The 144,179-nt window shown below is 34.6% G+C and overlaps 9 protein-coding genes across 20 annotated transcripts in view; 5 read left to right on the forward strand and 4 right to left on the reverse strand.

The window, feature by feature from the left end:
* Nucleotides 1-621, forward strand: part of LOC125670622 (monocarboxylate transporter 9-like) — a 4,296-nt gene extending 3,675 nt beyond the window's left edge. The window contains exon 4 of the mRNA XM_048905898.2: nt 433-621. Coding sequence (XP_048761855.1) covers nt 433-584 — 152 coding nt within the window. The 3' untranslated portion in view covers nt 585-621. The remainder of the gene's footprint in view (nt 1-432) is intronic.
* Nucleotides 622-17,020: 16,399 nt separating this feature from the next.
* LOC125670621 (monocarboxylate transporter 14-like) lies at nt 17,021-28,074 on the forward strand. Of its 6 annotated transcripts, XM_048905895.2 has the most exons (7): nt 17,385-17,688; nt 18,329-18,349; nt 20,991-21,053; nt 22,248-22,468; nt 23,155-23,298; nt 25,121-26,107; nt 27,834-28,074. In XM_048905895.2, the coding sequence occupies exons 4-7, from the start codon at nt 22,276-22,278 to the stop codon at nt 28,004-28,006; spliced, it is 1,497 nt and encodes a 498-aa protein (XP_048761852.2). In that variant the 5' UTR covers nt 17,385-17,688; nt 18,329-18,349; nt 20,991-21,053; nt 22,248-22,275; the 3' UTR covers nt 28,007-28,074. The 6 variants fall into 6 exon arrangements, with proteins under 6 accessions (XP_056019381.1, XP_048761851.2, XP_048761852.2 ...); XM_056163406.1 differs by lacking the exons at nt 17,385-17,688; nt 18,329-18,349 and adding an exon at nt 17,021-17,300 and having other exon boundaries at nt 25,121-26,155; nt 27,345-28,074; XM_048905894.2 differs by lacking the exons at nt 17,385-17,688; nt 18,329-18,349 and adding an exon at nt 17,037-17,300.
* Nucleotides 28,075-36,140: 8,066 nt separating this feature from the next.
* Nucleotides 36,141-42,209, reverse strand: LOC125670840 (26S proteasome regulatory subunit 6A-B). The gene is made up of 13 exons (XM_048906242.2): nt 42,144-42,209; nt 39,816-39,896; nt 39,537-39,662; nt 39,210-39,317; nt 38,526-38,588; nt 38,342-38,388; nt 38,119-38,209; nt 37,939-38,011; nt 37,608-37,817; nt 37,410-37,516; nt 37,048-37,193; nt 36,531-36,612; nt 36,141-36,383 (listed from the first exon to the last, which is right to left on the reverse strand). Exons 1-13 carry the CDS (start codon nt 42,183-42,185, stop codon nt 36,273-36,275), a joined length of 1,287 nt encoding a protein of 428 aa, XP_048762199.1. The 5' UTR covers nt 42,186-42,209; the 3' UTR covers nt 36,141-36,272.
* Nucleotides 42,210-46,717: 4,508 nt separating this feature from the next.
* On the reverse strand, nt 46,718-57,274 carry LOC125670114 (endonuclease III-like protein 1). Of its 2 annotated transcripts, none has more exons than XM_056163413.1 (4): nt 57,242-57,274; nt 50,748-50,918; nt 50,023-50,288; nt 46,718-47,392 (listed from the first exon to the last, which is right to left on the reverse strand). In XM_056163413.1, exons 1-4 carry the CDS (start codon nt 57,257-57,259, stop codon nt 47,227-47,229), a joined length of 621 nt encoding a protein of 206 aa, XP_056019388.1. In that variant the 5' UTR covers nt 57,260-57,274; the 3' UTR covers nt 46,718-47,226. The 2 variants fall into 2 exon arrangements, with proteins under 2 accessions (XP_056019388.1, XP_048761051.2); XM_048905094.2 differs by lacking the exon at nt 57,242-57,274 and adding an exon at nt 56,112-56,766.
* Nucleotides 56,766-67,638, forward strand: LOC125670113 (phosphoribosyl pyrophosphate synthase-associated protein 2-like). Of its 2 annotated transcripts, XM_056163410.1 has the most exons (10): nt 56,766-56,981; nt 58,240-58,292; nt 58,518-58,584; nt 59,674-59,846; nt 62,067-62,182; nt 62,300-62,504; nt 62,584-62,619; nt 63,634-63,704; nt 64,551-64,697; nt 65,619-67,638. In XM_056163410.1, exons 1-10 carry the CDS (start codon nt 56,899-56,901, stop codon nt 65,775-65,777), a joined length of 1,110 nt encoding a protein of 369 aa, XP_056019385.1. In that variant the 5' UTR covers nt 56,766-56,898; the 3' UTR covers nt 65,778-67,638. The 2 variants fall into 2 exon arrangements, with proteins under 2 accessions (XP_056019385.1, XP_048761050.2); XM_048905093.2 differs by lacking the exon at nt 62,584-62,619 and having other exon boundaries at nt 56,830-56,981.
* A 4,543-nt stretch (nt 67,639-72,181) lies between these two features.
* On the reverse strand, nt 72,182-88,112 carry LOC125669537 (uncharacterized). 4 transcript variants are annotated; one of them, XM_056163399.1, is made up of 10 exons: nt 87,993-88,112; nt 87,246-87,305; nt 81,288-82,907; nt 78,204-78,254; nt 77,962-78,120; nt 77,068-77,234; nt 76,728-76,949; nt 75,413-75,503; nt 74,183-74,307; nt 72,182-72,383 (listed from the first exon to the last, which is right to left on the reverse strand). In XM_056163399.1, exons 1-10 carry the CDS (start codon nt 88,011-88,013, stop codon nt 72,191-72,193), a joined length of 2,709 nt encoding a protein of 902 aa, XP_056019374.1. In that variant the 5' UTR covers nt 88,014-88,112; the 3' UTR covers nt 72,182-72,190. The 4 variants fall into 4 exon arrangements, with proteins under 4 accessions (XP_056019374.1, XP_048760063.2, XP_056019375.1 ...); XM_048904106.2 differs by lacking the exon at nt 78,204-78,254; XM_056163400.1 differs by lacking the exons at nt 72,182-72,383; nt 74,183-74,307 and adding an exon at nt 74,430-74,555.
* LOC125669538 (ras-related protein Rab-40B-like) lies at nt 88,099-101,293 on the forward strand. The gene is made up of 6 exons (XM_048904110.2): nt 88,099-88,444; nt 92,220-92,280; nt 93,834-93,894; nt 95,301-95,378; nt 97,642-97,864; nt 98,084-101,293. Exons 1-6 carry the CDS (start codon nt 88,294-88,296, stop codon nt 98,308-98,310), a joined length of 801 nt encoding a protein of 266 aa, XP_048760067.1. The 5' UTR covers nt 88,099-88,293; the 3' UTR covers nt 98,311-101,293.
* Nucleotides 101,294-103,215: 1,922 nt separating this feature from the next.
* LOC125670112 (dual specificity mitogen-activated protein kinase kinase 4-like) lies at nt 103,216-118,433 on the reverse strand. 2 transcript variants are annotated; one of them, XM_048905091.2, is made up of 13 exons: nt 118,185-118,433; nt 117,099-117,194; nt 116,380-116,458; nt 116,195-116,246; nt 115,914-116,027; nt 115,545-115,664; nt 112,866-112,985; nt 112,526-112,577; nt 111,545-111,672; nt 110,693-110,770; nt 107,235-107,380; nt 106,644-106,689; nt 103,216-105,807 (listed from the first exon to the last, which is right to left on the reverse strand). In XM_048905091.2, the coding sequence occupies exons 1-13, from the start codon at nt 118,213-118,215 to the stop codon at nt 105,682-105,684; spliced, it is 1,188 nt and encodes a 395-aa protein (XP_048761048.1). In that variant the 5' UTR covers nt 118,216-118,433; the 3' UTR covers nt 103,216-105,681. The 2 variants fall into 2 exon arrangements, with proteins under 2 accessions (XP_048761048.1, XP_048761049.1); XM_048905092.2 differs by lacking the exon at nt 117,099-117,194 and having other exon boundaries at nt 118,185-118,432.
* Nucleotides 118,434-141,383: 22,950 nt separating this feature from the next.
* Nucleotides 141,384-144,179, forward strand: part of LOC125669088 (uncharacterized) — a 7,498-nt gene continuing 4,702 nt past the window's right edge. Inside the window, exon 1 of the mRNA XM_056163402.1 lies at nt 141,384-141,844. The gene's annotated coding sequence lies outside the window, so the exon portion shown is untranslated. The remainder of the gene's footprint in view (nt 141,845-144,179) is intronic.

Raw genomic sequence — 144,179 nt, forward strand, 5'->3', positions numbered from 1 at the left:
AGTCATTTTTACAATGTTTGGTAGATAATATCATAAACTTGGGGGGGGGGGGGTTGGTTGTTATATTTTTATTCCTTTGAAAAATGTTCACTCATATTGTGGCGTCACAAGTTGTATGTGAAATACCACAAATGCAGACCTATTCTTGGGGCTCAGGGCCGTAGCAGTGAAGGTTCGTTAATGTACCCATGTCTGTTGTAGCACGGGACCTCCGTTTTTAAAGTCATATCTGAAAAATCCGTGACTCTTACTTCTAAATGCCGAGCGTTTGGCGAAAGAGCTGTTTGCTGTTCACTTAGGTTTGACGCGGCCATAACACGAGCGGTGCCCCTCAAACCACTGAGATACCAAGACCGGTATATAAAAGTTGAAAAAAAATTCCAATGCTCCTATCAAATTGTGGTCCTCTGAACTACTTTTTCGTTTAAACAGGCTATCTGGTACAAATGACTGAGTCTGATGACGCTGCCTTTTACTTCGGTGGGTCTGCGTATTTGTTGAGTGCTTTGGTGTTGATGGTCATTCCCATTAAAGACTGCCTCCGGCGATCCAAGAAGTATTCCGTATCAATTTCTGTCACCTAAGAAAGAAATAAAATTTTCAAATAGTGTATGATATATATATATGTTTTGCTTGTTACAGCTTTTTTTCTTCTTCTTTAATTGGGACACTCGTGGGCGTTTTCCCCCTCAACAATTATCCTTGTGTATGTATATGTTTGGAAGGATGGTCAAAATTTCCTGAAACATTGTACATAAGGTAGAAACAGAGTTTATCAAAATATTTATTTCTATTGATTTTAGGACAGGGCTAACTGGTTTATCAGATTACGGTAGAGGCTTCTATCAGAGTGGAGCCCAGAAGTACCAATTGTCATCCTTTATCCATATAACTACAAAACTGAATTCATATCTAACTTCTAGTCTTCAACCAATAGAAGTAAAAACGGAGAATTTGCTTCATGAAAAACGAAAACAATGCATTTACCATCCCTGAATTATAACGATTCTATTCATATTACTTTTTTGAGATGTTAGATGAACAACGACGAGAGAAAGAAAACCGAAGATAATTCAATATTGAAAATTGAACAGTGTCTTGAGATATACATGAAAAGGTTTTTCAAAACATCATTAAAATCGGATGGTGCATCGCCGAACTACAAAAGAAATACAAGAAAGTTGGTAAAAAACAAAAATCCCGCTTTTTATCACTGGGATAGGTCAATCAGGAAGCTCTACTGGTAAATATGAAATTGATCACGAACAGGAATCCATCATATCGATCGTCTTTCAACTTAACAAATAATTTATCATATAAATAATTATATACTGTTCTTTGAGATCCGGGATGGACAAAATATCCTTAAAGATTGAATTTTTAAATTTTTTTTTAAAAAATCAAGGTCCAATGAGAATTTTCCAAAATCGCTCGAGACATTTCAAGACGTTTATAAATGTGAAAATTACCAGGTACATCAAAATCGCATAACTTGCTTGCTACCTTCATCACTCGATAAAACAACAAAGAAATCATTTTACTGTAAAAAAATCTTTGAATTTTTAGAAGGTTTCAAACAATAAAAGATAAAATAAACGAGATTCTGAAAATTTTCATATCTCATATATTGCAAGTATATTGTTTATAAATTAAACGGTCCTTCGAATGAGACCGCAAAAACTGAGGCCCCGTGTTGCACAATATTAAAGATCCCTTCCTGCTCAAAGGCCATAAGCACCGTGGACCATCGTGACCATGGTGAAAAGATTCAGTAACGCAGGAGTTCTAGATTTTGAAGCGATCTTTCTATTTATTTTTCTCAAAAACAACATAAATGAGAGTTTTCTTTGTCTAACACATACCGCACGTTGATCTGTTATTGGTATAAATTTCCAAGGAGAAAAGTGGTGTCAAATCTGATTTCGCACATGAAAATAATTTGATATTTCTCAAGAGAGTGGGATCGCAGATCTCTGGGTGGGATCGGAGATAAGGGAAACACTCAATAGACAACATCATTCAAAGGTAAGTTGAATATCAACACATTAAGCAATTGAGACCAATGAACACACGAGGCTGATTTTGGACGGCAACATACAGTGTAGATAATGTAGCTATCCGGATTACCACTGTGCTCGAACCTCCTACATATCGTGAGCTTAGAGGTTTCAAATAACACAATAGGAGTAGAGAACAAGAGAACAAACTTCCTCACTGTAAGAACATTGAATGAATGGGTCCTAATTAAGAACAGTTACCGAGGTACAGGCAGATTTACCCGTAACTACAAGTAACTATATGAGTTCCATATCATTTCATTTTCGTTGTGCCATCGATTCTGATTAACTACGTTTTTGTTAATCGTTTCATTGACGAGATGCTCATACACAATTGAGGAGGAATGGATAGAGGTATATCGCAAAAAAAAAAAATGGAAGGAAAACTTGTGTATTATGCACTACGAAAACAAAAATAGATTCATTCCTTAAATCAGAATATAATATGTGACAGAAAAACTTAAAATTGTGAATTTACTGGATGATATTAATCAATATGGGAATCTTTGATATCTTTTCACCTTGGTAACGCTAGATCTTCCATCTTTTCGCCATGCGTTATTTTCATTTTCAAGCATTTCGTCAAAATAAAGACTATTATGAACCCCAATTTAGTAAGAAATTGAATGTCTTTTTATAGTCTTGTGACAGATTATCATGATTCTTTCTCAAATTATTTCAAACCTTGAATTCAGCTCATGAAGCAAACATCCGTGCGAATTTTCTTAGGTTCTCGATATTAAACACGAGTGTTTGAGAAAAGTAACTACTTTCATTCAAAGTATGGGGCATATTCTGTTTCTTAATACTTCTGTGCGTTCCGTGCGATATGTGTTAGACAAAGAAAACTCTCATTTATGTTGTTTTTGAGGAAAATAAATAGACCGATCGCTTCAAAAATCTAGAACTCTTGCGTTACTGAATCTTTTCACCATGGTCACGATGGTCCACGGGGGTAAACTCCGAGCATAGGCCTAAATTTTGCAGCTCTTCACCGGCAATGGTGACGTTTCGAGAGGGACGTTAAACAACATTCAATCAATCAATCAATAAAATGTTTTTCTTTGTTGTTTCATCGGGTGATGAAGATAGCAAGCATATCTGGTAATGATTGCGCAGACAGACTGTACTAGATAACCGGATCGAACTAGTTTGCAACAAACATGTATTCCTTGTCGCAGATGAAAGTAGTGTCAATTTCAAAAGAAATGTACGAGAAGAGATTCAGAGAATGTAAATATGATACTAGTATTTTGTATAGTATATCAGTTTGATGACTGAATTGTTAGTAACATCAGTTCTCTGAAACTACGCACTCGAAATGGTTTATTTCCTCTTTCGACTAGATGAAATAGTCCGGTGTGGAAAGGACAATAGAATTCAATGCCTGACTCTCTAGACATGTTGACAAGCTCCTGGATTTTACAGATTTTATAGGGCTTGAAATGTCTTCTATTCAAGTCATTTGTAATATTTTCTATCATTTTTAATAAGGTGAAATTAGTAAAATGATGCAAAATTTAAGGGTTTTGGGAAAAAATTAAGTTCTCCCAAAAAGTAATTCAAGATATCAAAAGATTTTGTCATTCATTTCTCTGGGAGTTGAAGATATTATGGCTTCTATTATCGTTTATTACACTTTTCTAAACAAGATACCACGATTTACCTTAAATTTGAAAATTTATGGGGGGAGGGGGGAGGCGGCTGCGCCCTCCCCCCTTAAATCCGCCACTGGTCTAGCACTTGATCCCTTAGGTACTTTTCACAACTTCCACTCCTACTCATTTGCTTGTGTACATTAGGGAAATCTTGAGACAGTTTTTTATACATAAAAATGCTTAGTTTATTTACTACTTGTTTCCAAAGTTCTAATCATTTTTATCGCCTCACTCAGACCTGATTTCGCGATGAAAATAAACAAAGAGCTGATTTAAAGGTTACTATAGTACTCCCAATAGGCTGGGCCGAGGGTGGGGGTATGGGGGCCGCCTAGGCCCCCAGAAGCTCTGGTGTAAATGGTGCAAAATCCTACATTCTGAGCATTTCCTAGTACTTCTTTCTCACTTTTATATTTTCTACTTCCTCACCAAAACTTTTATGTTACATATACTTTTTCAGAATTTAAAGGCCCAGTTTTTCAATACATGTACCTGTATCTGACGAAAATATTGTAAATATATATCAGTGTTTCGTCTTATTTATCCTAGAATTAAATGATATACTGGTATTGATAAATTTGAATGATGCTATTACATGCAAGTATCCACCTTTCATATCATTTTGACTCAAAGTCTCGTTAAAATTGAACAACTCTTAAATGTTTTGTTCCGCAAAAAAAAAGAGGGGAGTCCGGACTCCCTAGACCCACCCCTCTGGATCCGCCCTTGAGATGTAGCTGCAGAATTGTAGCTCTCTGAAAAAATATTAGGACAGATCAGATCTGATATGTCCCAATATTTTTAGAGAGCTACACAATTTTGTGCATGGTCATCCAAATGTGATATATTCGTTTACAAAAAGTCATTTAAATTTTTTAAAAAGTACAAGATTTTTTCTAAATAGTAATGCATAACCTCTGTATGGAAGTTACGCATTGTGATGTATTGCAAATTTTCAGTTTTGAGTGAAATATAGAGATGTCTGAGCATTTCTAGCGCTATCGGTCAATCTGACCATTACAGAAAGGGTCAAGGTACGGCGAGAATGACACGGGAGGACGATTGGTATGTTGACAACCAAAGCTTGTATTCAGGTAGAGACGTGCAAAGTCTGAAGAAGGACTCTTCACATTGTAATCAAGGTATGCATCGTTTTAAAAGTACAGGAAAAATGACTGTTTATAAAACATATAGTTTCCTCCTGAAATAAAAATAATCGATGTCCTCTTCACACATGTTATTTCCGTGTTGTCATAAAATGACAGCTCCGGTGGAATATTTTTAAACGAATGTTAAATTTATTGACAATATGTCTGATCAGAGGGACGTATAATTGTAATAAACTCCAATCCAAAAAAAGAAAGGAAGGAAGAAAGAAAAAGAAAGAAAACAAAAAATAGTTTTGTTTATTTTCCCCATTTTATCAACTTCTTTGTCATGAGGAATAGACGGGTTTGCTTGCGTCTTTGGAACAATAAATTACTTTATTTGACCTTGCTCTATTTACTTATGGGTATCAGAGAGTTGTTGGTTTTCAGTATTTCATAGAGAGAGATTGTGTACGGGAAATGATACACAAGTTATTGGCGTCATGATGTATTAAAATAATCAATTATCTCATCAAAGAAACATGATTGGTTTTGATGTTGAAAGGTGCTACTGGTTAACATTAACACTTTTATTAATCCATATTTTTGAAAAAAGAATATCTTTTTTAACTCGATAATGTATGCATCATGAATATTATGACATTAGCAATGATTCATTTGTATATATATTTAGGATTTATAAGATAAATTAATCATTATACAGTGTGTTTTGAATATTCAAAGACAGTGAGTTTGATCTATAAACCGTTTTACAGTCTTCTCATGCCGTTGAAACGATCAACTCAATGATAGGACACTATATATCAAAAAGTTTTCAAGTAAGTTTAGCAATCTATTTTCATATGCTTTTGCCAGAGTGTATTTTTTTTTTACTTTACTAGGTAGGTGTAAAATACAAAAATTACAATGTAAAAACTGTTGTCATGTGGTACTTTTGTCTTTACACCCACCCCGTAAAATCAAAAATTACACTGTGACACTGATACTGATAATTATCTTAAACTTCATAAAACAATTTACCAAAACAAACTTTTTATTTATTTGATCCCAGCAATAATACTTCCGGAATGGAGTCTGTCACTGACCACTGAAGAATAGAGGACGTTCTGATATTCAACTATTAGTATCAAAATATCTATTTCTTTTACGTCTGTCGCGTTGGTGATGTGCGACCAATTTGAACTTTTGCACTAAACGCGTTCTTTTTCAGAAAAAGAATCTGTCTGCACGCCATTACGCATTATTAGCCTCAATAGAAGCAATTTTTAAAAACGCCTTTGACGGTTATATATACATAAATTTGGATGTGATTTTGTTAAAAATGTTTTATAGTATCCTATTTCCAAGAACTCTAAACAAGTTAGAACAGACATGGAATAGCTTGCGATGGAAATGGTCGGGCTGGCACATTGGGATTAAGCAAAGTATTGTTGGTTGTTGAACAAACTACAACATATTTAAAAGTTTTTCATAGCAAGATCATGTAGATTTATTTATAATGATGAAGATTTTATTCATGCGTGGTACAGATGACGTTCCTTTTCAACCCTAGCCGAAGACCGATTTTGGTCAACGTTTGATATGTGGTGATTTGTTGGGGAAAAGTATACCTGCATTCATCACATATTTAGCAATGTCAACAAAAATAGGAAGAATGAACCGTGTACTTCACTAAGAGTTTAGTTTGTCATAAAAATGTTTTGTTCAAGTTAATTATAGGAATCTTTGAATCATTGATGCATAACAATTACGTTTATTGAGATGAAGTATTTTCAAACAGCGTGGAATTATAAGACAACAGAAAAAGCATCATGATTTAATTTGGTTCGTATGTGCTAGACTATTCTGAATTTCGAATGAGACAATTGATAAATACGGTCAAGATCTCATTCGTTGAATGGAATCTATAGTGGCCACTAGGGTTATTATGTTCCCTAAGGGTTGACAGTTACAGTATCATTCCAAACTGTAAGTATGCTTAGGATCGAAGGGCTGAACAACACTAGTGTACACAAGTACTGTCTGTTAGCTCCACAAACTTTGCGTGATAGAAGTTATATTGGGAACTGTATAACAACAGACCGATCAAGTACAGAGAGTTAGAACGCAGGGACTACAAGTACAGAGGCTTTGAACGGTGGGTGTACATCTACAGAGGCTTTGAACGCTGGGTGTACATCTACAGAGGCTTTGAACGGTGGGTGTACATCTACAGAGGGATTGAACGCTGGGTGTACATGTACAGAGGGATTGAACGCTGGGTGTACATGTACAGAGGGATTGAACGCTGGGTGTACATGTACAGAGGAGTTGAACGCTGGGTGTACATGTACAGAGGGATTGAACGCTGGGTGTACATATACAGAGGGTTTTAACGCTGGGAGTACATGCAGTTGTGGAAGGCGAGGGGCAATCATCGATTTTGGCACAAAATATGATATAAATAGCAACATACTTTTGAAATATCATAAAAAGGTCTTAAAATTTGACAACACCTTCTACAATATATATATATGTATCATATCCAATTTCGCCCCATAACTGACTCGAACTTCGTAATAGCTCATATACAAATTTGGGGAAGAAGAATTTTTTAAGTCAGCTATGGCGCAAAGCGTGATGTGCAAATATTTGTTAGGTACCAGTGACCCTCGGGAACTTTGTGTGTTCACAGGCTGAACGGAGTAGCTCTATCTCGTTCAACCTGTATAAATGAAAGACCAAAGACAAAGTTCTGTTCAGCTACTCTTTTTTATTAAAGAAACATTTCATCATTATAATTATTGATTACAATTCATATTATACAATATACAATAATAATTACAAACATTATTATAAAAGTTCACACAAAAATTAACGAAGCCATCTGAAAAATTGAAAAGTTATTTCAGAAATGCGCAAGTATACTCAATATCTTACCTGTATAAATGAAAGACCAAAGACAAAGTTCTGTTCAGCTACTGAAGAACTCTGTCTCTGTTCCTCGCATTTATACCCCCGTACATCCTCCAAAATTCCTTACCATATTTGTTATATCTTAATAATCTGTAATATTTGCATTGGCTTTTAATTCAAACTCAAAGCCAACACAATTATTTCCTTGAAAAATCTATAATTTAGCGTTGCATACTCAACTTCACTTGTAAGGTTTTGCATAATTTTTAATTTCATTTTTCTTGTAAATAATATATACACATGCTTGACCTTTGGTGACTGATTTCTTACACTCCGATTGGTTATACGTTTCCTCTTACCAAAATCGATTTCACCCTCATGATCTTGTAAACAAGCTATAAACTTACATACTAATAATCTCCCTGTCACCTCACCTCACGGTGAAAAGTTCAGACATTTTTGTTCTGCATCTTACTGTTGTTTTTGTCCCACATTATTTTGCCAATTCATTACTCCATTCATTACTCTTCTCCCCTCTTTCAGAATTCTATCATCTATTTTATGCATTGTAATTTTCGTTATGATACATGTATGTATATATTTTTTTGGTTTTCCATGGATCTGTCGTAGACAGCCTCTTAAAGAACGAGCTAGGTCTGAAAATACACATGGATAGGGTAGGATATTTACCTATTCAGTGACTAACACAATGTACATGATAACATGGATAGACAAAAGAGGAATAAGAGGTGTTCCAGGACTTTATTCACATCAACCACAGCGTTCATATACCAGTTAAAATGGGGGAGCTATAGAGAGGTGGTAGCATCAGAAGAGCATCAGAGGTCAGGGTGCAAAGAGGAAAGCTATGATCAAGAGGACACCAAGCACCAGCAAGGGGGAAGTTTGATAATAATGTAGATATCATTCTCAACGCATTGACAGGAGGAGCCGATAAGAAAATGGAAAGGCATTATGATGTTAATGTACAACTAGGTCTGGATATTTTGGTACAGACGAAAAGCAGCAAACCAGGGAAGCAGTTAACATCAATAGAAGGCACAGAGGGATAAACATCTTGAGGCGAGTATTGAGACATCTGGCATGAAGGTTTAAAGCACGACAAGAGGAAGAGATGCATGCTCTGGTTGAATTACTGGCGATCATAAGAAATAATTTTAATATATTGAAAAGGGCAGAAAGAAACAAAAGGAAGGTAGGAACTAGCAAGAGCACGATTAACGGCCAATTTATCCAATTTTAGGCAGCAAAGGATCAGGAACGTTAACAAATGGTAAGGCAATGTCTGAGGGATATGCATAGCGACGCATGGAAAGATGAAGATTTAGGTGAGCGTGAGAACCTGATTCAACCAGATGAACCAGAACATCTGCTCGATCATTCAGAAACAAAACTGAAAGATTTTATTAGGAAGCATCGACATCAGAACCAAACGGAATCCCATACAAAGCTTCTGAATACTGTCCGAGATACAACGATTATGGAGACATCACCTGACGGTGGAGTGAAGAAGGTGCCGGTAGATAATAGCTAGCATCAAGTGAAGAAGGTGCCGGTAGATAATAGTTAGCATCAAGTGAAGAAGGTGCCGGTAGGTAATAGTTAGCATCAAGTGAAGAAGTTGCCGGTAGATAATAGTTAGCATCAAGGAAGGGGGTTGGTATTCATCGCAAGAGAAAAATTGGGAGACACGCAAGCAGTTCTCTACCATGTCACTACTGAAAATTTGTGGGAACATTTTGATAAAGAGGATGACCACCAACATGCTATCCAACAGGTACATAAACATCGCTGTGCAGAAAGAATGAGTGCCATGCATTTCAGGATGCATTCAACATACAAGACTTCTGGCGCAAATTATCAGAGAGGCCGAGACTTGGAAGAAAACCTGAAAGTCATATACAGTTGGCCAATGAAAAAGGTGACCAATTTCATATTCCTGTAAGGAATAGAAAATCGAAAAATGGAAAACACGGACCCATGGATACACCAGAGGTGGGATCATGTGCTTATGAGGAGTAAGTATCCCCTTTAGACCGGTCATATCCGACATGGACCCTCTATCTTCATCAGGTAAACGGATCAATCCGTAATCAAATCAGTATGTAAAGAACGTACTAATAGTTGGTAAGAAATACTTCAGACTACATTCCATTTAATGACAGATGGCTCCGTTTGCCTGGTCAAGATATAGGGCTCATGGCGGATGTGACCGGTCGACAGGGGATACTTACTCCACCTACACACCTGACCACCTCTGGAGTGCCTAGGGGTCCGTGTTTGCCCAACTATCTACTTTGTATTGCTTGTAGGTTATGAGATTGATCACTGTTTGTTACCTTCGCCTTTCATTTGCAAATAACATCATTATAAAGACCATAGAATTTGCGAAATGCTGGCTTTAAGCGAGACTATTGAAACCCTTGTATCACCAGCTTATTTTCTAGTAGAATGTCTCGGTTTTAAAATTGATCATAAGCAGAACATGCTCTGAATCATTTGGGAGACATAATACCATATGCAGGTGATAAGGGGGTATTTGAAGTCAACAATCGAGAAGCTAGAATCCTTCCCTTTGTCTTAAAGTTGAATTGCTGTTATGTCATCAACGTCTTTGTTCAGAAACATTAGTCTAACGTACACAACAGCAATCCATATACCAGATAAGATAAGATCCAAAAATTGCTTTAAAAGACGTTGAAGTTCAAGGCTTCACAGCATCGCGGCAACGCCTGGAAGTTGTCATCGTCACAGCCTGTACAGTTTCAGTAATCTTTTTCCTCGGATCATGATGGTGAATTCGGTGGAAAACATGAATAGAAGTACAAGGAAATAAAACCTGTCAAAACGATTTGAACGATATAACAGTCAGCACAAAAACCATTGAAGCAAAAAATGGAAGTTGAAGGAAATTGGGGACATCATCAATTTGGCTCATATGAGGATCAAGCCAACAAAGTCTATATGCCTTGTGTTAAGGAAGGGAATATTGTAATTCAGAGTGAGAAGTTCAAAATAGGAAAATAGATCATTCCATCAGTCTCGGAAAATAACGGTCAACTATTTTGATGACTCTCTGTGTGACAAGCAGAACATGCGTGGTACTAACAAATAATTGGATCACTAGATAAATACCATACACAAAATTGTTTTACCAAGGAAATAACCAAAGAAATACGATCCCGTGGGGATATCCGGGTTAGACTAGGTCATCAATACCCATTGCTTGTCATAAGAGGCGACTAAATGGGGCGGTTCTTGGGTTGAGACCGCAAAACCGGAGACCGCAAAACTGGAGTCCCGTGTCACAGCAAGTGTGGTCCGATAAAGGTCCCTCCCTACTGAAAGGCGATAAGCACCAAACATAGACCTAAATGTACAGCCCTTCATCGGCAATGGTGACGTCTCTATATGAGTGAAAGATTCTCGAGTGGGACGCAAATTCTATGATTATAATGATTTATATGTAGTTTGCCAATATTACCTATCATTGGGTAAAATGCTGTCGCACTTGTTTCATACCGATTGCTAGGCCGTTCTTGGCACTCTGATTTTGACTACGGATTACTCCGTTTACCTGATCAAGATGTGGGGCTCATGACAGTATTTACTCAACTCTCTATTTAGGAATTATGATATTGATCGTTGTTCGTTATATTCACCTTTCATGTGTTGACTAGCAGTCACATTTGGAGATGACTTGCAGTTGGGAGTTTCAGTGGCGTTGGTCTGCACAGCCTGGGGGTCAAGATACAATTTCCATTGAATAGAATTATATTAATCGTAGAGGATTTTAGGATCCCCAGGGTCAGATAATTCCCGATGCAGGGGGACAGCAAAGATGTCAAGGAACGAGATGCAAGAGTGAACATCAACACTGGCGGAAAGTTGCCAAGAAGACAGTGCAAGGGGCGGAGTCATGCCTGAAACATGACGATTATGTGGGCGGTACAGCGAAAGACAGGGAAGGACTAGGTGTAACATCAACAGTAATATGATTTACGGTCAGATGTGGAAAAAAGACAATTGATACAGTCGGCATGAAGAAGCAGGGAAATGGGCTTAACTGAGAAGGAGCTCAACAGAAGAAGTATTATCATGGAATGATATCTAGACCACAGAGCCCCAGACATTACAATTCCAATTTAAGTCTCTTTATGACGCGGTAAACCAGCCAATTAAGAGCATATCATGTTTTCATGTTCAGTGGTTTTGACAAATGAACGATACATGTGCAGACATGAGAAGGACAAATAGAAATATGTTCTTGGAAATGTGTTGGAAAGGGAAGGAAAGAAACCAAAGAGGGAAAAGGGAGTCCTGAAGTTGGACTTTGTCAGAGCTGGAGAGCAGAATTTTTGCATTGAAACGGAAGTAGGACTGTTGAATACTGTCGGTGATCGACAGTTGCTAACGGATCTCATTGGTCATAAACAGCTCACACAGGTAATAGCAACTACCAATCAGAGACCGTGTACTGGTATTTGGTCTCCTTCTACTGGGCAGGATTCGAAAGGACAATCTGACATGGCTACGTACATGTAATCAGGCGAAACATATTAAAGCAGCGAGTTTCGGGTTCGAATAAGGCTTTAATCAAGTGTAGTAGGGAATATGTTTTACATTTCTAAATTTTTTTGTAAAGAGTTTTGATGCGATGATTATAAACCTTGTAGGGATAACACTCAAATCTTGCACTGAAAAAAGTTAAACTAAGCATACAGTGCTTGTTGTTATGAGAGTATGAATCTATAGCTCTCAGGCACTTCCCTAACTTCCTTAGAGACCCGCAGTTTGTTGTTATAATAGTATGCATCTATCACCTTTACGTGTACTTTTTTTTTTTTTTTTTTTTTTTTTTTATTTTTTTATTTTTTTTTTTTTTTACATCTATATATATCTCTCGGGCATTTTCCTAACCTTTTTAAAGAAAGCTACATATTAAGTATGCTGCAAGTGAAGACTTCCTATCACCTATTATGGTATGGAGTAACTATTGTATTTTTCAGTAAAGTTTTTATCCCATCCAAACATAAGGAGGATGTACGACCCCCATTTAAGGTCATCCACAGAACTGTACTTTCTGCAATCATTTGGGAAATTTCATAGTTTATCATTATTATCTGGAGTCCTTATCTTTATAAACAACATGTTCTTCTGAAATGGAAACGCTATACTACGGTACATAAATATCGACAAACGCGCAGGTGTTCTTTGGAATAAATGTATAAGCCATACCGGGCTAATACCCGGAATAGTCAATTATCGTTAATTATTAATTGGATAAAGCGCAACGGAAATATTTAAGCTGTAATGGATAGAGAGGACACAGGTTTTAGAGATACACACGAAAACTCCATATATCTCCAGTTTACGAGGCCATAAGTATCAGTCTAGTAATTATTCTTCCGTCCTCCTCCAGATTATCTTGATTACGTAGTTGTCCAACATTACATCAGCGGCATATTCTAGAACTGATGCAATAAATGAAGAATATATTGTGATCGGTGGTTTTCTATTTTATTATTAAATTTTACACTTTAAAAATTACATTCTTAGGACATATTCAGACCGCGGAATGGGTTTTTTGCTTCATGACAACCAAGTATCAATAAAACTGAAATGTTATGAATAAAAATATATATATATCAAATTTCTAAAAATATGACTTTGTTTTCTGAATCCTTGATTAATATAATAGTCTTGAATGAATAGATTTTGTGATGAACTAAACTTGTCGTTATCACACACAACTAAACTTGTCGTTATCACACACATGTTTCATTCTCCTACTGGTAAATATCATTGTTCAGAATGTAAACAATACAAGTCGTTCCCAGGAAATGTCATCCTCGACCATGTTATAGAAAAACTGATGAGTATTTTCCATGGCTTTATTTTTAGGCATACTATAAAACCTGGCCTGGTCCCATTGGCCTGGCCTGGCCTCAAAATTGGCCTGGCCCCGATTTTGGCCTCTAATTATGCTCCATCCCAAATTTTGGCCTGGCCTCAAAAGTTGGCCTGGCTTCAAATTTGGCCTCTAAAAAATATTGTTGGCCTCAACCAAAAAAAAATTTATTCAAAATTTTGATCAAATTCATTGATTTATTATTGGTTTAAGTTTTTCAGTCATATAGCAGATAAATGATATGTTTCTGTTGTTTTGTAAATGTACACTTTAAAGTAATCATTAACTACCACCAGTCTGATTGATTTTATTGAATATCTATTGATCAGTTTATTGATCAAATCATTTTCTTTTCCTTTCATATCTGTATGTACTAGTACACTCCAAGAACGTATACACAACTAATGAAACGATTGGCATATTGATTTTTTTCCCAGAATTATGATTGATTTCATTGATTTATTATTGGTTTTGTTTTCTCAAAATTGTTGAACATAAATGATATGTTTGTGTTGTTTTGTAAATATGCACATTGAAAACTCTCATTTTACTAATGATCCACTTCACTTATTGATAATGAATTTAAAAAACAAATTCACACTAGTTTAATGATGAATCATCACACTTCACACACTGCAATGTAGAGTACCGCCTTCACTCTCATTGATAAGAACAATGAGTTTGATAGCTACATATTGTAGGTATAAAAATACTACCATAAATCATACAGATTGAAACTACAACTTTGATAAATTAAGGATGCTCATATTTGAAATAAACATGTAACACTAGTACTGTAATGGGATATCAGATTATTTATAAGATATTATTCTACAGCATGGGGGCCTCTGTGGCCGAGTGGTTAGAGCATCGCGCTCAAAATCACACGGCCTCTCACCTTTGTCGGCGGGGGTTCGTATCCCACTCGCGCCGGTAAGTGAGAAAGTTTCCCAGTTTATACTTTATTACTTTCGGAAGGTCGGTGGTCTCTTCCCAGGTACATTGTACCTGGGTTCTCTCTTCCACCAATAAAAACTGGGCGCCACCAGATAACTGAAAAATTGTTGGGTGTGACGGTAAACACCAATCAATCAATCAATCTACAGCATGGGTCTTGACAGGAAGTCAAGGTTGAGGTTAATCTATGTCAGAGATACGGTTTGAAATGTCACACAGCTCTGCACAGAACGTTTATTTTCAATAATGATCAGAATGAAAGATGATTTTGATGACAGTCTAAAAACGTTAAGAAGTAAAGCACAAAATTAAAGCTGCACTTTGTGAATTTGTAGATGCATAAACCTTTTTTCTCCATTATTAGACAATATTATGAGTATTACATGTATCTGATATTTGCTTAGATATAGCTGCTGCAGTGGTTAGAGGTACAAACGATTTTTTTTTTGTTATAACTAATTAATGCAGGCTTTGATATAAAATAAGAAGAGGGTGGACAGATTCAATGTAATAATTGTAATTAGTTCTGTTTTACTGTTGCTTTATCACAAAACCAGAAAAAAAAAATCACAATTTTGAAAATTCAGACAGACAGTTTTGTATACCTTATTTAGTTTAGGCACAGTCATAAAATGAGGTACTAATTAAAATTTTCTCTTGTATCAAACACACCCTATTTGCAAACATTGGACTGCTCCAATGTTTCTGTATAATAGAATTTCCAACTTCAGCAAAAGTTTTCATCACCATCCTTTAATATGGTGATAGATATTTCCTTTATCCTGACAGGGCAGGCCTTCATAGCATTGGAACTTGTCACATTTACAATGAGTATTGAAAATTAATTATGAAATCAAGAAAGAAATATTTATAATACATCATATCCGTTTTAATCTACATTGTTCATTCAAGGTAAAGTATAGATAAATGAACACTAAAATACAAATCTAAAATCCTTAGTTTATGCGAGCAAACATTTCACTGTGTTTATTTTGATTTTTTAAAATGTCATTTATCATGCTTTGGAAATTAAACAAGTAACACTAAATGTGTGGTATCTGCACATTGAAAACATTAAGGCCACATGCTCTGTTCTGAATGTTCGCTGATCTAAAAATCGAATTCATTATAATGACAACACAATTGTAACACTTTTATAATTTGTAAATTGATATCAAATTGAATTCTATTGAATATAAAAAAAATATTAATAAATCAATCATTTCATCAGTATACTTTTTGGTGTACTAGTACATAAGTTAGGAAGGAAAAAGCAAATAATTTTATCAAATAAACTAATCAATAAAATCAATCAGATTGGTAGTAGTTCATGTTTATTCTAATGTACATAATCATTTAATTTCTACAACTTTGAAAAACTAAAACCAATAATAAATCAATGAAATCAATCATAATTCGGAAAAAAATCAATCAATATGCCAATTGTTTCATTAGTTGTGCAATCTGTTTTAGTGTGTACTAGTACGTACAGATATAAATTAAGGGAAAATAAAATGATTAATTAACTGATCAATAGATTTTCAATAAAATCAATCAGATTGGTGGTAGTTCACGATTATTTTAAAGTGCACATTTACAAAACAACAGAAACATATCATTTATCTGCTATGACTTTGAAAAACTAAAACCAATAATAAAAATCAATCAAATCAATCAAATTTTTTTTGGTTGAGGCCAACAACATTTTTAGAGGCCAAATTTGAGGCCAGGCCAACTTTTGAGGCCAGGTCAAAATTTGGGATGGAGCATAATTAGAGGCCAAATCGGGGCCAGGCCAGGTTTTATAGTATGCCTATTTTTTATAAGCACTCTTGACGTTGAACTTTAATTGTCCAACAACATTCTTTTACGATGCATGTTACACATGTAAATTGAAAATCACTATTTGAATTAGCGAAAGTCTATTGTCTTTTATTGTATGTTCATCTGAGAAACTTACTACTAAACACTTTTTTTTTTAAATTTATGTATATGTATATGAAATAAAATTATCTTAAACTGTCTCCTATAAAGTATAAATACTTTTCTTTCCATTCACTATCTTTTTTGTCAAGATTATGAGATAACAATTTAGTATTAATTTGAGGAATGAATGTCTACGTTACATAGCTGATAATGCTTAAATTAATTACCCTTTGTATTCATTCTTTTTACGCCCCTTATATAAACATTATAGGTATTTATTCCTCATATATAAATAAATAGAGAGAGGGGGGGATGAAGAAACCGAATTCCAAAGATTTGATCACAACAAAACCATGTATTACATAATCCATGCGAAGTCAGTCTACCGTATTTTTTATTAAACACCAAACACCCCAAGACATGCATATGTACACAATGTTTTATTTTCAGAATATCAGCCTTATTTGATAAGAAATCAAGTAAATATGCGGATTCTTGTATCCGGTTTCGTTTCAAATAATAGTATAATTTTTATTGCAAGCTCCAATCCGCTACAACTTCCAATAATTGAATTTTTGACATTGTACGTGGTGAAAATACGGCACCGGAGAACATTGTGTAGAGTACGATCGTTGTATATGTCAATTACATGTAGCTACAGGAGACAAAGGAAATATGTTTATATCACAGGTCGCGGCTACATGTAGCTGTACGAGAATGGATGGTTTAGAATAACTAGTAACCTAGTATTTTTTACATTTTCAAGGTAAGTGGTTTCCCCCCGAATTTTCTCAGTTACTATACTTTGTTGCGTAATATTCTTGCGGTTTTGCATATTGTTGTTGTTTTTACATTTTGTTAGATACACTGAATATATTCGTGGGATTATACACGTGCAGGCATGGTTTAGCTGATTGTTTACATTGAACTTTTAGGCTATAAATATCCTCAATGCTGGTCAAGTGGTTGTAAAGACAAGGTAGTAAATATACGGAAGCCCGGGATTGACGTATTCAAATGAGATACTACTAAGTAGCCATACGTTACACATGTGATTTTTACGTACTTCCACGAGTCAAGTGCATGTGTGGATTGCTTTGTAACTGTAGGTGGGGACATTTTCATCAAAAGAAAATAGAGATGGGGAATTATTGGTGTGTATTTAAGAAATAGGGAGGAAAGGAGTTTTTGTCACATGCACCTGAAGTATGTATATTACTACCCCCCCCTTTTTTTTGATAATTTTTTTTTTGGTGGCAGTAATTTCTCTGAAATGTGTGATTTCCCGGTCTATCTCATCCCTCTTTTGATTCATATAATCGTAAAATCACGCTTTTTGTAAGCTTTAGAGATTGGCCTTCTACCGGTATAATAAAATACACAAGGTATGAAACAAAAATTGTAAACAGGGGTCCCCGTTTCGGGGCACATTTTCCAAGTAATGACTGGGAAATCACACATTTCAGAGAAATTATTGCCACCAAAAAAATTTATTCAAAAGGGAGGTAGTAATAGCCATACTTCAGGTGTCTGTGGTTTTTGTCACAACCAAACACTCATCGCTGTGAAAACAAATCGTTGAATACTACCGAATCACAAAGCTTAGGTTAATTAAAAAAAGAGTCTCTGCCAGCAGATTCTTGTAGAAATAGCTGTTTTACACTGAACTTATAAAAGCCCAAAAAATTCCTCCTTAGGTAGAAACATCATAGAAATGGATATGTATAATCAAAATTACTTGTTTCTTTTTACTGGTTTTTTATGAGTTTTTAAAAATACTTTTTTTATGTTCAGAATCGATGACTGCAGTGATGAGTAAGTTTTTGAAGGCCATAGATCTATTCAAAAATCAGACTTTGTCCACAGGCACCTGAAGTATGTATATTACTAACCCAACCCCCAACCCCTTTGATAATTTTTTTGGTGGCAATAATTTCTCTGAAATGTGTGATTTCCCAATTACAAGTGTATTTTATTATACCGGTAGAAGGCCAATCTCTAAAGCTTACAAAAAGCGTGAAACGATTACATGAATCGAAAGAGGGATGAGATAGACCGGGAAATCACACATTTCAGAGAAATTATTGCCACCAAAAAAAATTATCAAAAAGGGGGGTAGTAATATCCATACTTCAGGTGCCTGTGACTTTGCCCACTCTTTTCAAATGAAAAATATTGTGTATCAGAAGCACTCTGAATGAATATATCTTATTTTGTGTTTCTCTTAACGAAAATAACATCAACACCATTTTTTTTTTATCCTTATGAATACCCATGCCCCTACATGTTCAATTTTATGAATCCCCCCCTCCTTCCGCTTATCTATGTAATTTATGATCCCTCTTACAAGAAACCCATTGTAGTCGTAGATGGGAACGAAGAGTTCGATTAAAGTAATGGCAAAAAAGTATCAAACAGGTGTCTCCATGCTTGTTTTATGAGCGTTTTTCACTGGGACCCACAGCTCGGACTCCAGTGACGTTATTTAAAGCAAAATCGATATGCACTCGCGATTTGACAGAGAACTAAAATGAAATTGAAAACTTCATTTAATGTTTTGTAAAAATAATGATAATAATTGCTCGGTGTTAAAAAAATATCCACTTGTAACCTTTTAGTATATTGAAGATTACCGCTGAGAATTCATAGATTATTAATAATTTTTTAAATCAGAAGAAGTGATAATTGTCATGTTATGAAGATCATATGTTGTCACATAATGATGGATGGGTTGTAAATATTAAAAATGAATTAAGTAGTTTGGGATTGAAATACATTGTGTATATGTTTGAAAGTGATTTGTATGATAACAATATATATTATATTATTGAACAAAGACTATATGACACTACAAAACAACGGATATTTAATGATATTTCTAAGATGTCTAAGTTTTCTATATCAACTCTTCATTGGCAATTTTTTGTGTTAAATATTACTTGGTCAAACCTATCAATAGCAAATATAAGAGATATCTTACTAGATTTAAACCTTTATCTCATAATCTGAATACTGAAAAAGGAAGACATTGTGGCATTTTTAAAAACAATAGGTAATGTGAAAAATGTAGCGTGTCTGTTGTAGAAGATGAATTTCATTTCATACTTTAATGTTCATACTATAATGAATTGAGATCAAAATACATTAAAGGATTATCTCCCTCACGCATAGCTCTTATCCTTAGACGAATTTGACTCCACTTTTTTTGGCACTCTGTTTTTCCTTAAATAGCTCTAAAACTTGTGACGTTTGTATATATCATATTATGTTTTTCTGTATTTGATGATGTCTCCATATGAGTGGAAAATTCTCGAGAGGGACGTTAAACAATATACTATCAATCACCCAGCAATTTAAGTAGCAATTTTTTGTATGTTATGTGAATCATCACGGGAGCCATAACACCAATTTTCGACTTGATATTATGTAGATAATGGTTGTCCATTCAGAAATAGATTTTTTTCAAACTCACTAATCATTTTTCAGGCCTTCTTGTGCCATCTTGGATTCTATAAACCTTCGGTAGTGGAGAATCGAGCTCGAATCGAGATAAACTCTGAAGAATAGTAACTTGGGTTCCAGATAGGCTTCCGTATGATTTTTTTTTTTTTGGTCAAAGGCAGGTTTTAAATAGACCAATACCTGATCATACGTCACTACCCGGGTGTTGATTACGGAAGTCTTGTATTGATTTACACTGTCGCGGAATTGTGATGATGGTGGACTCCAGTTTGTTTGTTTGGTTTCTGTAGTAAGATACGATGACAGCGGACAAACTCCAGAATTCGATCTTGTTAATATTTTTAGAAGTCGAGGAATTGTTTAATTCATCCAACTGTGTGTTAAATCGCAATATTCTTTAAGTAGCATCAACGGGCTTCCGTAGTCACACACACACACACACACTCGCATGCACGCACGCACACACACACACACACACACACACACATACACACACACACACACACACACACACACACACACACACACACACACACACACACACACACACACGTTATCAGTATATTTAGGGGATCGTCGGACCGTGTATTGCCGAGCGCCTAGATCATTAAAGCTTTTATTTTATCTACACGGGTTTAAATTGATAGAAGCATTGCTTTACTTTCGAATATTCTTATCATGTTCATACAATACAGTAAGCTTGGTCAGATGGCATTGTTCTCGTTTGCTTTTGCAAAGTTATTGTATACATATGAAGACTTATAGACAAAATTTATTCGATTTGAAGATTCAACGATGTCGTACAATTGTATATATGTATGTTTGTATGTACCCATACAACATATAAATATTGCAAAAGAAAAAAAAAATCAATATAATTCATACACTACAGTATATTCTATTTTATGATACAGGTTAAATTAACATTTTTGTCACAATTTTCGTTGCTTCTCTTTACATATCTCTCTCACTATATGATTATAATATATTTCAGATTCTGTGCGTTGTAAAACAGAAACTACGTGATATATTGCAGAAATCGAGTGAAGTGCCCAAGGTAAATTTAATTAGATTTATAGTTTATATGATAGCAATAGCGCTCCATTGGTGTCCATAATGTGCCCATGCCTTACCGATGTAACTTCATCGTATTCGGACACATGGGAAATCTTCTGGGTTCCATCCCAATTTATTTTCTTATCAAAGTTTTACAAAATCCTTAGGAAAAAATTACTCATCTTTATACGTTTTTAATTTTGTGGAGCGAAGACCTAGAGACAACGACTATAAACGGCCAAATTTCCCCTAAATTGTCACTTTGTACAACGACTGCAATGATATGAATATTCTGTAATCATTTTTCGCTATTTTGTGTCTTACTATGGTTGTATTGGGAAAATTAAGAATTGATTATCTTCCTTTTGTTCAAAAACTTCTACATTGTTGATTGATATTTTCCGCCACACTCAACAATTTTTCAGTAACCTTGGAAACTTTCTCACTTACCGGCGCGAGCGGGATTCGAACCCGCGCCGACAGAGGTGATTTTGAGCGCGATGCTCTAACCACTCGGGCACGGAGGCCCCCTAAAAAAACTTCTACAGAAACCATATCTTGTGCACCCACTTTCTATTTTATTACACCTTAGACAGATCCCATGTGTACAGTAAAGACTGTTAATGTATACACTTACTTAGATACAACCTTCTGTACATGGATCTGAGTAACAACATGATTTCCATTAAAAAGTTAGAAGCCGTGGACATGTAGATAGATCACGTGTGACCATTTAACTTCAGATATCACGATATCACGTTTGGTCATTTAACCTGATATCACGTTTGGTCATTTAACCTCAGATATCGCGTTTGGTAATTTAACTTCAAATATCATGATATCACGTTTGGTCAATTAAACTCAGAAACACGATATCGCTTTTGGTCATTCAACCTCAGACATCACGATATCGCGTTTGACCTCAGATATCAATATGTCGCGTTTGACCAGTTAACATCTTTTAAAGGGACTATGTAACGGTGCGAAGGGTGCATGCATGGACAGTCGTGATTCGTCAAAAAAATATTGATCAAGTTGTACTTGATCAATGATCCACCATTACTTATTCATGTACGTTTGTTTTGGAGAATCTCTTATCATTTCCGGATTGTTTGATGTTATTAGATGATGTTAAAGGAGCGGCATTTCATCCCTAACAAACATTGTAGATGTAGTTCTTGCTTGTGTATTCTAGATTTCTGCGCCGGCGTGTCCAGAAGAAGATGGCGTTTGAAAAAGTGGAGAACCCATGGGGACTGGTGATAATAGTGTCCGCATTCTGTATACAGTTCATCACGTTTGGCGTCGCCACGTCCTTCGGTGTTTTCATCGTGGAGCTTCTTCGCCATTTCGATGTCAGTTTAGCTTTTGTATCCCTCATCGGATCCATCAACATTGGAATCTTTCTGGGAGCTGGTATTTAAAATTCTGGACGCTGGTATTTAAAATTCTGGGCGCTGGTATTTAATATTCTAGGCGCTGGTATTTAATATTCTGGGCGTTGGTATTTAAAATTCTGGACGCTGGTATTTAATATTCTAGGCGCTGGTATTTAATATTCTGGGCGTTGGTATTTAATATTCTGGGAGCTGTTATTTAATATTCTAGGCGCTGGTATTTAATATTCTGGGCGTTGGTATTTAATATTCTGGGAGCTGTTATTTAATATTCTTGGCGCTGGTATTTAATATTCTGGGCGTTGGTATTTAATATTCTGGGAGCTGTTATTTAATATTCTAGGCGCTGGTATTTAATATTCTGGGCGTTGGTATTTAATATTCTGGGAGCTGGTATTTAATATTCTAGTCGCTGTTATTTAATATTCTGGGAGCTGTTATTTAATATTCTGGGCGCTGGTATTTAATATTCTGGGCGCTAATATTTATTATTCTGGACACTAGTATTTAATATACTGAGCGCTAGTATTTAATATTCTGGGAGCTGTTTATATTTAATATTCTGGGCGCTGGTATTTAATATTCTGGCCGCTGATATTTAATATTCTTGGCGCTGGTACTTTATATTCTAGGTGCTAGTCTAACGTCGCTCTTAATGTGACAGTTAGTCGGACGAATCATGTATCATCCGTATTTCCTTTTTAGGACCAATTGCCAGTATTCTGATGAGAAAGATGTCGTACCGTCGGGTTTGTTTTCTGGGAGCTGCCTTGAGCAGTGTCGGTCTCATTGTTTTGCCCTTTACAATGAATATGGTGTTTCTCCTCTTTTTCTATGGAATTATGACAGGTTAGTAAAGCTTATTTTGGTTGTGAAATGTTTTAATGATTAAATATGAAGGATTTTCTCAGCGACACAGACACATAATCGCTTAATGGCACTAATGCGTACGCATGTGATTTTTATTCTACCCCGTTTTAAGGAGGTATGCTACACCAAAGAAATGATATGGGTGAAAAGTGGAGGATATGTACAACAATATTTTGAAATTGAAAATTTCAAATTTACTTTATTAAAAAAAAATGCAGTTTTAGTAGAAACAATCTGAAAAAAAAATTGGAAAAAAACCCTGCTTGACTCGAACACACGATCTATAGTTCAGCAGTCGACGTGCTAACCTACTGAGCTACTAAGCTAGGCGATAATTTTAGAAATTAATTGTCAAATATTGCTGATATTTATATTTTCAGCCATGTTTTAAAAGGAAGTCAGCCATTATGACGATGTAGAGTACCTCCTTAAATAGTATTACACAAGAAAAAAATTCCAAACTAACACGAAACAGGTCATTTTAAAAAGCATACCCCCAATAAATATAGATATGAACAAGACCTTAAGATTACCTGTACAAGTACAGAGGGCTGCGGGACCCAGTGTCTAAAACGAAAATATAATGACAAATTCCGTTCTTTGAGGCATAGGAGCTTCTTGTCCATTTTGTTCTCAATCTATAATATAAATATCTAACAAGGGATGACTCAAAAATAGGACTCCCCGGTTGTGAAGAAAGCTCAAAATCAACTTGGTTTTTAAAAACAGGTCTAATCCCCCTATCCAAAAGGCGTTAAACATCTCATAAAGCAAGGTCAACGTAGTCCATTTTTTTCACATTTGATTTTAATTAAAAATTGCAATTAGTGTTTCCAGTATATAAATGATCGAGTACCATCTCTCGAGTAGAACTGATTTCACAGATACTGAAATATTGCAGTCCAGATTTCTTTTACTGCTAAACCTCAATGTGACCAAATGGGGTTTTTTTGTGTGTAGACAATGGTTACAAAAAATGCTGTCTTGCCTTACTTTCCTATGCCTCCGTACTCGGAGATTCGGGGACATATAGTTTTTGGTCTGTCTGTTTATGTCCCATTAATTGGAGATTCGGGGGCATATATGTGTAGTTCTTGAATTCCCCGTCTGTCTGTTTGTCAGCAAAAAAAAATAACTTTGGCCATAACTTTTCAAGGGTTGGTAATAGTGCTTTTATATTTCACATGTGTATTACTTTCTTTTGGTACCATTTTTTTTTTACCTACTTTGACCTTGGGGTTTGACCTCACCAACTTTTGAAAATCTTTAACCATGGCAATTATCAGTGTTGCTGCCATATGGGAACATCAGTGTTTCACAAATATATCATTTTGTTTATTATGTTTTGACATGCTTTCCTTGGCTCATTTAATTTGTTCATGTTTCCAATGGTTCATGTTCATTGAAGTTCATATTCATTGTAGTTCCTGTTCATTGTAGTTACTGTTCATTGTAGTTCCTGTTCATTGTAGTTCCTGTTCATTGTGTAGTTCCTGTTCATTGTAGTTCCTGTTCATTGAAGTTCCTGTTCATTGTAGTTACTGTTCATTGTGTAGTTCCTGTTCATTGTAGTTCCTGTTCATTGTAGTTCCTGTTCATTGTCTGTTCATTGTGTAGTTCCTGTTCATTGTAGTTCCTGTTCATTGTAGTTCCTGTTCATTGTAGTTCCTGTTCATTGTAGTTCCTGTTCATTGTGTAGTTCCTGTTCATTGTGTAGTACCTGTTCATTGTAGTTCCTGTTCATTGTGTAGTTCCTGTTCATTGTAGTTCCTGTTCATTGTGTAGTTCCTGTTCATTGTAGGTATTGGCTACTGTTTACTCTACGTTCCGTCTCACACAATGTCCGGACTGTACTACGACAAACACAGAAGCTTGGCCACAGGTGTGGCGACTGCAGGGTCCGGACTCGGGGGAATTGTGTTTCCCAACTTCGTCCAATACCTCATTGACGAGTATGGCTGGAGAGGGTCGTTTCTTATAGTGGCTGGTATCAACTTGAACACTATCATTTTTTCTGCTTTGATTCGAGAATCGCCATTACAACGAGAACAAAAGGCGAAAAAAAGGCGTGTTAAAATGGAGGAAGTCAGAAGGAATAGTTCTTATCAATGTAAAGTTGAGGGAAAAAAACTTATCACAGATGGTGACATTTCCGATTCATCTCCGGGTCCGCCAAAACCAAAGGTTGAGGAGGTAAACGGCACACAGGAAAACCAAGAGACAAATGATGCAAAGATTAGTGAATCAGAGGATGACAGACTCCTTCATAACAGCGAATCTCACAACGAAACGGTCAATTCTAACTCGATCCGAACAGTAATGCTGATTTTGTTGCGAAATATACCATTTTGCATTTTTATTGTAAACAATGTTATATGGAATTTCGGAACAGTGATACCTCTATTGCTAGGTCCAGAATACTTCACAACCATTAGCTTTTCTCAGACAGAATCCGCCACCCTCATTTCTATCTTTTCTGGCGGATCTTTCTTTGGATGTGTTTTAGGAGGTGTTATTGGAAATATACCAAACATGAATAGGTTGTACCTCTTCATATTCGTGAATTTGGCTGTAGGAATTGTTGGGCTTTTTATTCCATTAGAAATGACACACACCATGCTCGGTTTGGCGATTACTGGAGTTCTTTGGGGAACCATGTTTGGTTTACTGTTAGGATTGCTAGTCGTTGTCACGGCCGATTTGGTGGGAATTCAATATTTAGGAGACGCCATGGGGTTCCTGATGTTGGCCAATGGCGTTGGTTGTATAATTGGTCCTCCAATTGGCGGTAAGTTCACTAAATACTAGTAACTGACTGGGAGCGTTTCCATTTAAGGTAGGTAAATCCTATTAGAAATTTCTGTCAATCAAATTTTTTTTCCATTTAAATAACTTTAACAACTCATAAACTAACTAAAAAACCCATATTAGACATACCTTTGCAGGTTTATTTTTATACTATGTGCTACAGAGCATATATACCCCCAAATGCAAAAGCCAAATTTTAACACAAGAATGCATGATCTCATGTTTTATTAAAAATATGCACCAAAGCACATCATATTAAGCTATAATATATAAAAACCAATAGCTATTCATTTATTGAGAGAATTTTTAAAGATATTCAATTGAAAACATACACAATTGCTGTTTAATCTGCTCACATCCTTCAGAAAAAAATCACAGAATATCGCAATTTTGAAAAATTCTCAAAATCTAAATTGTTTACATGCCAGTTTTTCTTTAAAAATATTTAGAATTATATCTAAGGTTAACAAAAAAACATATTTTACCATAGTTGACCAGAGATATTTTGCAAAATGGTCTCTTGAATACGCAAACCCCCATTTTTGAATTTAAGTTTTACAATTATTCTTTGCACACTTTGAAAATAGTAAATTGTAACAGCAAATACAATCTTAAAATCAAGATTAACAGAATATGACAATATATATATATGTAAAACATACTGAAAATTTTGTCCTACCAGACAATTAGAACACAAGGAGGGAAATGGGGGGGGGGGGGGGGGGCGCACCCCCTCCCCTTCCTTTTTCTCACATTTTTTTTTTTGGTGTGTGTGTTATTCTTTTTTTGTTTGGCTATCAATCATATCATACTTAAAAATACCTACATGCTATCTCATACTTATAGAAAAAATAAATATAATGTAACATATGTGTAGATTCTAGCAACTACAGCTCATGTACAAATAATTTTGTTTCTTGAAAGTACTTGTGAAGAAGAGTTAAAATATTCAACAACTTTGCTGATGATTTTCTGAGGATTTATAATTCTGGGTTTCTTTGAACCAAACACAAACTCACTAAAAACAGTTTGAATTCCACTGTGAGGGTCACGCCTATGTATGATTTTTAACTTGTTCAGGCTTAGATTGCAAGCTATGAGCCTTTTAGAGATCAATGTAGATATTACATTGCTTTGTACCATTGGAGCTAGTGAGGACTTGATACTATAATAATTTATGGTAAATATATCTAAGATTCACATTTGAATGCTTTAAGTACTACTTTAACAGAGTTTCATTCACTAATTGGAGAGCAAGAAAAGTCGACTTCTAGATTCAATTTACGGGATAAAGGTTAATGTGTTCAACATTTTCTCGAGCACCATTAGATCAGAAAAGGCATTACTTACATTAAACCAAATATACAAGTACATGTATAATGAAGATTCTAGTTGGTTCAAACTATGATATTCCTTGGGCTAGGGCGGAGCCACAATCAAGTGTTACAGTTTTGTAAAGAAAACTTCTGTAAGATTATATTGTAAAGTCTAGCGTAGATGCAATTTTGTTTATACCATGCTCCATACGGCAAGGTTGGGACCATAAATGCAACCGCTCAGGTGAGTGATGCAATCCATGGGCCTCTTGCTTAAGATATACTGTATGATAGTGAAAAGAACCAAACAATAGCACAACTTAATGACTAAAATGAAAAACGTTTGAAATTCATCCTCTTTAACAGATATTTCTACTTTCATTTTAATAGGTTGGATTGGAGAGGAGACGAAGTCGCCAGCTGCAGCGTTTTATATTTCTAGTTTCTCTGTCATTGCGTCATCAGTCCTTTTGTTGTTCATTCCACTTTATAAAAAGCTCTGCAAGACAGAAACAAAGCTACAACGAGATTTAGCAGAAGAAATTCCTAGTCCTGCTGTATAGCGACGTACTATTGAAGTAGTAGTTTTGTTTGCAATTATGAATAAATACAATAAACAACGAAGCGAAAATTTATTGAAGTTCTGAATGTTTGGTTCGTATGGGTTTTTTGAAAATGTATGCCTTTACTCAATGGTAGAGGGCAAATGTGTTAGAATTTTTTATATGAAAATGTTGAGGTGGCGATGCAATAATAAAGCGATGCAAGGCCTCAATCGTGCACAGAGAAAGTTGCGCTCTGAATTGAAAGGTTTCAGAAAATTCATAAAGTTGGGTTCTGTAACTCTAAGGTATATCCCAATGTTTTTATTTCATATAAACTTAACTATTTCTTTTTACAGCCAAACACGCATATTTACCAATTTCCTTAATCGTTGGTCAATTGACATCCAAAACCATAACACGCTGTCTGGTCATAACCAGCCATTGCTATTCACTTCCATGTGCTGAATGTAACATTTGATTTCTCCAGTATCGAACCAAAAATGAATTAAAAATTCCCAAATCGTATTCTCTTTAGAGAAGTGGACAGGCATGACATACATCCACTTCTCTTCGCAAACCTGGAAAACGTGTAAATGCCGAAACCGGTAACGGTTCACGCTTCGACCGACATTTCGACTCAATTATGGCAAGATTTACTTAACAAGCACGTCATTTCCACAACTTTAACATTAATGCATGTAGCTTTCACATGAGAATCAACTCTTACTAGCTGTTATCCATTTTCACATGTTTCCAGTCCCGGGCTATATGCCTGTCCACTTCTCAAAAGAGAAAATCCCAAATCGATGCGATTGACTATCATTATTTGGACCAGCCAATGAAAACGTATGTCCCTAATCACTCTTGACGAGGTACTGCTCTCTAGCTGTTAACAATGATCTTTCGTCAACTCGAGTTACCCATTTTGATGTTTTGGATTATGTGATCATATAAGAAGACATACACCGGTACAAGTTAACGTTATTATACGCTAAGATGTAAACAAAAATGGCGGACCAGCAGCCGTACCTGTCGCGGCATCTTTACTTTGTGGTGGAGCGTTCGCTTCGTGACCGGGAAATCGTGAGTTGAAGCAGTGTTTGTGACATGATGGTTAAATTTGAGACGTAATATAGATGCAGATTTCGCGAATTATAATGATCTCGTTAACCAATACAACTTATCATTGGGTCAAATGCTGTCTGACGTGTTTCATACCGATTGTTAGACCGTTCTTGGCACACTGATTTTGACTACTTATTACTCCGTTTACCTGATCAAGATATAGGGCCCACGGCGAGTGTGACCAGTCGACAGGGGATGCCTACTCCTCCTAGGCACCTGACCCCACCTTTGGTATATCCAGGGGTCCGTGTTTGCCCAATTCTCTTTTGATTTCTTGAATTAATTTATTGGGAGAACTTAATTTTTTCCAAAATCCCTTAAAATTTACGTAATTTTGCTAATTTCACCTTATTAAAAGTGATAGAAAATAGTACAAATTACTTAAATAGGAGACATATTTCAAGCCCTATAAAATCTGTAAAATTCAGGACCTTCGCCCCCTGGGGTCCCACCAGGGGTCTCAAGGCGGCCCCCTGACCCCCAGCCTCATAAAGTGGCGCCCCCCGTATCCACAATTCCTGGATCTGCCCTTAATGCTTTTGTTTACATAGGTTAAATATACTAGTAAAAGTTTCATTCAGAACAGATTTTTTTTCAATTTACAATTAATTCTTAACAAAATTAAACAGTTTCTAGTGTTTGTCACATCTCATTTTGTGTTAAACAAGATATTTTCTATTAAGCAACCTATATGTAAACAAAAACATGGCACGAGTCTTGTTTACATTAACAAAGAATTGTGAGTGCTGTATCTCACTTGTAACTCAACAATTGACATCCAAATTTTGGTTGACCATTAGAAATACTGTAGTTAAGCATTGTAAACAATAAAAATGCAAAATTGAAAATTTTCAGCTCAAAGCGTGTTCATGTCCTTTTAACAACCTACACTGATTCGGCCCTGAGTGCCAAGCATAAGTGGTACTTCATCCACAGCTGGTGACATCTTGATATGAGTGAAAAAGTCTTGAAGGAATGGCGAAATTCGCGAATTTTTCAAACCTGTTATTTTTAGAAAGAAAATAATACATGTACTTCATATACACCGATATTGTCATTAAATAGATTGTTTTATTTTTATACGAAATAAACATTTCTTCTCATTTCATTTTTACTGGTTGCGATATTTTATTTGTCTGGAACACAGGAAGTGTGTAAACAATCTCTCTAAGCTACTTTATGTTTACAAGAAATATATCTGTTCCGCAAATCCCCAAATGAAATAGCAGATAAGGATGACTAGTCTGGTCTCCCTTCCCACAATTCCGTTCGCGCACTCTCTCAATGTAGAGAGTGCGCGAACGGAATTGTGGGAAGGGGGACCAGAATAAAGGATGACATGTTTATTGTAATATACATGTATATGTGACTGAATGAGAATTCGTCATTTGCAAAGTAAATTCGAGAATAAACGTTGCAATATGAAATAAAAGGGTAAAAGATGGGTGTATGTTAAGTTAGTAAGGTCATAGGCAGTGTTTCCCACAAATAATACATGTATTTAATTTTTGCGGCATTTCGGGTACAATTCACGGCATCCTATATTATTGGCTTACTTATGCCTACTACCCCTTCTGGGGCATAAGCTGCCCATAAGATTTCTCCAAGCCCCTCTATCCTGCGCAATTTGTATGGAGTTCTTTCCACATTTTCCCTATTCTTTTGGTGTCGGTCTCCAGATCTCCCCGCTAGGTGTTTCTTGGTCTATCCCTCTAACGCTTTCCGGTATAGTGCTTGTCTTGTGATGTTAGTATGTGGCTTGTGTAGAATGATCTATCCTTCTTCGCTTCAATATCTCCTCTTCGATTAGGACTTGGTTTGTTCTCTCCCACAGTTAGGTGTTGATTTTGTCAGGTCATCTGATCTGGAGGATTCATCTTGGCTGTGTGTTGATGAATGTCTGGATCCTGTTTGTTGTTGTAACAGTACTGTTGTCCTCCGTGTTAGTACTGTTGTCCTCCGTGTCTGACCCATACAAGAGCACTGTCTTGACATTTCTGTTTAGCAGTTTTACTTTTGTTGCGTAATGTAATTTTCTTCGCCTTCAAGAAATTTCTGAGTTGCAGGAATGCTGCTCCGGCCTTTCCAATTCTAACTTCTACGTCTGTCTCTGGTCTTCCTTGTCGGTCCACTATACTACCAAGATGTTTAAAACTTCTTCCCATTCTCTTGCCCTTTAGGTGTAAAGTAGCATCTGATGTTGTGTTAGCTCGTTGCCTTCATTCTGTTGATTCTTAATCCAACTGTGCTGCAACTGTGGCCATTTTCTCCTGCATTTCGATCCTAGTATGAGAAAGGAGTGTCAGATCGTCTGCAAAATCTAGGTCACCTAACGGGTCCGACGGTGTCCACTCGTCTTTGCTAGCCAAGTGTTTTCGGTTCACTCGGCTCCCCATGGACCGAAAACCCTTGGCTAGCGAAGATGGTTGTCCATTGTATTCTGTTTCTCATATTGTATGTGGATGATTTCATTATCCAGTCTATTGTGAGCAATAACAGGAAAGGTGACAATAGACAACCTTGACGAACTCCAATTTTAACTTCAAATGCCTCCGTAAGTTTTCTGTGTATGACCCGCATTTCAAGTGTTCATTGGAATAGCGGATAATATTTACAAGTTTACTAGATATTCCATAATGCCGCAAAAGCTTCCATGTCGCCTCCCTGTCAACGCCGTTAAAGGCTTTCTCTTGTTTAAAAAGCTTATTGGGAGGAATACCATTCAGCAGATTGTTCAATGATGATATATAGTGTTGCTACCTGGTCCGTACAAGATTTATTTTTTCGAAAACCAGCTTGTTGGACACGTAGCTTGTCATCCACTTCTTGTGTCACTCTGTTTAGTATTGTCCGGTTTGATATCTTCCCTAGAACATTTAGTAGTGCTATTCCTCTATAGTTTGCAGTTACTAATAGGGCACTTAGTAGTAGCATCCTATATTGTTTCTACAACAAAACGGGGGGGGGGATATAAAACAGGTCTGTTTTAGAGTTAACAACATGTATTTTGAATAGTTCCTCATTGTGGCTATTATAGATATATAGAATGCTGTATATTTTAACATTACTAAATTTTACTGTAGCAGAGAAGGGGAAGAAAATCCTATGGAACATAGATCGAACCCAGATCAATTGCATTACTAGATGATCTAACCAGGCCCACACTCAAAGTATAGAAATATTGCCACAATATAAAATTTAAAACTATTTTGAAAATCATATAAAAACTCCGCAAATCAGAATTAAAAAATCGCCTTAGAAGCAAATGGCATAAACAACATGACCTTAATTGATAACAATACGCGAAGACATCACAATATGATAGTGAGGATAAAAAAATGAATAATGCTCTACACATAGATATTCCAGTTTCTTCTGATCCATAAGAGATCGTTCGGCGTATACATATAGTTGTTCCCATGTGAATGAATTTTATTGTTTGCAACTTACAATTGCCATAACATGTACATCAGATCTGATAAAATATACAATAACTTGCATCTTATTTCAAGCATTTTATAATGCTTGTCGTATCTGACAGATATGTATGTCTTCTATCTTTGAGGGAAAGACATTGTTAGCTCACCTGAGCTAAAAGCTCAAGTGAGCTATTCTGATCACCCGTATTCCGGCGTCCGTCCGTCTGTAAACTTTTAACATTTTTGACTTCTTCTCAAAAACCACAGGGCCAATTTCAACCAAAGTTGGCTCAAAACATCCTTAGGTAAAGGGAATTCTAAATTGTTAAAGTAAAGAGCCAAGCCGCCTTCCAAGGGGAGATAATCAAGAAAAGGTAAAAATAGAGTAGGGTCATTAAAAAATCTTCTCCTCAAGAACCACTGGGCCAGAAAAAATGAAATTCATAGATAAGCTTTATTAGATAGTGCAGATTCTAAATTGTTAAAATCATGGTCCCCGGGGATCGGATGGGGCCACAATAGGGGATCAAAGTTTTACATACAAATATATAGGAAAAAAATCTTCTCAAGAACCAATGAGCCAGAAAAGCTGAGATTTATATGAAAGCTTCCTGATATAGTGCAGATATAGTGCAGATTCTAAATTGTTAAAATCATGGCTCCCGGGGATCGGATGGGGCCACAATAGGGGATCAAAGTTTTACATACAAATATATAGGAAAAATCTTTAAAAATCTTCTTCCCAAGAACCACTGAGCCAGAAATTATATGAAAGCTTTCTGATATAGTGCAGATTCAGGTTTGTTAAAATCATGGCCCCCTGGGGTAGGATGGGGCCACAATAGGGGATCAAAGTATTACATACAAATATATAGGGAAAATCTTTTTCTCAAGAAGTTCACATTTACATGAAAGCTTTGCAACATAGTGTAGATTCAAGTTTGCAAAAAACATAGCCTCCAGGGGTAGGTTTGGGGCCATAATAGGGACTATGGTTTTACATGCAAATATATATGGAAAGTCTTCTGATATGGACCAAGGTGACTCAGGTGAGCGATATGGCCCATGGGCCTCTTGTTTTTTGTATTTTCTGTCTGACTATCACAAAATCTTGTGAACGCTTCTCCTCTTATATGGCTAATCGGATAGAATTGAAACTTTGTATAATTCTTCAATGCCATTTGTAGATGTACATATTGTCAGGACAGGAGGTTCCAATTATTTTCCTATAAGTTAAAGTAGATCTACGAGGGATGGAAGATGTAAAATAGCTTGTGAACACTTCTCCTATATGGTTTATCTGATATATTTGAACCTTTGTACAATGCTTCAGTGCCCTTTGTAAATGTGGATATTGTAGGGACAGGAGGATCCAATTATTTCCCTAAAAGTTACAGTGGATCTAAGAGGGGTGGAGGATGTTATATAGTTTGTGAATGTTTCTCCTCCTATATGGCTTATCTGATAGACTTGAAAATTTGTACAATACTTCACTGCCATTTGCAGATGTACATATTGTAGGGACAGTAGGATCCAATTTTTATCCTTAAAGTTAGTGGATCTGAGGGGTGGAGGGTGTAAAATAGTTTGTGAACACTTCTCCTATGTGGCTTATCAGAGTTCATGTCCATATTCCAGCTCATGTTTTCTCCTCCATACCATGCAGTACATTGAGAGGTTTCATTTGGAGCACTTCTAATTTGGGAAGCTGGGGAAACATTTGTTTTCCATAAAAACAATCTCTAGTTTTAGTCATATTTCATTGGATATCCGATTTAGTGCATGGAGATAAAATTTCCATTGAACATAGATTTAACGTATTTAGGGGAAATATCACAATGAACTCTCTTGTGAACTATATTAATGAGAGAGCGATTACTACCTGTCCGAAGTAGTTGTTACCTTTTCTTCACATTCTGGACTTCTCCGGAACCACTGGAACTGTTCCATTAAACATGGCAAATATTTTCCTTTGATGACAATGATACAATACATATTCGTGTTTCTTCAAACGACAAAGCCCTGGGATTTGGACATTCCAACCAAATAAAATATAATCCAGGGGTTGCATAATGACACAAAAGTCATCCAAATGTATAGTGCTGTTAACTATGTTTCATGTGCTTCACCAAGGATATCCTCTATCTCCAATCATCTTTAGCATTGTTTAAGACTGTATAATGGAAACTACAATGACACTTCATGGACCATACACTACATCAACAAAATGAGATCTTGATATCACAGATGATTTGGTACCATTGTATCCCACAACAACAAAGCATACTGATAGTATTGCAAAAGCAATACATGTCCAAAACCAGTGAGGGATGTCACTACATGCAAACCATGTATATTTGGACAAGCAGACAAATGTATCATTTCTAAATACCAAGAAGTATTATAATTTCAGTCTTCTGTAAATAGATGTCACGGATCAGGTGAATTCTCTCCATGTATATATTTCACACAATAAAAAAATACAGAGAACTTGACACAATACAAGAATCAATTCAGTCAACCATGAGCCATTAGAATACATGTAATTCAACTGTAGCAAAAGTGAAATATTACGTGCATCTACTTATTCGATAACCACATTAACCAATCTCAGATTTTAAGGCACTGCAGAGAAAACTCTGAAAAACTATATTCAGCAAAGTTGCATAAATCTCATAAAAATCACTGAAACAAAACTTCAACTTGATCTGTAAACATAAAAGCATGGTGAAAAAAGTAAAAAGACAACAACAAAAATTTAAGTTTAATCAACCATGAAACTAAGTCTTACAATTGGTCAACCGTAACAAAATTGAAAGTTGATCTGTATCTACTCATTGGGAAATCCCATGTCAAATTTCAGATTCCTAAGTTAAAGATAGTGGGGGAGGGGGGGTTGGGGGTTGGGGGGTTCGGAAAACTATATTCGACACAAAAGTCATGAACTGTATCTCATAAAAATCACTCAACTGTGACGAAACTTAATCTTGATCTGTAAACATAATAAACCACATACTACATTTCAGAATCCAAACTCAAAGGATGATATAAAAGAGTACAAAATGTGATGACATGAAAAAATATCAAATGCTGATCTACTTCAAGAAGGAACAATCAAAATCCAAAGTGGCAACATCTTCCAAAGACAAGACAGACTACAGACACAAATCCACAGGACAAGAGGGTGTTCAGTAATAACCTGGAGATGAACCTTAGATGTGGTGTGAAACCAACATAAATCCTAACATGTTGGTCGATTGGGGTTGATGGGGGGGGGGGGGGGGGGGGGGGGGGGGATGTGGAGGAGAGGAGAGTTGGACAAAAACAAATAGAGAGCTGTGTTGTCCAGGTCCTACATTACTCAAGAGGCAAAGATGTCTCAGTGAGTAAATTACCCAAGTAAAAAATATGTTTGGGCTACGACTATGATTAACTTCAGTAAAGGTTTAACTTTAAATAATGCAGATAAACACATGGACAATGGATAAACTCTTTTGACCTTTGATCCTCTAAATGGTTTACTAGATGTACAAATATAATTGTGGGAATGATTATGTGTCTGGCATCTTTCACATATCTTGTTGATTCCTCTCATTATAAATGTAAACTTTGGAATTAATGACAATTTATTGATATAAACTGTCATCGCTAACACATATATTGTTTCGGTCACATATAAACAGTATCTGCAGTCAATGTAAATATAATTTCCAGATCTCCATGGTATAAATTCACTGTCACTAAGCATAATACATAAGATTTGCTTTTTTCTTGGCTTGTACTTCTATGATGGCATCCATGTAATCTTCATGGTCCAGTTCCGTGGCCTCTCGTCTCAATGCAATCATACCCTGTGTAATAAATTGCATCATACTAATTTCAAGTTTTTTAATAGACATTTTTCTACTCCCTCATCTTGTATGTTTGATTGGAAATCATTGAAAAAAAAGAAAGCAATAACATGCAAGTTCAGGTTAACAAAATCTGTAAGTACTTACAGCCTCTACACAAACTGCTTTTAGTTGTGCACCATTAAAATCATCTGTACATCTTGCCAACTCTTCAAAATTTACTTCTTTGCTAAAATGTCAATTAAAGGTTAATCACAGACTGACAATGACATAGCTTTTTCCACGCATTCCTTCATGTAAAAGTTATCATGTTATTTTTTACTATTTAAAAAAAAAGACTAATGAGGTCATGAATAATATTAAAATTTGGATCTTATATTGTCAATCATTCTCGCTAAATTTTATGTGAATGCTAAGTCAAATCTTGTATTAAATCACTGTAAACTATATTTGTTACATTAAAGACTTTAAAATTCAGGGGATTAAAAACTAACTACATATGTATATCAATATACAACTATTATAGATAATAATTTTAGATTCCCTGAAATTTAAAATTTCAATGCAACACATTATTGCTGTAAACTCACATTTAATTTTGGTTTATTTGGAAAAAGGTTACGAATAAAAGATAATACATACACAGTAAATACGTTCTCCCTACCTGACGTTCATTTTCCTGGAGTGAATTTGTAAAATTCGAGCCCTAGCTTCCTCGTTGGGGTGTGGGAATTCTATTTTTCTATCTAACCTCCCTGAGCGTAGTAAAGCAGGATCCAATATGTCCACTCTGTTGGTAGCAGCGATCACCTATAAGATATTTGTTACCATATTTAATTGGTTGCTAAATGTGTCAGTTTTCATTTGGGAATTTTATGGAACATGAATCTAAAATAGAATTTAGTCTGTTTATACATTTATTTTTAAATACAATATTTATTGTTCCATGCAAATATCATTTAAAATTTCAATGGTAGTCTGATATATGTTTTATCCCTATATGAAAATTAAGATTCTTTTTAATACCTTGATTTGTGCATTTGGCTGGAAACCATCCATTTGGTTGAGTAATTCCAACATTGTTCTTTGAACTTCTCTGTCACCAGCCTTCTCAGAATCAAATCGTTTTGTTCCTATTTAAGAACAAACAATGGCATTAAAACTCTAACTACTGAAGTACAACTTGCACTGATTCAACATTCACAGCATAAAACAATTCCATACCTATTGCATCTAATTCATCAATGAATATAATTGCGGGCTGTTTTTCCTTTGCAAGAGCAAATGCATCTCTAACAAGTTTTGCTCCATCTCCAATGAACATCTGCACAAGCTGTGGCCCGGCTAATTTGAGAAATGTTGATTTGGTTTGTGCTGCACATGCACGAGCCAGGAGTGTCTTACCCGTTCCTGGGGCACCATAGAGTAACACACCTAAACAACAAAGATCATCTATGTTAAAAACTCCAACCACATGCATCATTATACTGAGTTACTGACTATATCTGATATAAGGTCTTAAATGAAGTTAAGAATTCTCTGTGTATTTCCTTGCCTTTTGGTGGTTGTATTCCGAGAGTTTCAAATCTTTCCTTGTGTGTCATTGGTAACACCACAGCTTCAATCAGCTGAAATGTAAGTATCAAGGATTTTGTACATGAAACATCACTAAATGCATGTACTGATAATTCAGACTCTTCAACAATGTAAAATGTGGAACAGAACTCTGACTAACCTCTTGAATCTGTTTGTCCAGACCCCCAATGTCAGAGTACTGCTCAGTAGGTCTCTCATCCACTTCCATAGCTTTCACTCTCGAGTCATATCTAAAAAAAACAAACAAACCAACAATGATCACAGCCTATGTTGATATCGTAGTAAAGAAAACTTAACATAAATGTATATGCAATACATGTTATTCATATGAAGTTATTACTACATAGCTCTGTGCCACTTACTCTTGTGGTAAGGTTTCCAAAATCAAGTATGAATCCTTGTTAACACCCTACAAAAAGAGTTTGAATTAAATGTACGCAATATCTGCACAATATACTCTTAAGGTGAAATATCCAAACTGACATTTCATACAATGTCATATGATATACCGCGGTTGATATACGATACATGTATTGCTAAGCTTACCACTATATCCCCTGGGCTCAATTTCTCTGGATCCACTAATCCTATGACTGGCAGGAAATATGTCTGAAATTCATGGTAATATCCATTGTTTAATATGTTTTCATATTATTACTGGTTACTAGATCTAGGAGAAGTAAGAGCAAGTACTGCTGATAAGAAATTAAAAACACTTTTCCCCCATCAGAATTATTTCAAGACTAACAAGACGATAGTGCTATTTCAAGACTAATTATACAATAGTCCACAAGTCTCACAGAAAAATATAGAGTTTGGGCAATACAGGTACCCAGTGACATCATTAATTCAAATGCACTAAAGTGGCTGCAAAATGATATGATACCTATTACAATATTTCACAATGAAATAACTGCTATTTAAAAGTTATACAAAACTTTTTTTAAATATTCAATAAATTATTAACTACGTACAAAGTCCTTTGAAAATTGATTAGATTTGTGGTTTTTAACAATTGTATTTTGAACTCCAAGCAGTGAAAATTAGCTTCTGGTCTGTTGGTATTCAGTGTTAAAATAGTTTCTATTGCTGTGACAGTAAGGATAAGATGCAATATTAATTGGTAGTAGTCAAGAATCAATCATCCAACTAAAATAAAATTAATAGTATTCAGGACCATGAAATCCTTGGTATCAGTATATTGTCACCTAGAGGATAACACTTCAGTACCTGTCTTGTGGATGTCTTGATCACAGCACACTTGCCCTTCCTTTGTGCATCAAGATCGATGTTAGCTCCATCTTCTTCCCCGCTGTCCTGGGGCTCCATGTCCAATAACTATAGTATAGGAAACATCTTGATTGTATATGTATTTTATTTTTTGAATGAGCTACTAGTTAAAATTCTCTGATAATAAATCCTATCCCTAATTATATGAATATATTTCTTGTATCTCTCCTGTATTCCAATGTCTTTTTTTTTTAATCAAAAGTTTTATTTCTTTATGAACATCGTGTGCTATTTCTGGGATACCATAAACCACTCTGTGATGCTTACCTCAATAACATTTGACACCAAGTATGGAAGAGTTTTATTGACTTTGATTTTTTCTGTGTTTTCTTTGATCTTCTCTTTTGTTGCTGTTAGGTCATGATTGATTCTTAGAATTTCACTCTTCATAATCTAATAAGGTAAAAGAATAACAGTCAGAATTCACATATAACATTGGCATTTGAATAATTGTTCCTGTTGAAACATGTTTGTGTCAATCAACATGATAAAATTTACAAATGATAAAAGACATTTTAGCGGGGAATTTGAAATGTAGTTCAATACCTTGATTTCATTTTCAAGCAGTTTGGTCCTAGTCACTATCTCATCTGTATTCAATTTCAAAATCTGTTCACCCAAACTTTCCTGAAATAACATAAAAATTATAAATATTTTCAGTTTCAATAATCGAATAGCCTGCTTGTCAAACAAGCTCTAAAAACTCATGTGTATAAAAAGAAGAAAATAGAGTTTTAAATTAGGTACATTGATCAAACATGAATTTGCAAGAGCATCAACTAGCACTTCCATTCACAGAATCTGTTTTGAATTTCTATTTTTCATACAGGTCTACAAATCCACTTCAGGATGAATCATCATAAAATTCATTTTCACAGTATCCATATTTCATCTTCATTTACCAAAAATATGTGTATTTATGAGTCACTGTCTGACCATGGGAGTTTAATTTTGGTGAAAAACACAATGTACACTGATGCTCGACTTGCAAACTGTGTGTCTCACTCTGACAGGTTAACATTCCACACCCATCTAAATGTGGACAGAGTTAATTTAATAGGTCCAAGACCAATTTCCCAATACTTTAATACATCTCATATATAATTTACATTCCAATGCATTTTTCTCCATTAAACTACATTGCAAGCTTTGTGTTTTCTTTGTGTAACAGAAAAATAAAACTGGTTTCAAGTAAGCTGGGTTCCATCTTAAATAAAGACAGTCCTATTGAGATGTAAACCTGGTTACATTGTCTAAAAATTATCCATGTGCACATATTTTATTCATATACTCAGTATATATCCATTTTCACTATGATAGTATTAGTGCCAATCATTTTGCTTAGAATGTTAATTTTCTAACCAAACATGAATGACCCTACTGGCTTAGTCACAGTGTGGATAATGGCATTTCCCATAACAGAACTGTTCACCAGGGCTTTGACTGAATTCTTCAGATATCAGTGGAAAACTGGTAAAAAGGGAAGAAAAACACCCCCACCCTACCTGGAAAAATATCATTTTCTGTCACTTTGGATCAAACCCAGAGTGTTTCATATTTTCGAAAATGGAGCCGATCAGATCATCAGAGGATTTTCTCTGAAAATAGGAAAAATCACTCCCCTGATACACTTTGGTTGTGCTTATAGCTAATATGGAAAAGGTACACAAAAATCCAACAGATGGACACTATTTATAAAACAAAGTCTTTGTATGACAACCATGTGAATAGAAAACCTCAGACAGTTGCATGACATTAATATACATTCATACCAGCACTCATCAGACCATTTGAAAATCTATTACACTTGTATTGTAAAAATCTTGTCAGTATCAAATCCCACCCAATGTCATTATAATGATCAAAATATCTGGCATCACCCATTATAGCTACAATAATGTAGCACTCTCAGACTTTTTTTTTTGGCGGGGGGGGGGGGGGGGGGTTGGTTACAACTCCTTAAGATCTCCATAATGGTGCAGAACTAAAGATGCAGGGGTGATTCACTCGGTGACTCCCACAACATTTTCTATCATTCTAAACATTTGCTGGCTTTCTTTACGTAAATACAAGGGAGTTGGGAGCAATTTTGTTGGTATTGAAAAGGTTTAGATTTGATATCAAGTTAAAAAACAAACAAAAGAGTGTAATTTTTTTCTGCTACCATGTGATTTTCCTTTCTTTGTCAGAATGGCTTGAGTAACTACATTTTCTTGCTGATTGTCAATGTTTAGGTTTATCAATAGATTGGTCTAGATCCACCAACGAGATCTCGCGATAACAAGCATGGCAGAGCAGATAAGGAATTTAGCATGTTGTACATGATATTTAATGAAAAACACCTTAAACAGACATGCCCAAGCGCAAAGTTGGTACTCTTTTTATGAAGTGTACACAACATTGGAGACAAATACACGGAGCTGAGCTTATTACACTGCAGGTTATTCATAAAAATATTTTGCAACATTTCGAAGATCCTATGGAATTGGAGCCTTAGAACTCTCGAAAACGTCAGCGGTCAGTTCTGCAAGTCTTAGGATAGAGGAAATTCGAAACCAACACGTTTACGCGTAAGCAAACCTTTTAAATTCAGCGTATTGTGTTTTTGTATTGTATGGATGCAATACCCATATACGACTTTGGCATATAGCAGCAGCCTATAGTTCACCAATATGTATATTATTGTGTTTTGAGATATCATGACAAAGTAATTTTCAGTGTTTACACTCGCCGAGTACTCAATTCCAAAGTGTATAGCATGATGTAAACTTATTCTTGGGGAACAAAGATTCGGAAGACAATACAAGGAAACCTAATGAATACATGGTTTCTAAAATTTCCAATCATAATTTTCAAAGACAATATAAAACGCACCTCTCCGTCTTCCCAGATCGCTTTATCTTCCAGAGTCGCCATACTGGTGTGATCACGTGACAAATCTAATTTGAAAACCGAAGACGTAAAGATTAGGATATTCCGTTATTTGGCCGGGGTCTAATCATGGGGCATGACATAACACTTATGATTACTCATACATATAAATCACAAACATAGCGTGCTAACAGATAGAATAAACTCTTGACCAGATTGTATAAAACTATGGCATGATGACATAAAATATTGTATGATTTTTTTACTCGAAATGAGTATGACTAAAAGTTCAAATTTTGTCAACGTACATGTTCAGAGGTTCTACACCATTGTACACCCGGTTTAGTCGGTTTTACACCTAGCTAGCTCATAATCAAGTGTAGTGTAGTATACCTGTATTCAATATGGATGTTCAGCAGCTGAGATCCTCGTTGAAGAATTAACTATTCTAATGCAAATAAAGTACAAAATGAATAATTACTAGAATTTTAGTAAGATTCGTTTACAATAAAATGTATTTTAATATGCATTTATAAATACATACATCTGAATATTCAGTTCAAATTTTCAGCTGAGCCAAATCTCAGCTGATTAACCTAGCTGACGAGCTCACGTATGCATGCACTGTCGAGCGCTAAACATTTCATAAATTATGTTTCTATGCTAAGTGTAACAATGATAAGTCATATGAATGAGATCCTTCCAACTGCATGTTTAAGATTTTGAAAATGACAGGGTCTATCTATGCCAAAAACCGTCGTCTCGCATTCTATAACTTCACAAACCCTCCACATTTGTAAAGACAATCAGTAAACCTAAAAAGTGGTTTGTTTTGAGGACCAATATAATTTATATGCACATAAATTTCAGTTGATGATTCTAATGTCCTCTTAGATTTGAAAGTTAGGTTCAGCATTAATCACAATGAATCTAATGAAAACATGTAGTTATATGATATAAACCTTTTTATTGATCTATTTCCTGTTTGTTCAATTATAGATTGAAAACGTAACATATATTATGAAACACCCTGTACATATATAAGAAAGAAATACGATTAAAAAGACATTTCGTACGATATAATATATTATGTTGCCGTCTTTGTCTACAGAAATTTACCCAGTTGTTAAAGTCCGTATAAACAGAGGGCGCCTTCTATGGACTTTTAACAACCCGACAAATTTCTGTAGACAGTCAGGAACAAACATGATAAGTGTTTTGTTTTGTCAAGGACCAATTCATGTATGTTTCACATGTAAAACCAATTTTATTTTGTTTTGCCTCGGACTAGTAATAACACTGTACATTTGTTTTGTTCTCGGGAGACGTGAAGCAGGTATACATGTATATAAATATGTTAACAAAAGTAAATGTAGATTGCTTCTTTATAGATTTTTCAAAAGTTTTTGATTGCGTACAATATGTTTTATTGTATACAACATAATACTTTAAATGCTTGTATTAATGTAATTGCTTTATTTACCTAACTGATTTATACATAGTTAAAAAGTAGAGAAAATTTCTAAAAATATGATACATAGATCATATATCTTATGACCGTAGTTTCAAAGATTTAGAGGCACTCCTTTTGCGTTACCCCGTTTTTACGCGCCACTGGTCAAATTGGCCGGTACGGTAGAGAAGGGGTTATAAAGGGGGAACCAGCACAAATATGTTACTGCATGATTTTAAAATTTATGTATTAACAACTGACTTGATATGTTAAAAACCAAAATCGTGTCTCTGGCTTTTTCCAATGTAATTTAGGTACGAGACAGGGTTGTATGCTAAGTCCCCTCTTATTCATCACATGTATGTTTATTGTACAATGTTTCGATTTTGTATTTTTGATAGAATGTTTGCACCCATATTGACTCATGGGGCAGAGATATGGAGATTCAAAATAATCTGAATGTATTGAATCTGTGCATACTAAATTTTGTAGAAGAGTACTGAAACTTAAAAATAATACCTTTGAACCAGTTGTTTAAGGAGAATTAGGGAGATACCCACTCATGGTACAATATTTTAAGAAACTTATTGCTTAGTGATTAAAGTTACTGTATATATATGGAAGATACAAGATACCCTACAAGATATCATTTATTATTACTCCATTTCAACAATGTACACAGGACCTAAGGTAACTGGGCATTAGAGGTAAAATCAATGTTATATAGATCTGATATAGTTTTCACTATATTATGGTTGCATCAAAGTGTAGGAAACGATGAGACCTTGAAATACACCTTCTATAAAAATGGTGAAAAACAAAATTTTACAGAACCTGGAATGGCTGGAACTTTTTATTCAATTGAAACAGCCTTTTGATATATTTACTCTCTCTTTCTCTCATAATTTTTTCCCCTGTAAATTAAAGATGTATATGTCACTTGTGTTAATATTACAGAATATAAGGGGGGGGGGGGGAGAATTTAAAAAGAAGAAGAAGGTGTATAGGAAACGATGTTTTATTTTTTAAAGAGTTTGTCCAACGAGTACAGGATAACTACATGTGCATGTAGGAATGACACTCCTCAGTCAGCATACAGCGGAAGGAATGACACTCCTCAGTCAGCATACAGAGGTAGGAATGACACTCTTCAGTCAGCATACAGCGGTAGGAATGACACTCCTCAGTCAGCATACAGCGGAAGGAATGACACTCCTCAGTCAGCATACAGAGGTAGGAATGACACTCTTCAGTCAGCATACAGCGGAAGGAATGACATTCCTCAGTCAGCATACAGAGGTAGGAATGACACTCTTCAGTCAGCATACAGCGGTAGGAATGACACTCCTCAGTCAGCATACAGCGGTAGGAATGACACTCCTCAGTCAGCATACAGCGAATTCTATTGTTATTGTGAATTTAAATTAATTTTGAACCAAAAAGGTAGATAGAGGTAATAAAGAACAAACAATATATGGAAAGCCTGTGTAAATTAAGAACGTCTAGTCACTGTTCGGATATCTAAGTGCATTCCTAGGGAAACAGATACTGTCTCTTTTGTGAAACAGAAAACAAACTTTGTATTGAAAATCAAATGAATCTAATTAAAACTTGTGAATTTTATTGTGATATTGGACCAAACAGTAATATTGTGAAACACTTAAGTTGCTATGGGAACACTGAATATGTTTATCTATGGGGATGGTGCTGTCCGAAATAATATTGCCAAATTCACATTTTTAGAAAGGAAAAACTTCATGGGATATGTAACTTGTGATAATAATGATACATCATTGAACCATATTGCATTTAAATTAACAAATATTGTAGTACTAAATATTATATTTGAATCTGGTCTCATTTTTCTTTGATATACATTGTAATTATTGAATGTACTTTGGGCCGTTGGCCTTGAAATACTAATCAATAAAAATCCACCATCATCATAATATACGTAAATATGTATAAGAAATACATTCAATTAAAAACGTTCCGATCGCCAATATGTTGCCGTCTAAATTTTGCTACTCAATGTTTAAAGAAATGTAGACAGCAATCACATGACGCGTTTTATCCAATGACAGAGCGTCATTCTAGTCCGAAGCAAAACCAATTTTATATTAGACAGCGAGTAGCAAAATATTGACAACATTTTTGTAATATAATGTTCGGTCCTCGACAAACAAAACACCAATTTTTTTTCATGTTATAAACAGAATTCGTTATTTGTGCATGTACAGTAAAAGTTAATGGCTGGTTAAATTACCCCTTTTTATAGTGGTGCTGCTAAAACGCGGAACGGAAAACGCAACCCAACATTTCGATACATCGACCACATTTTATCTGTGAAAAAGATTCACTTTCATCATCAACTTTCCGTATGTATGTAGCAATATTCCATTATCATCTGCACATGGTGTTCATGTCTCCCAACTGATTTGATTAACAAAAGCATGTTATGCACATGATCAATTTGTAAACCAAAGCAGGCTTCTGACAAATAAGTTGGTGTTACACGGATTTCAAACGTCTCATTTCAAATTCAGCATTTTGCAGATTCTATGGTTGTTATAATGATCTTCTATGCAAATTATACAATCTGTCGTAAGGTTGAGTACTGTCCAATATTTTTCATACTATTTTTGTGTCATTCTTCATACTGATTTTGACTATGGATAACCCCATTTACATGACAAGATATAGGGCTCACGGTGGGTGTGGCCAGTCATCGGAGGATGCTTACTCTTCCTTGGCACCTGATCCCATCTGGTGTCTCCATACTTTAATTTTTTCTATTCTTTTAAAATAAAATTATGATATTGATCACTGTTTGTTATCCTCACTTTTACAATACATATAGAAAGTTTTGCACACTGCACATTTACATTGGTCTACACTCTAGAGTGCTTCTACTGCTGTTAAAATCTTAATTCTGTTGCATCAATTACATTATGAGTAGAACCAGTTATTACTAGTATGACATAGATCTGCATTCAATGTCCCAAGTGCTACTCAAAAGATAAATGTTCTAGATAGTATTTGAATTTCTCTCCACTAAAAGCTAATATAATAACCCCCCCCCCCCCCAACCCCCCCCCAATAGACAAATTCATTAACATAAATGTTTTGTTTTTTTTAATTAAATCACTTTTTCTCTACAATACTACATGAATGAAATAACGTAATATATTCAAATACATGCACCCACACATACAAATAACAAGACATAACACATTCTGACATCATGAGTGTCAAACACAATGTGTATCTTGTACAATTATCAGAAAATACATGTATACAAACAATTTGTATGTGAGCACTATATAAGATTCACATGATAAAACAGAACCAAAGAAATTGTCCAACACAATTGTACAATTATCAGTAAATACTACATACAATTTGTGTGTGCCTGTGTGACCACTATAGCAATTAAGTTTCTTCTTTTTTGATTTTCCTTGGTGAGGGTATCTTATTGTTTGTTTTACTCACAGGACAGATGGATTTGTTCAGAATTCGTAACATCTAGCATTTAAGTTTCTTCTTTTTTGATTTTCCTTGGTGAGGGTATCTTATTGTTTGTTTTACCCACAGGACAGATGGATTTGTTCAGACATTCGTAACATCTAGCATTTAAGTTTCTTCTTTTTTGATTTTCCTTGGTGAGGGTATCTTATTGTTTGTTTTACCCACAGGACAGATGGATTTGTTCAGACATTCGTAACATCTTGGTCCTACAGGTAAACATGTCTGTTGTCCAAATCCAACCAGCAAATGATTGATGTCACTCCAGTATTCCCTACAACAATTCAAATTCAGCTGTAATAGAGGACAACATAAACATTACTGAAATAAAACCCAAGTGGCCCATGCACCTTTTAAAATGGTCACCCGAGTACCACACAACACTATCTAGCATTCTCAGCCTGAAAACTAATTATGTTCCCCAAACAAAGTTTGGGAACATATTGTTTTTACTGTTTCTTAGCTATTATTATTATTTTTCTCCGGTACTTTTTTGTCCGGGAGTGTTCTCAGAAACTACAAAAGGGATCGATATGAAACTTTCCAGGATGATAGTGTAGCGTTTGTAGATGTGCAGAACGATAGTCATTTTGTTTGCATGTGCATGCATGCGCACGCACGTGCATTGGAATTTTGGTACAAAAAATTGAAAATCAGAATTCACAAGGAATCGACATGAAACCTTCATAGGATGATACATGTAGTATATCATTTGTAGATGTGCAAAATGATAGTCATTTTGTCTGCATGCGCATCACATTTTTCGCACGCTGACTTTATAATCAGTGTAACTTTTTTATTACCCATTGAAATGGTTTGATATTTATATCATAGGTAGATATTGAGACCCTTAACTGATTTGCATGGTCAAAATTACTAATCTGTGCGTGTATGCACGTGCGCTTCTTTTTGATTGGATAATACTAAAACATTAGTAACTATATTATTAATGAAGCGAATGAGTTGATATTCACAACATAGGTAGATGATATGTGTATCTATATATTAGTATAATAAAAAAATGCCAACGTGCACACGTGTGCATCGTCTTTCAAATGCTCATTTTTAAAAGATGATAACGTTTTTGTTTTTCATCAAATTCTTTTGATGTGAAGGTCTTAGATGTGTCTTGGTACTCCTTACAAATTGCTGTGGTTAAAACTACTGCTGAGCACGTGCATGATTTCTGATTGGACGATTTTAAAATCACTATAACTTCCTTATATTACATGGAAATGTTATGAAATTCATACTGTGGGTATATGATACAAATGCCTGTTGAATGATATCAACAAAAGTGCAGAATCATGCTCGTATGCGTGTGTTTGCACGAGCATTGCTTTCTTTCATTTCTTGGTACTGAAATGACTATAGTAAACGTACTACATGTAATTAAAGGCTAAAATAAAATGATTTTTGCTATAGGTTTACAATGACATCACTTTTTAATTGGGGGAGGTTTGGGGAACATATGTTACGGTCCCCGTTACAATTAGAACTAGTTTTCTTTTTCATTTGAGTGATCAAAAAGATTGTTTGTTTTCAGTCCCGTCAAGAATTTTTCACTCATACTGAAATGTCACCAGCTGTAGGTGAAGTACTACAAATTTAGACCTATGCTTAGCGCCCAGGGATGTAGCAGTGAAGGTTCTTTATCATGCTAACGCCTGCCACAACACGGAACCTCCGTTTTTTAAAGGTCATATTTGAAAGACCCATGATTCTCACTTCTAAATGCCAAGCGTTTAAGAAAGGAGCAATCACTACCTACGTTAATGTCTTAGGTTTGATGTGGCCATGGCACGAGTGGGACTCAAACACATGACCTCCTGGTTACGAAGTGAATGCTCTACCACTGAGCTACTGCGACTGGTTGAGTTATCAAAAACAGAAGATTGTTATTTTCATTGATTGTACAACTGTTACTAACAATTGTTTCTGAGAAGTTAAAAATGTTTTTTGACACATGACAGACAATGCTGTCAACACTATGGCATGAATAGCAATAGACCACCAGAGTCTCTCAGGTGAATTAAATATTGGTTGGTTGTATATTGTTTAATGTCCTGCTCTAGAATCTTTTACTTATTGACATATAGAGACGTCACCATTGCCAGTCAAGAGCTGCAAAAGTTAGGCCAATGCTCGGCGCTTACGGCTTTTAAGCAGAGAGGGATCTTTATCGTGCTACACAAGAAACAAGGGGCATTGAGGACACATTATAATTCGGATCCCCACGGGCCGAATTATATATTGGAGAAGGGGCATAGTATCGAGAAGTCTAGAGGTCATTTATCTCAATATAACTATAAGTTCTTTAATTAAAGGGACTGGTTCATGTGTTTTGAAATTTTTCTTCCAATTTTGATGTTTAACATTAAAAAAATGACTCATTTAATGTTGACAGCCGAAATTGTGACCTTCTGAATGCAAGAAAAAAACCATATTTCAGGCGTCAAATTAACATAAACTCAAATAATTGAAAATATCTTCAATTATTTGAAGATATCATCGAATTAATGCGCGCATTAAATCAATTATTGCTCTCATCAAATGAATTAATGAGAGCAATAATTGATTTAATGCGTGTATTAATTCAATTATTGCTCTCTTCAATTCAATTGATGAAAGCATCAATTTCGTAGAAATATTGCTCGCAATAATTAATTTAGAGCTTGGTATATATAATTTGATGATCTCTTTAATTCAATTGAAGATATCTTTAATTATTTACAATGCTTTTGTGTAAGGAATTAATGCGCACATCAATTCTTTTAAAGCGAGCAACAATTCAAATAAAGAGATCATTAATTCAATTGTACATATGTTGAATTGAAGATATCTTTAATTATATAGTTGCTCTCTATTATTTGAAGAAATCCCCTAGTGCTGTCCTTTCCTGACCTTGGTAACCAGTCCTGTAATGCTTTCCTGGTGTCCTCTGGCTGTTTGGTTGGCTTTTTCACCCATTTGAGTCGATTGGAAATCCGATGAACATGTGTGTCCACCCCAATGCCTGTGATCTCATTCCATGCACACTTCATCACCAGGTACGCCATCTTTGGTCCTACACCCGGCAGCTTGCAAAGTTTCTCCACAGAATCCGGGATGTCTCCGTTATATTCATCTTGAAGAATTTTTGTAGTTTTCTTTATGAATTCCACTTTTCTCTACAACAGGAGTATCTGCTTGTCAAAGTATTAGTGTTCCTTAAAAATGAGTCGCATCCTGCTTTTGAAATATCAAGCAGATTCAAATGTCTTTGTATGTTAATACTGTATACAGTTAAACAAGGTTATAGCCAACCTTTAATGCCAGCGAACAATAGTTTGTTATAACCAAACTTCATCATATCCAATAAGATATTTTTTCTCTCCATCTCATAAGGGAATAAATATCATTTGCAATAGACATGAATTCATTATAAGCATGTTTATCATATATGCGTTTTACTGTATATTGCTTCAATTAAGAATATTGACTAAGAATGTAAAAATTATCAACTCATCGGTTTTCTTGATTTCTTGAGTAAATTTCTGCTTTACAATCATGATATCATAACATATACAGAAAAACGATTACAATTTTCATTCAATACATCATTCAGTAGCTTTCAAGCATCAAAGTACCTTCCAAAAACCAACAGGATAGATCAACTCTCCCAGAACTTGATCCGAGGTTTGCAGAATGTTATCAATGTTACAACCATGTTCTCTCAATTTCTTCATTGCAGCTGATGTTATCTGGTCCTTTGTTTGACTTGAAAGCATGAGTGACACCAGTACTTGGTATCTGTACACCTGAAATGTGAAACTACATTTACTCCAACAAGTTACAGCCTCGGTTAACGCCCCTCATATTTCTCGGCGCCAAGTCAAAAGTATCTCGTCCTGAATTTCTAGCATGCTGGAGTACGACAACATATAGTTAATGTCAAAATTCTGGAAAATTGTTGCTCTTTGGGGAGTAGGGCGTAAATTATAATTATTATAATTATGCCCCCCTTCAAAGAAGAGGGGCATATTGTTTTGCACCTGTTGGTCGGTATGTGGGTTCAGGTAGACCACATGTTGTCCGATAAATATCTTGAGATCCATTCACTTGATCTTAATGATATTTCATATGAGTAGAAGAGGACCCCTGTTGATCTGAGGTCAAAAGGTCAAGGGCCAATCCACTCTGGACATAGGAAGATACTGTCCACTCAATATCTTGAGAACACTTTCCTTCACAAACATTAAAACTTGGTACACTGGTACAACAATGTGAGGAATAAATGACCCCTATTGATTTTGAAGTCACAAGTTTAAATGGCAAGGGTCAAACTGGACATAGGAATACACTGACCACTCAATGTCTTGAGAACCCTTTGCTTGACAGATATCAAACTTGGTACACTGGTACATCTTAAGGAGTAGATTACCTCTATTGATTTTGAGGTCACATCATCAAAGGTCAAACTGGACATAGGAATATACTGTCTGCTCAATATCTTGAGAACCCTAAAGGCTTTTAAGCCTTTGCTTGACAGACATCAAACTTGGAACCCTAGTACATCTTAAGGAGTAGATGATCCCTATTGATTTTTAGGGCACATGGTTAAAGGTCAAACTGGACATAGCAATATACTGTCCACTCACTGTCTTGAGAACTCTTTGCTTGACAGATATCAAACTTGGTACACTGGTACATCTTAAGGAGTAGATTACCTCTATTGATTTTGAGGTCACATCATCAAAGGTCAAACTGGACATAGGAATATACTGTCTGCTCAATATCTTGAGAACCCTAAAGGCTTTTAAGCCTTTGCTTGACAGACATCAAACTTGGTAGTTGGTACCCTGGTACATCTTAAGGAGTAGATGATCCCTATTGATTTTTAGGGCACATGGTTAAAGGTCAAACTGGACATAGCAATATACTGTCCACTCACTGTCTTGAGAACTCTTTGCTTGACAGATATCAAACTTGGTACACTGGTACATCTTAAGGAGTAGATTACCTCTATTGATTTTGAGGTCACATCGTCAAAGGTCAAACTGGACATAGGAATATACTGTCTGCTCAATATCTTGAGAACCCTAAAGGCTTTTAAGCCTTTGCTTGACAGACATCAAACTTGGTACCCTGGTACATCTTAAGGAGTAGATGGTCCCTATTGATTTTTAGGGCACATGGTTAAAGGTCTAACTGGACATAGCAATATACTGTCCACTCACTGTCTTGAGAACTCTTTGCTTGACAGATATCAAACTTGGTACACTGGTATATCTGAAGGAGATGAGTCGACCATATTGATTTTGAGGTCACATGGTCAAAGGTTAAACTGGACATAGGAATATATACTGTCCGCTCAATGTCTTGAGAAGCCTTTGCTTGACAGACATCAAACTTGGAACACTTCTATATCACAATTGATTTTGAAGTCACATGGTCCAAGGTCAAGGATCATATTGGACATAGGAAAATACTGTCTCTATTCAATATCTTTAAAAGAACCCTTTGCTTGACAGACATCAAACTTGGTACACTGCATGGTCAATCCACTCTGGACATACTCCTGATAGGAAGATATTGTCTGCTCAATATCTTGAATTGGTTTGGCACCACTATCAATTAAATGATGCATGTGTATATCCCTTTTCAATTATGCACCAAAGGGGGGGGGTATATGTTTTACAAACAATTCTTGTTCATTTATTTATTTTAATAAAATGTTTTTGGTATGGATATGCTCAACTTTATTTTTGTTCTCAAACCATGAAAATTTGAATCCATGAATATAATTGATATAACAGTAGTTAGTGATTGTCACCCTCTACAGTTATATAATACAGTTAGTGAAGCATTAGAGAATAAAGAGAGGAGAAAAATTGTAATAATTTACGTAACTTAATGAAGGCAGACAGTTAGTGAAGCAATAAAGAATAAAGAGAGAAGAGGAGAAAAATTGTAATAATTTACGTAACTTAATGAAGGCAGACAGTTAGTGAAGCATTAGAGAATAAAGAGAGAAGAGGAGAAAAATTGTAATAATTTACGTAACTTAATGAAGGCAGACAGTGTCTGGATTTCAGTGTGTCAGAATGGGAGAAATTGATTACAAACTGACTCTTTGTTGAAGTGCCCAATCTCTTCCACTACTAATAGACTCTGTTTAGAACAGCTCAATACCTGTGTTGCATCAAAACAGAAACAGAATGACTATTGTAAGTGTGTTCTTTTTGAGATTGATTCTTTAAAATATCATAACTAAGCAGAGGCCTGGGCCTATCTTACTGGAAAAATTTGTCAAGTTGGGAAAAGATCAAGTTAATGTATAATGACTAATGAAATTCATCCTATAAATTCAACTAAATAATCTGAATTTGAATAAGAAGTTTGATACAAATGATTTTATATATATCATGATACAACTTTCTTCAGAGGATTTCATTTGCAATATATAGGAAAAAACTATGGTGTCCTCATTTGGGAATGAGGCCTCACTTCAATCCCATAGAACCAGTGCTCGAGCTGGGCTTCGCCATTTTCGCCAATGGCGAATTTTTTTCAAAAATGGCGAAAAAAAAATGAAAGTGGCGAAAATCCCTTTTTGCAATAAATTGTATTTTTAATCCTTTGTCAGTGACACATTATCGCCTGTTTGTTTATGCAGTCAAAATCTGTTTATTCAGTCAACGCGTGCGACCGGGAATCTCGCGTCGTTCCAGTGCACACAGAGCTGGTCACAGCCTCAGGTAATTTATGGCTGCAAAAAAGTCGGTGATTATGTAATAAAGTACATCGGACAGCTGTTTACCCTGCTGTTGTCAATTGTTTAACATTTAAAGTCTTATTCATTATCGTGTTATCATTTCCACATTAATGTCAATTCTTAACCAGAGAACCGACTGGTAATTAAATTGGCCGTATTATTGTGTATAATGTATATCTAAATACATCAATTGTTTGTTTTTGCGGCCAAACTCGTTGATTACAAGATTTTGATTTTGATGTGTTTGATTTTAGTTCGAATATTTCATAAACAATGCGGTCGGTCACCATTGATATGGACATGGCAATTTTAATAAATAATTTTCTTTGAAGTTCGGTGCGCAACAGTATAAAAATGCTAATCTCATAAGACTATGCACCCCATTCTATTTTGACACTAAACTTGTAGCTTCTGACCCTAGTCAGTCTAAAATTTAAAAAATATCTATGTTTGGCTTTACAGTCAACCCCACCTCCTCAAACATCTGATTCTGTCCAAATTGCAAAATCTTCCATACAAAAACGGAAATTTAATAGGGAGTGGTTGAGATACGACTCTAAATTGGGCTTGATGTTTTGTGACATCTGTATTTCGGCCAATGTACACAATGTTTTCACTGAGGGGTGTAGCATCATGAAGTTTATATTTATATGATTTATTATCTGAATTTTGATTTCCATAATAGAATTTATCAAACAAATCAACTTCTTATTATTTCAGAAAGAAATGTTTAGGTATGGTAGCTGGATATGATTAAGTAATGTAACTGATTCAAAATGCTAAAATAAGTGTAATGAATAAAATAATATATAATATGATGGAAATAATTGTAAAGCATGTGATTATTTGTGCCGCGCCACTCCCTGAAAAAGTGGCAAAAGGGAATTCTGGTCCAGTGGGAGCACTGCATAGAACCCCTTAAAATTCTCTGTTAAGGCAAGCACAAGGGTCAACTATCAGCAATAAGGATTATACATTTACCGAATCAACGATACTGAACATGCATCTTTAGTTGATTTCACAGTGTGATTCAACACCCAAAACCAATACTTTTCAGACCTGTCCCCCTGTAAATGATTGAGTCTGCTATTTATATTGTATAAGCATAGATCAAGATGGGGACTGAGGGGAAAATATCCCCTCTTTTGTGATTGATTTAAAAATACACCTTTTTGCTCACTTTCATGAAGTTTTGGTTGTAAAGTTCTAGTAAAAGACTAGAGTCAGAAGTAGAAAATAGAAATTGTCAGGGTGAACCCCTTCCCTTTGAAAAATTTTGGGACCCATGCATGACGTTACAGTATATATACAGGTGAACACTTGTACATAAACTCTTTTATGGTATAATAAAGCTCATTATTATCCATTTTCTGCTATAATAAGATATAATTTACCAAAATCTGTCACAATGTCTAATTCAGGAATATCTCCCTCCAAAATGGCAGAGGTCTGATTATTGTGAGACTGAGAGGTCAGATTGTAGACTCCTAAAGTTTGTATATATATATATATATTCAAATGTCTGTATGACCTTGTACCTTCTGTGGAGAAGACTTATATAGGCAGTGCCTGCTGTCCGATTCTGTTATGATTTATCCTAATAAATAAATAACAATTGTGACACAAATCTATCCCAATATTTTCTCAGAGAGCTACAGTTCTGCAGCTAAAAACCAATGTGAAATATAGGTTGATGGTGGTTTCATGTTTCGAATATATGAAATAGGTGCATGACAGTTGCACATGTATATAGAAGATGGAAAATAGGTGCATGACAGTCTTCTATATGTAGCTGACATGAAATAGGTATGCGACAGTCTGTATAAATAGCAGTTGTGCGAAATGAGTACAAGACAGTTGCATGTATACCTTATTTAAAATAGGTGTATGACAGTCTTGAATAATTTATTATAGGAGATGCAAAATAGGTGCAGGATGGTATTGTGTATATCCGATATGAAAATAGATTGATGGCTGTGCATAGATGCACGTGCACGACGGTCTATTTAAACCAAATACTACAGAAGCATGACAGTCTTACAAACAGGCAATGAACAGTATGACTGTCATGCAAATAACTGATAAACCATAAATTCACAACAGTGAATTGATGCAAAAGCTGAATAGGTTGACTGTTCACAACAGTTCTGCAAATCCGAGTTGACACTATGTAACCACTTACACCAGACCTGTGTGAATTTTTTTTTTAGAGTAATAGGAAACGAAAGAGCTTTACCTCTGGGGAAGCAAGAGTGTCACTTATGACATCACAACCCATGGTATCTACTGGTGCATCCCTGCTTTTCCTCATTTCATATATATTTTTAAGTTGATCTCTCCACAGCGATGGTTCCCAAGAAGAACCTTCCTTCTTCGCACTGTTAACTTGTTCTGGTTCAGTCTCTTCATATTTTATTTCAACTTTTCCCTTCAGTTTCCTTTTTCTAGTTGAAGGGTTAATAAAAGTTTCATTTGAGGATGTATGAAGAGATCTTGATTCGTTTTCTACTTTCACTTTAACAGTAAGGTGAGATCTAGTAACTGGGTGACTAAAGTACGGCGACTCCATGCTGTTAAATATAAGGAATGACTTAAAATTACGATTAAATAACCGATCATAAGACTTTAAAAAAGTCTTGCGTGGGATCCACTGGATGAGTATTGGCAGCATGTAAATTGCCGCCAAAAGTCACTGTCCAAGGTACATCCGGTTTCACTTTCACTTTGAACAGCGCCAATTAAAATGCTTACAACTGCGGCATACGTAATTTTTTACCCTGTATATTGCATAATTTATTTCTAATTCAAAACCTTTTTTTTATCCTTCTGTGCTTTCCTAAGTGCAAGCAATCCATTCATGTAGCCTGGTTCCCGCTTGCACATCGGAAGGCCTCGGGAACCAGGCTATCCATTCATGGTCAAGGTCAGTTTATCATGCCGAAGCTAAACCAAAACTAGGTCTCGAGCAGCTTACCTTTATCCGTGTACAGAATAACTAGATACATTCCTCAAATAGCGACAAGATGGCGTTGGATCCCGGACAAAAATGTCCCATGGTTTTGCTAGCAGGCAATTCCCACCCAGAGCTGTCACAACTTATTGCACAGTAAGAAAGTTGGGAAATTGTTTACTATAGGTCAATTACCTTAATCAAGCCTAGATGTTGTAATAAAAACAATAACGGTTCATTAACACGTTAGTGACATTGGTGAAAGATCCACACGTAAAAGCAGATATTCTGTTAGACCCTAAAGTTTTCAAAATTCAGCATCATTTTTAAATCTTTGAGAGCCAAGCTGGTTTTTTCATAGAAATTAAAGAATGAATAATAACCACAGTAAAGATTATATATGGACATGGATATACCTTCCTGGGAAATGCCATAGTGGTTCTTAGAGTAAAAAATTCCAATAATATTGGTCCTGACATCTCTGACTTACAACAAAGTGAATAGTGTTTCTGGATTCATGATAGGCCTAATCCACTATAAACACATCACTGTAGACACTGCAGTACTGTCACACTTACATTTACTTTAAAAATGTCTGTAAGACTATGCACTAAAGCTAGCTACTACAACAAAGTGAAATTAGCCAGACTGACTGTGCACATCGATTAATAAACACCTGTCAATTTAACGGTTTTATGCAGCTCTCTGTCATTGATGTGAACTTTCACTACTTATAATTAACATGTTGTAGTACATGTTAGTTGTACTTAATTTAAGGACACTTTTACTGAAATGGGTTTGAGGGCTATCAAGTATCAGAACTTTATCATGTTTATTTTCAGTGTTCCAGGAATTAGTGCTGCAGCTCTTGGCCACTTGATACAAATGTCTTTTTTCAATTTAATTTTACCTTTTGATTTAAGGTTAGATAATGATGGATGAGCCAGGGAATGGTGACTAATTAAATATTAAAAATCACAAAAGTGTTATTCTGAAGAGTAAAGTTTATTGCTAAGAACATAAATTGGTTCCTTTTAAATTTTACTCATTGAATGACAAATGCATTGAGAAATGGTTTTTAATGTAAAAGATGACTAGCTTCTGTAAAACTATACAGTGAAACCAACTGATAAAAGAGAAGGAAAATAAAACATTTAAAAAGGGATGGAATTTCCCATGTTGACAGTAATATATCTGTATATTATGCTTCCAGATGTTTTAAAGTGTTTCAGAACCAATTCTTATTTAAACAGAAATATTTTCCATGTGAAAATTTTTTTGTCGAATATATAATTTTCCTCAATGTGAAAACTAGCCTCTGTTTTTATTATCAGAGACATAATTTTTATGTTGTATGCAGTTATGAAATGTTCAGTTGTAAAAATCACATTTGTTTCACTTCTTGTTGTTTCAGGAGGATTGGGATAAGGTTAGGGGACATGAATGTGTATCATAAAACTAACAGAGGTAAGTGTGGATGCAGTTCTTTCTAAAGTATTGTAATTGAATTTAAATTTATCAAGAAAACCAGATTTGTTTTAAATTATTTTCAATCTAGTGGAATTTGACAGAGATCAAAGAATCCAGTCCCTGTTTAACATATTGCATGTACTTTATGTACACATATAATCATTGAATCAACCTGGTGAATCTTTGAAATTTTAAGTTTAGAATTAAATATTATAATTGCAGAGACAAATGTGGAAATTAAAGAGTCTGTAAGAGGGAAGGATGTCTATATCATTCAGACGGGTACAAAGTAAGCAATGTCCAAATTGTCTCTTAGCTAGCATTCTGTGTTTCTCAAAGTGTTTACTTCCTGTGGAACCATTTTCCACATAAATCAATAACATATTCAAATAGGACATGAAAAACTTTACTCTGACATTGTGTCCAGTTTTCTTTGACTGCCATGTGACAAATGCAGTGCACATCTTAAAGGTAGCAATTATTAAAGCCTATAATTTTTAATACATGTATTATACATTCAGTATTACCTATGGCAGTTACGATATTTTTCTAATTGTCATGTTCACTGAAGTATATTTTTTTGTGTATAGCAAATTATCGTGATTTCACTGGTTTTTTTTTTTTACTGTATTGATGTCACCGATACAGGTAGTCTATCACAGATACAGGTAGTTTATCACAGATACAGGTAGTCTATCACAGATACAGTAGTCTATCACAGATACAGGTAGTCTATCACAGATACAGTAGTCTATCACAGATACAGGTAGTCTGTCACAGATACAGGTAGTCTATCACAGATACAGGTAGTCTATCACAGATACAGGTAGTCTATCACAGATACAGTAGTCTATCACAGATACAGGTAGTCTGTCACAGATACAGTAGTCTATCACAGATACAGGTAGTCTATCACAGATACAGGTAGTCTGTCACAGATACAGGTAGTCTATCACAGATACAGGAAGTCTATCACAGATACAGGTAGTCTGTCACAGATACAGGTAGTCTGTCACAGATACAGGTAGTCTATCACAGATACAGGTATTCTATCACAGATACAGGTATTCTATCACAGATACAGGTAGTCTATCACAGATACAGTTAGTCTGTCACAGATACAGGTAGTCTATCACAGATACAGGTAGTCTGTCACAGATACAGGTAGTCTATCACAGATACAGGAAGTCTATCACAGATACAGGTAGTCTATCACAGATACAGGTAGTCTGTCACAGATACAGGTAGTCTATCACAGATACAGGTAACAGATACAGGTAGTCTATCACAGATACAGGTAGTCTGTCACAGATACAGGTAGTCTATCACAGATACAGGTAGTCTATCTGTCAATAAGTTTTCCTGTCTATGTTCATAGGGATGTCAACAATGACATAATGGAGCTGCTTATTATTTCCTACGCATGTAAAACAAGCGCCGCCCACAATATCATCGGAGTCATTCCCTACCTCCCATACTCCAAACAGAGCAAAATGAGGAAAAGGGGCTCCGTCGTTTCCAAAGTCATGGCTACTATGTTAGGGCAGTCAGGTAAGTAGTTAATTGTATGAGTAGCTTTGTTAGGAAACTTTGACCCTTCCTATGATGTCACAATACAGTATTATTTTATGTTGATTTAACTATGAATTACATCGGAAGATAAGATTCAATGTTTATAAAGCAGAAACTTCCTTTGCACTTCATGAGAAATGTCCAGGATGTTTATTTATTATTTTTTTATTTGCATTTTTTCCATTGAAATATATATGCATATACATGTATTATCAAGAAAACTTAGTGTGATACCATTGTAATTTTACTTTTCACATTCACCACCCACTCAAACATATTCACACCCAAACAGTTCTACATGCATAAAATTTTGGTACAGGTAACTTAGAAGTTTTAGGTATATTGAATAAAGCTCTTGGTAGTAAGTTTCCATATTTAAAGTCAAAACAAATTGTAAATATACAGTGTACAAAATATATATAGATGTATATATTCATACGAAAATAATTAAATTTTACATTACTGTGGTTCAAATATGTTTTTCCAGTAAAGTCGGACAGTTTAAAATTATGCATTGATATGTGCCTTTCAATGCAGTGTTTTGTTCTTAAATGAGAAAGTAATCCACATAAGGTTGGAATGTTATTTTTACATAGGCATGAGAAATGTACTGCTTAGCATATAAAATAATAAAGTTTTCTACTCTATTCTGATTCAGTGGCAATTCACCCAAAATAATATTAATAGCATTGATACCAACTCTAAGAGGTTGTTCAGTAAATATGCAAACTAAAAACTTTTCATAGTAGAATTATTTTATCACACATGACAAAAATATGCAGAATAGTTTCTGCCTTAATTACTATACGCAGAAATTACAGTTGTCAGCGGTTTTGATATTGATATTTTTTAAGATAATAATTAGCAGGGATTAATCGATGACAGACTCTGTATTGTAGTCACTGCACTGAAGAATCATTCAATTGTAGGTTTAAAACAAAGTTTGAAAATATCTTGTATACTTAAATCGGTAACTCCATAGGGAGTTATGTCCCCTTTCCATATGAGCAATTATAAATAGACTTTGTACATTTTTCATTTAGCAGAATAGTCTCAAAATAGAAAGGTAGATATGGAAAACAGTCCTTTATAATGAACATTAGTTCTGTCTACAGACATGTATTTTTATAGCACATATTATACTATCATATTTCATTACATATACATGGGGAATAATGAATTTTTGCTGAATGCATGTTTATTAATTTAATTATATACCAGGTAATTTAAGTAATAAACATGGAGTTAATTGTATAATAAGCAAAGGAAATACAGAAATTCCCCCTGGTTTCATTGTTTATATAAATTATATCTACATGTATCAAGTGTTTATATTTTGTATAAAAGTAAAGTATATACAGATTTCCTTTCCATAAAAAACAAGTCTCCTTGTGATGTAAACATGAGTTTCTCTATGAGGATATATAGATTTTGTGATGTAAACATGAGTTTCTCTATGAGGATATATAGATTTTGTGATGTAAGCCTGAGTTTCTCTGTGAGGATATATAGATTTTGTGATGTAAGCCTGAGTTTCTATGTGAGGATATATTATAATAGATTTTGTGATGTAAGCCTGAGTTTCTCTATGAGGATATATAGATTTTGTGATGTAAGCCTGAGTTTCTCTATGAGGATATATATAGATTTTGTGATGTAAGCCTGAGTTTTTCTATGAGGATATATAGATTTTGTGATGTAAGCCTGAGTTTCTATTTGAGGATATATAGATTTTGTGATGTAAGCCTAAGTTTCTCTATGAGGATATATAGATTTTGTGATGTAAGCCTGAGTTTCTATTTGAGGATATATAGATTTTGTGATGTAAGCCTGAGTTTCTATGTGAGGATATATTATAATAGATTTTGTGATGTAAGCCTGAGTTTCTCTATGAGGATATATAGATTTTGTGATGTAAGCCTGAGTTTCTAATTGAGGATATATAGATTTTGTGATGTATTAAGCATAAGTTTATATGAAGATATATAGATTTTGAACTTGAAAAGGATGATCGTATTTATTATTGATAAAATATTAGCTTCATACCTTAGTAACATGACTTGCGACATGTGCAAAATCCCAGTAATGATACAGTGCTTAAACAATGATATAGTGCTAAGCCTTCGTTTCTTTTAGCTTTCTGCATCTAGTTTATTATATTTCAGATATAAGACATTTTATGAAATTATTTTGTGATAGGTCTAACTCACATCATCACCATGGATCTGCATCAGAAAGAAATTCAGGGATTTTTTGACATTCCAGTGGAAAATTTACGAGCTTCTCCATTTCTTATTGACTACGTAGAGAGATTGGTGAGTTTACGACAGTCCTGAAATAATTTTTCCCAGAATTTTTATCAGCAGATTATCCCAGTTTCTTCATGTGAAAATATGATTGAGGTTTCAAACCCCCAAAAATGTGTGCTTTAGATTCCAGACTACAGAAATGCAATAATAGTGGCCCGCAATCCAAATTCTGTCAAACGTGCAACGTCTTATGCTGAGCGACTGCGATTAGGTATTGCTGTCATTCATGGAGAGGAAAAATATGATGATGAAGACAAGGAAGATGACGGAAGAAATTCACCCCCACCACCGTCCAGAGTAGAATATAAAAAGATTGAAATTCTGCCAGGTATGTTGCAGATTTGTAAGTTACATGGTCAGTTGTGTTAACTTTTAGGAATCTTATTATTCATCAAATTCTTTTATAGCTATCCATTTTGCGAAAGGGAAACCCAGAGCAAAAGGCTAGTGAAATGAGTGTGAAGGCATATTTTCAAACTAGAAATGTTTGAAAAACAAATATGCTCCCCTTCTCCCAAATCCATGTGCAACATATATGCCCCCTTTCCCCAAATTTAATCCTTGTGTAACATATGACCCTTCCTACAAATTGAATTTATGGATAATTATATACCCCTTTCCCCCAAACTGAAATCCATGTATAGAAAGCATGTTGACTTTTTATCCTTTTAGTTTGATAGTCAGTAGGTGTCATCAGTTACTGTACTTACAATAAATCTGCAAGTGAAGTTTGATGACTATCAGGTAAAGAGATCTCTAATTGTTGGTTGGACAAAAATAATATTATATGCAGAGTAGAAACCCTAGTTGATTTTTTTGACCAGAAATTCAGTAGGGGGTCATCTACAAATGCTGACCAGTGAAGTTTGATGACTATTAGCTAAAGCAGTACCACAGACTGTGCTACATTCTCACATACTACATTTACCCTCCACAGAGATGAGCTAGCTGGTATGTGTGAATGGCTGTGCTACTGTTGGGGTCATTCATATATCAAAACCTTTTTTTTGTTTTGAGTTAGATGAGATATGCTACTGATGAGTTTTATTAATGTGAACCCTATATCATACCATCTACATCTACTATTGACTTTTGATATGCTATTAACCTCAGTGTACATAGCACTTTTTTTCCTCTGTGTTTACAATGTAGCGAATTCGGATATGCACTTCAGTCGCATGTAGATATTTGTCAGCATGCAGACTGGGACTTCCTCATAAAGTTGAAAGATCTTTGAATTGTGGGGATGATATAGGGAGCAGATCACCAATAGATGTAAATTCTGCAGTGCAAATTGCATGTTAATGTATTCAGTATCATGTTGATAAATTGCTAGATGGTATTAATACAGTGCATTTAAATTATAGTTTTTGAAAGCTTTAAATTACCTTTATAACATTGGATGTGACTTATTGTGCACAAATTCTCATCCATTCCATATTTTTGCCCCTTTTCAGCTTTACTACCAAAGGAGAAGCCTCCACTTAATGTAGTGGGTGATGTTGGTGGAAGGATTGCCATTATTGTGGTAAGAAATCACCAGTAAAGTGTCACTGAATGCAGACATTCCATTCTCATTCTAATTAATTACCGGTACAATGTCATTCCATTATCATTCTAAGTAATTACCTTTACTGTGTCACTGAATGCAGACATTCCATTATCATTCTAAGTAATTACTGGTACTGTGTCACTGAACGCAGACATTCCATTATCATTCTAAGTAATTACCGGTACAATGTCACTGAACACGTACAGACATTCCATTATCATTCTAAGTAATTACCGGTACAATGTCATTCCATTATCATTCTAAGTAATTACTGGTACTGTGTCACTGAACGCAGACATTCCATTATCATTCTAAGTAATTACCGGTACAATGTCATTCCATTATCATTCTAAGTAATTATTGGGACAGTGTCACTGAATGCAGACATTCCACTATCATTCTCAAATAACTCCTCAAAATGCATGAACATGAATTCAGGAGTGGACTGTTAAATCAAGAAAAAATGTTTACTAGAACTTTTAATGTTGCAATATTTTTCTTCTATTTGTGTATTATAATTTCATAAATACTAGCAGTATAATTTGCAATGTAAATAAATGAGGAATTATAGAATCTTACAATTTTATGCAGATATTAATGCCTGACTTTTAATTAGGTCTGTACAGCAATCTAATTAAAATCAGATCTTCTCTAACCATCCAGTGTAACAGTCAGAGAAAATCTGAATTTTATTAGATTAGACTCTACAGTATGCAGTTTGAGTCTTTTATCCCCTTGCCTTTAAGTGGCACATGGGCATCATGCAATTGACATGCTATTGCTTTCATCCTTGCAGTCATCACATGTACATTTCTTTCGTAGGATGACATGATAGATGATGTGAATGCTTTTGTTAAAGTAGCGGAGGTTTTGAAGGATCGAGGAGCGTACAAAGTGTACGCCATGGCAACCCACGGTCTTCTGTCATCAGACGCACCAAGACTCATTGAGGACTCTTGTATTGATGAGGTAGATATTAAATGTTCAATTCAACAAATTATACTTGCATTTTAGAAGTTCTGTAAAATTGCCTTTCTTATGAGGTTAGTATTCCATGACCCGGGAATGAATATGCATATTTTGATGAATTGACTTCATGATTGAAATCTGAGTGTTAACCTAAAGTTATGGTCTAGTGGAGGATTAGAATTTGTCGATATAGTGTACATACACAGCTTCCTGCTGTTTAAATCTTTTTTCACAAGTTTAAAATGCACATTTTAATTAGGTCACCCGAGTTACTCGGGTAAACTTTTGCTATTGGTCTGTGTTCATCATCCATTAACAATTGAAATTTTTTTTATTATCCTTGATAAATACCATTTCAATTCTTATCAAATTTGGTATGAAGCATTTTAAGGACAAGGGGAACACAAATTGTAAATTTCAGGACTCCTGCATCTCTTGGGTCTTAGGGGCAGGGCAAAAACTGCTAAGAATTGACCAATTTTCCGTTCTTTTTATTATTTTGAAGCAAAAATATTAATTTGATCTTTAAAGGCTCAGAAATGGTGCTTTTTAACACAGGGGTTATCATCCTCAGGACTTCCATGGGGATGCTGTTCACGGTTGCTCCAAAACCCTCTGCCTTAGTTGTGCATACACATATAAAAGGGTCTAACTACATGCCTGCATTCCACATGTATTTAATGTATTGGTCAGAATATATTTACTTCAATTTTAAATTTGTGGTTTTGGCATACAGTAAAATTAAAAATGGAAAAAATAAGGCAGTGTACTGTATTACAAGCGTAATACATGTAACATAAAAACAACAAAAATATAGTCCCATGAATGGTAATTTACAATTTTACAGCACATGTACGTTCTGTTATATCAAAATCACATGTTGGTCAATTATTTATTAATGGTGTTTTTATTTTGTTATAGGTTGTTGTTACTAACACAGTGCCACATGAAATTCAGAAAATGCAGTGTCACAAAATCAAAACAGTAGACATCAGTATCATGCTTACGGAGGCGATCAGGCGAATCCAGAATAACGAGTCCATGTCCTACTTATTCAGAAACATAGGCTTGGATGATTGATCTCGGGTGTAAAATTCATAAAAGACTACTTGAGCTGATTGAATGTTATGAAGGAATGGATGAATTGGTATCTGTAATCGGTATTTTGATATTGTCAACCAGATGACAGGGAAGATGGATCTTGACCAAAACACACAGGTCCGAGGCCTGTAAAATCAGCTGGGAGCCACTAGGGAATAATAAAATTTAAGAAATATAAGTCCAATGGGTCTGTTGATTTTTCATCTCAACGCACTAGCAGACTTACTTCTATTTAAACTAAAACATAACACCCCCATTGAAATGACATTGTAGCTTTGGTTGTTTTGTTATTATTCTCTGTTAATATTGGCCACATTATGTAATTCTTTTTTGTCCTGAAGAAATTTATTTTGCATGATATTCATGTGTGTGATTGTTCATGTGGTTACTGCATGATATTGACATATCCAGGGCTCCGTGTTTGCCCAACTCTCAATTTTGTATTGTTTATAGCAAGGCGTTATGAGATTCATCACTGTTAGTTATCTTCACCTTTCATGGTAATTATCAAACAAAAAGGAATACACAATAAAATCATGTGAGCCACTTTTCCCTGTGTACCTTTAGATTGACGAGAAAATATTTTGGACCATTTGGCAATCAAAAGCATTCATGTTGTCTGATATACATGTATCAATATTGTTAATGGAATGTGCTAATGAAAATCATGATTGAAAAACACCATAAGGAAAGCTTACTGAAGTGTATGTATATACGTATAAATATAAAGAATCTCGTGCACTATCATGATCTACTGACTTTCTTCCTCCATGCACTGCATACAGCGGTGTTTTGTTGACATGTCGTTCATGAAAAAGGAATTCATAATTACATTCTTCCATTCCTAGTAACTTCCTTTAGGTGGTTATACCAAAGTTGTATTTTTATTGCTATCCAACTATTTATCTAACTAAATTCAACTTAATCTTCAAAAATATTTGCATTTCCGTGTAATGCATACCTTTAAACAAATTACATGTATATACCTTTAAGAAATAAAAACAAAACCTTAGAGAGATTAATCTTTGCAAAACAAAAATTTCGGCTGAACATTGCACACATACTGGGGCATAACTACTCGAGTATTGTGAAACAAAGAAAATTTGACTTGATAAATTTCATTTTCCCTTCAGTGCATGCAGTTTTATATCTATGTATAGATTAAACAACAAACTGCATGCCTGTATATGGTGTAGATTCTATCCTATCAATTTTCCTAGGTAATTCTGATCATACATCTTATATATATCAGTTCATCATCCATACAGTAGTAAATTAATATTTTTAAAAAAACCCATGAAAACCAGGGAAAAAATGGATGACATTAATATTCTCTATAACTTTATTTTTTGGAGGGAAGTCATATCGTGTTAACTTGTACATTTTGTTTTGTCCTGTTGTTTATACAGTGCCAAAGATCCACCCATCATTTGATTATTAAATCAGGTTGTAAAGCTATTTAAATGTTAACACTTGTGTTTATGTTGTAGGATAAAACTTGAAATGTGTACAACAAAACATGGCTATAAATATTGAACCCTTGCACAATGAAATGCTGGTCATAACAAGGTTTTAAATTGAACTTCTTGTCTTTAGCAAAATATAAAATAATACCTTATCTAAATAAATGAAACTTGAATGTTTCTGAATGGTGTTTTACTGTGATTGTTGATAATTCTTAATGATGCATAATGTTCATGCACATTATTAAGACTGCATGTGATGTACATTTATTTGTGTATTAAAAGGAGGGAGTTGATAGCCAAGCAACAATCAAACTTGGAAAAGTCTAGTATTTGTTTTAAATGATTTCCATCAAAATAAAAGTTTGGAAATTATATGTTTGTCAATTTGATTTATATTTGAAAGAAAAATTGAATAGAATCCTCTATAAACACTCCTCAGTAATCTATCTCCAAACTATTAAAAGTACAAGATTTTTTATTTTAGAAACATATATGCCCCCCTATGTAATAATATATGAAAAGGATCAACTATAAGTTTAGAATATCTGCAATGGTAGTGAAATATATGGGTTATTTATCAGTCAGGGCAACCACAATACATGTACTAAGTTTGATCTTTATCAGACAAAGGATTATAAACATGATAAGCAGTACTTCTTATATCCAGAGGCGAGATTAAAAATGAAGTCATAAGACATTTTGACCAGTGCAGGTAATCTACTATTTAGGGGATACTGGTGTACCAAAGTTAAGGTTTGTCATGCCAAGAATTCACAATGATAATGAGCAGAAAATATTTTTTTATATCCAGAGGTATAGTACATGTAGTTTGATCTTAAAAATAAAATTGGGTCACCTACTCCTTAGGATGTTCCATTATACCAAGTTTGACTGTCTGTCAAGCAAAGGGTTCATAAAATAATGAGCAGAACACATCTTCCTTTTTTCAGAGTAGATTGATGCCTTGTGACCTCAGTGTACCAAGCTTGATGTCTGTCAAACAAAGGGTTCTCAAAATATTGAGCAGATAATATCCTCCTGTGTCCAAAGTTAATGGTCCCTTCACCTTGTGACATTAAAATCAGTAGGTCATCCACTTCTTAGGGGGAACCAGTGTACCAAGTTTGAATTAAGTCTGTCAAGTAAAGGGATAACAAGAAATTGATCAGATAATGCCTTCCTATGTCCATAGTGAGTTGGTCTTAGACCTTGAAATCTGTAGGGGTCATTTACTCTTCAGGAGGAACCAATATACCAAGTTTGATGTCAAGCAAAGGTTTTCAAAATATTGATTAGACAATTGGTCTACTGACTGATATACCCCTCAAAGGGGGAGCATAAAGATAAACATTGAACCAATGACTTCTATTTACTAGAGGTTTGAACAGGTGCATGTACAATGTATATCTGAAATCCATTGATGATCAAGGAATTGTGTTCACACGACATGTGGTTATCATCTTACAAGAAGTATTGGCAAGATTGGATTCTGATTTAAGCTCACTTCAAGGTCAGCAAGTGATTGTTCAATATTATACATATACAGTCCACTCCACTTATATTGAAGTTGATAATATATTGAAATATCGGTTATATTGAAGATAAAATAAATCCCCAGTAGCAAATATTTATGTAGTTCAAGATTGGTTATATTGAACTTTGGATATAATGAACAATTCAGGTCGGTTCCCTTCATTTCACCGGAGTAGACCGTATAATACACGAGGGCATGAACTGACGTGACGCCTTATGTCAGCACATTTCATGAGGTATGTTCGAGCTTCGTTAGTGTTCATGAAAAGTATGCTGGTGTGAAGCGTTGCTGTTCATGCCTTCATGTATTTCAAAAATGAATTTTTAAATTTTTAAAAAAATTTACATTTTAGTTTAATTTCTTTCAGAACATTCCCAGCCGTTAAAATAGTCGTACATTCGTTTGTTTATAAAAGATTCCTACGCACACTGTTCACATTCATGAGGAAATGGCCGTCATTTCAATTGGCAATAAAACATAGAGGCAGAAACACTGGAAATGTAAATATTTAAGAAATACGATATCGTTTTTTAGTATTAATGGGATATGACATGAAGTTGGTCACGTGATCAAATCCTACAATGCCCTAATTTCATTAGATGTAGTTGTTCTATGAAAATAAACCAATCCAATGAATTAAACTACGATTCTCCCTTTGAGGGCCAATTCTGAATCCTGAATGGATGATGCCTCAGCACATAATTATATTTTCCAGATGAGAGACAAGACTCTGGTTCTAGAGCTTATATAAAACATGTTTTCCAGGGTTTTTATATATGATCACAACAGTTTTTTTCAATCTTATATTTAGTGACATGGGCCTATTTTGAGGTGTCTTTGACTGGAAGGTCATAATATATGCATATGTCTAATAGATCAAACTGACTAATCAATATGCTGTTTTTCCCAGTTTTTGTCATGTTTTCATTTGACATTTTCACACAGGGAAACATCAACTCTGATGATCCACAATGCTGTATATCAATCTTCCATTTCAATGAACAGTATAGCCACTGTTGCTAAAAGTAGAACAATCTATCGTTATACAGTCTACTCTAGATATACTGACATTCAGGGGATTTGCCTCAATTGTTCGTTAAATATATCCAAAGTTCAATATAACTGTCCGATGTTGAATTATAAAAACTATGTTACATATTATGTACTGGGGATTAATTTTTGGCCGGGTTGCACGAAGTGCAAATCCGGTCTATAGTATGGTGAAGTGCAGGCGGGTGGGTGGGCGGGCGGTTGGGGAAATTTTGTGAAATCAACTCCTCCTACATTTTTTTATATACAACCTTGAAACTTTGCAGAAAGTAAGTACATATATTGAAGTTATGCACTAGGTATTTTGAAGTCTGACTTTTGTCGAATATGGGCGCTACAGCAAAAAGTTGTTACTAAAAATAGAGTTCAACTTGAAAAAGGTAAATGAGATTATCTTTTGTGGTTAAATTTAGTTGCACTACCTCTGAGGAAAAATTCAATTATATATGAATGTCAAATTTTCTGGGCATGAGTTGTAAATTTGCAATATAAATAGAGAAATTCTGTCTCTTTATCATATAATCATATACAATTCAAGCACCTGAAGTTATTGTTCATTTTAGTTATTATTACTTAATATTACATATATCAGCAGTGCTCCAAGTTGCGAGTAAAACGGTCGCATTTGCGACCAGAAAATCAATTTTGCGACTAGAGATTATAATTAAGTCGCATTTTCGCGAGTGAAGAAAATTTGGGCAACCAGTAAAATTTTAGAATCGGGATCGGAAGTCTGAATAAATATTTTTAGTCTCGGTCAAAACAATCAAGATGGCGGGAAAACGAGGTTTAGAGCACTTTGGATTTATCAATAGTAAAAAACAGAAGCCTCAGCCTTGTACATGTAACAAAGAAATTCAAGAATCACACGGGGAAAGTTCTGCATCAAAAGATGGCATAGCAATGTCTAAAGAGAAATGCAAAAGTAAAGGAAGAACCCCAGTCCTGAAATGGCGGAGGAAATTTTCGTGATGGCAAAATGTTTTGCAGAATTTGTGAGGCCAATAAGCCAGCAACGTCCACAATTTCTAGACATCCATTGTCCTATTTCGCCACGACCGAGTGTACATCTTTCAAACGTGGAAATGTGACTATTCACGGTAACAGTAAGAGACATGTCGTTGTCCGTGACTGCATTATTAGCAGTAAGTCGAGCGGGGCAACAGATAACTACCACCAAATAAATCCCTACCCAAATTATTTACTCTAAATATTGCAACCCGGCCAATTGACTCTTTGACCCATTTTTACGTCAATTTAACAGATAATTCAATATAAGAGACTTCAATATAAGTGGGGTAGACTGTACCTACGCTTTGTCAATCAACAGTTTAGATATACACGGAGACAAATAATTCTACATGTCAAAATGCTTATATCAATAGAAAATATGACTGCCAATACTAAAAATACATTATCTAGTCATTATCTAATTGAATTATTTCAAAATGCTACATCTAGTTCAGAATATAATGTGTGTGGGTGCATTTCTCTTCCGATATTTTACCCAGCGTCTTGAAGGTCCGACAAGTAGAGTTTGATTACAAGGAAATGAAATTTAGATTTTGAATCTGGGTTGTTTAAACAATGTCCATGGATTTTAAAAACTAAATCAGGATTCTAGATCCCTCGAATCTACCTCAAGATGGTTTCAAATCAAATGTAAGTTTGCTGCTAGTGTTTTATCATGAATGAGTGACATACTTTAAGTTAATTTGGCAAAAATAAAGATTCTTGTATAACAAGGCATTCTAACTTGCGACTTTATAAATCTTCAACAGTATTTGAAATACCGAATAAGCAGAACTTTTAGCAAGGATTTAATTTCGGCATTATTAGCGAGAGTGGCGAGATTGCTAAAATTGAATATCACAAAAAATTATTTCACATCGAAGGTAATAGTTATCTTTCTTGGAATTATGAAGTTTCTAAAATTAGCTCTCCCTAAAAATATACATACATCTGTATTGAAAAATCTCTAATTTTGTGTCTCACTAAATATTTCACTTATACAGCATCACCTACAATATGATTTCTACCAAATGAAAGTGACCTAAGTTTTTGACCTATACAGAATACATCATGGAGACTGTGAAATGTTGACCCAAACAATGATGGTCATCCTGAATTCAGAGCCTCTTCATGGCATCAACAGGAAACTAAGAAAGCATTTCTTGCTCTCTGATCCAGTAACCTTGACCTTACAAGAATTGCACTTTTATTGGTGAAGGACTATCACTGGGAGCATTGTTTTGTACAGATGTAATGAAATATTCAAATTTTCACATCCATAAAAAAAAAATCTTCCCTCTCAGTAACTGACAAAGAAATACTAAAGTGATTCACTTTAATGTAAAACAATGTATACAATACGATCTGCTTAATATAATGTTATTTCTACGATTACACAATCCTATGACATCTGTGTTCTCCATGCAGGACACCATTTCACCACTGAATTTGTCCCAGATATGTAGAGAACCAGTTTTATTCACTGCTGCTATGTAATCTTCCATGTGAAAAGCCGTACTACACCTAAAGATAAATAATGTACTCAGTAACTGAAAATGAATGATTACAGGTGGAGATGCACAGAATTTAAACTGAGAGTAAAAGGAATGATAAATTATCGTTTTCGAAGGAACATGCACAGCACGAGAGGACAGCGGTGATCAATGTAATATTTATTATACCTTTACCGATTTCTCTGTATAAAAGTAACATGATTTCTTAATGAAGGCCTAGAGCTGCAACCTCTCGCTATTACTAGAACAGCAACCTCTCACTATTACTAGAACAGCAACCTCTCACTATTACTAGAACTGCAACTTCTCACTATTATTAGAACAGCAACCTTTTGCTATTACTAGTGTGCAACCTTTCGCTATTATTAGAGCTGTAACCTCTCGCTATTACTAGAGCTGCAACTTCTCGCTATAACTAGAACAGCAACCTCTATTACTAGAACAGCAACCTGTCACTATTACTAGAACAGCAACCTGTCACTATTACTAGAACAGCAACCTCTCACTATTACTAGAACAGCAACCTCTCACTATTACTAGAACTGCAACTTCTAGCTATTATTAGAACAGCAACCTTTTGCTATTACTAGTGTGCAACCTTTTGCTATTATTAGAGCTGTAACCTCTCGCTATTACTAGAGCTGCAACTTCTTGCTATTACTAGAACAGCAACTTCTCGCTATTACTAGAACTGCAACTTCTAGCTATTACTAGAACAGCAACCTTTTGCTATTACTAGTGTGCAACCTTTTGCTATTATTAGAGCTGTAACCTCTCGCTATTACTAGAGCTGCAACTTCTCACTATTACTAGAACAGCAATCTCGCTATTACTAGAGCTGCAACCTCTTGCTATTACTAGAACAGCAACCTCTCGCTATTATTAGAGCTGCAACTCTTGTTTTCACTAGAACAGCAACTTTTCACTATTACTAGAGCTGCAACTTCTCGCTATTACTAGAACAGCAACCTCTCACTATTACTAGAGCTACAACTTCTCACTATTACCAGAGCGATTTGATGAGAATACATAATGTAGTAATCCCCCTTGGTGCACTAATGGGGCACATAAGCGACATTTGAACTTCAAATTCTTGCACGTACTTCTTGAATCTGTTTTTAAAAGAATGATTCTGTCAAAAATTTTAACTTCTCATCACTGTGACCTTTCATTTCTAAATGACCTTGGTTGAGGAACATGACACCCTCTGGTCAGGGAAAGTTATGGAACTTTTAAAAATTTTACACTGTTTTTCCCTATGACAAAATTGACCTTTTCTGATTGACATTGACACACCCATCTGGTCATGTACAGTTGAAATTCTGTAACTCAAACATACCATGGATATGTCTAAGTGAGATGAAAGTCCTGAATACATTTCTTTTATGTGTTTTAACCTCAATATCTTGAACATTCGGATATCTTAAAGTATTTCTCAACCCCATCGAGGTTGACACAATGAGGTTTGACTGTACATCTAAATTCTAAAACTATGGCCCAGAGAAGATTTTTATGTTGACACCCCCCCCCCCCCCCCCAAATCCCTTATGAAATCACTACAACTTTCAAATTTGATATAAACATGTGTACAAATACTGTAAAGTGTCACTCAACAACATTCTATAAACAGACAAAACAATACAAGTATTACCATACAACAAAATTCTATAAACAGACAAAACAATACAAGTATTACCATACAACAATATTCTATAAACAGACAAAACAATACAAGTATTACCATACAACAATATTTGTGGAGGATGTAAAATGTGCCTGCATGGATTTTTAACTAGATCAGTAACATACCCTTTCCACTTTCTGCTGTTGAATGGAAACAGGACTTTGGTTTGACAATTTGTGGGGTTCACCAGCATCATACACCCTGCCAGGAAACAGTCTGATATTGCCATCAGAGGACAAAACAGGTACCCCTGTATAGCATTAACTCTTAGTCAGTATTATAATATATAAATATAAACAGTCTGATATTGCCATCAGAGGACAAAACAGGTACCCCTGTATAGCATTAACTCTTAGTCAGTATTATAATATATAAACAGTCTGATATTGCCATCAGAGGACAAACAGGTACCCCTGTATAGCATTAACTCTTAGTCAGTATTATAATATATAAATATAAACAGTCTGATATTGTCATCAGAGGACAAAACAGGTAACCCTGTATAGCATTAACTCTTAGTCAGTATTATAATATATAAATATAAACAGTCTGATATTGTCATAAGAGGACAAACAGGTACCCCTGTATAGCATTAACTCTTAGTCAGTATTATAATATATAAATATAAACAGTCTGATATTGTCATCAGGGGACAAACAGGTACCCCTGTATAGCATTAACTCTTAGTCAGTATTATAATATATAAATATAAACAGTCTGATATTGTCATCAGAGGACAAACAGGTACCCCTGTATAGCATTAACTCTTGGGCAGTATTATAATATATAAATATAAACAGTCTGATATTGTCATCAGAGGACAAACAGGTACCCCTGTATAGCATTAACTCTTAGTCAGTATTATAATATATAAATATAAACAGTCTGATATTGTCATCAGAGGACAAACAGGTACCCCTGTATAGCATTAACTCTTAGTCAGTATTATAATATATAAACAGTCTGATATTGTCATAAGAGGACAAACAGGTACCCCTGTATAGCATTAACTCTTAGTCAATATTATAATATATAAATATATACAGTCTGATATTGCCATCAGAGGACAAACAGGTACCCCTGTATAGCATTAACTCTTAGTCAGTATTATAATATATAAATATAAACAGTCTGCTATTGTCATCAGAGTGAAACGAAAGTTTTCATCATTCAATGAATGAACTTGAGGTTATGCATCATCCTTCATAAACAGTTATATAACATAGATGTATCTAAATTGTGGTGATTCAACACTCAACAAGATTTGATCACAAAAGCACACATGAGCCTTTAGTTCAGGTGAACTAAACATACATGTACATTTTTATAACAAAAATCTAACATTAGATATTTACCTTTTCTTGGAAGACAGTGACCAAATGAGAGGAATGTGGCCAATACACAGCTAAATTTACTGTCAAAACAAGAGCTCCTATTCCATGATTCCTATAAAATACACAGCTAGATTTACTGTCAAAACAAGAGCTCCCATTCCATGATTCCTATAAATGGTAAATTTAAGAATAACATTCCATCTTAAGTTGAAACATTAACATAGATGATTTCATTTTGTCAATCAATTGCTACACAAATTTAAGGATTGACCATTCCATAAAATAAAACCTGGTTTTGAGTAGTTTAAACACCTTAAGGTCACTCTTGATGTGTCAGAAGCTATTTGCAAAATCTTTAACTTGTTAAACTTTGTGCATGATAAAAACACATCTTTTGTAGGAATTTTATTCATTAAAATACAGATAAAACATTTAGTAAACTATTTGATACTGAAACAAGAGGCCCACAGGCCTTATCGGTCACCTGAGTATTTCCTGTTAAATATGCTGAATATCTAAGCTAGATTCTTATCTTCAGCAACAGTATAAAACAAGATGCGTTCTTAAAACTTCAATGCCCTCAAAAGTGCATACACTGATGAAAGGTTTTATGTAATATAATATGTATTAACATTAAATGATATGGCTAATTTGGACCCATCCTAGAGTCAAAACCCTGGGTTGTGAAATTCACCTCTTTTTTTGTTACATCCTTTTCTGCTATTCCTAAATATGCATTTAGATTTTATACTGTATACTGAGTTTATACTGTGTCAGCAAAATTAAAGAAGTCCTTCAAATTATCATAATAATTTTGACACCACCCTGAAACCAAACGCTTACCCCCTAGAATAATAAAATTTTATTAAATTTTGGTAAAGGAATACCTACTCCTTCTAAATATCCATTTAGTATCAATAGCACTAAAGAAGATGTTATTCAAGTGTTTTGCACATAAACACTGTATACTAAGTTCGTCTATGCCCTGGGGTCAGACCCCGTACCTCGGGGATCATGAAATTTACAATTTTGGTAGAGGCAATCCTGCTCTACATCACTATGCATTTAGTTTTTCTTACACATGAGTGGTTGTAGAGAAGAAGATTTTTGAAAATAGTCAATTTTGGGCAGTTTTTGCCCCGCCCCTAAGGCCCCAAGGGCAGGAGTCCTGAAACTCACACTTCTTGTCCAAAAGATGCTTCATACCAAATGTGAAAAGAATTCGATTGGAATAGTAGTTATCAAGAAGAAGTTATAAGTGTTAAAAATTGTTAACATACTACAGACGACAACCAATTGCAATAGGTCACATGAGTATAACACAGATGCTACAAACCAAATATGAAGAAGACCCTCTTTTGTGTATCCCACCACTGCTTCATGCTGCCCATGGATACGACACACATTATCCAAGATACCAGTTGTCTCCTCCAGAGTTATGGTTCTTGACAATGTCTTTACTTCAGAATCCATTATGTATTTGGTCAGTTTGATCAAGTTGGCAGATTCGCAGTGAGAAATTACAAGTTCATTAAATTCCACAGCACATACATGCATCCTGTAATGGGTAATAGAACATTGTGACTGAACACACCCCGTGCTCTTCTGTATATCATATTGCAATGCATAAATACATGTATATTGTTAGAAGATAATACTATTAATGCAATACATACTGCTGGCACGGAGCTGAAAAATCAGTGATTTTAAACAATGGGAATGCTTGGTTCTCCTGGAATACTGCAGAATATAATTGGATCAAAGTGGAGTTTCTTAAAATGGCTGTAAATCGGACTTCAGATGACTTCGGAAGCATTAAATCTCCACACAATGCTGTTAGTTCCTAAAATAAATTGTTAAGACCTGGGTTTTGCTTAATATGCTCTTGATGTATATCAATCTGATTAAATCCGCTCACGTAGATCACTACACTAATATAGCGATCTATGTGAGCCTAGTGTAGCGATCTATGTGAGTCTAGTGTAGCGATCTACATGAGCACTACACTAGTGTAGCAATCTATGTGAGCCTAGTGTAGCGATCTATGTGAGCCTAGTGTAGCGATCTACAGGAGCGGATCATAGGATCTGATTTTAATCAGATTGGATGTATATATATGGGGATCATTAAAAAATTAAGCAGACATTGCTTTTAAATATTCTTACAAATGTCAACTGAAATTTTACAGAAACAATTTCTTTATGATTCAAATAAAACTGTGATCACACGAAGATGTGTGGCAAATAATTAAAACTCAAAATAAGATTCCCAACTTTGACTCCTTTTACTTCATTATTTACATTTTTTGCCTTTGATATCTCTACAACAAGAGTATTGCCAACGGTTTATAATACGCCCGTGAAAAACTAATTTAGAGTATTTTTCTTACACCATGATTTGTAGAAGGTGGCTTCAAGTAGATTAGCAATCATCAGGGTGTGACATACTTTCTTTAAATCGTAAAAACAGACAAATCATGTACTCTCTTTGTAATATTTTCACTTGGCATAAGATGTATGTGTACCAAATAGCAAAGTTTGACTGTATATTTCTGTCTGTCAGTTCAGTACCTCAGGAAATGACCACTTCTGAAGGCAGCTGAACTGGTCACTATGTAATGCCCACAGAGACACGGACTTTTTACATAGACAAACCACCACCTCTGTTCTCTTCTTATTCAGTAGAACAACTGCAATGTGACTCTGTATCACTGGGTCATCTGCAGGAAACTGAAAAAACACACATTAAATCTATGAATAGGAATAAGTCTTTTTCTTTTTAAAGTTTTAATTCTTGAGCATGAATCTTCTACCTGTAATTGGTAAGCAAAGATGCCTGACACAACCTGCCAGATCTGCAATACCTGTGACACAGCAATAAAATAGTAATTACTGAACTGCATTGTATAGAATCCATTCTAGGACATACTTCTCAAACAAAATTATCAGAATTGGAGAGAACCATTTCCTTGGAATAAAGACCTACCGGGTAATTTCATGACTTCCCTTAATCTTAATATTTCACTTCGTTTTAGTCATGTAATATTTCTGCAAATATCATCAAAGGCTGGAAAATATTATCATAACAATTAAAACTGACTGGAATGAAACATCAAAATGCTAACACTTGGCATATGGTAAACAGTTAATTCTCCAATTCCTGACACTCAATTCACAGTGAAATTTGGACTTTATTTGTAAATAAAACACCTTTTTTATCATTCCGAAAAGAAAAACCCACAAAAAATTGGATAAAATAAGCGAGAACTTGTATAACTTTTTCAATGATGAAATCATACTTCATGAGATGATTTATGAGCCATCAAATAAAATATTGGTGTAATGAGCCACCTTAATTAATAGATAAAACATTATCTAAATGTCGAGTTTAAGGCCACACTAAGAGATAAATATGGTTTTTTAAATGGCAACATTTATGGAAAAATAATGTTATAATGGGGCAAATTTAATAACTGATAGGGATATTATAGGGATATTTCTCTTTACTTCACCTTTCTGCACTAAAATACTATATGAATACATACCTATTTATACCATAACTATAAACTTACCTACCAATATAAAATGTACTACAAACTTGAACAAGTCTTGAAGATGACTGCACCACATAGTACCACTGTAACTAAGGAAAACCAAGACAGCTTTGATATTTCTTTTCCAACCAAGAATAGAAACCTAAAAAATAAAATTTAAGTTTAATTCAGTAAATGATGCACCCTATATCTGTATTTAAGTTTAATCCAGTAAATGATGCACCCTATACGTGTATTTAAGTTTAATTCAGTAAATGATGCACCCTATATGTGTATTTAAGTTTAATTCAGTAAATGATGCACCCTATATGTGTATCATGAGAATGACAATTCTTTCAAATGCATGCATTCAACCTAATCAAAAATACACCTCTACCTGAAAGTGAAAAAGCATATAAAATATAATTTTATGGCCATAATGATGTCTTTTTATTAGTAATAATGTTTATCATTTCTCTAGTATCTAGAAGTCTGAAGACTGAATTGCTTCTTTAATGTTGCATATCTTTGGCTTTTTTCTCATTAATTTCCCTCCTTTTCTTGATAGTATTGTCCAGTTTTCCCCCTGCACTTTTAAATTGTTTCGACTCCATCAACATGATCAATGAGTGCTGAAGCAACTTTATGAAATTGCCTGATTTAACCTCTCATTGCCTTTCTTGATAAAATTTCCGGCAGTTTTTATATCACCCTTTTCCTTGTTTCCTGCAGTCTTCAGTTCCTTTTCCAACTGTTTCAGTGTCTCTTTTTCTTTTAAATCATTTCCACTTGCTCCTTTTTCTCTCCCTGAACTTCTTCCTCTGCAAACTTTCTGCTGAAATAGCTTGATCAGCCACTGCTGGTTGTAATTTTAACAGTTTAGATCTGCTACATATTGTCCCTCAGATGAAGCTGTGTAAACCTTATTTGTGAAAGATAAACATGAAACCTTTTCCCCTGTTTTACACCTGGCTGCTAATAAATGTGAAACCTCCCCATTTTACACCTGGCTGCTGAAAAACATGTAACCTTTCCCCCTGTTTTACACCTGGCTGCTGGTTAACATGAAACCTTTTTCCCCTGTTTTACATCTGGCTGCTGATAAACATGACATTTTTCCCTGTTTTACACTTGGCTGCTGGTTAACATGAAACCTTTTTCCCCTGTTTTACACCTGGCTGCTGATAAATGTGAAACCTTCTCCCCATTTTACACCTGGCTGCTGATTAACATGACACTTTTTCCCCTGTTTCACGCCTAGCTGCTGATAAACATGACATTTTCCCCTGTTTTACACCTGGCTGCTGATTTGTGTTTTTCACTTTCGATATGTTGCTTACCCACGGTTTTGAAACTGAAAATGACTTGTTACAGATAGATCAGACACCTTTTTACAGCAGGTTCCAATCTTATTCCCATCATCTTCTTTTTGTATCCAAGATGTCTGGAAAGATTCTTTTCCATGGCATGGTATTTTTTTACCCCCAGGACTTCTTTTCTGTCCCATAGTTAAATGCTTGTAAAATACCTCTATTCAAGATGTCCAATTAATATTAAGAATCTCAAGCTGCTGTTACATTAGTTATCACTCATTTCTCTGAATTTATTTTTCCATTACTGTGTTAATTGAATTCACATGTGTCTACAATACAACAGAAATTCCTATTGGACGATCTTGATATGCATGAGGCGATGTTCTTCTACTTCAAAGATCCCTCAGTTAATTTTCATTGGGAAAGTTTGTGACAATTGACTATGTCACTAGTATTCCAAAATTACCTTGGTGAACTTTGAATATCCGCTAAAGTTTAACCAAAACTGTCTTGGCATCCTGTTGCTACAGTCAGTCATCAAGACTTGATTGTTGTGCACATGAAATGATAGAAAGAAGACAAGTCTTACAAATATTCAATTACGGCTATCTATAGGTACAAGTACAATGTAATTTCACAATACTTTCAATTGTTTTCAACGGAAAGGTACACAGAAAAAACACTACATCGTAAATATTCGACAAATTAATATTAATTTTAGGGCAAATATAGGGAATAGGGTCAAAATGTAGGGATTATAGGGCATTTCTAAAATAATAGTGATTTTATATATAGGGCCACTTGATGGCCCGCCAATAACAAATATGGGTATCAAAAACAAACTGCAAATAAATACTGAACGACTAAGATCAAATGTTCAATTGTGCTCTTCATTCAATTCATCATGTTCATCAACAAATTCATTATATCGCCAGTTTCCAAATTTCTGAAAGTGGCTGTGTAACGAGAAATAACTGTATTCTATATTGAATTTTGCAGAAATAAAATCATTTAAAACAGCACAAATTCAGAACAATTTCATTAAGCCCACCTGAGTTGCCATTCTTTCTTTAAGGATGTCTCCAAAGTTTTCATCATCACTCTCTGTTTGCTGGTCAGATCCAAGACTGTTGTTGAGCTCACTTTCCAGCTGTCCATCATCTGGGCAAACTGGTTGATCAAAAATCTCAGAGCCATGTGTAGTATCCTCAATTCCATCACTGTTGCTTTTTACATTTACCTCTCCATTGAAATCTACATCCATTTGGGTATCTTTCGAAGCAAATATTTCTTTGTAAGAATCCTTAGAGACTGACCCTGAAATGCTATCTAAGCCTGAGTTATTTCCCTTTTTCAAATTCAGTGCACCTGATGGTGAAGAATTGGCTTTAATGACTAGAGCTGGCAACACAGAATTAGATTTTTCAACATCTTGCTCAACACTCAGTCCATTTTTTGCGATTAGATTTACTTCTTCTTTCCATTTTTCTTTTTCCTTGCCATCATGAAAGGTTTGTGTGGAATGTGAAACAACAGAAGATGGCATTTGCTCTACAACATGCATTGTTTTCTTTTCTACAGAAATTTCCTTCTCCAGATTCTTTTCATTCTCAACATTATTATCTACATACACACCTTCACTACTGATTTTATGCAAACATTTAGTCTCCATAAGGTTATGAAATGTGTGTGTTGGCAACACAAAATCTTTCTCCCCTTGTGCTCTCTTTGCATCATCAATGATGAACTGGAAAACTGAAGAGAGAAGAATAGGCTGATGGGAGTCAGAATGCCTGGTCTTTCTTCTCCCTCTACGACTACACAATCCTAAACTCTCCTGGACTAACATCAGCGTTTCCAGTTCTTGACTGCCCTGTGATTCAGAGGAATTCACAACAGGAATGGCTGGGCCAGGAAGTGATTGTCTTTGATATCTACGAGGTTTTCTTCCTCTTCTTCTCTTGGTTTTGATTTTTTCACAGCCTTCACGAGATGAGGTTAACAATTCTGTTGATGATTCACTTTCAAAAGGTTTGGGCTTTTCTATTACTCTGGACTCATTGCTTGATTTAAGATATATTTCGGAACTGTTCTCATGTACCATGGGGGCTACACTTTTGTCCCCAATATCATAGCTATTATCATCTTTAATCTTCTGCTCTTCATCATCAGGAATAAGAATGGAATTCACAACCGCCTTTGTTGGATTTGTCTCAATTGGCGACGACTTCCTTTTGTTTGAAAAAGTATTTGGGCTCAAAGTCTTTCTTCGCCTTGCTTTGAGAGACAAAGTTCTCTTGCCACTAGACTCAGATGATGAAGGAAGATTTCGAGATGAAGCACTTTGTTCGGAGTCTCCACATGGTCCAACTGTCAAACCACCATCCTCTTTACTTTGTGAGGTCTTCTCAATGACAAAATCACCTAGGTCCAAATTTTCTGATAAAACTGGTGTTTTGAGCAAATGACTTTTCGGTAAATTTAAGTCTGTTTTTGAGTCACCTTTTGTCTTTGAGGAATGGCCACACTGATCATCATTTGTATGGAGTTCTCCAGACACTCTTTTAATATCTTTGAAATGTTCACACTCTTTCTCTGTTTTATGAACGATTTCCTGTTCTTGTAGAATTTGTTTAACATGAGCCTTTGCTTTGGATTTTCGAATAGATTTCTGAAATAAACAAGAAATTGTTCTATAAATCAACTAGGGCTGTCCTAATTGGACTGACATATCCCTAACTGAGCACAATGAACATACGACAAGACATGAGACGGTGGAAGATTTTTTTGAATGTTACGTATAAAATTTTGAACCCAGGAAAAGGGGAAAACCAGATGTGATCCTGAGACAATTTTTGAAACAAGTCCAGTTTACTTGACGTTTTCATACCAAAGACGATAGAGCTTTTCCCCATCTGTATGAGAAGTGTGGTGATTTCAAGTGAAAAGGTGATTATAAGTGAAAAAGGAAATCACTTACGGTCCTGAAACTATTTTCTTATATCAATATCCAGATTGCTTGACCTTTTGACTTCGAAATAGATATGCATCAACCTTCTCCCAAGGCAAGCCTCTATATCAAATATCATAGAATCATTTAAATTCATGTGGACCAATTTTAGTGCATTGTCAGGATTTACAAAAGGTTATGTAATTTTGTAGATATCAGGATTCTGTACAATGATACATTCTACAAATTGTTTTATTTCATAATGGTTTGAAATCTGTGGGACAGGGGTACCCATGAAAATTACTCCCCATAACATCTAATGATTCCACAGTATGGTGACTTTGGAAGGAAACTATTTCCCTTTAGATCAGCGTTCAATATGTTTGACTAGAACTAGAAAACTGATCAGTCAGAAAGGACCCTGCTGAGACTTTAATTCGTGTATTACATGTACTATTGCTATGGATTATGTCCCTTTATGTTCAACTACAGGACCAACTATGTATAAGATATTAAAGTTCTAAGTGTAACTTAGTGGGAAGGTCTACTGTAACCTTGACCTTTAACCACATATTTCAACAAGAGGTACTGTGAGCAATGCTCACTAAGAATACCCCCCGCTTACCCCAATCTCCCAAAGGGTGTTGGTAATAGGTATAAACTACCTCTTTTCTGAGTGTAAAAAACAAATGGCATGACAAACCGAACCATATTGCTACTTCGATGTTCAGTGCGCGTGACCTTTGACCTTTTGACCCCAAAATCGATAGGCAACATCTTCATCCCATGGGTAGTCCATATGTAAGATATGGTGACTGTAGGTGGAAAGGATAACGCTTTAGAGCCCGGAAACCATATTGCTACTTCGATGTTCAGTGTGCTTGACCTTTGACCTTTTGACCCCAAAATCGATAGGGAACATCTTCATCCCATGGGTAGTCCAAATATATGATATGGTGACGGTTGGTGGAAAGGATAACGCTTTAGAGCCCGGAAACCATATTGCTTCTTCGATGTCCAGTGCGCTTGACCTTTGACCTTTTGACCCCAAAATCGATAGGGAACATCTTCATCCCATGGGTAGTCCATATGTATGATATGGTGACGGTAGGTGGAAAGGATAATGCTTTAGAGTCCGGAAACCATTGCGTCTACAGACGGACGGACGGACAGACAGACGGACAACCCGATTCCAGTATACCCCCCCCCCCACAACTTGTTGCGGGAGGTATAAAAATCTATTGGTGTCTTTCTTTAATGATCTACTACCTTTGTATGGAATTGAAAGCTTTTTGTTAAAAAAAACCCCCAAGGTATGGAGTCACAACAAAAGTGATGATGAACAAAGACAGTCACATGACCTATAGGTGCCTTCTTTTTACTAAATACTATTGCAAAATATAACAAGAGGCCCAAGGGCCACATCACTCACCTGAGTCACCTTGGCTCATATTTAAAGATTTTCCCTATATGTTTGTATGCAAGACTTTGATCTTCCCCCTTGTGACCCCATCCTACAGCTGGGGGCCATGATATTAACAAACTGAAATCTGAAATATGTCAGAAAGCTTTCATGTAAATATCAGCTTTTCTGGCTCAGTGGTTCTTGAGAAGAAGATTTTTAAAGATTTTCCTTATATATTTGTATGTAAAACTTTGATCCCCTATTGTGGCCCCATCCAACCCCTGGAGACCATGATTTGAACAAACTTGAATCTGTGCATATGTCAGGAAGCTTTCATGTAAAATATCAGCTTTTCTGGTTCAGTGGTTCTTGAGAAGAAGATTTTAAAAGATTTTTCCTATATATTTGTATGTAAAACTTTGATCCCCTATTGTGGCCCCATCATACCCCGGGGGCCATGATTTGAACAAACTTGAATCTGCACTATGTCAAGAAGCTTTCATGTAAATTTCAGCTTTTCTGGCCCAGTGGTTCTTGAGAAGATTTTTACTATATATTTGTATGTAAAACTTTGATCCCCTATTGTGGCCCCATCATACCCCCAGGGGCCATGATTTGAACAAACTTGAATCTGCATTTTGTCAGGAAGGTTTCATGTAAATCTTAGCTTTTCTGGCCCAGTGGTTCTTGAGAAGAAGATTTTTAAAGATTTATCCTATATATTTGCATGTAAAACTTTGATCCCCTATTGTGGCCCCATCCAACCCCCGGGGGCCATGATTTGAACAAACTTGAATCTGCATTATGTGAGGAAGCTTTCATGTAAATTTCAGCTTTTCTGGCCCAGTGGTTCTTGAGAAGAAGATTTTTAAATGACCCCACCCTATTTTTGCATTTTTGTCATTATCTCCCCTTTGAAAGGGACATGGCCCTTCATTTGAACAAACGTGAAAGCCCTTCACCCAAGGATGCTTTGTGGCAAGTTTGGTTGAAATTGGCCCAGCGGTTCCTGAGAAGAAGTCGAAAATGTGAAAAGTTACGACTACGATGGACAAATTTTGATCAGAAAAACTCACTTGAGCCTTTGGCTCAGGTGAGCTAAAAATCCATATCCTTGTGTTGAAAACCTTTCAAGATATTAATGTATTACACTTGGACTGAAGATTTATTGTGACCTTGACCTTATGCCTCCAAGATACTACCATATAACGGGTTATTTTTGCGTATCACAAATTTTGTGAAAATACCCCAAAACACTGTTATTTTTTATTTGCGTAGTTCTTTGTTTGCGATTCTCCAAGTTACAAATTAATTGACACTTGACAAGTTTCAATTCTGTACAGAACAAACATCAACATTACGCGTGTTGTCACTCAATAAGTTAACAGGTGCATGTACAGAGTGATAATGCCTGACCACCATTTAAGATATTTAGTACAACACCCGAGGTGGTGAGTTTCTACTCACAGAGTTATTCTTATCTTGTAAGATATGGTCACAATCGGTGTAAATTTTATGCTAATTTAATTGTTTGTAATTCAAAAATACTCGTAAAGAAAGCGAAAATTGGATTATCGCGAATAAAAGTTATACAGTAATAGGTGTCTCACGTGCCTTTCTATAATATCCAACTAGCTTTACATAAAAAATGAAAGCTTTATATATTGAAAACTTTTCAACTTATCACATTACTGTAACAATGAAAGCATAGGAAAGTTAAAGATTTTAACCTTTGACCTCATTACTCAAAATATATAGGTGTCTTTAAAGGGTTGAATATCTTTGTGTAAAATAAAAAAACTTTATGTTAAAAACTATCAATTCACAACTAGAGTGATCAAAGATGGACAGAAGGAAATCTATAGGTGCCTTTTTCCATCATCAACTATCTTTGTAAAACCAATTATAAGTCTGTGACAATGAAAATATTATAATAAAGTGAAGACTGTTGTGACCTTGACCTCAAAATCTTTAAATTCTTTCTTCAATGGTTAAGTAACTACTTTTGTATAAAATATGCCAGCTTTATGTTGAAATTTTAATAGTAAATTCGATCCCACGTGATGCAATTGCCTTTGGGACAGATGGACAATGTGATTCCTAGGGCTTCCACGTTTTCAATGCAGGACTCTAATTAACAGATGTCTTTCTCTTATGGTCAACAATTTTACATTGTTGTGATGAAAACTATTGTGTCATGATAGATGCACATACACACAGTGTTCTAAACCCAAAATTTTTATAGCTTTTTTTTCTCATTGAAAAGTCTTTCTGTACAAAATTTGAAAATGTTACAACAAAAACTTTTTGAACTGTTGCATCAAAACAAAAGTATTCATGTGCAGATGTACAAAGTGATTCCTAGAGGGCTCTCAAATTTCCTCATCCCATGGCAAGTCTGTGGGTGAAGTATTCTGTATTGGGACTTCAGATGAAAAGAGAAATCACTGAAGGTCCAATCCATCCACTGAATTACAGACAACCCAATTTTAGTATATCCCTCTCTCCAACTTTTCGTGTAGGGGTACAATAATCAAGATCAACCCAAATATTGTATACAAGGCAAGTCACAAACTCATTTCTTCTCTCACAAGAGTGTTATTTTTCAGAATATCCCAGGCGACTTTCATAAAGTTTCTTTTGTAATTACTTACCTCAAGTTTCTTCTGTTTTCTGGCATATTCTTTTTTCATCTGTGTGAGCTTTTTAAGCATCTACAATGCCCCACAAAATACAAACAGTATGTTAAGAATGTGAGTAAAGCGAGCTTTAAGTATGGCGTGAACATGGGAATCAGCTATACCTTAATCCAGAAGGAATAACACACCAGAGAAATCTAATATGGATGGAAAGTGGAAGATATATTGAAAACTTTCAAATTTACCTTACTTAGTTAAAAATGCAGTGTATTATAGAAAGTAATTTGAAAGAAAATTAAAACCCCTGCAATTAAGACTCAAAAACACACGATTTACAGATCTATCAGTAGTATCGAGCTACCCAACTAAACAATTAGATCTAATTTTAAAAGAATCCGCAAGTGTTATTTTCATTCATCAGTTGAGTTATACACATGAGGTGTTTTTGTCAGCTATACAATATATTGTAGCCTATAATAATATTATATCATGCCTTTTTTTCAATTATGAAATGGAACACAGAATGAAAATTCTCCAGCAGAGAAATCTACACAAATCAGAGACACATATATATCTCTCTGAACAGTATTTTTGGTAATTTTCGAATGCGTTTACCACTTGCTGAAAAAAGCAGTGAAAATAACAAAAAAGTAGGGATAATAAATGCTGCACTTTCTGAAGACATATCAAACTATCTGGAGTAAAATGAACCAGGAAAAGAGACATCGTCTTAATTTAGTGAAGATATTAAGGTCAATTTACACTTTCTTGGTCTTCTTCCATGGTCTTCTGCAGCAAAATCTGCTACGTCCGATGATTTCAACAAAGTGAAAGTAGTCAAAAAGCCCGCTAAGTTCCTTTCACTTTTGGCACAGGCGCATTAACGCTTCCGGTCTGCGCAAATGTTGATGTGATCTATGTTTACATGTTATTAACGAAATTTTTGTCACATCTGTGATATATTTGCACTATGTAGCTTTGGACTTATATTTCTGGTTGTGAAATGTAGACTTGAGGACATTTCTCTTCGTCGAAAATGTTCTAAAAGACATGGTTTAAGATAATGAGCTCTATGCTAAATGGTCCCGGATCGCCAAAGCCTTACGATTACTTATTGAAGTTTCTACTGGTAGGGGACAGTGATGTGGGAAAGGAGGAGCTGTTGAGTGGGATGGAGGATGGGGCTACAGAATCCCCGTATCCCAGTACTGATGGTAATGTTTGTTAACTTGTGAGAATCTTTAGGGTGAAGCAATATATATATATATATACAAGTTGCATTTGTTGTGTAAATATTCTCTTTAGAGAAGTGGACAAGCATGTAGCCCATGCCTGTCCAACTAATTGCATGCTCATGAACTACACTATAACATGTAAAACAGACAGTTCATGCTTGAACTTTGCCCAGCTTTGAAGTTCTGTTAATTGTACATGTAAATTTGATTACATCTGGTTTGTAACATGAACTTATCGATTGTGAAGGGTGCAGTACCAAGTCCTTGGATTAAGATTACACAAAACTGACTAAAATTTTGTAACCGTGGTGATGATTAGGCATGACTTACATATTAAATACAAAATGGGTCAAATACTTCAATACAGGTGTGTGTTTGTTTTTATTTTACCTTTCCTTTTTCTTCCATTCTATAGTACTAAACCACTTTCAGGCATAATCAACATTCTGTCATTTGGTGGTGAATGTATCCCATGACAATGAAATTATGAGAATTTTAGCATGTATTGTAGGGTACATGTAAATGCTGGTAATTTTGGATGGACGGGAAATTCAGACGAAATATTTCTAAGCCTCAATTAAATATATTAGTCCCTCTATCACTTGCGTTGTTTTCTTAATTTCGTTCCTTTGTTTATGAAGAATACAGAGAAGTATCGAAAAGACACATTCGGATACCTATAACCAGTTATTTCCCATAAGGGACACCATATTGGTCTTTTCTGTCAAAAGCTATGAGCCTTGGAAAATTTGACTACCTATCACAGTCACAGAAAAATTGTATTTGCATGTAAATAAAATCTTTGAAACCTTTAAAAAATGTTTTATTATAACCATTAGGACGTACAAGAATGCGTTTTTTTAATATACAAACAATAAAGTTCACACAGAATGATAAATAAAATGCACTTTTAATTAAATAGTGTCCAAATTTAACAAACAGATTTTCCTATGGGAATTTAAATCCGGACACCCATAAAGGTGTGAAACAAATCATTCCTTCAGACATGTATGCAAATATTTAGATATTATCTATTATTACGTTTGAGAATTTCCATATCTTAAATATTGGTTTGTGTGAGTTGGGGGAGGGGGTTGTTTCAAGAATAGAAGTTTCAAATAAGTATTCGTGGAAATTGTGACCATGATCAATGTAGACCTCTTTATTTAGATAAAATAAAAATCTCAATCTTTTTTATCAAAATATCCCCCCCCCCCCCCCCATCTTTTGCACATATGGAATATGGCCCGCAAGAATAAATCTGAATTGCGGTGGCAGAGATATGCAATATTTGATCAAATGTCCGAATTTACCGACTGATAGTCCAAATTTAACGGACTTTGTCTTGTTTTTCCCTTTATCATTCCATAGAATGATATTGTATTTCAGAATTTTCTAGATTTGCAAGGCTTAAAAGTGTATCGTTGATTAGAATTACGTCGCGAACAGCAGTATGAGGAGTAGGTAGCAGGTAATGCGGGAAGACTTGCGCATTGAATCAAACAGTCCAAAATTACCGGCATTTACCCTATATTAATTAACAAATAAGCCCAAATGCCATCTCTAAATAATAGGGAAAAAAGATCAGAAACATAAGAATTAAGTAAATGGAAATTGGAGGTTTGATATCATACCTTTCATGAATATAGATCACATTTCTGTGAAAGGCTCTGGGATAACGTAAAGAGTAGGGCTGAAACGATTCACCGAAATATCGATACTGTTCAATATAATTCCCTTGATTCAATGTTTGATTCATTGCCTTGATTTTTGGTTCGATATGTTTATTACAAATTGGTTCAGTAAAATACATCAGGTTCGGCCTGTAATGATTATTTTTACCTGCATAAGGGACAAAATAGCATCAAATAATGTTCAGACTGTTGTTTGCCTAGAGTCTTATGAAAATAATAATAAACTTTATCAGTTTAAACGACAAAGCCAACATGCATCTTAGCGAATGGCAATTTGGAAACATTTTGCTTTTAAATGATTAATGTGAATCTTAGTAATTAAATTTTTCTTCAATGTTATTATTGGTTTTTCTGTAAATTGTATCGTATTGAATCATGGCATAAGTATTGCAATATGTATCATATCGTAAAGGGGGCGTATTGTTTCAGCCCTAGTAAAGAGTACCAACCATGTGTATATATTGACCAATCTGTGATCATGGTGATGGTTTTTATGTAAAGATAAGTTTCTCTCCCCTTACTGTCTATAGCTATAAATTTGCTTTCTTGTTATTATACATGACTTTTGTACAAAGAACATGTAGTTTTGTTTGTTTGCTTCTCGCATTTCATTTTCATTATATATATTTATAAATATATATATATATATATATATATATATATATATATATATATATATATCTCATTATAAATTATTTCTCAACTGATTGTAAAAATGACCATATCTATGACATGATAGAGGTCAAATGTTAAAATAATATAACAAGAAGCAATACTTCAGTAGGTGTGCTGCAGAATGTGCAACTTTGTGCTTATAAATGATTATTCCTAGAGAAAAATCATTGATATTTGAAAATCTAAGAGCAAAATATTCAACTACATGTATGTTCTCTTTAAACTATGTCTCTACTCAATCCAGTCAATATTATATCAACAAAGGGAATGTAATCAATGCATATATATCATACGATATGCAAGAGTTCAGTCTTCATACTATACTTTTGTGTCATTAGTCAGTTTGGCTTGTAGAACATGCTCTTTTATGAAGTCCAACAAATGTTATACCAGTCATAGATTATATAGCCTTAGCCATTAAGGTATCTAGCTTTTGTTAAGTGATTTTTTGTAAATACTGGGATTATTGTATTTCTGTAATAACTTTTATGTGTAGGAAACTTCATTCATGTTTATGGCTAACTACAGATGTACATGTATGGTGTTTTTATGTCAATGAAGATGATATTCCCATATTAATAATTAAACTGGGGACACCAATACTTTGGTACTAAAGTCCATGCAGATGAATATTCATTAGTTGATTAATTGTGACCAACAGACTTTAATTGTCATCAGAACCTATTCTCCAGTGACTTGTATTTTATTAATTACAATATTAATTTAAAATACCTCTTCATGCTTCCTGTCAAAGTACTCTCGTCAGTCACAATATTATGTTGTACCAATTAAATTTTCATAGCTGATCATTTCAGAAATGGACTTTAATCTGGTATATATACAATGTATATATTATACTTGTATTTAAATATACATGTATGTGTTTTTGATTGTATCATATTAAGATAAAATTTAGAGATATGATACATATACATATATATATATATATAGTACATTGTTTAAATACACTATACATCATATAGTGTGTGACTACATGAATAGCTTTATGCCAATAATATGGGGTAGAAAGAACGCACATACAACATGTACAAATTGATTGTAACAGATATATACTGACTCAAATGAAACTAAGATTTTACTGTTCTATGCCAGAACTTAATTCCAGTTAAAGAATTACACAAATTTGTATATATGTAGCATTAATGACAGGAATAAATGTTTGTCATTCAATAGAAATGCCCATTAGTTGCTTATTAAAAAGTTCAAAGAAAAGTATGTGATGGTAATGTGATGGTAAATGCTGTTTGAATGAATGGAATCAAGTGGCTCTTTTTCATCCTACTGTAAATTAAGAAAAAAAACCCAAAATCTTTCACAATACTTACGATGTTTAGTCACTGTTGGGAATCTCTTTTTCTTTGCAGGCATTGACTACAAAACAACCACCATTTTGCTGGATGGGAAGAGGGTGAAATTACAGTTGTGGTATGACACTTACATGCTATAAAACATCCTTAAAATTAACTGAAATTTACAGTCTTTTTTATTTTTTTACATTGATTATGATTAAGGTAAAAAAAAAAAAAAAAGAAGCATTTTCAAAATTAATATCCATTTACTTTCAATTACATAGATTATGAATTATCAATTTTAAAGAAATATGCTGTAATCAGCGGCAGGTTTTTTTAATTTTTTTTTTTTTATTATTATTTAAATAATAAAGCCTCAATCCCTGCAGCATAGTTGTTTAGAGAGAAAATAATTATTTGTCTTGCAAGACAGTATTTGTATGAAGTAAATGTGGTATGCAAGTGACTTAGATCAAATGCTCCGAGAAGTTCTGCGCTAGCTCGAATAGTTGTAGAATGTCTGAAAAATTGGCTATGACATCACAGCCGGAAGTATGAGGTGCGAGCTTGAAAGACAATTTACATTGGGAATCAGTACTATGATATAGAAACATTTTATGCAGACACAGGATACAAAAACAGATGCTACCCTCTGTTTCTATCTTTGATTCTGATTTGTTTGAAGTATCTAGCATGTACTTCCTTGTGACACTGACCAAAATATAATGAACGATGGCAAATTCAAATCAGTGGACACCAGAGTTACATTTGGCAAGTTATTATGCTAATTGTATGTGGAGTGAAAAATTGTAACTAAAAGATGACCCAATGAACCAAGAATAATCAATTGCATAAAACCTGCATTAAAAATTGCAGCTGATTAATGCTCACATTGCTTTAAAGTATCTATACTTAAAATGAGGCGATAAAGAGAGTGGAGCGTGTACATTTCAGTAAGTGTGAAAATCATGCCTGTTATTATTTTATGGCCAGGCGGAGACGAAGGGTGTTGTTTTTAGCCTGTATGTTTATCATTTTGATATTTGTACGCAGCTTCAACTATGGGCATTTTCTAACATACATGATGTATGAGCCCAGGACAATAGAGACTTCAAGATTAGTGAAGTGAATGAACAAGGTCAACAATTGAAAGTCAGATATAGACAGATATAAATTTTGACAAGCAATTTTCCAAAACCCTTATCTGTACATGAAATAAAAAAGATTTACATTTCAGAAATAATTCAATTTTGAAAATACATGAGGGCACAAAACTGCGAGGCTTCACACTGACATACTCTTCATGAAGTGCGGAGTTTCATTAAAAGTACGCCAGCATTAAGAGTTCCTCCATGTTTTTTTGAAAATGAAATTTATTTCTTATATCATTACCGTCAGAATTCCCAGCCATTAAAATAGATGTACTAATTTATTACCGATAAGTAGTTCTGTATTCATACGTGCACTGTTTACAACAGCAGCATGTTCATGAGGAAATGTTTATCGTTACAGTAGATACTAAGAGTTAAATCTTGACATACATGATGACTTCTGACTTTGATTTTTTCATGAAAAGTGACAGTGCATTTTATTGACTGGTAAAATTGTTCACATAATCAGAGTTCAAAAACTCTTCTTTTTTTTTTTGTTAAACTATCAGACATGAATATTTAGATTTCTATTTTTCAGGGACACCTCAGGTCAAGGACGTTTCTGCACTATATTTAGGTCTTATTCAAGGGGAGCTCAGGTACAGTACAACACATTTTAGTATGTAACTTGGTACGTACAGGCTAGCACACAAGACTTAATGATGTTTGTAGTTTGTGTAATGTTTTTATATTGTACACAGATACATTGTATATATGAAACACATTTTCTCAAACAGGATCAAATTTATTTGTGCAAGACACCTTGGTTTGGGGGGGTGGGGGTGGGGGGTTGCTGCAGTAAATAATGGACTTTTTTTGGATATATGGAGATGTTTCTAAATTTGGTTCCTTCTACAGTTTAAATCAGATTAGAAAGAAACTAGAGAGGGATGTTTAACTCTAAGAGTCATTGTGCAAGATTTTTTTAGGAGCAAACTAGGTCAAAAGTTCTATGTCAGACAAAAAAATTAAATTCACATAGTTTTCACCAACCTAGCCCCTTAGAACTAAATATAAAGAATATTGGTCCAAATCAGATATCAATTAATAGTTCTAATATCACTCTACATGTATATACATTTTCCACTGTTTACTCACAAATGGAAGTGTACGTGTAGTCTTTAAATGTCATTTTGGATGTACGTTACAGGGTGTTAATTTGTTCCCCCAAAAATTGTATATTCTATGTAGGATGACAGAAACTTAGAAAGTTTTAACAACCCCCATCTCCTTTCCCCAATCACATGAATTTTTATCCAACATTGATCTTTGGATCTCACCCCTTATGAAATAAGTGAATTTCTATATGCTAGTTTTTAGAAAGACAGTATCGAGGTATGGGCTTTCCATCTGTGCATCCATTCATCAGTCTTTGCTTCATATCTTACACTCTGTGAGGCCTAGGACTATCAAACCTTGTCAGCTGATGCATCATGGGGAAAGTGTTGTCAGCTGATGCATCATGGGGGAAAGAAATGATTTGGTCCAGAAATAGGTCACTGTGGCATCCTTCTGGGATTTTCTGGCTATACACACTCCTATCTTGCACACTGTAAGGCCTGGCTCCATCAAACATGGTCTGCTAATAGATCTTGGAGTATGCAAACATAGATATTCATCATTAACATGTACATTTAGTTCCAGATGGACATATCATGTACCCTAGTGATGTACTTCATTTTTTTGGTAGGGTTTCTCTTATTACAACCACAGGCAATTGCATTGCTTGGGGTCGAATTTACTATTAAAGACTCTTGATTGTAAATTCGACCCCAAGCGATGCAATTGCCTGTGATTACACCTTGGATTTTGTCATTTTGATATGTGGGAGTATTTGTGATACATTTTAAATCAGATGGGCTAGTTTGACAGACATGTTTAGGGGATTATGGTAAGTATAGATAGGGTTTTATAGAGGGAGGGAGAGACATGTTTTTGCCTCAACAATATATATAATTATGCTGGATTCGGCATTGCTAAAAGGTTTGTGAATTTATGTTTCCAGGGCATTCTTCTAGTCTATGACATTACAAACAAATGGTCATTTGATGGAATAGCGAGGTGGATTAAGGAAATTGATGAGGTAAGACTAAATACCCTGATTTTTATTTCACTATCATTTATGTAACAGATTCCCGACATGAATAAACATTGTAATGCCCCACACTGCAGACAGGACCAGAAGGCATTCTGTGTTTTCTATGTCACTCTGCAGACAAAGCTAGAGGGCATTATGTGTTTTCTATGCCCCACACTGCAGACAGGGCCAGAAGGCATTATGTGTTTTTCATGCCCCACACTACAGAGAGGGCCAGAAGGTAGTATGTGTATGCCCACACTGTAGCTAGGTTCAGAGGGCATTATGTGTTTTCTATGCCCCACACTGCAGCTAGGTCAAGAGGGCATTATGTGTTTTCTATGCCCCACACTGCAGACAGGGCCAGAGGGCATTATGTGTTTCTTATGCCCCACACTGCAGACAGAGCCTGAGGGCACTATGTGTCTTCTTTGTCATTTCTGCTATTCTGTCACGTGTAAGTGTTGAATGCATTTGTGAGCACGTTTGATGCCAGTCTTAAAGGTCTCAGAGCTTCTCAATATTGAGGGAAGGGAGGGGGTTGTTAATTTTGACAGTATATTTAAACTGTATATGTGTGATAAGCACATTTGAAACCTTAGGCATACAGTATACCAAATTTTTTTTGTACTGAATTTAGCTACTAGGGGCTAATCAGGAATTGCACAATGTAATGAATGTACTACCAATTATCAGTCAAGATGAATTTGAGCAAACAAGAAGATATCATTCTTACACAAAAGATGTGCCTTATGTAATTTCTTCCATTCTCATTTGAGAATTTTTGAAACTTTATGGAAAACCGTTCTTTATTCTGCCTTTGAACACTTGATTCCATGGTCATGTGTGCAACAATCTCTCATTTACTGCAATCCCAATAATTCATTGGTTTCCTCCATCAAATTTCTTTCCCCAAGGGATTATACATTATTTTGGTACAGTGTTTGCATTTACATCTATCAAGAACACTTGGTATAGAAAGCTTGCAGCAGATGGTTATGTATGTTATTTACATTTTGGTACTTAGTTATATGTATATTTATGACCTCTTTTGGAAAAGGGGATTTATGCCTTCTTTCAAGGTCGTTTGCCCTGGTTGTTAATCACCTCACATACCCAACAAAGTAGGCAGCAATTCCTTGAAGTGATAAAAATTTCATGTGTATTCCAATTTCATTTCTCTTAATTAAGCTATATTTTTGATATGTTGATTTATATAAAAAAAAATTATTTCATGTAAATGAATTACATCAGTGGGCGGGGACTATGGAAATAAATTTTTTTGAAAAACCTAACATAGGTTGCAGGTTTGCTGATGCCATCTTTGTTCTCCGACTCTTTCATCCATTACTCGATGTATTTTAGGAGCACATGTAATTGTGATGTAACAGATGTCTTAATAAGCATCCAAGGTAGGTATGATCCTTGGGATCAGAATGGGTCACCAATTCAAATATACAACATGTAATAGGAAGATTCTGTGAAATATTCCGACCAAGAAACACTTGGTTACATTTAAGACCATAACACCAGGGAGCAGAGTGGGGCCAGAGTAGAGAGTTCTCGAGTTCTACTTAGCTAGGGGAAAATTCAGTTGGTTTGGCTCAATGACCATAAACTGAGAATAGATTTTTAAAGTAAAAAATAAGTTTTGTAAATGTAAATACACTGTACCCATATCTTGTAGGGGTTTTTTCTTTTCTTTTCTGTTCTTTTTTTTTTTGGAGGGGAATTTAGGTTTGCACTTTGTCCATCCGTCTTCTCAGTCTGGCAAATCATTTTTTCGTTATACTTGCAGATATTCAGTAGATTGTTTTACCATGGCAACTTACAGATCAAGTTCAAATTCTGTATTGGTCAATTGATTTTTTGTCGAGTTATGGCCCTTGAATTTAGAAAATTAACTCAATTCAGTTTTCTGCACTTTTTTGTCATGTTTGCAGATATTCATTTGATATATATGTGGTACAAGTTACAGATCAAGTTCAAATTTTGTTTTGACCCGTTGATTTTTTTCTGGGTATGGCCCTTGAATTTAGGAAATTAACTTAAATACAGTTTTCCGCACTTTTTTTTTTCATCATGCTTTATCATGACAAGTTGCAGATTGTATTTTATGGGACCTGGTTATAAAACTGAGGATGTATGATGACATGTGTTGCAATACTTACAGAGTGCTTGTTTTGTCTCATCTTCTCACAGTTTAATCTAAACCAAACCGCAAGAGGAAATCATTTATACCTTATCAATATTTCATCATACTTTGTAGCATGCACCAGGTGTTCCTAAAATTTTGGTGGGAAATCGACTCCACATGGCATACAAAAGACAGGTGAGCGAGCAGACAGCAGAGTCGTACGCACTGAAAAACGACATGGCTTTCTTTGAGGTTAGCCCTTTGTGCGACTTTAATGTGACTGAGTCGTTTGCAGAACTCTCGAGAGTGGCACTGAAGAGAAATGGAATGAGAAGGACATGGGGAACTGATAAAGGCATGGCTATTTAGATTTTATTCACAAGAAATACTTATAATTATGTTTAAAGATTTCCAAGTATTGAGGACATTTCAGCTAATAAATAGTAGTAAATCAAATTCTTCAGACATATGGGTATTTTTTTCTTTCATTACCAATAGCCTGTAATATATGATCTTGTTGTAGAAACATGTACATGTATTACAAAATGCTTATTTCTGAAATTTGGATTTTCAGTGCTTACTTTGAAGGAGATTGCCTGTCGATGTATTGTTGCTAATACTACAATTTACGGAATAGACAGACTGCCTTTGCCTCATTCACTGACCTCACACCTGAAATCATATGCATTGACTAATAAAACCAGAGTTCGGATGCAGAGTTTCGTTCATAGAAAGATCAAATATCTCAACCCCACGGATACCCCACCTGCACATTGTCGACAAAGTTGCTGCATCAGCTAGCATTGGCACATATGCAGCTGAGAACTGCTTCTCTTTTCCTAATTGATCTGCTTTGACTTTTGGGTTACATGTAAATTATGTCTGTACAAAGACCAAAGTTAGTGGATTTGAATTTCCAAGGCATTTTGGGATAATTTTACTTTCGTCTTTTCTTTATAGAAAATTGCATTGGAACATGAAACATTATGCTTTCTCTGTAAAAAAAAAAAAAAATTTCACCATTATGCGTGGCAGACGTCATTTTACTGATACAGTAGAGATAACTGTTACTGTGTGTTCTTACATTGTACTTATATTGTAATAATTTAATGGTAATTTAAGGGTGTTTCTTAACATTCCTGATTTTGTGATAAGATTTAGGTTCATAAAACAAAAACTGTGTTGCTATATGTTGTGTTGTTACCATTATATTTTTGTTGCTTTATCGCCAGTATTTCTTTAAAAAGAAACTGATTTTTAAATGTGTAGAAATTTGGAACTTACATGTATATATTAGAAATGTGTTTATGCCTTGTGTAAGTGCTAGTCAATGCCGTGAAAATGTGCTCTCTGTAAATTGCGTCCCATCGTGGAGTATTGTTGTAGTGATCTCGAGATTTCCTTTTTATTCACCTGACTTTATAAAGACTGTGTATTATGGTATGGCAATGTCTGTATGTCTGTCTGTTTGGAATTTTCTGTTTTCATTTCTCCGTCACATATCAAGCTGAAACTTGCTCTGTAGTTTCTTTGTGGGTCACTCTAGATCATGATGCAATTTTGATCCATTTTGACCTCTCCTGCAGGAGTTTTGCCCCTTTATTTGAAAATGATTTACATGGAGAGTACATGATTTGTCTAATTCCTCCCAGCTTTCAGGTGAAGGCCTTCTTATTTTACAGTATTTATAAGGGTATTATAGATGGGCATGTTAGTTTTTAGGAAATATTAGATAGAGAATTATACAAAGCGAGTATGGGGTTTGTACATTTAATTCCTCTCACAATTTTCAAGCTAAGGCCTTTGGATGTGTGTATTGCAAGAATTTAATTCCCAACAATTTTCTTTGATGTTTGAACAAATTACAGGTTGCCGAACTTGGTTAATTTTGGAAATAGATTTTCACACAGAGCCCTTGATTTGTTTATAAACCTCCTGTTACAGTTAAGCTAGGACCTTTTATTCATAGGATGCAAAAGAAAGTATGTTACAGTTTGATGGTGGCTGATACATTCCGTAAATTTCTGCAACTCACGGCTTCAGAGAAACACCCTACATAGGCATATTATGTACCATTTCTAGTACTCTTGTTGAATGTTTTGCCAAGTTGATGACTGTAGATATTTTTGAAATGTACATCCCCAATCAAATATACCAAATAAACAAAATACAGGTAGATCACCTGTCTGTACAATACATGTAGATCACCTGTCTGTACAATACATGTAGATCACCTGTCTGTACAATACATGTAGATCACCTGTCAGTACAATACATGTAGATCACCTGTCTGTACAATACAGGTAGATCACCTCTCTGTACAATACATGTAGATCACCTGTCTGTACAATACATGTAGATCACCTGTCTGTACAATACAGGTAGATCACCTCTCTGTACAATACAGGTAGATCACCTGTCAGTACAATACAGGTAGATCACCTGTCTGTACAATACATGTAGATCACCTGTCTGTACAATGCATGTAGATCACCTGTCTGTACAATGCATGTAGATCACCTGTCTGTACAATACAGGTAGATCACCTCTCTGTACAATACAGGTAGATCACCTGTCTGTACAATACATGTAGATCACCTGTCAGTACAATACAGGTAGATCACCTGTCTGTACAATACATGTAGATCACCTGTCTGTACAATACAGGTAGATCACCTGTCGGTACAAGTCATTCCTTTGAGAGAAAGAAAAAATTTAATAGTTTGATATATCCTCCAATTGTTCTCTCTCTGAATTTTTATTTAAAATTGCTGTCTCATAATAGTATCTTGTATTGTTAATTCATGATAAAAAGCATTGAGATACAATTACCTTTGTAGTCACGTTATTATGTCCCGTAATTAGAGATTCGGGGGGGGGCTTATAGTTTTTGGTCTGTTTAACCTTGGCCATAATTTTGAATGGATGATGGGGCTTTCATATTTCACATGTGTGTTCCTTGTGACTTGACCTTTCTTTTTGTACCAACATTTTTGACCTTGTAATCTTGGAGTTTGGCCTTTTGAAAAATTTTAACCTTGGTCATTATCAACTTTGTTGCCATACAGGAGCATCAGTGTTTCACAAACACATCTTGTTATACAACTGTTATACAGTTTGAAGATCACCTCTTGCTTGGGAATAGACTTTCTTAATCTCAGACAAGGAATGAAGCATAGTGTGTATGTGCTAATAGTGTCTAGAATATAGGGCAAATGAGTACATTCTGTTGAAGAGTCTGGTGCTCCAATGATGAGGAAAATGCTAGTATTAAACTAAGTATTGTGTTCTCTGTTGTGCAAATCACTAAATACTGGTATATTGCAGTACATGTAGACTATGATAATATGCATAGAATTGTGAGAAATTTGCATGAAGTATGGGAATATATTCTGAGGTAAAGAAGGACTTTTTACCGTGTTCTGGTTGTGTTTTCTATATTTATAATATAATTGCATTTAACTTGAAAGTATATATATATTCAGTATGTAAATACATGTACCAGTTTGTTGTGTTGGTGCTAAAACCAGATTTTGTACTTTTTCATAACATTTATATGAGGGGAAAAAAAGACATCAACTGTAGAAGATTTGCATGACATTTGGTGCAATTTTTCTACTTTGTGAATTAATAATAATAAAAGTATTATATCCTCGTATAATGATTTTCTTGCAATTACATGTATGACTATTATTGTCCATTTTCATAAATTGTAAGTACTATGTACATTGTATTTCACAATTTATATATATGGTGATGATCAGTAATAAAATGATGTGAAGTCTTTTGTCTCAACAATTGCCTTTGCCCTGCTGTTCAGCTATTGTGATTTTCAAAAGATTATTTTTGCAATCTTTTTTCCATGCAATTTTTTTACCCCATATTGTAGCTCCATATAACCATGATACAATGCCACAAGATAAAAAAAATCTTGATATGGAATGTAAGGTCTTGCCATAAGGAATCTACTTACAAAATATGAAAATGCTACCTTAATTTTCTTTAAAAGTGGGTCAAAATTCAAGGTCGATGTTTCAAGGTTAAAAAAATTATACGAAAAGGAAAGTCATGTCGGAAGGAATGGATATATATGAAAGATGTATCACAGAATTCAGAACTTTTCTGATCTAGTGGTTCTGGAAAAGATTTTTAAATGACCCCACCCTATTTTTGCATTTTCTTGATAACCTCCCCTTTAGAAAAAGCATGACCCTTCACCCAAGGATGATTTATGCAAAGTTTGTTTGAAATTGGTTCTTCAGATTTTTAAATGATGCCAAAATTTTTTTTCACTATTACTGATGCATCTCCACTTCAAAAAGGCACTATACTTAGTTTGAGCAAACTTGAATTCTCATTACCCAAGCGTGCTTTGTGGCATGTTTTGGCTGAAATTAGCCATGATCCTTGAGAAGAAGTCAAAAATGTTACATTTAGAACAGATGGACAAAATTTTATCAGAGAAGCTCATGAGCTTTAAACTCGTGAGCTAAAAATTATGTAATTTAACATAAAATGATCTAAAAATTATACTTTTACATATAAAAATGATTAACTACATAGAATTCTTTAATTTGGAAAAAAAGACAACCAAGGTGTCAATTTCCTGTGCATGTACACAAGCTGTAAATTGAAATTAGATGATATTGTTCACTTCCATGTCAGGTCAAAATGCTGGGGTGGTAATTACATGTGCTTTTTATGCATGATCTTTTATAAACTCAAGTAATGTTTTAAAAACGTGCCATCCCCCATGTGGCAATTTTGAAAAGGATGGACTTTAATTTAGAATGTCTGGTGTAGTGAAAAATATGGACTGTCTACTATTTGGGGCAACCAGAATACAAAGTTTAATCTTGAGATTTTCAAATAACTAGTCATTTGAGTCATAATCTTTGACCTTGTGACTTGAAAATCAATAGGGACCATTTACTCTTAAGAGGATACCAGTGTCCCAAGTTTCATGTCTATCAGGCAAAGGGTTCTAAAGATATTGAACCGACAACATCTATGTCCAGAGAAGGTTGAACTTGCAACTTCAAAAGCTATAAGGGCCATCTACTCAGTGTACCAAGTTTGATGTCCATCAAGCAAGGAGTTCTCAAGATTGGGCAAACAATCTTATTATACCCCCCGCAACAAAGTTGTGGGGAGTTTACTGGAATCGAGCTGTCTGTACCGTCTGTAGGCGCAATGGCTTCCGGGCTCAAAAGCATCATCCTTTTCACCTACAGTCACCATATCATACATATGGACTACCCATGGGATGAAGATGTTCCCTATCGATTTTGGGGTCCAAAGGTCAAGTGCACTGGACATCAAAGTAGCAATATGGTAACTGCTAGGTAAGACCCTAAAAGCTACTGCTATTGAATTTTTTTAATAACCCGATATTCAATTTTACACCATATACATGTATATGTAGTTTCAAAGTGCTGAATCATATCTTTTAAAAACATTCTGGATCCGAGTGGATTTGCAAATTATGAAATACTTGCTAATATTCTTGCAAGAAAATGATTCCAACACATATTTGTGAATATTCATATGAGCAAGAAAAGGATTCCAACACATATTTGTGAATATTCATATGAGTAAGAAAAGGATTCCAACACATATTTATGAATATTCATGTAATAAAATGATTCCAACACATATTTGAATATTCATGTATTAAAGAAAATGATTACAACACATAAGAAATAATCCTGTCACTTCTTTATTTCATGTCAGTAATAAATAAACAGTAGTGAGGTGCGCACAGTATCTCAGTAATTAACATCTCTGGCCATTGGGATATAAATGCATGGCTTATTAAAAAAAATCACTGCTATTGGTTTTTGAGGCAGTAAAGCCATGTCTATTAACGGTAAATTAAAAAGAAGAAAAAAAACCCAGACAATGTCCAATGTTCAGGGATGGCTGGTACTGAAGAGTTTCACTGTACTGGAAAAAAAATACCCACCATGCTCAAATTTTCATTAGCATGAAATTATTTTGAAATTTCATAACTGAAAATAATGAACTGGAGCCTGATGAAATGTCAAGACTGAAATTTTTGTGCAATGTTTTTACAAAATTGAACTTCATATAAAAAAGAACTTTAGTTCAAACAAAAAAGTTATCACTTAATATGTTTCTGACAAAGCAACTACTGAATTTATAGGTATCCAATTTTTGTGGTATAAGTAAAGTTTTACTATTACACAAATCTAGTCCAATAAGTTAGATATACTAAAGCCTTGTAGAAACATGCATGTAATACACATTTTTACTTTGTAACAGGCACTAACGTAACTTTTAGAAGACAATATAGGTCTTAAGCTTTAGTGAACAGTTTGGATAAAATTTATGTTTTGTGAAAAATCTATGTTATTAAAATTTCACCAAAGGGCTTGATAAGATTACTTTCATACTAAAGAAAATTACTGCAGCATATACTGTATTACTCTGAATAACTCATAAAACAAAAAGCATCCATTCAAAACTAGGTCTTTTCAGTTTAACTTGAGTGAGAAACAAAAATCCACAAGCTTTTCAAAAATGCATCTCATTCTTATCAACTGAAAATGATTTTGTTTTGTTTCATGGAATGGCTCTTAAGTAAATTCAAGGAACATTTACTGCAAATTTTCCTATTTTTCTTCAACAGTCCAAAATTTTTACACTTGATGAAATCATAAAATATGGCACACCAAGATGAGACAATGATCAGTGATAGGTAATCAAAAGCTGAAAAGCCAAAAAGCTGTCTACACACATAAGTGGTATTCAAAAAATCAACTGAAATATTATATGCTTTTGAATAAATATGGAAGAAGCACTTCATAGTCTTTTATCATTAATGAAACCTTTCTATGTTCTGGTGCTGTAGTTATCACTTCTGATAGAAATTATTATTGTCTTTGCTTTTCATCCATATCAAGGTGCTAGAGTATACAGAATGGAAGAATTGTTCTCAAGTTCTTGAGCAAAAACTGTACACTAAATTGTCAAACTATAATGAAGAATAAAGTGTTGTCTAAGTTCCTCTACTGGAATGTTAAATTTCAATGTACAAAGATTTCAACATCTTAAAAGTACTTATCATATATGTGTCATAAATAACAAGCATCTAAATAAAACTGTTTCCTTCAATACACATACAGTAATACATAATCCAGTTCATTGAATACAGATCTTAGGATAAAATGTATCTATTATGTATAAATTGTAGCACTATTTGTGAAAAATGTACATAATAATTGTCAATTATATAAAAATCCATATAGCACTCAAACTTTACATCTCTTACACATGTATGTGACCCAAATGCATAACAAACAAGTCAGAAAATGAATCTCATAATAGTAAGTATTGCATTTCTAACATTTTCACATGCTAGTCGTTTATATGATTTTTATTTTCTTATTGAAAGAAAAACATAATTCGAAAACAATTGACATATTACAATATTTAATGGTGCTATCAAGAAACCAAAAAATCTGACTTGCATGTATGTTTGCAAATACACTGGTTGTCTTCTCCATTAGACCCTATGTATAATTGCTACCAAATGTAAGTTGTGGAATAATCTGTAGGAAATGGTTTTAAAAAAATCTGCCAAAGGACTAAGACAACAGGCAGACGACAAAGCAATTCTTTTGTGTCTGTTCAGTGGGAAAAGTGACACAAAGAAAATAAAACAAGTACAAAATCTGCTTTGCAGAAAAAATGAAAGCCCTCTATCACCAAGTTATGTAAACTAGCTAGAGAAAAAAAAAAAAAGAGACTGGCAGCATTATTCTTCAATTTGCCAAAATAAGTTCATTGGTAACAACCACTTCTACAATCAGCTGTCATCTCCAAAAGAAAGGAAAATACAAAAATAAACTATGTATGAGTTCATAAAATAATGTAGAAAATTCCATATTACAAGTTTTATCCATACAGGAAATATTGAGTAGGCCAGATTCATGACAAGCATTTAATCTGTTGAAGATACTAATGAACTCAATGCCAACCAGCTGGCTGCATAGATGACGGTCAATCTTTTATCATGTCTTTCCCCTATATTCCAACAGTAACCTCCTTTTTATCAAGACAAGTGTTTGGGAGTCTTGATCATTTGAGCGTTTGTACTTATGTTAAGATTTCCCTGAATTGAAAGCCCTTAACAACAACCCTGCTTCGTCAAGAGTTGGAGGCAGTGAGCTCCTGTAAGTTAGTGTTTGTCTCTCTCACATGATCCAGAATTTTTGACACATAACTGGCAATGTCTACTTGTAATTCACTATATCTTTTGATAAAAGGATGATCCTATAATGAAAGAAAGTCTCACTCAAGAACATATCTTTACCATCTTTTTCATAAACATGAAATTGAAAACAAAACAAATGGCAGCCTTAGCCACAGTGCTCACTTGAGCAACCTTGCTCATTTTGAACACAAGCTTGGTACATTGAAAATGTAAAACTTAGCATTTCTATGTCATGGTTTGAACAACCTGAAATATCTACCATATTAGGAGGAAGCTTCCATGCAAAATTGAGTTTTTCTGGTTTAGTGGTTCTTGAGGAGTTTTATTTAAGGAGGAATAATACATTGTCATAATGTGGTTAACTTCCTTTTGAAACTTGGATGAAATTATAAATATAAGCAATTTATGTACATGTATATTCCTTTTAAACCGAATCGTTTATCTGGGTAGCTCAATAGGTTTATATATCAACTGCTGAACTGTAGTTTGGGCATTTGAATCTAGCTGGGGTTTTAATTTTTTTCAGATCACTTTCTACTAAACTGCATTTTTTTTTTTTTACTAAAGGAGGTAAATTTGAAACTTTAATTTCCAAATATAATTGTACATATCCTCCATTTTCCATCCGTATTAGATTTCTCTGGTGTGTTATTCCTCCTAAGCCATCATATTTTCCTATTTCTTACTTATAACCTTTTTCGGGGGAAAGACAGGTCCTTCTTTGAAGCAACTTGAATTCCTTTTACCCAAGAAGATTTTGTGTCATTGTCCAAGTTTGCTTGAATGTGGCCAAGTGGTTCTTGATAGACAAATTTTGACCATAGAAACTCATCTAAGCACAAGACTCGAGAGGGTAAAATAAAAAAGTTAACATTTATAAGTAAATTACACTTACCAAGAGTTTGGCATATTTTGGCCTTTGTTTTTCATCTTTTGTCAAACTACAGGTGTAAAATACATGTATAAAGTCAAAGGTACATCACACAGGAAAACTGAAATTTATCTCATTTTTGCTTTAATAAAGGTACTCAATGTATAACAATCATATTTCATATCTAATAAATGGATGGTGGGATTTTTGTATATATGTATCATGGGTATGAAAAACAATGGAAACAGGCAGTAATTTATATCAATCAAAAAAGCCAATTACTTATGCAGAAATTAACCCATGTTCCCATTGCTTTCATTTCCTCATAATACAGGGAATCTACACATTTATTGGTGCTTGTATTGAGAAACATAATACATGAAACGGTATAGGATTATCACTATAAACAAAACATCGGCAAATATTGATATATACAAATGAGGTGAGTGTTGATAAAGTAGCAGTAGATTCAAAATTCAGTTGTATCAGCCATTTTAATTCATACATGTACATGCAAGTTCACTTACATGAGTTGATTAATCTTTCAATATTTTATGCTTCTTACAATGAAGAAATACATGAGAGCTGAATGAATGAAGAGGTTACAGGACTCACCAAGTATTTAAGAAGTTGAGGAAATCCTCGGAGAATTGCCCCTCTGTGGATTTAAGCTGTGGAGCAGGTCCTTGCACTACCTGAGTCAGCTGATCAAACACACTGTTCCACTTGGGGTAGGGAAACTTTCCTGTTGCCAACTCCATCTACAAAATGAAGTGCATACTGTTCTTTATCCCATTTTTAGCATTGACAAAGTATGATTTCTTGAAATGATATATATGGAAATACAGACATCAACACATGTATTGTAAATAATATATTGTGTTTGAGATACACAATGTAAAATCAAATGTCTACTTACATAAAGAACAGTGATCTAACAAATATACAGTGCATGACTATATTTTGCAACAACTACAAAAAAATTCTACTTCTTTCTCATGTTATCGCCAGTGTGAGATCGACTTTACCCACTTAAGATTTTTCTGTCTTACACTGCTGCAACGTCATTGATTGTGACGTCATATATTTTCTATGATTTATGTTACATGGTGAATAAAATATCGTTTTCTTTAAATTTTAATTTGATATAGCTTTCTGATGGACAACCTTGGGTTTTCATTTAATGCATTTGCAGGTATGCTCTTTCTGCCTGTCTAATTAGTTTTTGCATTGAAATTGAAATGAAGATTTTGATAATTTTGAATTTTCTCAAAGCTCCTGAATTTATGCGCTATTAAAACTGTGGGTAAAATGTGAGAAAAATAATCCATTTTTTACTTGTGTGGGATAGGGAAATTCTATCTCTTGAACAAAATTCGCTGTGTAGGACTCTGCTAAGCCTCATCCTAAATTGCGAATCTTGTCCCCTTGGAATTTCCCTATCCCACACTCGTACTAATGAAGGATTCTATTTGTCTCCAATTGGCTAGAGAGTTGGCAGGTGGAGGTCTGACATCAATGTGGGAGGAAATAGGAGTACCCTGACAAAACCCACACATCTGAATGGGCAACCACCATACCCACTCACATCACAGGCACTCGACGTTTTAAATATCTATAATAAAATCAAAGACCTAAAGGGCTACAAAAGCATCGAGTGAAATATCATAAACATCAGGGTTACCATTAAATATAGAAGTAGCAGGTGAAATTAGAAAAATAAAATTAAAGATGAGAAGGCCAAAGGAGGCAATTCCTTGTTTTTAGCCATTTGTAAAATGTCAACAAAATGTGTTTATTTACATGAAAAGAAATAAAGAGGACAGGTTGGGCTTAAGTTGCTTATCCTAAGAAGTTCATACCCTCCTCTTGCTAGATTGTATACCCTCAAGCCTAGTTACTTTACAAAAGTTATAATGAATGACTTAAAAAATGCAGACAAGAATATCACTGTTTCAGAGTGAGACTACTAGTTAATAAAAATCATGAAACCAATGGTTCACTTCTGTTCATTTATGATGAACAATGTTAGTATCAACTCTCTGTTTTTGATAATAAATCTAACAATTCAAAAGTTCAACGTATCGTAGAAAGTTTTTATTGTAAATTTGAACATAAATGCTACCTAGCCTGTTTTCTTCGTGAAATAACCTGTTTATTTTCTTCATGATATGCACACTACTTTTGTTTTATCTAATAGAAAATCAGGATAATTACTGAAAACAAAACCAGAAAGTCTTTGTAAATGACCAATTACTCACTGCGCAGCTCAGAATATATTTACCATTGGTATTTTTCTGTTTCTCCCAATCCGAAATAAAGGCTCTTAACGGAAATATGAGCTTAAAGATAATACATCTTACGGCATGACCATGTTTGAAGGTGAAGCAAAAAGCATTGGCTTTAGTATCAATACCCATAACAGGACATAAAATATCCCAAAGTTAGCACCTAACATTCAATAAAAGCATCCTAAAACCTTGTTATACGACTTTAGACATTAGATCTGCCTATTCATTGAACGCAGGAAATATAACACAATTGATCTCAATTGTGACGTTAGATTTAGCATCGATGTTAAGCAAATTTACAAACATAGGAGTATGAATTTCTCTTACCAAACAATCGTTTTTTAACTATTAGACAATGCTATAAATAACATCAACAACAGAATTGCTATTCTGCCTTTAAAATATCAATTTAATCCAATGTTTTAAAGTCTAGAATCATAAGAAACTTTTAAACAATTTTTTTTATTATAGATTTTTAAAACGTTGAGTGCCTGTGTCTCACATACATGCATAACAACTATAAATTTTGAGTACCAAATTTTTGTTGCAGCTGTGAGAAGTTAGTGTGCAAACCACTGCCCTACAAAGAATCCCATAACTACTACCTGACTAACCAGTGAGCTAAACATCACATTCAAACTTGATTTGACACTTACAAAGGATTACATATATTTGAAGAGCTAGGAATTAATGTTTACTTTCAGTTGTCCTCAGATTATCAGAGCAAATGTTTAGCATTCATATACTTTAAGATAAGATAAGATAAGATAAGTTTATTCCAATTTTGGACCCAGAGGGCATAACAGTAAGACATTTTATAAAGAAGGAAATTCAAAAAAGAAAGAAAGTTTACAACATTAACTACAGGTTACAGAGACTGCAAACTGCGTGTGGATGCAGCATGTTGGGGAAACAAGTACATACATATATGAATTGCTAATCATGTATATATACAAGTAGATGGACAGTATCAGTATTATACCAATATATGAATAATAAACTATAATGATTTTTGCAGTTTTAAAGCATCACTTCTTTTTCTGAAAGTTTGCACTAAGTATTCACTCAATTTGACAATTACTGGTTTGTCTTCATTAATCATCAACCAAGTAAATTTGTCCTTATTTGTTATATAGATAAAATATACTTTATATTTTAATCATAATTTGAACAAAAGGATTTCACGGGTACCCAAGAGTATACAGCCTCAAATATGATATCCCAATGATGAAGTTCAATTTTTTGCAAACAACAAAAATTAGCTTCCATCAATGAATTAATATGATTCTAAAGTATGAAATTTGACCCATTTATGATACAACATCAATGATTTTTTAAGACCTATTATAGGTCAAAATATCGGCCCTTTCCCCTCTCAAAAATTACCAAATTTTCCCCAATTTAACTTGACACTTTTCTCAATAATAAAAACTGGTGAATAACATATTTGTTTAAAAATAAGTTCAATGTGAATAGTTTATGTACCACATGACAAAGACACATCAATTCTAGATGATTTAGAAAGAATAGTCGAAAATTTTAAGAGCTTAATTTAAGAAAAGAAAGTTAAATATGTAAAATAAAAGAAGAATGACATCAATTTGTGTTTGATATGACATATTTAACATGTTTACAATAATGTCTAGGTTTTTCCAATTTGATCTAAATTTTGACAATTTTCTCCAATTCGAAAGCCACAGCCTGACAGGACCCTTTTGAAAAATGTTGAAAATCACTGACCATACCTATGCATTGTATTCAATGTTCTGAGATAATACTCACTAGTGTAATACCAAGGCTCCATACATCTGACCTGATGTCATATCCACGACTGGATGCTCGTGGATCTATTCTCTCTGGCTGCAAAAAGAAATCATTTCTTCATCATGTTGGGAAAATTCCCTCAAACAGAAATCCATACTTATTAAAGAGTGAATATATCCCTTACTATTTAGGAAACTTTATTTCATGTGTGCATAACATGCAATATAAAAAAAAAAAGGGGGGGGGGGGTCACTACAATTTCCCTGCTCTATCAAAAACAATGTCACAATAATCCTTGAATTACATGAACCCAGTATTTTCATACAAAAGACAAAGATTAATTAATTATAATTTATATATTGTTTAACGACCCTCTTGAGAATATTTCACTCATATGGAGACATCATCATTGCCGTTGAAGGGCTGTAAAATTTAGGCCTATGGTTATGGCCTTTAAGCAGGGAGGTATCTCTATCGTGTCACACCTGCTGCAACACAGGACCTCAGTTTTTGCCTTCTCATCCGAAGGACCACCCCATTTAGTTGCTTCTTACGACAAGCAAGGGGTACTGAGGACCTATTCTAAGCTGAATCCTCACAAAATCAATAATATTATTGTGATGCAGGTGGAAATCTGAATTTGTCTGACCTCCCCCATTTCACATCCATCTCCCCAACTTTCTGATGCCCCCGTAATTTCATATATTGGACATGAATTATTGTAAAACTTCAACATACATGAATAGTCAATGTACATTGAATGCCTCATGGACATGTACAATGTAATTGACACACCCTAAATAATTAAATATTATTTTAATAACGTATAACTAAATTAACCTATATGAAACTATTCAAATTTATACATACTGCCATGTATGGTCGACAACCTGCATCTCGACTTTTGGCAATAGAATCTACTAACTGGCCACTAATTCCAAAATCACAGAGTTTTATGTTCCCTTTGCGATCTAGCAGGATATTTGATGGTTTTACATCTGAAAAGATACAGAAAATTCATGAACAAAAAATTAACGATATATTTGTAAACTTTAACTTGATGCAGTCTTTTTCATACCAATTTTAAAATCTAACTTCCACCCTACTGATTCGGGAAAAATCAATCAACATTTTTGGATGTGGGAAATTTTTCAATGTTAAATTCTTCCATGCTTGAAAAGTTATATACACATACTAATAACTATTGATTTTTGTAACTATAGTTTTGCAACCATTTTACAAAATGGTTTGAATCTATTATGCCACTTAGCAAGCATAACATAAAATCGATATTATACAAAGTTCTAAAAACTCTTAATTAAATGATGAAAACATCCTGTTACTGTCAATATTTTCCTTATCAAGATGATATTTTCATAAAGTTGAAATAAAGCTTTAATCATTTAATCTCCTTGTGAATTTTTGGCACCAGTATGACAATTTTGGTTAGATGAAACTGCCTGCATAAGGTAGTAAAGTTTATGTATGAATAGGTATTACACTTTACTCTGGAACATGAAACACTATGGACCCAAGCACAACCATATTCAATTGCTGCAAATTTGACATTAACCTTGTGGAATTACCTAGGCTTTAATGAGTCACCTGAATTGATCTTAACCTTTCACTTCAACTGACGGTCATGTCTGTATTTTGTTCAGTTTAAAGCTTATAATCAAAGATAAATGTTGCAGATAGTCCGATAGACTAATAGCAATAAGCCTGGCCTTTGATCCCTGGAACATATCAATCAAGTCACCACACTTAATTTGGAATCCTTAAATATATGCAATAGTTTCACTAGAAATTACATAAAAATAGTTTGTTGATTAATTTACATCCAATACATACCTCTATGAATTATTTTCAAATTTTCTTTCAGATAATTTAAAGCTTTCACAGTCTGAAATGAGAACAAGACTTCTGTAACTTGAAAAACTACAAGTTCAATGACAGCAGCACCAATAGGCATCAAACATTTATTTATCATTGTAAACCATTACAGTAGGACGGACAATATTCAATTATGTTCAATATTTCAAAATGATAGGATAAAACCTGAATGAAAAAAAAAACAATTGCAGGTTTCTTAAAGTCCTGACAAAGTAGCAGTAGCACTCCACATCATCAAAAATATTCTAAAGTAGTGAGTCCTTGTCCAGTATCTGATATACAGTTAAAATCAACTTACTGCTACAGTTATTTTTCCTAGAATTTCCTCTGGTATCGTTGTTTGTAACACATTAAATATATACTTATAAAATTTATCAAGAGAAATGTCCATCATTTCTACACAGATCCAGCAGTCTCCCTGTAAAATACAAAATAATAAATAATGAAGAAGAAAAATTCATACAAAAGGAACCCACCATCCTTGTTATGTACATTGAGGTCTTGACAAAAACATAGCAGTGTAAAATTAATTTTCATTCTATCATTTAGAGCAAACATGTTACCAGTCTGTATGACAACATTTTACTAGATATAATGCAAGGTGTTCATATACTTTGTAAACAGCTTTTTAAGTCTCTGATATATGCAAGTTTTTTGAGGGGCAGACAGGGATGATAATCTATCAATTAATTTAAATTGGCCTAAAGTGTAAAATAAATTCAAGTGTTAATGCCTTTACAACAAAACAAAAGAATAAAGAAATATTCAACCCCCCCCCTTCCCCATTACAGAGAATACACAATTTTTATATGTTTTTATTAGATTTCACTGACAACTTTTAAGGGTGACAGACCTAATTCGTTTCTACAATAGAGATTTTATTCAAATTTTGATATAAGGTAAAGCATGCATTAATGAGTTAAAATCAACGAAAAAACCAAATGAAAATCGTATTTGATTTTCACCGGGGGGCGTTTCAAAAGTTGACTACGAAGTAGTCGTAATTGCAAAGGAAATATAGGGAAATTTCCAATGTGCAATACAAAAGTTAAAATTAAAAAAATTCTACAATAGAGTTTTATACCAAATTAAAGTATGATTTTAAAAAGACAATAAGCTTACTAATTATAAGAAAAAAAGTATGGGTCATCAGCAATTCTTTTTCAGGGGAGCATGTCAAAGGACAATTTTTGGCCAGTTTTCAAGGAAAATGTCATTGAATAAGAAATGGATAGGTTTTCTACTTGTAGTTTCATACTTTTCCTTTATACTAAATAATCACACGGATTAGGAAAAAGTTCACCAATCATATTTAAACACTGAGTCATTGCATAATATTCCAGGGGTGGTGTCAAAATATGTAATGTATGAACTGTCACAAATTCAATAAATCTGATATAGAGCTCAGTATGCAGCTTAAGACAACGGATTTGTATATATAGTGTAGGCCTATATGTAATGTGCCTATTTTGTTTTCATTTTCATAATCTTCAACCTTTCTAAATAAATTCAAAAATTTCAAATGTTTGAATAAAAGCATACATGATAAGAGATCAAGTACATGACTTATCGGACAGTTTCAAGATAGGATCTAACATGTACTTCAAGTGTCATCTTCATCTATAAGATTTTTCTTATGAACACTCTCAGAAACAAAATGGACTTTTATTCCCTGAAACATTTTTATAAGTTAAGCTTAAGAGTAGCATAAATCTATTTTAATAAAGGAATTCTGATATTTCTTGTAGGCTACTTGTATTGAATGTAAATGCATATATACATGTTTTTGTAATACAGTGGTACATGTTGATTGGTAATTGCAATCTCAGACGCATATTATTCTACCTGAATGTATTTTTCTCTATATCAAAAGATGACAATAAGCCGACTATTTTCGCCAAGATATGTGTATCTCTGCCGTGTGATCGGTTCTGTGCTAAGATCTGCGCTAGGATGATAGTCTTCAAACTATTCAATGGCAGGATTGATTTTCCGCGCAATTCGGCATTGTGACGTCAAATACAAAGCCCAGCGGCGTATTCAACGTCACAACTATAACAGCTGTTCCCAACATTATGACGGAACGATTTGGGTTTTTTTTGTCGGAAGAAGAATAATAATAAAATATCTATCCAATGGGTAGGGGCGATAGCGTGTTTATTGTCAGCCGAGAAACTACCCCCCGGTCCTGCCTCTGTTCTTCGTTTGTTGTTGATTGATTCGGTTTTAGTCATTATCTCTTTGTCGTTTTAATGAATGGTCGAAAGATTTCAAAATATAATTCTACCCTCTTTTCCGCAGTTGGTTGTAAATAGATATTGTCGTCGGTTTTTGAGTAATACGCTTCTGGTGCATGCCGTAAATCGTTAATTGTTTAAAAAGTAATATAGTAATTACTATTGATAAAAATATTCATGATATAAACTATATTCAGAAGTAAAATTTTAATAACAAAAGAGTCTACATTTTTTTTTACTTCGTTGTACATACGGAAGACAGTTTGATTCATCCCATATGCACGGAAGGTTGTAAAAACACGGACAATTACGGAATCCCAGAAATTATACATAAAACACGGAAGAATCACGGACAGATTTTTTAAAGTCATGGATTCACAGATACAAAAGTTACGGAAATTCTATAAATCGACTTTATTGAAGAATTCATATGAAATATGGATTAAAATAAGATGTATTACTTGTATAATGAAAGAAATATACAGTCTCAAGTTCAGTTTGTAAATTTCGCATGTCCATAATGTGATGAAACAATTGCAGTGACGTCACAATGCACGGAGACTGTAAATAGCGATGTGCGCGGCTTTCTGCGCAGAAGTGCAAAATTTTGAATTAGGTCTGTCGTCCTTAATACATTGCTCCAGGTATTGTGTTATTTTATTGTAACAAGATGAGAACTGTAATAACAGCATTCAACTGTGTCTTGTTAACACTCAGTTTATCCCTCACACTACAAGTACCTCTTTAAACAGAGCTCCATAGAACTGTACTATGAATCTACAATCATTGCTCCTCATCACAACATCCAGATCCATCAACAACTCCTTCTGTTCTTTCTCGTCCACTGTGGAGCGTATTCTCTGTAACGCAATTCATTTTCTTTCAGAAATTCATTCCTATCTCACATGTATGATTTACTTGTTTATCCAAGGAGAATATGCAATAGTAAGTTGGATTAGTTTTAACATATGGCCATCTTTACTAAACATTTACATGATCCAATGAATTTTGTTTCCTTCTTTAAATCAGAATGTAAACAATTACCATCTAAAGCTTACACCCCACCCCCACAAAAACATGTAAAGTATAGCTTATTATATGGAAATTACTTTAACAGCCATTATAGTGCCACTTTCTTTGTGCACCATTTTTGTGACCATTCCATAATTCCCTCTTCCTATTTCCTCTAATTCCTGGAGGTCATCTGACATGAAGTCATAGGTCTGCAATGGATTTATTATTCAAATAATTAGTTCTACTTCCCCAAAAATGCAGACTAAAAACTTTTTTAGTCAGGAAAATGATTAACTATATGTGCTGCTAAGGCAACAAATAACATTGTAAATTACCACATATGTAAATTTCCAAACAGTGAACAGTGTTTTCTGACCTTTGACTCTATTTGTAGTTTTCCTGTAGACTTCAAACCCTTTATCCTTTCTCTGTAACAGATATATTCACCCTCTTTTAACTTTATGTATAAACCTCAATGTGTGATGACCTCAAGATCAGAAATGTTCCAATTTCAAACATGTATACCAAATCAAGTGATAAATATCCACACTGAAATCTTACATTTGTGTTCTGTATCCCATGGTTGCCAAGGAAGGAGTTTGAGGTGTAAAATTAATGGTTAGTCTTCTCCTCAGATCAGCTGCAAGTCAAATTATAAATTTTCCAAATCTAATTATCTATCACAACTAAATTTTCGTTTCGTGCTTGAGCCTTTGTCACAGTGCTTATCAAATAAATCTGGTAGATACTTAAATAAGAAAGAACAGCGTGTTGCATGATTTACAAACATAAATTTGAAATTGCCAGAAAGGAAGTTCAGCATTACACCACAAAAGCACTGCCAACCGGTTGGGTTTGACTACAAAACTAAAGATATACATGTACATAAAGCACATTTTCAGTCTCTGTAAAGCCTACAAAAAATTCTTTTGAGTATATAAGAGAAATTGTATTAGAAACCCCTACATTACTGGAATGTTAAAAGTGATATATATTAAATGTATAAATAATTGCTAGCAATTCATTGTATAAATTCAACTTTCTGCTTGAATGGCCACCTCTGCTGTTTTACACTCCTTCGAAAAAGATGACAGTGAAACAAAATAAAAAATTTGGTGCAGACACACACAAAAATATACATGTGATTAAAATATTGGTGCTCTCATTTATTACTTTTTTTCCGTGGGAATTAGTAAATGAGCTTTGTTAGTCTTTCATAAAATTGTGTGGGAGGGTTCTTTGGGTTCAGTGTAAACAAACAGTCATCATCCCTAATTTACCCATATTTTCTGTGTCGAGTCTGCGACTAGGAAGTGTCGGTTTTTGTATATTTCTATTTCTTGGTACCGGGGGTGGTGGAACGGGGGGTGGCAAGTCTACAAAAATAAAACAACACTCAGCAAAACTTAAACACTGTGCAAAGCCAAAATATCCTTCACCAAAGGAGGCCAAGCATTTTAGTGAAATCATGAAGCAACAACTGATGAACACAATAAAGATGTCTAAATCAAGGATGTAATAAATAAAAATACTTGACTAAATCATTGCAGTCACTTATCCACACACTGAGCCATTACTTTTCTGAATTTTATGGGTTTTAAAATAATTGACCACAGCCTATTACTGTTCATGCAACGAAAATGTCGTTTATGTATATGACTGTTCTATTCTTCCATTTCTTGTTTAAACTAAGCATATATTTATCAGTATAAGCTTTTTATGATTATTCTTTCCAGCAATTAACAGCCATCAACTTTTACAATAGATCTGAATACCACATACACTGTATTTGAAATTTCATACTCAATCCTAATCTTTTCAATCAAGGGTCCGATTAGGCAATCATGAATGTTTAATTTACTGCGACTACAATCATGTTTTAAATATATACATGATATATGCAAATAATGTAGCTTATTTTCATTGTTTCAATGGATTACATCTCTGTAGTATTGATCTCATAAATTATATAGTCCTCTCCTTCCAAATAACTGTGCTTTGATAGTGCCTTCATATGATATAAAACTGATACACATATAGTAACCAATGGACTGGGTTGGGACAGCCTGGTTCATGTATTCTTTACATGTTATAACCTCTATCCTGATGACAATGATACGATGGTAGGATTAGTTGACCATGTTTTGTGTTTTCAGATAAAAGCACCTTCTGTTCTCATTATTCCACCAGGAAATAAAGAAGCAAATTGAGAAAGTAATATTCCCCACTCCTTTAGTAACTATACGAAGACTTATTTGAATAAGTTGACGAACAATGTTATTAAGTCAATGAACAGTTGCATGAGTCACCAATCTTAAAATAGAGCTATACTCTTGCGGAATTTCCTCTGCATTTACGTACGCTACCTTGGTTTTGACTTGGATCTGGGGCCGCCATCTTGGTAGATTGGCGTATTTTAGTTGGGCCCCTCTTGTTTAGTTGTGCCCTCTTTTGACTTGGCTCAAAACGTTCAAAAATCCTGATGATTCAGTCAAACAAGAGGTAGAAGTCCCCGGTCTAATGGAAGCGTGAATACAGTCTGATGTTCATTTCTTTTTGATGACTCATCATATAAAATCTGGCTGGGAAAATCCCTGTGACGTCACGAAATCTCGTGACTGCGCGATTTCACCCGAAGGTCTCGCACCTGCTGATTTCGGTAATTTCCGGATTCATTTCTTGATACTGTCGCAGTTACCCCGCTTAGTATTCGAGTTTAATATTAATAAAATTTACGATCTATAACATTTTATATATAACATCTATAGAATAAAGTGGGTGTTGCAGTTTTTGTTTTTGTGTGAAAGATTTCAAGGTAACACTTATGGAGCGACAAAGCATGTAAACTTATGATTTACGTCTATGTTCAAACATTTGATGTACACAACTATCTCTTAAAAATTATATCTTCAAACCTGAAGTATTGCGTGCATTCATTGAATTATTGATGGCATTAATTATTCTATGAATTAATGAGTGCTATAATTGAATTGTTGCTCTCTTCAAATGAATTGATGATAACTTGAATTAATTCAATTAAAGAGAGAAATATTTCAAGTAAATCGCGCAATTATTGAATCACTGTTCTGTTCCTAAATTCATTATCTAAGTGATGCGCGCAATAATTCTTTTAGATAGATCAACTCTAGGGATATCTTCAATTCAACATATACACAATTAATGTAAGGATCTCTTTAATTGCATTGTTGCTCTCTTTAAAATAATATTTATGCGCGCATTAATCATTTGTATCGAGTTTCAAATTGAATTTAGCGAGCAATAATTCTATCACATTGATGTGTGCATGAATTGAGTTGATGGGCAATATAAAAACAGGGATAATTCCTGTGTAATCGACCGATTATAGAAAATTATTTCGATGGAATTGTTCTATATACTGTATTACACTCAACCTGAACATTTGTTAATTATTGTGTTAAACTGAATGTTGGCTCTGTATTAAACATTGGTGTAAATGAATATGCTTTTAGTATATTTTGTGAAATTGTAACTGGTTTTCTTTTTATTATTATTTTATTTTATAATTATTATTGTTTTTTGTTTTTTTTTTACGAAAGGCCGCTCATCCCGAGAGTAAACCGCTGGCCCTCCGGGCCCAAGGGGTTGACCCTTATCAACCCTAACTCATGAAAAAAATGTATGGCAAGCCCTTTTACTATTTCTTCGAAAAATAAGATATCTCTTTAAAATCATCATTACGGAAATAAGGAGTATAGCGTTCTGTGGGTGAGAACATTTCAAAAATCGTCAATGGAACCAATGTAACTGAGAAGTGAAAGCCATGGAGAAACTACCAACATGGACAAGGGACCCACAACATGGCCAATGCCAAAACCAGGATATGAGCTATACATGTATGTATGTATGTCACCGATAGGCTAGCATAACGAACAGCAGAGACGATGGAATATACTGAAGCATAAAAAAAGGGGGTAATATTTTTATTCCTTGTGTCAGAGGATGAAATATTTTATGTTTGATATAAAAATATAATTTCATAAAATTATTCATCATTTCATCGTAAGCCGTTTCATCTCATTCATATTCATTGGGATGAACGCTGATTGGCATAGAGAGGAGTGTGAAAGGTCAGTATGGTTTGTGTATGACTGTGAGTATCTTGTGAGTTGTTTTACTACTTTTGGTGCTATTTAAGCAAGATCCGCGCCAATTCCAGAGACTAACCCGACAACACTCCTATCCGGACGATGAATTTCATTTGTATTCACGTACGAAGTCACTTTTGAAACATTTTACAACTGTTTCTATTTTCCTAACTTTACGGTAAGAGTTTGAATTTACTCTAATGGTAAACATTAATCTATTACATTGAATTATAAATATTTTGAAATAATTATTTTAATATAACTGAAAGTGTGAATGATAGAGTGAGACAGTACTTGATGATTATATATATATATATTAGATCCTCCTCCAGAGTTAGGATAGTAAACTGCATAAGAACATGAACCACCACTTTGTGTTTTGTGGTTATCATTAAATACAAAATGGTTATACAAATATATCGCTTCTTTACAACTAATAGAAGATGCACATCTATTCTATTGGTTAAGACTTTGAATTCAAAGTTAATCATCATCACTTGGGCGAAAAATGGCAAGGCTGAAGAAGTGGTAGCCATTTAAATTTTCCTACTTCAATAATGAATATAATAGGTCCCGTATGTTGCTGTTCGAATTCTGCGATACGCGGTTTATTTATGCTGTATAGGGATGTTCTGCCAGAAGTGTCTGGCAGCAAAACAGATAATCTCTTGTGGACTCGGACGTGTTTGAATAACTCAAATTGACGTGTCCCACACATGCTCTATTGGCGAGAGATCTAGACTGTATGGTGGCCAGGGTAGCGTATCGACATTGTTCTTGTGAAAATAGTCCACTACATTCCACGCACAAGTATTCTAAAGTTGAAATTAAAAAAAATATGATACAGTTCCTCATTGCCAATATTACCGTGGTCTTTGGTGATCAGGTCTTCCAACAGTCTGTTGGAATTCCCATGGACACGAATTGTGCTCCCTTGTTAGCTGACCTGTTTTTATATTCATATGTAGCAGAATTTATTCAGAAACTTCTACGTGAGAAGTAAAAATCTCTTGCTGTGGCCTTCAGTTCGATATTTAGATATATCGACGACGTTTTATCTATTAACAATAATAACTTTCATTCATATGTCGATTCGATATATCCCTGCGAGCTCGAAATAAAGACACCACAGAATCGTCCACTTCTGCTTCATACTTAGACATTTTATTGATTGATTGATTGATTTTTTTCCGCCACACTCAACAATTTTTCAGTTATATGGTGACGCCCAGTTTTTATTGGTGGAGGAGAGAACTCATATACAATGTACATGGGAAGAGACCACCGACCTTCCGAAAGTAAACTGGGAAACTTTCTCACTTCCCGGCGCGAGCGGGATTCGAACCCGCACCGACAGAGGTGAGAGGCCGTGTGATTTTTTGAGCGCGATGCTCTAACCACTCGGCAACGGAGACATTTTATTGAAGGTAGATATTAACGGCAAACTAACAACTCAACTATATGACAAACTGGATGATTGCACTTCTCCATCGTCTACTTCCCATATTTATGTAGCAATATTCCATTATCACCTGCATATGGTGTTTATATCTCAACTGATTCGATACGCAAGAGCTTGTTCTGCGTATGGTAAGTTTTTAAATCAAGGCAAGCTACTGACAAACAAGTTGATGATACAGTGGTTTCAACAGTCTCGTTAAAAGTCAGCATCCCGCAAATTGTATGGTCGTTATAACGATCTAGTTTGCTAATACAACCTATCATTTGGTCAAATGCTGTCTGACGTGTTTCATACCGATTGTTAGACCGTTCGTGGCATACGGATTTTGACTATGGATAAATCCGTTTACCTGATTAAGATACAGGGCTCACGACGGGTGTGACCGGTTGACAGGGGATGCTTACTTCTCCTAGGCATCTGATCCCACCTCTGGTGTGTCCAGGAGTCCGTGTTTGCCCAACTATCTATTTTGTATTGCTTATGGGATTTATTAGATTGATCGCTGTTCGTTATCTTCACCTTTCATACATGACATTAGACACATTGACTTGTTGAAACAAGGAAAATTAAGTTAGACTGGCGGACAAACGGCACAAAGATAGGTTGCTAAACAGTGTCAATATACCATTGACCTGTCAAATTGCGGAAAATTGGTTGTAAAATGTCGACTGTAGAAAAGAATCTGTTTTAAAAAGCTCAAATTTTCCGTGACCTATGGATAAGCGAAACCACACCAGATGAATGCAACTATGGAATCATCAATAAAATACCAACGAAAAGCAACTCCAACGACTGCAATAGGTTGTGTGGCATAGCATTACTTTCCATCCCAAGTACGAAAATGACAAACCTCATCATAAGAAGGATTCACACCACTAACACTGTATCAAGCGACAGTCCGGTGTCCGCAGAGGAAAGATGGTAACATTGTCTTGTTTTCATATTTCAACCAGTACATTCATAGCAAAACCATAACCTGATCCATAAGCATGCAGGGAACATAAGATTGAAGATCAACACCAGAAGAAAAAAATAGAGGTCATGAACCTGACTGTAAACCAGCGGTCAAATTAGAAAATCATTTTTCTCCACGTTCTAATACCTTCAAATACCTGAGTAGCAAAGTGACAACGAATGGTAGACACTAATATCCAGTAAAGACTCTCAAGGGAGCTTTTAAGAATCTACAAGCTATTTGACGATCTAACGAATACACATCGGGACAAAACTAGAATTATACAGCAACTGTATTCCATCCCTTCTTAATAATTCATTCAAATGTTCATCAATATCAACAACTTTATGCACCGGGCATCTAGTACACCCAATTCCAAAGGAAACAATTTGGTAATGGGTCTGTTTGTAAACCCTGTGTTTTTGAGCAGAGTCACTGTTCTTGTGTTTCCATCCTTTCCTGTGAAGAGTTCTTCCACTTCCCAAATTTCTAGAAAAGACGTTTTAATTCATTATGAATTTGTATGATATCATCAACTCTGGTTTTCGATTACTTTGTACCGTTGGTATTACCTAAGAGATGTTAAATATTCCTTTCTCCAACGTGTCGAAAATTGTTTAATACACGTACTTCAAAGTTTCTTGAAACTTCATTGTTTACTTTTTGGTGAGGCGGAAGAATATTATCTGTTGTAACAGGTCTCTCACCTGGGTAAGCAAGTGATTTCATACGACGTCCATACAGAAGGTGAGATGGAATGATTCCAAATTTGTAATATCTGATGTGATGTAAGTGGTCAGCATGAGCTCCAATTCTTTAACCAATATTCCAAACTGATCCAAGTTTATACAGGACCGTTCTAAAACCTTTTGTAGACATGTTTTAGTTAATTCAACTAATTTTTCCCACTAGCCTCCGTAATTTGGAGCTCTTTTTGAAATGATTGATTAATCAATATATATTGTTTAACGTCCCTCTCGAGATTTTTTCACCCATATAGAGACGTGAGTCACCATTGCTGGTGAAGGGTTGAAAAATGTAAACCTATGCTCGGCGCGTACGGCCTTTTAGCAGAATAGGGTCTTTATCGTGCCACACCTTCTGTGACACGGGGCCTCGGTTTTTGCAGCCTCATCCGAAGGACCGCCCCATTTAGTCGCCTCTTACAACAATCAAGAGGTACTGAGGAAATATTGTAACCTGGATCCCCACGGGACTTTTTGGAATGGATTTCCAAGATGTTCCATATTGACGTAGAGCGTCATTCACACACATTGATTGTGCAAGTCTTTGTATGGTCTCTGCTGCCTGAGCAGAAATGTTTGTATTGTCCGACATCATCAGTTTGGTAATTGATTTCCAACTAATAATTGAGGAAATGTTATAGAAGAAATGACTCCTCCGACTGATCCTTGACAACATCGAGATGAACAATCCAGGTGCTGACATAAGTCAACAACAAATGTACACCTTTTAGTTCCATTTGTTACTTGTTTCTACATGAAATTAATTTTCTATATAAGATGTTTGGCACTTCAGGTTTTTGATTGAAATCCTTTTAATCACTGCAACAATCCACATCATTGGAAACTGTTGAAAGGATGATAGTTGTAAGTAGACTACTTTGCCAAATACGCAATTTCCGAGTTGCCCAAAGGTTCTTTCCCTTTGTGGAACTCTTATGCACAGTGAGACGCAAAACATACTTTCGTGCACACGCGGTGGGTACAAATTTTTATCGTTGTCTTCTTATATTGCCTAAAGGATGATCATCAGACATTATGCAACCACTCAAACTGCTGGGACACACAATTTTAGTAAGTTTATTAGTATTTGATGATAAAAAAAGTCCAAACAAAAATCGATCATCACCATTTTTCTTTGATTAAAGTATAACTCTTACAGAAAAGGAAATAAAAAAATCAATTCATATTTAATTTAATGGCCTAATTCGAACAAATTTTATTCTCCATATGGTCAGTTTAATGTATGCCAACGGCTGATATAAACAGAATTTACGCTTTCATAACTTTTATTCTTATTTACATAGCTAGTCTATAATATATGTATACATCTTGTACCCATCCAAGCGTTCAACAGAATACTGAACGTACCTCCATCACAGAAGAGCTGATATTTCGGAACTTCCATATTGGCCAATGTGATTTGTCTGTAATCCAGTTAGGTTCTTTTAACCAAAGTTTACTGTCATGTAATTCTGTGGGAGATATCCCTCATGTTGGGACATTAGCTGGATTTGAACTTGTGAGTATATACTTCTTTGTTGTATATTTCAGTTTTACTAGTGTTCGATTTGACTGTTACTATTCGACTATCACTCCAATGTACGACTTGATTGAATCCCAGTTCGTCTAAGAGGTGATTTCCGCGCACCAATCACAGCAGTCAATACTGCTAGTCGTGTCAATGTAAGATGAAGATAACGAACAGTGATCAATCTCATAACTCCTATAAGCAATGTGATTTCACTGATGCTAAACGATTTTTGGTCATCACTATTATGGAATGAGTATGGTTAATGATGTACACACATGTACCATATGGTTTTTTACGAACATGAAAGGTGAAGATAACGAACAGTGATCAATTTCATAACTCCTATAAACAATACAAAATAGATAATTGGGCAAATACGGACCCCTGGACACACCAGAGGTGGAATTAACCAAAACGGTGACATTTTGCTTATGTTGATCATTACGATACGTTAAGAAATTTTAATCAATCTACTGACCAAGGAATGTGATTATTAAATAAATGTATGAAATCTACACCTTGCATATTGCTGATCAAGAACTTACAGACTGGAGATTTTGAATATGAAAATGTATGGCAAGCCCTTTTACTATTTATTCGAAAAATAAGATATCTCTTTAAATTAAAGAGATATCTCTTATTTTAAAGATTTTGAATATCTCCCAAGCGTAAAGAGATATCTCATTTGTTTAAAGAGATATCTCTTTAAACAAAAGAGATATCTCTTTTGGTTAAGGTTGATCGATCCTCATGTGATGTCATAGGTTTTTGCAAAAATCTTAATTAATTAAACTTTGCGGATGATAGAAATATATCTTTCTGAGGAATTTCATTCACAGGATATAAAATAAAAAAATCTGGTAAACTATTAATACTGAAAAAGTTTATATTTCCCATTGATAATCAATTAATTATGATTTTAAAAATGTTGTCAAGGGCAATAACTCCTATGCTGAAATTTTCTTCACTGGATGTCTATTATACATTGGTTTCCCTAATATCCACAATCAATCTATACATATTTATGAATTAGCAGGGTTTTTTTTAACTGTTGATATATGTATTTAGATTTTGTCATTTCAACAAGTTTTTATCAATTTATATTATTCTGTTTAACGAAAATGTGTGATTTTATTATGTTGATGTGTACTTCTGTTTTTGTATGTCTGACATCTTTAAAAAGGTGGCAACATATGCATTTTCTTTGGTTATTAATTAAACTATATTGAGTGGAAATTAATAAAGTTTTTCCACTTTTAACCATTAGTATTGATAATTCTCATGAGGATGGAGCTACCTTAAAGAGATATCTCTCTAGCGTAAAAAGATATACATGTATCTCTAACTTACAGAGATATCTCTTTAACCAATAGAGATATCTCTCTCATTAAAGAGATCTTATTTTACGAATAAATAGTAAAAGGGCTTGCCATAAAATGAGTTAGTTCCGATTATCCTCTTTAGAATAATTAGATCAATTGATACACATTTATAGTAACCCAGGCCCCATAATAAATCACACCATGTGTCTGTATTTAACTATTCTGTAAAATACTAGCAGCAACAATTACACTACCTAGTATATAGACAAAGTGTATTACGAATAATTGTATTCAATACACTCTCTAGAACATGTGCTCATACATGTAACTGCATAGTATTAGTATAAGCTGTGCATAAATGTATACAGCATCGGATTTAAACGGGAACTCACCCTCCGATTTTTTGTAACCAAAAAATAAATTAAAAAAACCAATCGTACAGCTAAAGTATAAGTTTTGACATTCAGATAAACACATGAATTATTTGTTGTTATTTATTGATCTTACCGTCAAAATAACCTTAAAAGTCACTAAACCCTGGAGACCCTCTTACCGTCAAAATAACCTTAAAAGTCACTAAACCCTGGAGACCCTCTTACCGTCAAAATAACCTTAAAAGTCACTAAACTCTGGAGACCCAAGCCTAATGGGTCATCTTCCAACAAATCATGAATCCGCCACTGGTAAATATTTTGAACAATCTAATTGGGGCTTTTCCAAATTTTCCATGCATTTGTTTGCCTCATCAGTGGTACAAACTAAGAGGTTTTTCAACCAGCGTCTATTTCATCCATAATATTTTCAAAGTTCAAACAATCTCTAAGGCGGAAGAAATTCGTTTATGTATACAAATGAAATCAAGCATAAAAACATTAATGTTGATTTGATTTGATATTGCTTAACGTCCCACTCGAGAATGTTTCTCTCATATGGAGACGTCACCACTGCCGGTGAAGGGCTGCAAAATTTAGGCATATGCTCGGCGCTTATAGCCATTGAGCAGGAAGGGATCTTTATCGTGTCACACCTGCTGTGACAGGGGTCCTCGGATTTTGCGGTCTCATCCATAGGACCGCCCCATTTAGTCGCCTCTAATGACAAACAAGGGGCACTGAGGACCTATTCTAACCCGGATCCCCACGGAATTAATGTCATTTATTAGCAATTCCGTTTATTTTAATAATAGGAATATAATGATCACAATCATTAAAGGTTTAGAACTCTTGAAATGAAAGATTGTACGAAATTTTCCATTAAGTCATGTAAAATTTCTGATGTAAATCTCGAGGATATCAAAAACGCTTAAAACTTGATCTACTGACAGTATTATATTTGCTACCATAACACTTTGGTTTACAACAATCCAGTAGAAGGATTTATGCTTAAAATCTCCTGTCCGTATTAGTCTCTTCATACAGATTCATTATAAATAATGTTTAAAGTCAGTATTTCGGATATTCGATGGTCGTTATAACAATCTAGTTTGCCAATACAACCTGTCATACGGTCAGATGCTGTCTGACTGGTTTCATACCGATTGTTAGGCCGTTAGCACATTAATTTTGACTGCGGATAACTCCGTTCACCCGATCAAGATATTGGGCTCAAAGCGGGTTGTTTGCCCAATTCTCTTTCTTGTATTGCTTATAGGAGTTGTAAGATTGATCACTGTTCGTTATATTCACCTTTCATTAGGATGCTTTTTGCAGTGCTTTTAATAAATATGATCTTTGAAATATATATGTATTTTTTAAAATGCATACAATATTGAACAATTTCATTACTTTTTATTGTGTGAATGTACCTACTTTTTTCTTTCAAAATTAATAAAATATACATTAATAAAATTAAGATTCAACAGTTTTCAAGTATGAATCATTAGACCATAACTTGGTGTCAATTCATTTACTGTTTGCTCTTTAAATTCTGCAATTAAACAAACGTTTCCATCACCTCTTGTAAGTATTCAATGAAAGGCGAATATAAGGAAGAGTGATCAATCTCACAACTCCTATAAGGAATACAAAATAGAGAGTTGGGTTGGGTGTGGTGGGATCAGGTGCCTAGGGAGAGTAAGCATCACATGCCGTGAACTCTATATCTTGATAAGGTAAACGGAGTAATCCGTAGTCATAAAGAACGACCTAACAATTGGTATCAAATATGTTAGGCAACACTTGACTTACTAGAAGGTAGATAGTTATAACCACCAAAATATTTATGAAATGCTGACTTTAAAAGAAATTCCTGAAACCCCTGTAACATCAACTTGTTTTTCAATAGCCTCCAGAGAGTTTGAAAAAATGATCATACACTGAACAAGCTCCTGCATATCCAATCAATCGGGGGACATAAACACCATATGTAGGTGATACCTTATCAAATAAAAACACCACAATCCTTAAATCGTTTCCTGAAGTGACACAAAACATATCCTGGATTAGTCATATCTTCATTATTGGTTTTATCATCTGATACAGTTGCTGTTTCATAAAAATATCAAGCTTCATCTATTCAAATTGAATTACCATTCGCATAGCACAAAGTATTACAAAATCAAGATTGATTTAATGTGTATTTTTCATGTAAACTATCAATATTTATATCATCTGAAACGCCAAGGATTTCATTTTATTCTTAAATTTACATATCAATCACATTTAGACAAGGGAAAATATACGACATGTGCATTCATTTAGAAAAAGCGCTTACTTACAAAGATAAAAGCTATATTAAATTACATGGTGCTTTGAACATACTGAGGTAAAACTATCAGCATAAATGAATAAAATATGATAAATATCAAACTATGAAAACATCAATCAATCCTATAAAGAATACAAAATGGAGAGTAGGGCAAAAAAAAAAAGAGGATGCATTGATACACCAGGGATATTGGGGCAATTCAATACTTCAAAACTTACCGTCTGAAGTTTATAATGGTCAATGATTAATTGTTTACAAATATCACATTTTCAAGAACAAAAAGGAAAATCTAAACAACCCCAACATTATATTGAACTAATTAGCTATTCATCATTTACACTTTACATTATCTTAGGAAAATGTCGGTGTAGCTTCCATTGTGGACTCACGAAATTGATGGGAGCATGACGGTGTTTGATCAATGAACCAATGATATAGAGATACACTGATTCACAGCCGCAGCATAAACTCCACCCATCATGATTACGTCATAGCAACAACGGAGACTCGGACAAAGAAAGTAAAGAAAGAAGGCAACTGCAAACGCTTTAGAGAAAATCCTTGTTGAATTTTTGTTAGATTACTCTAAAAGAGTTATCATTTCATCCCGTTTGAAGGAGAGAGGTGGATTCATATAATTCTCGGTTATTTATATGCTTTAAAATCATTTCATTCCACTCACAAAAACGTAGAAATACAACAAAACGTTAGACCTACGTTAGGCTGACGATTCTCACTCAGGTTTTGTAATGTTATGTCATTGTGCTTGTCAAGCAGGCTGTTGAGATTTTTTCATACATTTATTCAATAATAACATAACCTTGGTCATTAGATTAATTAAAATTTCTTAACATATCATAATAATCAGCACAAACAATATGTCATCGTCTCGGTTGATTCGATATATATCAAAATTGGTACCGTATAAGTTTTACATATTGCTGATCAAGAACTTACAGACTCAAGATTTCGAATATCAAAATGAGTTCGTTCCTATTCTTCTCTTTTGAATGATCAGATCTATAAACATGTATAGTAACCAAGGCCCTATAATAAATCATAGTATATGTATGCATTTAGCTATTCTGTAAAATATTGGCAACAACAATTACACTACCTAGTACATTGTATATAGACTAAAGGTATAATGAATACACTCTCTAACACACGTGTTAATATGTGTAACTGCATTCCTATGAAGACGAATTTGAAAACTTGTACGTAAGAGTATACTTATACAAAAATACCTCTACTATAGTACTATTCCATCCCCCAAAAAATAATTATAAAACAAAGTTTGCGGTGCCTAGGTATAGACCATCTTATACTTAATTCACTTATGTGTTCTTGTTCTTCACCTTCTTTCAACTATAGTCCAGCTGGACATGTCATTACGGGTGAGGTTGATATAGTTGAAAATGAGGACCTCAAATCACTTGTTCCAGAAGGTTCTAAATACAGAGAACCTCGGTCTTTCAATTGGCGACAGAACTTCATCTCTATTATGAATTTTGTCGAGAACTATGCCAAACGATGGGCCAAATATGAAAAAAGAAAAGAAAAGAAGAACTAGATACATTGTCAGAATGGATTAAAAGTATAAGAGGAATATTAAACTCCCGCATTAGACATATTAAAACAAAAGTACGTACCATCTATACTTCTGTTAGTAAACCAGAAGTGATAAAGAGAATTAGGCAGGTTATATGAGAAATATGTCTTGGTTCCAGTTGACAAAGCTTGTAACAACATTGTCTTTGTTTGTAAGGCTCATTATTACAACTGTATTTTAAGCGAACTTGGCATTTACGCCACTTTTGGTAATCGTATTTATACTACAACTGCCATTTCAAAAGATGAAATTTTTCAAAACCATGCTTCAGTTTTAGGCATATTTAATACCCAGTCAATGGGTCGAATGAATATGAGTTACCGTGCATGTACTGGATTCCTAAACTACATAAAAACCCTTACAAAGATACATCGCTGGATCCAGTAAGTGCTCTACCATGCCCCCCCCCCCTACTTTGCTCCTCACGAAAATATTAACATAGTTGAAGGAGAAATTTCAAACTTACTGTGCGACTACATATGCCAGAATTGGTGTAAATCAAATGTGCATTCCAAACATTCTAAAGAACTTTTAGTTAACTTGAAATCGCAAAAGTTTTCTCAGATCAACATCAAAACCTATGACTTATCAACACTTTACACGAGAATTCCTCACGATGAATTAAAGACTAGACTTTTTGACATCATAGACTGTTGCTTCCTCAACAAAAATGGAAAACAGAAAAATTCATATCTAGTGATAAGTCATCCAAAAAATTACTTTGTTAAACACAACTCTGATTCCACGCACAAGTACTCTGAAGTTGAAATAAAAAATATGCTACAGTTCCTCATTGACAATATCTTCGTGGTCTTTGGTGATCGGGTCTTCCAACAGCTTGTTGGAATTCCCATAGACACGAATTTTGATCCTTTGTTAGCCAACCTGTTTTGATATTCTTATGAAGCAGAATTTATTCAGAAACTTCTACGTGAGAAGAATAAATCTCTTGCTGTAGCCTTCAATTCGACATTTAGATGTATCGACGAAGTTTTATCTATAATAACTTTCATTCCTATGTCGATTCGATATATCCCTGTGAGCTCGAAATAAAAGAAACTACAGCGTCGTCCACTTCTATTGCATACTTAGATATTTTATTGAAAGTAGATATTAACGACAAACGAACAACTCAACCTGATGACAAACTGGATGATTTCAGCTTCTCCAGCGTCAACTTCCCATATTTATGTAGTAATTTTCCATTATCACCTTCATACGGTGTTACATACCGATTGTTAGGCTGTTCTTGACACACCAATTTTGACAACGGATAACTCTTTTTACTTTATCAAGATATAGGGCTCACGGCGGGTGTGGCCGGTCGACAGGGGCATGCTTACTCCTCCTAGACGCCTGATCCTACCTCTGGTATATTCAGGGGTCCGTGTTTGCCCAACTCTCTATTTTGTATTGCTTATAGGGGTTATGAGATTGATCATTGTTCGTTATCTTCATCTTTCATCTACATTTTTGTTATTCACTGATTTCACTATCCCCGAAAGGATTTTAACCTCATGTGGTAATAGAATATCTGTTAGTTATTTTGACAAGAATATCACTTGCACTTAAGTGTGAAAAAGCATAGTGATGTAGAGCAGGAAGGCCTCTACAAAAATTGTAAATTTCATGATCCCCGGGGCAGGGGGTTTGACCCCAGGGCTGGGCCAAACTTAGTTTATAGTGTTCATGTGTAAAACACTTCAATAACATCTTCTTTAGTGCTATTGATACTAAATTGAAACTAAATGGATATTTGGAAAGAGCAAGTAGTCCTTTACCAAAATTGTAAATCTGATGATCCCAGGGGTAGGTTTTTTTTGTATCAAGGTGGGCATAAAAATGGTCAGTTATTAAATGTTTGAAGAATAGAAATTTTAAACTTCTTCTTGATAACTATCATTCCAATTCTTTTCAAATTTGGTATGAAGCATCTTTGGCCCTTGGGGAGAGGCAAAAACTGCCCAAAATTGACTAATTTTCAAAATTATTCTTCTCTAGAACCACACATGTGTAAGAAAAACTAAATGCATAGTGATTAGAGCAAGAAGATCTCTGCCAAAATTGTAAATTTCACAATCCCAAAGGGCGATTGTAGCGAAACTTAGTATATAGTGTTCATGTGTAAAACACTTAAATAACATCTCCTTTAGTCCTATTAATACTAGATTGAAACTAAATGGATATTTAGAAAGAGCAAGTAGTCTTTTACGAAAATTGTAAATTTGATGATCCCAGGGGTAGTGGTTTTGGTATCAGGGTGGGGCCAAAATGGTCAGTTATTAAATGTGTGAACAATAGAAATTTTTAACTTCTTCTTGATAACTATCAAGTTTGGTATGAAGTATTTTTGGAGTAAGGGGGACATAAAATTTTAAATTTTAAGATTTCTGTACCTCTGGGGCCCTAGAGGCGGGGCAAAAACTGCCCAAAATTGACCAATTTTGAAAAATCTTCTTCTCTACATTCGCTCATGTTAAAGATAAACTAAATCCATAGTGATGTAGCGCAGGTAGGCCTTAACCAAAATTGTAAATTTCATGATCCCCGAGGTTGGGGTTCTGACCCCAGGGTGGGGCTAAACTTACTATATAGAGTTTAAGTGCAAAATACTTAAATAACGTCTTCTTTAGTGTTATTGATACTAAATTGAACCTAAATAGATATTTAGAAAGAGCTGGTAGTCATTTACCAAAATTGTAAATTTGATGATCCCAGGGGTAGAGGTTCTGATCCCAGAGTGGGGCCAAACTTAGTACATAGTATTTATGTGCAAGTTTGCTGATACTGTATAAAAACTCTATTGCGCTGGCCTATTTTGCGTCTACTAGCATTATTCATAAACGGTTTGTCAGAAGGACGAATAACAACAGTTTTTCTTGGTATATTTTTGTCAACATGGTGTTTATAGACCCTAGTGAAGTTAGAACAAACTTCATTGATATTATCAAAATTGAATACTCCTTATCCCCATCTAGTTCTTAAAGGTTTTTATTTAACTGTTGAATAGTTTGTAACCATACGTCTATGTGCCCTTTGTTTACGTGTGTTGAATAATGCTAGTAGACGCAAAATAGGCCAGCGCAATAGAGTTCATTATAAAGCTGAAGTTACACAAAGTAACTCACTTGTAACTCAAAAACTGATATTCAAATTTTGGTTGACCATTAGAAACACTTTAGTTAAGCATTGTGAACAATAAAAATGGCAAAATAAAATTTTCAGCTCAATCGTGTCCATGCCCCTTTAAAGTGATTGAAATGCCTTATCGGTTAGATCTTTTGTCAAATGCACTTGTTTTGTTTTGAAAATCAAATATCTAGAACAGATGTGTAACCGGTCGGTAAGGGGATGTTTGTTCCTCCTGAGCACCTGATCCCACTTACATGTATGGAGTATCCAGCGGTCCGTGTTTGCCCCACTCTCTATTTTGTATTCCTTATAGGAGTTATGAGATTGGTCGTTGTTCGTTGTTTTCACCTTTCACCTTTCACCTATATATTTTGAGATATCTATCATCGTAATGTTTTCATGAGATCAAGATTTATGTAATGCATGAAATCACCGGTTTCCTTTTTTACGTATGAATTCCTGATAGCAAATATAAAGAAGGTAGCAAATCGCAAACATTCAGCCCCAGCAGGAAAACCTAGACAGAGAAGAAAGGTGTACTTCTGAGGTTAGATTATTTTCAAAAGTGTATCATTTGTCATTATTTTAGTAAAGATAAAGCATTCTTCTTAGCTTGATGCAAACAATCAAAATCGTTGCTCATGTTTTACGTATTTTTGATGTTGTGCACTCATTATATCACAGTCTTATTTTTTGTTAATTGCAAAAGAATGTGGAGATTTTTATTTTAATCGTATTATTTCAAAATCGTACAGTGAAAGTTTACATTCAAAAAAAAAATTGCAAGTATCTTTTCAGCACTTTAACCAAAATATCAGTCAAAGAATGTTTTTGTCTATACAGATTGGTTTCGTACAGTACTAGAAACATTATGTAAATAAAAGCGAATTTCATACCGACACCCTGTGAAGAACGATACGATTAGGTACACAGTTGCAATTCTTTCCAGAAACATTGGAATTATATGCATGTATTACAACGTTAAATTTGAATTACTTCTTATAGAGTATTAAAAAATTTCAGTTAAGATGTTTTCAAAATTCGTCAAAATTATGGTTTACGTCTTGCTTTATCAGAGCACAAGATTTATTAGCTACCGAAATTATTTTCATATGAACCCCCTATTTCTAAAACATGTAATGCAATTATAAAACATCTTGCTATTATTCTCTTATACAAACAATTTAATGCTGAAAACGTTGATTATTTCCAAGTTAGATTACTGATATAACTCGCTAGGCCCATTAGCGATCCATAGATGAATGTAACACTAGATAATGTTCGAGATGTAAATCATGCGAAACTTCTTCGATAACCGGAGTCTGTAGCCAACCAAGAGTTACGGATCGGTACTATTGATATGAGTGGACTTCAAACTTGAGTCGCAAGCACCATCGCTCAGATTACAAGATCAGGTGGATTTTAGATTTTCTCTTGTTCTAATATACCTCCGAAATTCCAAATGATGCTTTCAGGCTTGAATATTTACATTTCCAATGTTTCTGTTTGTGATCTATTTACAGTAGAAAAGTAAATACATGTAGTATGTATATTTTTTCAACTAGCAATTCCGACAGAAATAAGTAAAATCTAAATATAAGAAATAGATTAATAGATTTGAAAATACAAGAGAATATTAACTGTAACACTTCACGCCGACATATTTTTCTTGAAGCTCCTCATGAATGATATGTCAGCGTGGAGCGTTTCAGTTCCTACCCTCGTGTGTTTTCCAAAAAATAAACTAATATCTAAGTGACGTTTAGTGTTTCATTGTATGCATTTGTGTTCGAAGAGGGTGACACAAAATTGACAATTGTGTAAATTACTGTGCATTGTTCTCATACTCCAAGAATATAAACAACCTGATGGAGTATTTAAAAATCATTTCACACACGAAAATGTTTTGGGTATGATCTGTGTTTAAATCGAGGTAGGCTGCTGACAATGATGGGGGTTTCAACAATCTCGTTCGAAATCAGCATTTTCCAAATTCGAAAGTCGTTATAACGCTCCAATTTACAAATACAACTCGTCATTAGTTTTAGTTTGAATATTGTCTCACCTGTTTCATACCACTTGTTAGACCGTTCTTTACATACTTAATAGGGCTAAGATTTCGCGATTTTTATCGTTCCATATTTTACGATGGTTTAAATTTCGCGGATAAACCACTTCTCATGTATGAACTCGTAACCCCATATACTTTGAACAACAGTTTGTGACGGTTTTATTTTCGCGATTGTTAATATAATCGCGAATATAGCGAAAATAATCTAACAAATGCAGATTAAAAGATTGTTGCCCTAATCTCATCTGGCATAAGATGGCATATTACTCTTTCTTGATTTTGAGAAAACGTTTGACTCCGTTGAATATAATTTCATCTAATTTTGATTGCTAGTATTTCTAAGACAAAATTTAAAAAGTAGAGCTGATACAGGACATCCTTGCCTTATGCCTCTTTGCATCGAGCATGACTTTGATAACCATCCGTTATTAAGAATTTTGAATATGGGTTTTTTGTAAAGCGTTTTTATCATTCTAGTAAACATATTACCAAAATTAAATTTTCCAAAACTTTATACATGAGAATGATGATATTGTATGTAGTTTGATTTTAAATGGAAAGGATAATTCAAATCTTAAAATCATACAACATGCAAACGACTGCAAATTTGTTAAGCGAACAAATTCACTGAAGAAAGCAATAAATAAAATTAGCAACGTTGCAGGACCCAATCTAATCTAATAGATTGTGCAGGACCTAAACTGAATTTAGATTTTAAAAAATAATGCCTATTGACTGGTTAATATATCAACACCTTCTCTGAATATCATTATATTCAAGGAGTAAAATTGAAATATATACATATGTCAAATCACCGTATAAGTTTTACATTGGAGTGTATCTTGGACATGATAAAAACAAGTGTTATGAAAAAACTGGATAAGTAAATTAGGAAAACTGGGGGAAAAATTAAGTGTTTGCAAAAGACGAAAATTAACTACGTGAGAAGACAAAATCTCTTACTGTGGCCTTCGATTCGACATTTAGATATATTGACGACGTATTATCTATTAACAATAATAAATTTCACTCAAATGTCGATTTGACATATCCCTGTGAGTTCGAGATAAAGAACACCACAGAGTCGTCCACTTCTGTTTCATACTTAGGTATTTTATTTGAAATAGATATTAAAAGCAAACTAACAACTTTATGACAAACGGGATGATTTCAGCTTTTTCATCGACAATTTCCCATATTTATGTAGCAATATTCCATTATCACTTGCGTATAGTGTTTATATCCATCAACTGAATATTTCCGTTGTCCATTTTTGTTGAAGAAGCAACTGTCTATGATGTCAAAAAGTCTAGTCTTGTATTTACCGTGTAAAGTGTTGAAAAGTCATTCGTTTTAATGTTGTTGATTTGAGAAACGTTTTGCGATTTCAAGTTTACTAAAAGTTCTTTAGAATTTTTTAGAATCCACATTTTATTTATACCACTTCTGGCATAATTATGTAGTCGCACAGTAAGTTTGAAGTTTCTCCTTCACAGTTGTTAATATTTTCGTAAGGAGCAAAGATAGGGGCTTAGTAGAACATTTAATGGATCCTGCAATGCATCTTTGTAAGGGTTTTTATGAAGTTTAGGAATCCAGTATAGGTACGGTAACTCATATTTATCAGACCCATTGACTGGGATATTAAATGTGTCTAAAACTGAAGCATGGTTTTGAAGAATTTCATCTTTCGAAAGGGAAGTTGGAGTATAAGTACGATTACCAAAAGTGGAATTAATGCCAAGTTCGTTTAAAATACAGTTGTAATAATGAGCCTTACAAAGACAATGTTGTTACAAGCTTTGTCAGCTGGAACCAAAACATATTTCTCATGTAATATATCTAGTTCTTTTATCACTTCTGGTTTACTAAACACAGAAGGATAGATGGTACGTACTTTTGTTTTGATTTGTCTAATGCTAGATTTTGATATTCCTCTTATACTTTCAATCCATTCTGACAATGTATTAAGTTCTTTTTCATATTTAGCCGATAGTCTGGCATAATCTTCGACAGAATTCATAATAGAGATGAAGTTGAATTTTGTCAAATTGTAGAAGCCACTGAGTGCCTTTTATTCAAATGTAAACTTACAAGAAATGCATGGAAGAAATGGGAATTTCTTGAAATTTGATATTACTTGGAAAACATAGTATTGGGATTTTACAATGAAGTAAGTAAAAAACAACTAGATTGAATAACATTATATCCCTTATTTCTTTCACAATTTATAAATACAAAATGAAATGTAAATTCAACAATGTTAATACATGTATATCTAAAGAAAACCTTCGAATGATTTTGAAATATTGTCTCTCCACGCGAAACAATGTCTTAAGAAAAGCGAATGAAACTATAAATGATTTTTATCTGGACGCCAGTAACTGTCTTTAATAGTACATTATTTCATACCGTACCTAGATAGTTTTCATATAATGTATCAATTTATTTAGTACATGATTTTCATCGCACATTATTTGATATACCATTTACGTGTAATGATTTATCGCGAACATTATTTTCTGAGGTATAATGTCTAAGCTATAGTGATGCAATATGAATTAAATACTTTCATGTGTCTTTCCTTACACGAATTTCACTTCAGTCTTTGGCACTCTGATTTTTTGTTTAGTTCTCACAAGTTTATTATTATTTTGGATTTCCAATATTTCGGCTTGAACATCACTGAAGAGACATTATTTGTCGAAATGCGCATCTGGTGCATAAAAATTGGAACCGTATAAGTCTTACAATACGACCATTGGGTCGAGGCATCTGCTGGTGGACTGTTAGTCCCCGAGGGTCTCTACAGCCCAGTAGCTAAGTACATCGTTACTAGCTTGAAAATACGGATGTACATTTAATTGCTGTGATAAAATTTAGAAAATCATTTCAAAATTAAGGATTATCTCCCTCATGAATGCGAACTGATCCTTCGACAAATTTGACTCCAGTCTTTGGCACTCTGTTTTTTGTTGTTGTTTTTTAAATTCTTACAAGTTTATTGTTATTTCGGATTTCCAATATTTCGGCTTGAGCATCACTGAAGAGACATTATTTGTCGAAATGCGGATCTGGTGCATCAGAATTGATACCGTATAAGTTTTACATGTAATGTGACAGAAAAATCTAATGATTAATATTTGTTTTGATATGTGTATATATTGTAAATAAAAGAGAGAAAAAAAAACCCATTCTATAGAACCAATTAGTAGAGCATATATTTTGATGAAAAATTAAACGTATTGGTGAAGTTGAAAATAATATCAGTAAAATCGTTTCGGGTTTTTGAAATATACAAAAAATACCCTCGTGTATGCATGCATACATACATACATATATACATACAAACATTCGGTTTTGACACTGAACATTGGAAAATGTATGTTAATACATGGCTGTTAAATGTTTTAACACATTTTAATAGTATCAATACCTGTTTGGCGGCATCCCTTTGCCATAAGAATGCATTCTTAGATACCGTGCATGACCGTCAATTCGCACGTGCATGAATTCATGATGAATGGGTTAGTCTGTCTTCACATGCCGCTACCCGTGATTTGATTCGGCTGGTCTTTGAAACAAGACGAATGGTTCACCAATAGTCCTACGGTGGCGGTTTAACTATGTAGAAACTTTGTCAATTTCGATTTTTGAATTATGCATATGTATTGTTTTAAATGTTGTTTTCAGTAACAAGTGTATGAAAATACGGTGAGATTATTACAAGAACTGACGTCAGTAACCACGATAACTAATTGTTAATACCATTAAATCACGATAACTAATTGTTAATACCATTAAATCACGATAACTAATTGTTAATACCATTAAATCACGATAACTAATTGTTAATACCATTAAATCGTCCGATTTGATCGCCACATATTTGTCATAATTTCATGTAACTTTTCACATGTTTTAGTTTACGAAAGAAAATTTCATAGAAAATGAAAAACAAGAAAACTCCATATGTAAGTTTTATTATTCGATCATGTGAGCATGAGTTTCAAAGTGATTATGAAAAGGAGTTCTCAATACATCAAATGAGTGGATTACTCCTACATATGCCTCAGTTGGTTAAAATTTAGACAAGTATGGTTATGAAATAATCAGATCCACTATTGTTTTGTGCCTAACTTGCATGCTTTCGTCCTCGTTCTAGGCTGTGAATCATGCGTTTGTCTTTGATGATTGTTGCCGTGACATTGACCTTGACGATCGTTGCTAGCGCGGCTCCATCGCCAGGCGATTATAAATATCGAGACGGAGGATACAATAAAAAGGATGATTGTTATTATAAAGGTTATCCAAAAAAATACACATTGCCTGTTGGTTACGGATATCAGTCGTCAGAAATCAAGCAAGTATCAATATAAATTCATAATTTTATACACCCGTCATTAAACGGGACGTATTATGTTATGGCGCTGTCTGTGTGTCTGTCCGGCTGGCTGGCTTGGCTCCTCGTCCGTCCGTCCCGGGTCATGTTTTCCGGACTTTTTTCCGTAACGGATGCATGTACAACTTTGAAATTTGGTCACAATATCTCCCTCAAGAATTATAAGAGTGAGTTTGCATTTCAACTGGATTGGTCTATCCTTGACCTACTTTAGGGCTATAAGTAGGTTAAACAGTTTTCCGGACTTATTTTCGTTACAGATACAGATATTGCTCTGAAATTTATACAAAAGCTTCCTTTCAGAGGAATACGAGTTCAGTTTGCATTTCAGTTGGATTGGTCCGTCCGTCCGTGACCTACATTAGAACTAAAAGTAGGTCAAATAGTTTTCCGGGCTGTTTTTTTTTTTATATTATGGATACAGATATAGCCCTGCTATTTAGTCATAGGCTTTCTCTCGGAGGAATACAAGTTCAGTTTGCCTTTCAGCTGGATTGGTCCATCCTTGACCTACTTTTGAAAAAAATAGGTCAAACAGTTTTTCGGGCTTTTTTCATTACGGATACAGATACTGCTCTGATTTTTAATCAAAGGCTTCCTCTTGGAGGAATACAAGTTCAGTTTGCATTTCAGCTGGATTGGTCCATCCTTGACCTACTTTTTGAAAAAATAGGTCAAACAGTTTTCCGGGCTTTTTTCATTACGGATACAGCTATTGCCCTGATATTTAATCAAAGGCTTCCTCTCAGAGGAATACAAGTTCAGTTTGCATTTCAGTTGGATTGGTCCATTCTTGACCTACTTTTTGAAAAAATAGGTCAAACAGTTTTCCGGGCTTTTTTCATTACGGATACAGCTATTGCCCTGATATTTAATCAAAGGCTTCCTCTCAGAGGAATACAAGTTCAGTTTGCATTTCAGTTGGATTGGTCCATTCTTGACCTACTTTTTGGAAAAATAGGTTAAACGGTTTTCCAGGCTTTTTTTCATTATGGATACAGATATTGCCCTAATATTTAGTCAAAGGCTTCCTCTTAGAGGAATACAAGTTCAGATTGCATTTTAGTCCATCCTTGACCTACTTTTGGACTAAAAATAGGTCAGACAGTTTTCTGAGCTTGTTTCATTACGGATACAGATATTGTCCTGATATTTAGTCGAAGGCGTCCTCTCTGAAGAAGACAAGTGCATTTAACATTTCAGCTGGATTCGTACATTACGACCTACAGTTCTTTAGGGGTAGAAGTAGGTCAGACAGTTTTCCAGATTTTTTTTGGTATGGTCACAGGTATTGCTATGAAATTTAGTCATAACCTCCCTTTCAGAGAAATACATAATCAGTCCACATTTCAATCTAATTGGTGCATCATGACCTACTTTAGGGCTAAAAGTAGATCAAATTTTTATCATCATAAATAGATATTGCACCAACATTTTGTCACAACGTCACTCTCAGTGAAAATTTAATACATAATCAGTTCACATGTCAGGTGGATTGGTGCACCATGACCCACTTTAAGGCTTTTCTATTCAGAATGTGTGTTATATCAATTCCGAGTGCACAATATGCTTCCAGGTTGAATTTCACTGTGACGGGCGTATATTGTACCGTTTGCGGTACTCTTGTTGTCATTGTATTGAATGGAGAAAAGTATGGTTTCTTTGGGGTGTTTTTTTTTTACAGCAGCAGAGTGAATTTCGTGCTTTCACTTTTTTCTTTCTTTCTCAGATACCCACAAACCCGCACATGCATGGTATATGTAATAATTAATTCAGTGCTAGCATTGTCGGTATCATAAGAATTGAAATTTCTTGTACAGTTACTTAACATTACATGTAGTCTTCCATAATGTTAAAATACATTTTAAATTGATTTTAGACGTACTGTTCACAACGCACTTAAAGCATATCCAGCGGTTAAAGAATTTCTGAAGAGCAGTCATGTAAGATGCGAAAAGCCGTGAGTATTTAGAAAAACATTTCTTATTAGTTTGATACTTATGATGTAAAGATCTTTTATTTCATTTCATTTTGTTTGCTTATTATCAAATATAAGATAAGATTGTAAATCCCTTGTTAATGAAAGGTGACGATCACGAACAGTGATCTATCCCACAATTCCCATAAGGAATACAAAATAGAGTTGGGCAAACATGGACGAGAGGCGGGATCAGGTGCCTAGAAGGAGTAAGCATCTCCTGTCGACCGGTCACAACCGCCGTGAGCCCTATATCTTGATCAGGTAAACAGAGTAATCCGTAGTCAAAATCAGTGTAAAAACGGCTTAACAATTGATATGAAACACGTCAGACAGCATTTGAGCGAAAGATAGCTTGTATTGGCAAACTAGATCATTATAACGACCAAACAATATGCGAATCCTTGCTTTCAACGAGACTATATGGTACATAATGAAAGGACAAGTTTCGTCATGTCATGATCCCACTCAGCTAGGATGAGACTTCAATGGAGATTTGTTTTGTCATCAAGATCCAGAAAAGTATAGTATGTCAAACTAAGAAACACGTATTTTTTGAGAAATGTAGATACAAATGTTTTTCTTTACACCATGGACCTTGGGGCCAAGAAAGTTCCAAGTTTCAAATAGTAATATATCGGTAGAGGAATTCTTTCAAAATGCTGAAAACGACGTCATTTACAAATACAAACGGTGATTATGTCGACTGCTGTCTGATGTGGTTCATACAAATTGTTAAGCAGTTATTTACATATTGATTTTAACTACGGATTACTCCGTTTACCTTATCAAGATACAGGGCTCATGACGGGTGTTATTTGTCAACAGGGGATGCTTACTCTTCCTAAGCACCTGATCTCATCCCTGATGCGTCCATGGAACTGTGTTTGTCCTACTCGTAAGTTTGAATTCTTTATAAGAATTATGAGATTGAGCATTGTTCGTTATCTTCATTTAATGTCGATATCCTTATAGGGTACAATTTGTGTTATTGAGATGCTCATATAGTGTATATTTAAGTAGTTTTACACTATGACCCCCGTAGAATGGTTTCAGTTTTACATTTAACAATTTGCATAGGAATTTGAAATGATGTATTCCTTGTTGTCCTTGTTGTGTAGACTTGTTTATGAAAGGTGAAGATCACGAAAAGTGATCAATCTCATAACTCCTATAAGCAATATAAAATAGAGTTGGGCAGACACGGACCCCTGGATATACCAGAGGTGGGATCAGGTGTCTAGGAGAAGCAAGCATCCCCTGTCGACCGCTCACACCCGCCGTGAGCCCTATATCTTGAACAGGTAAACGGAATTATCTGTAGTTAAAATCAGTGTGCCTAGAACGGTCTAACAATCAATATGACACACGTCAGACAGCATTTCACCCAATGATAGATTGTATTTGGCAAACTAGATCGTTATAACAACCATATAATTTGCGAAATGTTGACTTTAAACGAAACTGTTGAAACCCCTGCACCATCAACTTGTTTGTCGGTAGCCTGTCTCGATTCAAAAACTGATCATACGCAGAACAAGTTCTTGCGTATCGAATCAGTTGAGAGATATAAACACCATATGAAGGTGATAATGGAATAACGAAAGTCACTTCGCAAATCATTTTTTAAAAAGTATACATTATATATATTCATGTACAAGCGTCCTCAGATGGTGTAATTCCATTCGATCTTTAGGGTCAGAGGAAGGTCCTATATTAGTATTAAGGATAAAAGGGGCTAATCTTTGAACATCTTCCTCTGAAGCACCATACATATATCTTGGTAAAGTTTGTATGTCGGAAATATTTCAGATGTGTTAAAACATGCTCTATGGTCATACATGTATATGGAATTTGGATTACATTGGAAATTGCAACTTATCAATTGTTTAAGATACATGCATTGTATACCTACAAAATTATACCACATCAACATGAAGATTGTATACCATAAGGATATGCGATGTACACTGCACATACATGAACGATGTAAATAATATGAGCAGACATGGCGCACAGCATATTTTTTATACAAGAGACGATTATGTTCATCATACATCATATGATATATTCCTATAAGATGTACTCCAATAGGCAAATGTCCATATATCTATACATCATATGTTTCTATACAGTGTACATTTGTATTTGATTTAAAAATTATAGAAACATCACAATGCATAAAACCTTTTGAACGTTGCTTGATATCAATTACCTGAAGATTTCTTAATAAGCTTAAGGATAAACACCCATCCACCTGTAAAATTAAAATTCTAAATGAAACATTACATTATTGCATCCCTCGTTGATATGGCAT

This window comes from Ostrea edulis, chromosome 4 (genome assembly GCF_947568905.1).
Source record: "Ostrea edulis chromosome 4, xbOstEdul1.1, whole genome shotgun sequence".
In the NCBI taxonomy this organism is placed as follows: domain Eukaryota; kingdom Metazoa; phylum Mollusca; class Bivalvia; order Ostreida; family Ostreidae; genus Ostrea; species Ostrea edulis.

Coding starts and splice junctions, on each gene's coding strand:
- LOC125670114 (XM_048905094.2), bottom strand. CDS start 56,546: ATGCTGCCAATACTCATCCAGTGGATCCCACGCAAGACTTTTTTAAAG. Junction 50,919..56,111: donor ACACTCTTGCTTCCCCAGAG/GTAAAGCTCTTT, acceptor TTCACATTTCAG/GTGTACAGATACCAAGTACT. Junction 50,289..50,747: donor ATCCTGTTGGTTTTTGGAAG/GTACTTTGATGC, acceptor CTCCTGTTGTAG/AGAAAAGTGGAATTCATAAA.
- LOC125670621 (XM_048905894.2), top strand. CDS start 22,276: ATGGCGTTTGAAAAAGTGGAGAACCCATGGGGACTGGTGATAATAGTG. Junction 22,469..23,154: donor TGGAATCTTTCTGGGAGCTG/GTATTTAAAATT, acceptor TTTCCTTTTTAG/GACCAATTGCCAGTATTCTG. Junction 26,108..27,833: donor AATTGGTCCTCCAATTGGCG/GTAAGTTCACTA, acceptor TCATTTTAATAG/GTTGGATTGGAGAGGAGACG.
- LOC125670112 (XM_048905091.2), bottom strand. CDS start 118,215: ATGGCGGCCCCAGATCCAAGTCAAAACCAAG. Junction 112,986..115,544: donor ATGGAGCTCTGTTTAAAGAG/GTACTTGTAGTG, acceptor TGTATTTTACAG/GGAGACTGCTGGATCTGTGT. Junction 112,578..112,865: donor TAGGAAAAATAACTGTAGCA/GTAAGTTGATTT, acceptor TTCTCATTTCAG/ACTGTGAAAGCTTTAAATTA.
- LOC125670113 (XM_056163410.1), top strand. CDS start 56,899: ATGGCGTTGGATCCCGGACAAAAATGTCCCATGGTTTTGCTAGCAGGC. Junction 58,293..58,517: donor GTATCATAAAACTAACAGAG/GTAAGTGTGGAT, acceptor TTATAATTGCAG/AGACAAATGTGGAAATTAAA. Junction 62,183..62,299: donor TTGACTACGTAGAGAGATTG/GTGAGTTTACGA, acceptor TGTGTGCTTTAG/ATTCCAGACTACAGAAATGC.
- LOC125670840 (XM_048906242.2), bottom strand. CDS start 42,185: ATGGCGACTCTGGAAGATAAAGCGATCTGGGAAGACGGAGAG. Junction 38,589..39,209: donor TCAAGACATCCACAAGACAG/GTACTGAAGTGT, acceptor CATGAATTTCAG/ACATATTTCCTGCCAGTCAT. Junction 38,012..38,118: donor TGGACAAACAGATTCAAGAG/GTTAGTCAGAGT, acceptor CTTACATTTCAG/CTGATTGAAGCTGTGGTGTT.
- LOC125669537 (XM_056163399.1), bottom strand. CDS start 88,013: ATGGAAGAAGACCAAGAAAGT. Junction 82,908..87,245: donor GAAAACAGAAGAAACTTGAG/GTAAGTAATTAC, acceptor TGTTTATTTCAG/AAATCTATTCGAAAATCCAA. Junction 78,255..81,287: donor AAGAAAGAATGGCAACTCAG/GTGGGCTTAATG, acceptor GCTGTGTCACAG/GTATTGCAGATCTGGCAGGT.
- LOC125669538 (XM_048904110.2), top strand. CDS start 88,294: ATGAGCTCTATGCTAAATGGTCCCGGATCGCCAAAGCCTTACGATTAC. Junction 88,445..92,219: donor CCCGTATCCCAGTACTGATG/GTAATGTTTGTT, acceptor TTTTCTTTGCAG/GCATTGACTACAAAACAACC. Junction 95,379..97,641: donor GGATTAAGGAAATTGATGAG/GTAAGACTAAAT, acceptor CATACTTTGTAG/CATGCACCAGGTGTTCCTAA.